Below are 144179 nucleotides of genomic sequence, written 5' to 3'. Positions count from 1 at the left end.
AACTCTCTGATGGGTTGTGGTACACCTGGAAATGTAAATACACTGTTAACTGTTCATTATAGTTTCATGCACCTTTGTCTATGATAGCATTAGAAAGATAGTTCCATTACAATGCACATTGCATCATTGTGCTAATGCCATAATAAACCATATATCTTATATGGATGTGTGTATTCCATTCATCTTTACAAGAGTCTTTTTTCAGGCACAGCGTAACCCCACGCAGAACAATGGTCTAGTGGAGGGTCATGCCTACACTGTCACAGGGGTCACCATGGTATGTCATATTATTATGAATCTAATTTAAAGAAGCAGCTTATAAGTTTTAAGCAACATTTTTGGGATTTAGCATTTTAATCACAAGAGAATTAATGAGTAACTCATGTTGGGTGAGGCAGCCTGTTGGCAGATCTGTGTTCCAGTTTAACCCAAAGCTTAGGGAAGAGATCTGTGCAGACAACTCAGTTTCTTCTACACTTACTGTACCTTAGTACACCATGTCTTTACAGGCTTCGTCTTGTCTCCAAGGCCAATGTTATGCTGTTTTAAGTATAAAATGTTCAAATAATTTATACTGATTACACTGCAATTTTGTGAAGCATAATTTACTTACCATGAGGCTTTCAAAATAGCTTTAAACCATTTTCAAACTGCACCTTTAAATCTTATGCACTATTATAAGGCTTATTTAAATAAATAAAATTACTTAATAAAATATACCAGTAAGATAAATTTTTCTTGGCTTAATTTTTCGTTTTTTTTTTTTATTAGAGATTTGTAATACTTGTTGCCTTTTGTACTCTTTGAAACCCTTTAAATGACTGAGGTTTTGAAAGGTTATCCCTGGGTGTGTTAACAGGTTACAAGCAGTGGCAAACAGGTTCAGCTGGTAAGGCTTTTTAACCCATGGGGACATACAGAATGGAACGGAAATTGGAGTGATGGGTAAGAACATATTATATTAAACACTGCAAAACCACCTGCTGTATACTGTAAATATCTAAATGTTTAAAAATGTGCACACAACCACATCAGCGCATTTTCACATAGTTGACAACATATTTGGACAAGAACAAATGGAAGTGACAGTCTATAACATTGTCTTGGAAATGTTTAATACTTTAAAATAACAAAATATTCATACTATTTTTGGGATTCTGATTTTAATTTCAGCTTTACTATGCACTCAGATAAGATAAACTAAATAATACAAACACCACTTTTTTGTTCTTAGTCACAGTGGCACAATCAGCTTGTCTGTTGTGTAATGTGTTAATGAGAATGTCATAAGCTGTTAAAATATGTAACACATATTATATCATTGTAGTAAAATAGGAAATCACTTGACTGATGTAATTAAGTGTATTAAATGTAGGCAAGTTTCTTTACCCATACTAAGAGCCTGTTTCAGTAATGTGTTTTGTATCTGAATAAACTCATGTTCTGTTGAGCACAGAATACCTGAAGCTGAGACTCTTTGTAGTTTTTGTTTTTCAGTTGCCAACAAACTATTTAATTTGACAAACTATGAGTTCCTAGTAACTACTACTACTCCAAATGAATAGACTTTCCAATATCTTGTGTGTCTTTTGCTGGGGTTGTTCTGTTGTTGCATAAGAAAATGTGACAAAACAGGTTTTCTCAAATTTTTTTTTTTACTTTTGCCTGAATCTCTTAAGTTTAACTAAAATGTTCTACATGTATTATTTTTAAAAATCCCAGGTCGAATACATGGTTGACAGTCACTGACGAAGAGCGCAAAACCTATGCAAGGTTTGGCAATGATGGAGAATTCTGGTAGGAGTCACTTCCAACACCCCCAGGCACGCACACAAAACAAACAACCAAAAATAAGATCTTTAAGTGCATTTTCAATTTCAATGGAAAATTTCATATGGCTTTATTTTGCACCGAGGATGTCTATGGAGGATTTCTGCAAAAGCTTCTGTCAGCTGGATATCTGCAATAACTCCGCTGCTTTTCTGGACGGATCATGTGAAAGCCACTGGAATACATCAGTGTATGATGGCCGATGGCTTGCAGGCAGCACAGCTGGTGGTCCAATGACTTTTCCAAGTAATTATTATATTACGTCTTACTGACTACTCAAAATGTTTAAAATTTAAATAATATGTATAAAATTTCAATATTATGTAAGGGGTAGACCTGTATTTTACAACTTGTTGAAGGCTATGGCACCCAATTCCACTAGATGTTTCCTGTATATGCAGCATCATGCAAACCACATAGTTACATTAAAATACTGTACATTAATAATGCTACTGATGCTAGATTGTGTAAAGTGGGAGGATCACCATTAATGTTATAAGTATTAAAGCTTGGTACTTGCTGTGAAATACTATGACTATAAAAATATAATATAATGTAATATAATGTATAAATATTTTGTATATTATAGATAAGAACAGCATGGTTGATTGATTGATTGCTGAAAATCAGTCATACTATTTCAGCAAGAAAACATGTGATGTTATGTTATCTAAAAAGCAACGTTGTCCCTTAAAAAACAAGCTAACACAAGGCTGCAATAAGGCTTCTAACATAAGGCTGAATCCAAAATCCCACTCTAATGCCTGATCAAGGGCAATACTGAGTGTGTTGAACAACTGATTGTACACCCTACTTAGTGCACTAGCTTTCCATTAAATGCTATTTGGGATTCAACCAATGAACCTGGAAGATAATGGAGCTGATATTCTAGACTAATTAGAACATGTGAAAATATAAAGTGAAATTTATGGGTTTTACAGAATATCCACCACCTAGATGGTTTATTCCTCTCACCTTTTGGCCATATAGTACTGATAAGAATTTGAAGCTACTTTCACCCCTGTGGCCCCTGCTGTGCCCTCGTGCCTACAGTTGCATCACAGATGTGCTGATATTTAGCACATCAGCATTCCCTCTCGTTTGATATTGCTTATTTATAACCTTATGAATTTCTTTAGATTTAAAATGGAAGTAACAGTTTTATAATGCTAATTTGTTTCTGGAAAACACTCAGTTTCCAACAACTTCTGGACCAACCCTCAGTTTCCAGTCAAGATCACTGAGATTAAAAGGGCATGTGAACCAATAACAAAGAAAGAGCCAAATATACTCGTGTGTCTCATGCAAAAACCTGACAAGAGAAACAGACGTCTCACCAGAAACCTTCACATTGGTTTCTGCATTTTCAAGGCTAGTGAGAATTGTCAAACATTTCTATTTTTGTAATATGGCTATCTGCTCTATGTCTTTTTTCTCATACATATTGTTTTCGTTATTACAGAGGAAAACACCAGGGGTAAGTTTGCTGTAGTCACTATAACACTGTTTTTGGCTAGAATTAATAATCTGCAGTGCAAATCTCTTTCTTCAAATTCATGTATTTGCCCTTCTCCATTATAGAGAAAAGATTCTACTGGGACATCCACATGTTCCGTTGATAATACTCCGGTGTATTACACCAAAGTGATGTTTGATTCACGTGAAATAACACAGTTCATGCGGCTGGAATCAGGAGAGTACATCATGGTGCCATATACTTCAGTGCCCAATAAAACTGCCTCCTTTATCCTGAGCATCTGTTCTAAGACAGAAACCCAGACAGGGTATGTGATCTACAGTTAACGTTAAACACTATTCAGGTTTTAGTGTGTTAAATGCAGGAAAAAGTTGTGATGACAGACTCTTAAAACATGCTTTTGGCTTTATTTTGGATAAAATCTTCTGTGACCATTTTTCTGGTTTATTAGAGAGCCCTGTATGATGGGTGGCTCAGATGAGACAATCCAGCGGCAATTATCTGATCATGTAAGCATACTCCTTTTTTTTGTTCCATGATAGAGACGGTTTCAAAGACCACAAAATTTGCACAAATTCTCAAATTATCAATTTGCATGTTGCTTATTTTAATGTCATCAGCTGTTTAAGTGTACTTTGTAAACCTTTTGATACAAAACAAAAAAAGCAACTATTGTCATTTTGTTTTTCTCTAATTTTAAGAATAAAAGGTGCATAATATTTAAAATTGTAAAATATATGTTACATTTTAACATTTTAAATTATAATATGAATGTTTTTATGTATTTTTTTCATATTGGATTAGTATCAGGAAATGAATGCAGAGCAGCTTCAGAGATTTCTAAATGAGAACTATGTTGGAGGTGAGCAGTTGGTCTCTACTGGAGGTACATCAAGCTTATAGGCAACCTTTTGCTTCACTAGTATCTGTACTTTCAGGTGGAACATCAAGTACAGGAGGTTTTAGCTTGGATGCTTGCCAGAGTATCGTTGCTATAATGGATGTATCCTTTACTTTCTCAGCCAGTGGAACAAGCATCCTACACTTCGTTTTGGATATTAAACATCTGCAAACATTTGTAAAGATATTTACAATGTAAATATAATCAGTAACACATTATTTGGCAGTTGGCCAGAATCCTTTAAAACTGTACAATGCATAACCGGCTACTGTAGATTTGGGATCAAGGTGCTCCTTAACAGTCTTTTGTAATAGATCTCAATCACTGGAACACTCAGTGCATCAGAATTTAACGAACTGTTAAAAAGAATAGATTTATACAAGGTAAACATGATTTTGGGGTTAAAATGAAGACTTTTATTGACTCCTAATTACAGCAGAATGTCCTGCAGGTCTCAGTAATATTTTGCATCTTTACATGTTTCCAAAGCGTATCTTCTTCGGTGTGGACAACAACAGAGATGGCATTCTGTCACTGACAGAGCTTCGGCATGCACTGGAAGCCACAGGTTTGTTTATTTATTTATTTATTTATTTATTTGACATATAGTTGATTCAGTTAAAACATAATTTTGCATTACTAATAGCTATTTATTCAAGTGTAAAGTGTGTGAAGTAGTAGAGCCACCCATCATTTCTTCATATTAAATCAAATTTAATTATGTTGATCAAATTTCAGAAATGGAAACAAATTTTTACTATTTTAAAAAATTAGTTGTTTATGTAAGAACCTTAGCAACCTTATTTCCACTCTCAACTCTTTCAACCACTTTTCACTGGCCTGATCATCGGTCAACATGTGTTTTTTATGCTTTAATGTTTCATATGTGACTGTGTGGCTCAACAAAAAGAAAACATTCCACTGAAACTGGTCAGGGACTGGACTGAAAACAAGAGTCAAAAAAGTCCTTCAGGAAGTCTAGAAACCATTCCTCAAGACCACATTAAAGTACAACAAAGTCTGACTCTTTGGAAGCAAAATATGAAGAAATAAGGGACATTTCCCTCTTATAGCAGTAGTTTCAAACATGCAAATTGTCACAGGGTGATTACAATCATGTTCCTCCTTAGGCTTTCGGGTTAATGATAAGTTGCTGGAACTTATAACTCTACGCTTTGCTGACTGCACTGGGCGAATCACTCTGCCAAGATTCATCTGTCTGGCTCTACGTGTAACTTGCATGTCTGGTAAGCCCAGACTTCTTTGATGCTAGAACACAATACTTATTAGAGATATTATTAAAGATCAGTATATACACACACAAAATGTATTTTAGTTCAGTGTAATTAATAAGCATGTTATTTTTGGTTTAAAAGAAATATTCAGAAAACTTGCTGACAGACATTCTATGAACCTCAAAGAGCATGAGGTATGTCTTTTTTTTCCCATTTTTTCTGTAATGTCCATATTAATATTCATTAATTATATTGAGGTGAAATTTCCACCTCTGTTATCACTGTTGTCAGTTGAAATGCCTTACCCACTTTTTTTTTAAACATGTTTTAGTGGCTGTACCTTACTATGTACTCCTGAAGAAGTGGTGGAAACCATGGGAAAGAAGCATTTCTATCTCATAAAGTATACTACAGCACATTTCATATTATTATATTGCTTAATCTTTGAAAATCTTCATGGTGGGTTTTTTCGTAGTTGAATAAAGAAAAACAAACGCACAAAATTCCTACTAAATTCTACCCCTGCTACTGTACATGTTGTGGCAAAGCGATTTATGCACACTGCTCTGTTTTGTTGATTCTCGTACTTTTACAAATTACATTCATGAACTTTATCTAGGAAATAATTTAGCAGCTGCCAACTTGTCTGGCTGGCAAAAGCAAAGGTCACAGAGTGGTTTTTTTTTCAAGCTTATTGTACAAGAGCACTGTATAAGCCCTTGTCTAGTTTTGTTTACATTTAAGTATGAAAGTACATTTAAAATGTCAGACCACACCTCTAAAACAGTGTGCCAGTTTCTCCTTACTGTATACTGTTTCAACACAGCATTAGCCTGCCATCTAGTGGTACCATGTAATGGAACTGAACACAACCTCTTTCAACACCCACCACTATCCTTATCTTCTTGGGCATCATGGCCTTGAATCAACTATGGATTTCAAATGTACACTGGTTTTAACTTGCTGAATTTCCTTTATCGATTTGCTTACTTAAAAGTTTAGGAGCATAGGTTTTATGTAGGGTTTTATTCAACCTGCTCATGTATTTGGTTGGTGAGAGAGGGAGTGAGTGAGTAGGGAGCTTTTTTTCTGTTAACTGCTGAACGCTTTTGGAAACATTATTGGCACAAATTGTATGTGTTAAATTAAATACTACAATCAAGCCAATTTCACTGCTTTAAACTCTGAATAATGGTTATAACTTCTTAAGATAAAACAAATAAAACAAGCTTAAACATGAGTGTTTATTCTTACCTAAATGGAAATTTACCATTTACAGTGAGTGAATAGGAGCAAACATTTATAATAAACACAATTTTAAACTATACATAATTAAAAGAAATTCATTAGATCACATGAAAAAGTTTTTCCTATCAGGAAACAATAAAAACACTTCTCCAGCATGGGCTAACACAAAAACTGTATATATAAAAAAGACTCTCCAGGTTTGAGGGACGATACTGATGGGTCTAAAAGCCAGGCAATAAAATAACAAGATATATACAAATAATGTGTACATTTTGAAAATATTTTCTATGCATGTGTAAAAAGGGAAATATTTCACACTTGGGTCCATTGTGGCCTCAGTGTCATCATAAACCTTTAATGTCTGTCTATAAACTGGTCTCTGTCTGAGGGGAAACCGCAGTTGTTAAATCTGAGGCCTCACATGATTTAGTCTGAGGAGGATCTCTTGTATGTATCTCCTGTAGCAATACCATGTTTGTTTCTTTCCACTGACGGAATTTACTGGCTGTGAGTATGGGGTCAGCCAGCACCTGATCCAGAGTTAGCAAGTCTGCCTCTTTAGCCTAGAGCCAAGACAAAGGTTAGAGTTATTATGTATCTTAAAAAGTAAATGCAAATGATAAAATCTGATTAAAAAACTAGAATCAAGTCCTAACCTTTAGGGTGCTTTTAAGTGCTCGAACACGGTGAAACTTTTCATTGACCCTCTGGTTTTTGCAGCGCTTTATAAAGGAAGCTCTGAATTCACATTTTGACGATGGTCTTCGCTCACCAGTGGGAGACAGGCTTGCCCTTTTCAGATCTATGTACAATTTCTCCATCTCATCACTAGTGCAGTCCTCACCTTTTGAAAATAAAACCAACACAGTTTCAGTGATTTTGCAACTAAGAAAGAATAAAAAATGTCTGTCTGTCATTCTATCTATTCACACGCATGTACACACGCACGTACACACACCTGCCCTTACATTAAAACCACTAAGGGATGAGGTTAATAACATTGATTACCTCATTATAATTGTCCCTTAATTTTGCTCCTAAAGTTGGGGGTTAGGAGTATAAAAAATGGGCAAGTGTAAGGATTTAAGCGACTTTGACAAGGGCCAAATTATCATGGCTAGACGACTGGGTCAGAGCACCTCCAAAACTGCAGCTCTTGTGGGATGTTTTCCCTCTGCAGTGGTCAGAACCTCAATTTGTTAAAAAGGTTGATTCTGGCTCTGAAAGATGTCAGAAAACATCCCACAAGGTTTTGGGATGTTTTGGTGTTGCTCTGAACCAGTCATCTTGCCATGACAATTAGGCCCTTGTCAAAGTCGATCAAATCCTACATTATTTCTGCTTCCGACCCTTCAAATTCAGGGACAACATTTCAAAAACAACTAGAATGAACCATATTTTATTTCAGCAGGACAACTGACATTCAGGACAACGATTAGTGTGTTAAAGGAGTCCACCCTCTGCACTATTTTTGGATTACTTCATATGTTTAAAGGTTGTTACAAAATTAAAGGACAAAACAAAGGGGCTTCAAACATGACATCATAGGGAACTATTAGAATCGTGGATGCTTACTGGAATTATGTGTAATCTGCTTTTCTCCTGAGTTAATTGGTGCTTGCTCTGTAGGCTCTAGACTGGTCTGACGTTCCTGTACCAGAGCAGCATCAGCCTCAGTGCAGTTTGGTGTCACTGTGTCTCCTTGAGTGTGAACCTGAGCAGCAGTAGGTCCAGTCTGGGCCACAAAGTCTAGCCAAGACTGACGCTTTTTGGCCAGAGAAGACATGGAGCTTTGTGATGTCATAGTGCTCACTGGGGAGGATGGTGAAGCCTCACTAGGCACTGGAGATGAGTATGGAGGAGGAAGGCTCCCCTAAAAAATTGGCAAAAAGAAGAATGTCAGTAATAAGCTTTTATTACTGCCCACAGCTTCATAACATGACACTTATATATATATATTAAAATGTGTTGTAAATGGATAAAATGGTTGCTTTCAGAGTTTGGAAAGTAAAGTTAGAATTTTAGGTGCCAGTCCATCACAGGGAACGACAAACAAACACATCAAGGGGCAATTTAGTGTACCCAAACTAACCACATGCATGTTTTAGGAGGTAAAAGGAAAACAGGGACAGGCAGTGACAGGAGTTCAGGATTAAACCAGGAACCTTGAAGTTGTGAAATAGCAATGCTACCGATTGTGATGGAAAAGATATGCTAAAGAAAGTTTTATATTAATTTTTGTATTGTATATGTGTTTTGCATTTGCTAATGGAAATTAAAAAGCAACAAAGTCCATCAAATAATTTATTATTATACTTTTTGAAAAAACCTTTGCTAGCAAAGCATCACTGTGCTGGGGAAAAAGGTAGAAGTCTATGGAAGTATAACAATGGCAAAACTCCCCAAAGCAAAAAAGCATGTTGAATTACATGAAATGGAAAAAAAAAAAACTGTTACAATAAAAAGTGTTTTTTCTGCATTGCAATTTGATTTAAATTGAAAAAATCCTTACAACATTTACAATGCTGAATTTTTTTTGGCATTGCAATTTATTGCGTTTGGATATTTCAAATGAAAATGTAATTTTTTAACCCATGTAATGTAGTTAATATTTTAAAAACCTCACAAATTCAAGTCGAGAAAATTCAGGGCTTTACATCCGGAATATCCCAGGAAGTGCAATGGATTGCCGACTGCTGCGGTCCGTGTCGCAGTGTACTTTAGAGTGTGCTTCCTGCTCCCTTTGCAGTCTACTTATCAGGAACTACTTATCGATTGGAATACAGCACTCTTAACTAATGAACTGGGTTGCCAGTTGCACGATAAACGGTTTACGCGCTTAAATGCCGTAATCGATACATCCAAAGCAAAGCGCCGTTTCATTAAAACACGAGAGCGATGGGTTTCCTTCCTCTTCCCTCGGCAATAAACAGTCACATTCAGTAATGGGATTAATTTTTTCAACAGCAACAACAAACATGCACACAGCATCCTGTGTGAATTTTGTCGCCCTGAATTTGTGAGGTTAAAAAATAATGAAGATTGAATTTCTAACATTTGAAATATTTTTGAACAGCACTTATAACTTATATTATTATAATATATTAATATTTTTGCATTAAACTTTAAATGCTCAAATTACATTTTCATTTGAAATATCCAACCACGATACATTGCAATGCCGAACATTTCAATCATTGTAAATGCTACAAGGGGTTTTCAATGTTTTTATTGCAATCAAGTTGCAATGCAGAAAACTTCAGACATATATACTGCAACAAGATTTTCTTTCAGTTCATGTAATCAACATGGGAATTTTGGCACTGTTATACTTCCATGGAAGACTTGCATAATATACTGTCAAAGTAACAAGAAATAAAGGAAAACTTTGAAATCTAGTATTCCTCTGGGATTCAAGTTACGCCAAGATATAGGACATTCCCTTGGTCAAATGATTCCCATCTACACTGCCTTGCTAAATAAAAGTCACCATTTCCTTTCCCAAGGGAGAAATTATTTGCCTACAGCAAAAAAAAGAAAAAGAAAATATTACAATGACTGGAACTGAGTTATTGAGAATTGTCATTATTTGAACATCAAATGATACTGTTTCAACTTCATGGAAGGAATGTGTTTGGAAAACAAATATAAATGATAATGATAGGAGATCACAGTAAGGGCCTTCGGGAAAAAAACACTTTGAATTTATTTATGTTATACATATTATACAGAAAATGCCAATGAAGCTACTTCTGAAGTTTATGCAACATGGAAGTGACCAATTTTGCTTCCCTAAAATTTCAAGTTGCTAACTTCAGCCATTTTGGAGAGATGATTTTATATGCCCCAAAATTGTCATTTTTCAGTGTTACCATCTCGCTTCAAACTGTAATAATTAAAATGCAAATAATTCATATTTCTTTATGAGTATTGATACTTAAATTGATACTTAAATTGGTGTAAGCTTAAAGAAGCATAAGACCTGTAAATTTGTTTAAATTGGTTTTTGGTAAAAGCTTAAAAAGCAAAAAGAATCTGTAGTGTCAAATTCATGTTGCAATGTCTTAACAATTTAGCATTTTAGAATAATACACTTTTTAAGGTTTGTCTTTTCATATTAAAAGGGTTTTAAAAAAATTTAAAAGGGTAAAATTTAAAGGGTATTTTAGAATGAGCACAAAAACAATGTATTTTTAGATAACATAGCTGTGCCTCACACCCAAATACAACTGTTAATGTATGGAAAAAGAAACTCCACCCAAACACTAACAGAAGCACTTAATAGTGGGTGGGAAGAGAAACTCCACCTATTATGACTGTTATACAGCCTGTGCTGCAAGACAAAAAAGGCCGATTTGACATAACGTATGTTATGTTAAGTTGTGACTTTTAAACATGCAAGAATGTGTAAAACCAGTGTTTGCTCAACTCAAACCCTTTGCAATCCACTTAATTGGATTTTTATAATATGGTTTTTATTTTAAACAGAGAGCCCTTGTGGAAAATGCTGGACTCACCGGCAGTCCAGTTCCTGACGAACTGTTCACATTCTGTGAGTCTAGGTTTAGCAGCTGCTCAGAGTAGGGTGGAGGGGGTGCCTCAGTGGACTCAGCCTCCTCATGATCACTCGATTCACTATAGCATTCTAATGTTTCCACACACAAACACACCCACACATGCACATGCATACGCACACACAGTAAGGTCAAACCTCATAGCGTACATTCCTGTACAACTCATCTTCAGCAACTTAAAGCACAGTCACATGAGGACTCACCAGTTGGATGACTCTCTGTAGGTTCATACTGTATGGATGCAAGACCAAGCTTATTCAGCCATCTGAAAGACACAGCAGTACAGGAAGTTCTTGCATAAGACAATGTCATTTATAGTTTGCTTTATTTAAATGCAGTGTCAGCAGTCTTACATGTTCATCTCCTCATGACTTTCAGCAGCAAAGTAGAAAATTCTGACCTTTGGGTGGCATGCTTTAATAGCACTGGTGTAAAAAAACAACAACAACAACATCACATCATAAAATGAATACATGTGGCAAGATTGTCTTTTTTGCATAAAACTAGTACTGTAGGGAAATCGAAGTGGAAAAATAATAATCTAATTTAGCAGCTGCCTTTTCCATTGAAAGTACCCTCACTACTGATTTGGCAGACTGACTTTAAAGGATAACTTTTAAGCACTTTTGTGCTGGGATTTGAGCTTACAACCTTCCTGTCAGCAGATCAAAGACTTAACCAAAGGGCCCACTAGTTTAACTTTAGTATTTACTGTACACATGTTCCTGTGAATATTATAATCATTCATCCCAAAAAACGAAAATGTCACTCACTATTTCTTTTTGCATTCCACTGCCCGGTCAATGAGAAAATCTGTCAGGTTAATGAAACCCTCTGCTTTTTCAGCCTATGAAAGGGATGAAGAGTCAACATACATGTATAACGTCTTCTGCTTTTGTATGCTAATGAAATACATGTCTTTTATAAAGTTATTTATGCACATGTATTGTAAATTAGTCATGCTAATGGGTGCACTCACCATCTGGTTGGTGTACCAATAAAGTGAGGTTTTCTTCAGAACAAACCAATACTTCTTCCACTTAATGCTTAGGAACCCTTTCCCATCATTCTTCCTGTAGAGCCAGCCCTGGTGGTCCACTGGATCCAGGTCCTTCACAGAAACCCTCCTCCTGCTCATTGTTGCATTGTCTGCTTAAAACAAGTCCCATTAGACATCTGTTTTATACATCAACAACACATTGCTTGGCAGGTTTTGTAAATTGTAAGACTGTGGCCTACCTCGAGTCTTCTTCTTAGACTTGTGCCTGAGGGACACCTAAAACAGATGTACATATTTTTACATCTCAATACTTAAAATAAAAAGCTTTTTTTTCCCTTGATACTGAGGCCCTAATACTAAACACGACACATGAGGAACGGTAGTGTACTTACAGGGTTGTACTCATCAACATTTGTCCGAGGGGCTAGCGAGATCGGGAAAGACGCCTGAAACATAACCACATCCAGCTAATTAACTGAAGGTAATAACAATCACAACAATTACTAGTTACAGAGAATACTGATATAATTATTCCACATGAAGTGAAGAGCTCAAATGTGAAACTCAGCTGAAACCTCAAACATGCCTCTCTCAGGGAAGTGGTGGGAAGTGACATCACATGCAGAGAACTGCTACACTGAAAAAAATGCACCAAATGAACCCTATACTAACAGAGGCAGGATTAACTAAGCTGTTTTATTGTTTTTTTGTGTGCTTGTATGTTGCATTTTTCTAAGCTTAGTGCAATATAGTGCTCAAATTAAATGTTTTGCCTCAAAATTATGACATTCAGGATTCAGCTTTAAAGCACACAGTGTAATGACAAAAATCAATGCATCACACAGTTTTACAGTGATCTCTGACTGTAAAGACTGGCTCTACTTCCTTTGTGTGTGTATATGCACTTTCAAGGACCAAGGACCCAACCCAACTCTCTTTTTCATTAACTGGCCCCAATGTAGGTAAATTAAAAACACTAAATTCATTGTTAAGGTGAGGTCTGAGATGGGAGCCATGAAAATGAAGACTACTTTGGGTTTCAGAAGAGTGGGTTGATAAATATTAAATAAAAGAGAATGTCTGAATCTGAATGTATCCAGTAAAACAGCCTGCATTCATTAAGGCCACTGGACAACGCAAGCAAAATCAAGAGAGATATTACTCAATTTCCTTAACTTGTTTCAGTTCCTCCTTTATGGTGTAACTGTATAATTCAGTTAATGGTCAAACAAACATTTTGGTGCAATCTGAACAATTAGATCTACAAATATCTATACTGTACAGTATGTCAGGGCTAATATGTTAATGTTGAAGCCATACTAAAGAGACTGAATGATGATAGCAGACATAATAGACTTTAAGTGTAGAATTTCCTAAATGATAGTGAGATGACAGTTTTGGAGACGAATAAATGTAAAAAATAAAATAAATCGACATATGCATATCCTACTTATAATAGTTAACGCAATTAATAGTCAATAATGCCTATAATTGACATTCTATTGCTTTACATGAATATCAATAATTAAAACAAGTTCTTTAAAAAAACCTACATTCATTAATGTCAGTTACACCTGTAAAAAAAACTTAACAGTACTGTTTTTTATTTCTTGCCAGTTATTAGGTGCTAAACTTGTCTATCAGAGTAACTAGAAAAAAAATATAGTTTGCATTTTTTTTAAATGTTAAAAAAGTTACAACTTTACTTATTGCATAATGAAACACATTTTAAAGTATATTTCTGCAGGTAAAATACGCAGCAATTATACATACGTTAAAAACAGCTGGTAAGACCCCCAAAGTCCCTTACAAGTGACATTCCAGTAACTGTGGACTTACTTGTACTGGATGAAGGTAAGAAACCTTCAGGTTTGTCTTGAGCAAACATTCTCTTCTAGAGACGAGAACTAACACGAATTCAAACTCCACACACTTCTGAAAAGTAGTCCTTTCGCGTTACGCAAAAACTAAAACGTCCAAATTGCTCTTCCGGGCTTTTTTTTGCGTGTGCACACACACACACACACACACAGAGTGCTTCTTGGAAACAAGCACACGCCACCCAGCCGCACTACACGCAGTTCGCTAAAACCTTATATAGACTACCACAATACGCGGTTAGTGACGGGGCGATACACATTTCCTTAGTCACTGGATATCTACAGGTGTGTGACCTGATATTTAAACCCAGTGTTGACAAAAGAAAGAGGAACTGTGAAAGTGAAGTTCAGGTTTCAGTGTGTGGACTGAAAATGCGCCATATTTCAATTGACGTTTTGCTCACACACGGGAGGAGGTTTGATTCGCTCGTTTTGTCTCTTTCTTCTTTTCCAGGATATTACCTTAACACAAAGCCTGCATGGATCCGGGTTTTCACTGATCGCAGCTTTGGGTTTAAAACATATTTTTTGGAAACAAGAATACTCTGTAGTCTGTTAATTAAGTTACAGAGCATGGCAACAACTGTCGAACACGCACGGGCTTCGTCATGTGTTGAAAATTCCCCAACACAACTACAAAAGCGATAACTTACGTAGCTGTAGTTCCGTGAATAACCACTACGTGTCGCTCAAATCTTTTTTTTAACAAAGGAAAAAGAAGCAGAAATATGGAGTGGGTCACAACTGGTAAAAGTAATCACTGTCGAAACTCTATATCATTCAAGAGGTCTATTACGACTAATTAGTACTGTTATTCAACAGATTTAATGACTTGTATCATTTTGGTTAAAATGTTGCACCTCCAGTTGGATTCCCACCTCCAGTCTGTGTGCAAGTTGTCTCCAGGCTTAGTTTGTTTTCTTCGGGTACTCCAGTTTTCTCCCACAGTCCAAAGACATGCAGATTAGACTAATTAGTCTTCCCAAATTGCCTGTAGTATGTGAATGAGCATAGGAATGTGTGTATGTGTGCCCTGCGATGCTTTGGCACACCATCAAGGGGTGCCTCGCCTCATGCCCCAAGTCTCCTGGGATAAACTCCAGGGCCCCCGTGACACCGTATACAGGATAAATCAGTATAGATGATAAGTAAGTAGTTGTAATATCATTGTGAATAAAAAATTCAATTAGCATTAAAACTATGGACACTATACTATAGGAGGTCACTACAGTAGTCACTGTATAACCTTTTACCCCACACAGGGTCTCTGATTCAGGCCTTAAGCTTGGATTTCTGTCCATGTTCTTCTCATATCTGCATGGGATTGCTCTGGGTTCTCCAGTTTTCTCCCACCTCACAAAAACAGGGCCAGTAGAATAAAATACACTTAATAAGTGTTTAAATATATGTGCATGGTGCCTCATGCTGGGCTGGTCCCCCGTCTAGGGTGTATTCCTGTCTCATACCTTATTGTTCCTGGCATAGACTGAACAAGATTAGATGATTACTGATAAGATAATAAAATATTTTAAAAGTCAGTACTGACCATGTCTAAATGTCTGGACTGGACTGGACTGGACTGAACTGAACTGAATAGTCACTTTATTTACATTCTTTAAAATAATCACCGTACTTATCAGCAGACTGTTGGAGCTGTAGCCAAAACAATATTCACTCACACACGCACACAAAACATCATTAAAATGATTCAGTCCTGATGATACTATACGGGCACGTCTTTCTTAACCCCCTTCTTAAGTATAATAATGACACGTACAGTAGGATCGAGTAATACAATTGTACAACTGAGTGCACACAACCTCTTTAAATGAAACATTCAGTGGACTGTTTTTTTTTTTTTTTTTTTTGCAATTTCATTCATATACTCACTATTTACTGTAATCCATGGGATAGTCTACAGTTCATACTGTAGCTGCCTATGAGACACTCTTTATGGTTATTATGAATTTTTCACTTTATAAATTCTAGTTAGTTCTTTTTAACTAGTCTATTTTTTTATACAGTCTAGTATTTCTCGAGTGCTTAGATACGGCGCATTCCTTTGAATGAAAATTTAAAAATGTATGGAAAGTCATAATGTAAACAAATACACATGGGTATAAAGATGGATTTGTTACAGTTATCTTATTGCATAAGAGAATATCGACACTTCTGTAGAAAACTAGGATCAGCTGAGTGTTGAAAGCCGGTTTAACACTCTTATGTGGGATACAAATTGAACCGTGAGAAAATGACTAAAATGGTCTTGTGTGTTCAACATTCATGTCGTGAGCGGAAAATTTGAGGACAACACCTGCCTTGCTCGGAAATGCGCCCACTCTAAATCAATCAAATATTTTCTTTCTACTACTGTGAGAAAACGTATATGCTTTAAGCTGTAAAGTATAAGCTGTTCAAATTAGCAAAGGTAAAAGTTTGAATGCATAATTCTCATTATGTAAAATGTATAGCTACTATAAAATTACTGCATATTTCAAGTGTCTGCCATTGTTTAAGTGTTGATGGTAGACAGTCCAGAATTAGTGAAATAATTAGAATTATTAATTACTTCTGACCACTCAGCAGTTTGCTGCACCATAAGACAAGTATGATATACAAAAACAGAGAAAGAGAGAAGTGAAATGCATCAGACAGGTCATTTTGGGGAAAGAGAGAGGTTCTTACCGCTTGAGAGAATGACCAGGCTCGCATTGCTGTGGTGCTGTACCTAATAAAGACAGGCCAGTAAAAAGTGATGCATATAAGCAGGAATAGAAATGTTTTAAAACTCTTAATCAACTGTTATAATTTAAAGTATGTATATCAGATGGTTATAATACATGCAATCTAGAGTAATATTTAAATTTTTATCTAAATTTTATAAGCATTACTCAGATTTTAGGGAAGTAATATAGTGCATGTTCTCCACATTGTTTTTTATTTTATTTGTTATTGTGTCTTCTGATGACATTTTATGTGTGCATTTAATCCTTTTGAACAATTGGGTTCAGCTTTTAATCAGATATTTCTGTTGACTTTACACATACAGTACCAGTCAAAGTTTTTGCCACACCTTCTAATTTAATGTTCTTTTTGTTTTGTTTAGTGATTTGTTTTCTACATTCTAAAACGATAAGGGAGATTTAAATACTGATATAACACATATGGAATTATGTAATAAAGTAACAGCAACAGCACAAGCAATTGTTATTTGAAGACACAAAAGGTCAGCTCTTCTGGAATAGTTTTTGCAAGACCAGTATTGTCAAATGCATTTGCAAGACCCATCAAGCACAATGATAAAACTGGCTCTCATGAAGACCTTCCCATGAAAGCAAGACTAAAACTTTCCTCTGCTGCAAGTTTATTAAGAAGTACCAGCCTCAAAAATCACTAATTTACAGCACATCAGATTAGAGCCTTTATGAAGGCTTTACAGAGCATACATAGTGGACACGTTTCAACGCCAACTGTTTAAAGGAAATGATTGCATATTTTGGATGCCTTCAGCATTGTTTTACAATGTACAAAGAAGTAGAAATCAGGAAAGACTATTGAATTGGAAGGTGCGTCCTTATAACTGGTACTGTAGAGGCAGACCATCACTCATGCTATCTAAAGTGTGCCATTTAAAAAAAATGCAGGATTCAAATGTATTTTCCTTGACTACTAAGGTGTGATATAAACAAATTTTGTAATTTTAGTATAATTGGATGGCCAGAATGTAAAGCCTGAATCATTATGGGTTTGTGATTGTACTAAAATGTATATGCATGATATTTGCTTTAAAAATCCACTGCAAATATTCAAATCAAACATAAATATGTAGAATCATTGCACTTTTCATTTGTTGTAGTTTTAAATTGCGTGGTTATAGAAGTAGAGTCTGGTAGAAAGTATGCAGAATTAATAATTAATCTGATTAGTGACACGAACTGTAGTGGTATTTTTGCATGATCCACTCTTATGAAGCTTAGTCCTGTGTGAATGATGCTCGTTTCAATGATAGCAAGATTCATAGATTCATGTTTATGTATTATGTCCATCTGTTTGTGCTTCACTGTGTGCCGTCAGTATAGGCAAATCAGCACCCATTCTACCCATCATGCATTCCACACAACTGACACCACAAATTATGTGAGGCCTGGCCTGAAGGCTCTCAGTGGAGTGTCTGTTTAAGGAGATGCAGTCTGAGGAGACTTATGGGGTGTGCTTCAGAGGTGCAGTACAATAGCTACTTACTCACCTGTTCATAAATGCATTGCTGGATGGCCAGTCCGAATCCTGCAGTGGGACACAGACAAAGTGTTAACACCCACACTGTCTGAATAAGCTACACTACAGTGGGAGAACAACGAATCACTGAATTTTAATTAAAAATATATACAAAACTTAATGAAACATGGACTATTTATATAATTTTCTTTGATGTCTTAATTTTAATGAAGGCATGAAATGGTCTATCAGAAACGTATGGGTAAATGTATGAAGAAAAAGAGCTAAATGGCTCACTTTATAAAGACATTCACATATTTAGCTGAGGATTTAAAGTAAAGCTGAGCAGAGATTACATTCTGTAAGAGCTGTTTGTAAAAGAATCTGTTCATGCAAATGAAAAGAAATCAACTGTTCTAAATAGTCATTAAAAGCTTTTCTTCAATTTTCAGGGATAATTTACAAAAAAATAAACAGTGCAGTTTGCTAGGAAAACAAACACTCTTTAAACACAGATCTTTTGCAGATTTTAAGAACTTAGGACATTGTTAGAGAAGATAAAGCAAGGCTAAGGCTCAAAGGAAACCTAAACAGTAGGAGTGGAGTTGCTGAGAATTCCCAGACAAGCCAGAGCAAAGCAGAGCATAGAGGCAGAAGGGGTGAGGGACAGACAGGGCAATGGCACTCCAGACAAGAAACAGAGATGAAGATGTCATATAATTAACTCTCTCTTAACTCTAAGGCCTTTCAAAGCGTTTTGTGTTAGTATCTTTTATAGTGTAAAGTTCTTATCACATTTGTCAAGTTTGCTAAATATTATTGGTAAATAATTCATATATACAGACTTCCACTTTCATTCATTAATATGTGCCGTTTTGTTTATACTGAAAGGAACATTATTCATAACCAGAAACCATAATTTACACATATTTCATGCTTCCACATTTGTGAAGTTCACTGCTCAGGTGTTAAAATGCTAAAATCTGAATGCTTTGAAGTCCCTGGGCAAGTTATTTGTTGTTTACTTACTAAAACCAAATTTATTTGCTTCAGTATAACCTGCCTTCAGTCTGATACCTAGATTTAAGTCTACAGTATACACGTATTATAAGGTTATTCCAGAGTATAAGTAATATATAATTAAATAAAGACAATACAAAACAGATGTGACATGGCACTTTTAATTATACACATCAAGTACAAAAGCCAAGTACAAATAATTCCCAAATGCAATATAAATAATCTTATAATTTTTTAATACTGTTTAACCCTCTGTGCTGTAGCGTTTTTGAGCTGATCTATAAATTGTAAAATGAAAACAAAAACACAAGACCAGCATTGAAAAGAATCTGTATACATTTAGACACCTAATGCATAAAGCATTTTAATTCAACCACTCTAATAGTCTGCTTTTCACCATTAAAGGGTATTTTCTGGACAGTAGCTAGCCTACTGACTTATTAGTGTTTAACTCCATAGACAGTATAAACAGTATACAGTCTTATGCTAGGCTTGTATGGTTTCTCATGGTATAACCTATGACTAAACTATGCAGAATCAAACATGACAGTAAAGGTTCGGTCAGTGACCTAGTCCAGATTACTGGTAAAAATAAGACACTAGTAGAAATATGTCTACCAGATGCACTTTCAAACTATTGCTTTTACCTTAGTTGCAAAAATGCAAAAGCAATATACATACAGTAGCCTATGTGCCTTAAAAGTTACTTGAACCTAATAAGTAAACTGCCTGGAGAAATTACAGAGATTTATTTCATTGTCACTTTTTTTGTCAACATTTTCCATTTTCTACAGAATATCTAGAAAAAAAAAGATGTGGGAAAAAAACTTAAATAACAGGTAATTTTGAAAAAGTATTTTCATCTAAATGGGCAAGGTTAGAGAAATTCTCCATGACTCCAGACATTGCTTACAGTTGGGAAAAGACCAAATGATAATTTTGCTCTGTAGACGACGCACAGCAACAAGATATTTATATTCTTATATATACTATATATAATTTTCCCAAATGTCAATGAAAATTTGGCCTTATAATTCAACCTTATTGTAAACTATACCTTTAAAAATATAAAGGCAACCATTATATAGGCAACGACTTTTAACTTAAAAAAAAAAAATCAATCAAACAAACACTTACTTCAAGAAAAAGTAAAATTGTTATAGTAACATTTGAAAAAATTACCTCCAATTGGAGAAAAGAATACCTAATAACATTAAAATGAAATAAAAACCCATTTTAAACCAATATTGAGTGATATACTTTCCAACATCTAACACTGTAGAAACCAGACTAACGAACTATAAAGAGAAATGTGAGAATTTTCTTTTGCCAGTCTGACTGACCAAATGTGTGTGGTGCAAAGTAATATCAAACCACATATCTTCACCCTTTCATTGAAATGTTATGATATTAGGGACACATGAATGTGTTTCATGACAAGAATAAGTTTTAGTTCACATAGCGACTGTTTGGAAACACATTTTAAGCATGCACAGTTACAATACCATAAATGAAGCAGACTATGAATAAACATTTTGCAATGTTATTACATACAGAATGTTATGGAGGTAGATAGGTATTGCAAAAGGCTTACTGTACAAAGTACAATAATAATAAAAATGCTGCATAAATAACATTTCAGCCCTTTGTTTTCTTGCAAAAGCGTTTCTTGCTGTGTTTCCAAACATTCAAAAAAAACTCTTTGTGTAAGTATGGCCATTTTTCTATCATTCTATAAGGCAGCTAAGTTAAAGAGTGAAAAAAGCAGTTTGAGGCAGAAACATTAGTTAGCAGACTTAGCGTAGGAATGAGTAAAAAGAAAAAAAGGACAGCAAGAGCAGATCAAGGTGACATTAATGAGTCAGTAGCTTTAGCCTGGTGATCCAACTGACCAGTAGCGAGGGTTCCGCAGGGGGCCTTTTCGGAGTGGATGTCATAGCGTTTTTAGCAAAGTCCTCCTGATAAGAGATGGTGGCGTTCTTGTGGAGGTCTACATTTACAAGATAACGGCTGTTCCGCACACGATCAACGCCTCGTACACATCGCTCTTCTGGAGATCTGTACGAGCGTCCCATTGCAGGCACTTCTTCGGCTATAGTCGGTATGCGCTCATTGCTGAGGTATCTGTACAAAAGATCCTCACCTATACAACATTAGAAATGATAAGGCAAGTAAGAACATCTTGTGGGAAACCAGAGGAAAACATCAGTTTAGTATTTAAATTGATCCGTTGTCCAAGAAAAATCCAGAAATCATAAATTATCATCAATGTCAAAGAATGCAGATGAAATCATGATCATGAAATGAATTTAATAATCATATGCTATGAAAAGCAACATAAAAGTGACTATTTCCAGTCAGTTACAATCACCGTATAATCTCTTTAAAACTATTTTTTATTTCAATTTATTTTAAATTTTAGTTTCATGATATTTATAACATTTCTGTTTACATTTTCTTGTTGCTGGACTGATTCTCACAGAAACAACTGACATGAAACAAGTGAATGCTGTTGTCTTTGTATGCCTCATACCTTTTCTTCCTTGTGCCCAGGGCCTGGCATAAGGGTCTGCCACACTTAAGCATGTTTCGGCTGGCATGCTGAGAGGCCGTGGTTTACCTGGGTTGCAGGAATACAATATATCAGAATAAAAATAAAGGAGTCTGAACTGTGTAGTCCAAGAATTACCATTATTGTGAGGTTAGGTCTTTAATATAGGTTTTTAATACAATATTTAGCATTAGATAATTAATTATTTATAATATAATATAATTATTAATATAGTGAACTAATTTCTTTTTTTTTTTATATACTAACCACATGAGGAGTTTCTCTCCCTAAGACGAGTTTGCACTACGTTGGCCTCCACAGGATAGGCTGCCAGCTTGTCCTGGTCTGTGGTGGTGAAGCGGCGGCGGCTCTCCTTATCCAGGAAGGAGTTGGGTGACTCTGAGCCTTTGGGTCTGCTGTTAATGTTGCTGAATGAGCTGGTCCTTGCATCCCTGAGGCAAAAGAATGTTGCTTTACTTATTCAATAGAAATGAATAATCCGGTTAACTAGTGTGATAAATCAGGAGCAGTCTGTTTCATGTTTCTTAAAAAAAAAAACTGGGCAGGAGAAAAGCTGGAATGTATTATACTGTTTAATCCAAAAATAGTACATAAGGCTTTAAAGTTATATAACATAAATATTGCCAGAAGTAATGGAAGTAAGATAAGAGGGATTTTTTCACTCATGCTAGCTAAGTGTTGGCTTAAGTAACCTATGAGAGAAAGGAAGCAAAGCGGAAGGGAATGTAGAGTGAGGTTTAATGCTTTAGTGACTAAGGGAGGGGATATAAAGGTATGTATACCAATTAACCCACAGGAATGTAGTTAAGTCTCTTAAGCTCTCTCTCTGCTACACTCTCAGTTTCTCACCGTGGCATGTAAGGCACTGATGGTGGAGGGGGGATGTACAAGTCCAAGATGGCTGGTTTCTGCTTCCTGCTGGTAGATCCATTGCTGCTGTCCGGTGACTGGGTTTTACTGGGTGATGAAGAGCTCTGGAGAACATGACACAGTAAATACACATGCCAACATATACACAGCTCTGTTCTAATTAAAGGAAGACTGATCATACATTCAAAGAGTATGATTTTACACTTAAAATAATTGAAGTTCCAGTGTTGCCTTTCCCAAAATTCCTTTTCATGCTCTTCATCTCCAGCATTCATTTCTTAACGTAAGCTGCCTATTAAGCGGCTCCTGACTTAAACATCTGTGTTTTCTCGTCTGAAGGCAGCAAAACTGAATGTTCTAATGACTGGGTCAGGTACACAATTCTCTTCCTAGAGTTACACACAGGACAATAAACAATAAAACAGGTGGTTTGCAATGGGGCATTGTCGGAATGTAAGGTTTAATAACGGGGGCAGATGCACTACAAAGGGGATTCAAATAAAAATGAAACAAGAGCTTAATGTGTCTGGTGAGCAGCACATTACCTCTGTGATAAATATGAAGCGCTGTCATTTTGACTGACATAACCACAGATGAAAACAAGAAATCATCTCCCTGAATCATCATCAGGTAATCTGTCTGCACACCAGGTACAATGCCACATTGCTGAAATATAATATTTGCCACTTGAAATTTTGATACCCCTTACCAACAATGATCCTAACATGTCCAGAGAGGCCTGTGAGTAATCAGAGGATGTGTTATTTAAGGATCATTCTTCAAGACTCTGATGGCTTGCTGTTATGGTGTCTGAACAAGGTGTGGAGATACCGGAGGAGGTATATCCTATTGCCAACCAAAGTGCTGGATTATAACAGCTCTTTGTCTCCAAAAAGTAATAAGAGTCAGGCCTGGACAGCTCCAAAAGCCTAAGAATGCAGGTCTTGAATGGGATTATCTTTACATAAATCTTTAAACACAGTTTGATGGAGAAATGTAATGACCAGGATCATGTTTGGACAAAAGACCAGTGCGTCTCTTCCTGTTTAAAGAAGGATGGGTCTTCACAATATACTGTAATATATATATATATACACTACTGTTCAAAAGTTTTAGAACACTTTCTAACTCCATGATGGTTCCTGATTTTTATTTATTTCTACATTGTAAAGGAATGCTGAAGGTGTCCAAAAAATAGATTAATCTCCTTTGAACAGTTGATATTGAGATGTTTCTGCTACTTATGCTCTTTAAAGACTTCTTAACGCCGCTAATCTAAGGTGCTGTTAATTGGTCATTTTTCAGGCTGATAACTCTAAATGAACTTCTTGAGGTAGGTTTAGGTAGAGGTAGGTTTTGGTCTCGCCCTCCTGGGATGGCCTTCATGAGAGCCAGTTTCATTATGGTGCTTGACGGATTTTACAATACTGTTCTTGCAAGAACTATTACAGAAAGGCTACCTCTGTGTCTTAAAATAACAACTAACTGTTGTTTTTCTTGTTGCTACGTAATTACCATTCCATGTGTTATTTTATAGTTTTGAAATCCCCAGTATTGTTGTAGAATGTAGAAAATAAATCCCTAAACAAAAATAAAGAAATTTGCAAGTTTGAACGGTAGTGTGTATATATATATATATATAGAGAGAGAGAGAGAGAGAGGGAAAGAGATAGATATAAGAAATGGACTTACACACAACAAACAATGGTGTGTCTCTTCCTGTTTAAAGAAGGATGGGTCTACACAATAAGAAATGGACTTATACACAACAATGCAGCAACTGCAGAATTAAAAAAGCAGGACAAAAGTCCAAGACAATATAAAACACGACAGCCTGTGGAGAATTCCACAAGAAGGACAGAATCATAGTTGTAAAGCTTATCGAATGTTAAGAATGATTAGATCTGACCTATAGGAAATGATACAGTATCTACAATGTATTCATAAAAAAAGAATTGGTGGTGCCTAAGAATCAAATGATTATGAGTCTAATATTTGTTAACTGAAAAAAAGTTTACTTTGTCCTTTGGATAACGCTTTGAGTTTGTATAAGTAAAAAAGTTATTTGATAATTGTGAACTGATATTTACTTGCAATCTACAAATTAAGAAACCAGCTGAGTGTATAAGCGTTCTGTTTATAATTGAAAACAAAAATTCTGGCCCATGCCCATATTATATTGCTGTCTAAACATTAGTAAAATACAATTTTACTGGACCACTCTTAGCTTTGATTTCGCCATTGTTTCGACAGCCTTATGCAACATCATACCATTTATAATAATTTCACTGGTGCACACTTCTTGTGTGAAAATGATTCATCATACTCCCAGAACCTCTCTTTTACAGTTTGAGGCTGATCAATTTTCTATTGCTATCCTGGAATACATCATCAGGGGAAAAAACAAAAAAACAAAACTAGTGAGGTTTTAACCTGGTAATTAAGTAGTTTCAGGTAGTCCGCTGATTTAAGTCTTTGTCTACAGAGCCAAAGACTGTAACAACCCCAGATCATAACATTCAGGGATTTGTGCAGTTTCTGTAGTAGGGACGATTCAAAATCCAATTCAAAATTAGCTTCACAATCAAGTGGTTTTCTTATGGTCATATAGCTGTTTAGTCCCAAACCTGTGTGTGGAATTGTGCACATGTAAATGCTCCTACTTTTACTATTAAACACAATACAAAACACAAAACACAAAAATGCAATTTTTACTCTTAATTTCTTATGATAAAGCGTTAAAGTGATCTCTGATCATTGTCGTTCATAATAACATGAATCAAACATACTGTCTGAGGAACAGAACATCTCCAATTATATTACTGTATAAACTGAAAGAAAACAATATCACATAGCGACACATAGCACACCCTGATTGTTTTCTACTTGATCACAGGACTGATCTTTCGTAAATTTACATTTATTAAATTTATCGCTATCAAAAACTACTGTTATGTAAATATCTGAAAGAGGACCAACAAGATCACAAAAAAAATTCCGCTTGTAAAACCAGTCATAGAAAAACTGGAACACACATTTGTCACGTAGCCTCTAAAGTTCCTCATATTGTCTAATGTTATGTTCTCTAAGGGCATAGCAGTTGTTCCACTTCACCTATGTATATTATCCTCCATGTTTTTTCCAGGATATTTATGCTATTTCCATTCAAATGCTCGTCAATGCAAATTTTTAATTTCTGTATTAATTTGCATATAAATAATTCGATGGAAACCAGACTAAGAGACAGAATGTTGATGACTGAGAAGAAACTAACCTGTGCCTGAGGTGGTTTCCATCGCATGTTTTTAAGCGGTGCGGGCGTGAAGCCAGATGTGCCTGCTGGCCTCTTCTTCAACAGCAGTGCCACTCCTTTAGGGTCCTCTCTTAGCTTAGCCACCAGGTTCTTTAGTTGCCAGCCCACCTAAACAAATACATTTTAACAACCATGCCTAAGAGCCCTGGACCATTAGAGTGCATGTTTGGAGCCTTACCACTGTCTGCTGGTTCACTTGGATCACCTCATCACCTGCGTGAATCTTGTGAGACAAGTCTGCTGGAGACTAGGAACATAAAATTTAGAGCACATGAATAAAACATCATAATTCGATACACACATGTACTCACATATTTTATCTAAAAAGTTCTATTAAAAGACATCCAAAAGCACTTTATTATTTTATTTTTTTTGCAACTTCAAGAAACCATAAATATATTACACCAAAATGACATAGATGTTTTTTTTATTGTCTTATCTTCCAGACAACTGTCCTATGCACTTGTTGTTTAAGGAGCCAGTCTAACAAATATAGCCTGCCTTAGTCTGCGAGACACACTACATGACAAAATTGCAGAATCTCTAACCCTTTTACACTATACAAATTAAATCACTGGCAATCATTTGTTTGATGTTACAGAGATGTGTGCACTACATAATCGCTCAAAAATAAATGCACACTCTACACACACTTTTTCACCTGGAGACATCCCTGCCAAAGCATGCCTGATTCCCAAATCCTGCTTTCTCATGAACATGAACTGGCTCTGTGACTGGTATTGATTTGTACTGAAAAAATGATCAATTGAAGACAATGTTAAAAATAAGAGGAAATATTGCTTGAAAATATTGAAAGAAATTGCCAGAAGGATTCATGACTTTTCTTCCTACTGTTCCTAACAATCACTTTGGGTTTGACATGCCAAATGATTTATTTACAGAAGCAATATAGGTTCGTTTACATTTTGTCCTCGTGCCTCCAGGAGAGATAATAAACTCAGTTCAGGGATCTGCAGCATATGACTACAGATGAATGTAATTATGTTCCTCTTGGTTGTTTTTCATTGCTGTTGTTGCAACTTGTCTTAGAGGAGTCAAAATTTGACCATGTAAAGAGATTCCCAGCATGGCACACACACCTGTACAGGTTTTGTGAAATTACCCACATATAGTGTACACCTAAAACAAAACAGGTCTACACAGACCTTACTATTACCATAAAGCTGGCAATTTTTTTTTACTTATTACAGTAAACAAGTGAGTGATTGAGCAACACTGGCCTGACAAATGTCAGTATGATTCATTAACTGTAATTACTCATAGGATGATTAAAAGTGGATGATTCATTGCAAAGACGTGAGAAGTTTTTGAGCGGAGCTGCAGATTGGGACAATGGCTGAAGTAATTAGAAATTCGTCAGCAGTTCGGGGAGGACAGAAATCTTTATGGATCATCTTGGCCTGTCTAAATGCATTTTTTGTCACAACCTTAAGGAACTGTGGTTAAACTAGTATGCTAACGCATTCCCCATAAACAAGAACTCTGCCACCCATAGAGAGGGGGAGGTTTTCTCACACCCCACCATTATCTTACCCCTCCCTCTCTTCTGTCTGGCACATGCCAACAAATGGTTGCATACAACATCGAAGTTGCTATACCGACAGGATTCGGAGAGAAATAATCTACAACTGAAAAAGACCCAAACCCACAAAAACCACAGAAACGTAAGGATGTATAATTAAGCATGTATGATCCTAATAAACATTTAACAAGCAAAGACATAGGGATGGAAAAAGCAGGACTATTTAAATTAATATGGTGTTATGGAAAATGCAAATAAAGACCAACTGAATTCTTTTTATTAGAGCCATTAATACAAAACCCTGTCTGTTCTGCTGTTGTAAAGGAATGAAAACTTGATATTAAGTGCTTGAATAATAGGACTGGAATATGCCATGTAACTTACATAACATCTGTAAGCCTTTAATTTCATTTATTGCAATTAAAAGTTCAGTTTCTGTCTGACCTCTTCATGTGTTTTGGGATTAATGCTAATTATATGTGTAATGCATTTCCAATAAAACTGCCTAAAAATGCCGAACAGCAGAAGCTCTGTCTCTTTCTTTCTGATGCAACGCACTTTGTCAGGACGGCTAAATATATACCAGCCCCATCATCTCAGAGCTGAATCACATACACTTACATGTTCAGTAGTGCCAGTGATGACATGGAGCCCATCGTAGGTGGATTTTATGTACATCCCCTGAGAAGAGAGAGAGAGAGAAACAGCAAGAGACAAAGAGTTGACATAAAGCAATGTGAAGTATATAAATCCTGAAAGTTAAACAGGTTACTTAAGACATTCTTGTTGTACTTTACATGCCAACCAGTAATACAACACTGATAGAAGTCAGAATCGTGTCTGCTAAGGTGATTTAAGTGCTTTAAGTATGGGATGTGAACAATTTTTATGTTTGTCTAACACAAAGACAGCAGGGTGATAAGTGCTCACCAGGCCTTCTCCTGGCTTGATGTTGGTCAGCTGAACTTCCTCCAGGCATGTCAGCTGGCTCATTAGAGGATCAGAGGTTGTTCTCACAGTCTGGTCACAGATACCATTTAGCACCTTGGACTACAAAATAACAGAAGGTCGGTGTTTAGCAACAATGTGAAGAGAGAAACCTAGCACATTTGAAAAAAGGTCAGTCACAAGGAGATTTTTTTTCCCACAGACATCTGTCTATAGTATTGATCATGGATGATTGCAATTGTAAAATATTATTGCATTTGGTCAAGGTTATGAACTCCCCAGTGTAGGCTGGGAAAAGGTGAAAGTTGCTAATGTGCCCTTTTATTGTACTGTATGGTAATACGCTACACATGTAAAAGAGACTTTAGTATGAAAATACATTATTCATTCATACACACTTTTTATATTCTATTTTATTTATAAGCAACCACCTCATGCAATTCTTACACTACTACTGCTATTTAAACAGAAACACACAGGGTGCATACAGACACATGTGGGAATGGGCTGGTGGTTCATGAAACTAAACTTGGCAAACTAGGAAACTGTGATGACACCAGCACTTGTCATAGGGGCCAGCAAAACAATCCCAGTGCTTTAACGCTACCCGGTGCTTGCATAACTGCGCAGGATATGTCATGCAAGAGGGTGCATACAGCTATTTGTGGAAGAATATAAATATAAGAAAATATTTGTCAGAATGCAATAAGAAGAGAGTTTGTCGGAGTAAAGCATAAAAAGGAGGAAGTCAAGCAACGGGGGAAGTGGGTATGGAGAATGTCATTAACAAGAAGCAGTGACACTGGCAGCGGCATTTAAACAGGAACTCACAGAGACTCAGCGAAGGATTAGTAAAGGGACAGTACTGGTTTAGTACAAACATACTCTTACATGATGTCATACATTATACATCATTACATAAAAACAATAGTATAGCATATGGTATGCAACCAACAATTTATAAAAATGAATGCAAGATTTTATCAAATACTTACCACTCCAAGAATTTTCTCCTCCATGTCATAAACAGTGCAATCCTGCAGAGAAAAAGAAGAAAGTCTGAGTGCCTCTGAGCTAAGTAATATCCAGTAAATCAGGGTCAGTGTAGTGTTTATATAATTAGTGATCCAGATATAGTAGTGGAAGATGAGCTCCAGCCACAAATAAACAGCTTTGACTTGTGAATTACATACTCATGTCAGCTGTAAGACAACATAATTACATAAGACATGAAGGACAACTATAGTGTGAAGAAAATAGAACGGACTGGCCTGTATTAAATCATTTTCGGAAAAGGGCAGGCATCTGCAGTAAGCTGCAGCCTTAAAAGTTTAGGATACTATCCTAGGTGCATTTTTAAATAGCTAAAACAAATCATACTCAAACAATCCCTGACAGAGGTATGCACATGTGCCTGTGTATTACATAAATATGCATATGCAATTTTTCTGTGTTTTTACAGCCGTTAGGACTTTTGACTCACAGCTGAGGCAACACAGCAGAGGCTAGGGGCAATTAATTTGACCCCATAGTCAAAAAGACCTCCCCTGTCTAACAAACGAATTGTGGCATAGGTCCTTCTGTCAGCTGGTAGCCTCAGCATGCGCACACACACACACACACACACACACACACACACACACACACACACACACACACACACACACACAAGATGATGGTCACATGGTGAAGTTGTAGGACAATAATGATTCATATCAAACAGGATCACTGAAACTTATACATAATTGTCTATTGTCTGTTTCTTACAAACCATATTTTTGTGCTTGAAGTACTAATTAGATCTAAATAATGCTCCTTCTACTGACACAAATTCTTTCAATAAATTCAATAGATAAAATAAAGATGATGTAAGGTTTAGGAAAGAATGTGATGTTATACATAGATCCCAAAATACTTATTTTTATGTCAAAAATGCTCCAAAACAGTTTAACATTATATTCCAAATATCAGTACACACATACTCAATTTCTGCCCCTGTTTATGTTCTATCTTTTGCCAAATTTCACAGATGAAAATATTCACTTCCCATTTGTGGGCACTAGTCCAAAGACCAGACATGGACACAGAAGAAACTGAGTCATGATGTCATCAGACAACAGCTGACAGAGATCAGATGGCTCTCTAGTCAGCTTCTGATATGAAACTGGAGAGCCTTTGTCCATAACTGCAATGAGGAATTAGAGAAATCTGTGCTGGCACATCTGAACATAATGCCATTTGTACAGCTGCTCCGTTTAAAGATACTTCTTTGACACCACCATTGTTTATTCAAGTACATTAATCGATAATTAAGTCAGTATTTTTGGTTTTGAAAAAATACTTTGCTTGTTCTCAGTCTTGGGAGATGAGGCAGGGTGGGCTTACCTTATCTGTTAAGTGGCCATGCATGCATCCTAGTTAATTCTTTTCATTCTATTAAATTCTTGACTGGGCTGTAGTGTCCTAGCAGGTCCTTGCTTTAACATGGGTGTCTCATGACCACCAAACCATATCAAATTCACACATCTACTGAAAAGTACATTTACTCCATAACAGCACTAATTTTTTACTTGCATATTTGGAAAACAGGGAAATTTTTGAAAAGAATATTATATTATGGATTTTATGGGTTACATTAACGACTGGACTTCACATAATAGATACTTCAGAGATGACATTAAAAAAATCTAACAATTCCAAGATACAGCTGAATACAGAAAATATACTTTTAATTATATTGTTGTTGTTTTGATGTACATACATTACTAAGAAACATCAAGCAATATGAATGACATGTTTGCATTATGGGTATGTGATGTGATACAGACTATATATCTACATGCTTATTTGGAATTGCTTATGTAAAAATTAAAAAACAAGTTTAGCAGAAATTGAAACGTAATCCCTACTTTTCCTCACTACTTTCACTACACTTCTTTCTTTTTTTTTTCCACAGGAAAAGATTACAAGGAATTGGATAAGTGCTGATCTGATACTAAGGATCTGCATCAGAAATAAAACGGCCTAAAGTACTGTTAAGGTATTAGATCAAATCTTGATGTCTTTTGAAGTGCTGCTGCATTTAAACCTGTTATCTTGCCTGCGGATGACGATTAAATTGAACATATCAACACAAGACACAACTTGCTTTTAAACACTCCTCCACTGCACAACAGAAACTTGCGATGTGATGTATGGCAAACAGTTTTATTACTCACTGACATCTTCTAAAAAGATTATACTTTAATGTAATCCCCATACAATTTTCATTCAAAATAGAACAGCAATCCTATCCAAGGTCTGTCATTCAAAGCCACATCATCAAGACCAACCCTTGGAGCATTGCAGCAATATGCGTCACTTAAGATTAATCTAAGAAAAGTACAGTATAGCTTGACCATCCATACTGCACATCTACCATCACTTTTGAACAATACCATGTCAACTACAAACACAACAGTTAAACTATAATCTAGGACTATTTTTATACTAAAAAGAATACTTTTTAGTATAAAAAGTATTCCTAAGTATAAAAGTATTTCACTTCATGACAACCTTAAACAAAGTATTTAAATGCAAATATACAGTTTCCTTTGCCAATACAAGGAAAACAAGAAGATTCTATCAAATGCCCCCAGTATCTCCAGTTACCACTTTAATGATGGCACCCAGACTGAAACTGCCCAGTGGAAGCCACAGGCACAATCACATCATATGTTAAACTCTTACACAGGCAACTAGTGTGCATAAATATAATAATCAGTGTTTTGCAGAAATCTAAAAGGCATGTCGTTGGTAGGAGAGAACAAATGCCAACCTGTTGGACTGTGGTGGTCAACTCCAAACACAGCTGAATGATCTTGTTCTTGGTACTGGTGAAGTCACTGATCCCAGTCAGAGGGGTTCTGTGATTGTGAAAAAGCAACAGATATTTTACCAAACAATTTACAAAACAGAATGCATGCGCAATTTACCAAACAGAATGCATGCGCGCACACACACACACACACACACACACCATATATGACTGTACCGAAAAGGAGATTAATTAAAAAAAAAGAACTGCAGGACAGCAAAAGTGCAAATCCTTCACATTCTTCTTCATGTTGTTCCCTGTTATCACTCTACCAACTGAACCTCATCTACCCTGTCTTGTAATATTAGAGACCGCCATACTAAACCTAATCTTTTAGTTACAGCTACAGTAAAACCTTGGATAACGAGTAACACGGTTTGCAAATGTTCCGCAAGACGAGCAAAGATTTTTAATAAATTTTGACTTGGAAAACTAGCATTGTCTTGGTATACGAGCATGAAGTATCATGTTTCACGCATGTGCTTCTTGATTTGACGCCGAGCGTCACGTTATCACAACTAAGCCAACGGTGCTTCACTCACACACAACCGGCACAGTGTCAAATTACGCACACGCGCACACAACACATAACAAACACACACTCCGCCGTGCAAGAGAGAGAGAAACAAACACACACACAGCGCCTGTGTCATAAATGGAAACACTTATCTGTCTGGATTTATTTTTACTTTATATTTGGTGCTAATTATTTTTATGTTTTTATTTCTTTGGGCTGTGAGACGAATACTTTTAATTTTCATTATTTCTTATGGAAAAAATTGCTTTGGTTTACAAGTGTTTTGGAACACGAGCCTGCTTCCGGAACGAGGTGTGCTCGTAATCCAAGGTTCCACTGTATTGCTACATTAGTAAGCCAGATTAAATCAGCTGTGTTTTATGACTTTTTGGATTTGGCTCCGTGTGGGGAAAAAAAAAATGGCAATATAGGATAATATAACAACTTATGTTGATGATCTCTGTTTAACATGAGACAAAGGCTGACCTGCGGAAACAACCCAAAGTGTATCTAGTTTTATCAGTCCTAAATGGTCATGTGAAGAAAAAAAAATCTTAGAAATTCTAAACCTGATTCTGCTTGGTCTGCTGAAGAACACTGGAATAGATGCTAACCTTTTCTTACATATTAATTATATTCTAGGGGTGGGCGATATACTGGCCAAAGTCAAAAAAAATGCGGCAAACCTCATTACATTATGTAAAACAGTTTCTTTGTGTTTGAATTTTTACTTATGCATTTTCAGATACAAACTGCTATATTGTGATATATATCGTTATCGAGGTAGAAAATTGCTTCTACTGTGATAGAAGATTTTGGTTATATCACCCACCCCCATGATATTTAATTAAAATTCAAATCAAATTCAAATTTTATTTGTCACATACACAGTACGATATGCAGTTAAATGCTTAGACAACTGCCCGAGACCTTAAAATAAAATAAAATAAAAGACTATGAATGTCTAATAAAATGTCTATAAATGACTATGAATGTCTAATAAATGTCTAATATGAATATAAAATAAAAGACTTATGAATTCTGATAACTCCTTTCAAAGAGCAACATGCGCACTGCATAAAAAAAATAAAGATTCTGTAAAATTAATCTTTATTTTATTTCCAGAAAGCGTGTAGCAGATAATCTTTCTCATATCTCTTTGTACCTATCAAGCCATGTGAGAAGGCTTTTCGCTGCACCAATCAGCTCCACAACAGAGGTGAGGAACTCGTTGGGGGGTTTGTGAGATGTGTTGCCATCGTAGCTGGGAATCTTCCTGCGCTCTGATGTACTGATGTGCAGATTGTTCGATGCAGCTCTCATTCTCACCACTAGGTTTTTCAAGTTATCTGTTTCCACACCATAATTCTGGAAAGGAGATACAGAAACAATACATAGAATATGAATGTATAATAACAGACTTTTAAAAATCCTCACATCTAATTTCTGTTTACTGATAAACAATTAAAAAAAGTTATAAGAATGGCAAATACAGGGTTGGATATCATCAAGGAAACCATTCTGCTGATTTAAACAAGTTTCTGATACAGCGCTTGCTCATTTATTTTACATGCACCGGACACACACATACACACACACACACACACATATATATATATATATATATATATATATATATATATATATATATATATATACACATATATATACATACACACACTCAGCAAAAAAAAGAAACATGCCTTTTTCAGGACTGTGTATTTTAACAATAATGTTGTAAAAATCTAAATAACTTTACAGATCTTCATTGTAAAGGGTTTAGACAATGTTTTCCATGCATGTTCAATTAACCATAATCAATTAATTACCATGCACCTGTGGAATGGTCGTTTAGACCTTAACAGCTTACAGAAAGTAGGCATTTAAGGTCACAGTTCTCAAAACGCAGGACACCAAAGAGACTTGTCTACCGACTGTGAAAAACACCCAAAGAAAGATGCCCAGGGCCCCTGCTCATCTGCGTGAACGTGCATTAGGCATGCTGCAGGGAGGCATGAGGACTGCTGATGTGGCTAGGGCAATAAATTGCCATGTCCGCACTGTGAGACGCCTAAGACAGCGCTACAGGGAGACAGGAAGGACAGCTGATCATCCTCGCAGTGGATACCACGTGTAACAACACCTGCACAGGATCGGTACATCCGAATATCACACCTGCGTGACAGGTACAGGATGGCCACAACAACTGCCCGAGTCACACCAGAAACACACAATCCCTCCATCAGTGCTCAGACTGTCCGCAATAGGCAGTCCATGAGGAGGAGATTGATGGCCATACCATATGAGGCACTCCAACTTCCTGAAGTCTAGCTGTGACAAGTCTGCCATGATGTGGTGGAGCATTATCATCCATGAACAGAAAGTTGGGGGTGTGCTGGCGGAAATGGGGGATGATGGGTTCTATGATGTCTCTGAGGTAAGAACGTGCAGTGACTGAGCCATGTACAATAACCAAATCTGTTTTGCCCTTACTGGTGATGCCTGCCCAGACTGTTGCACCTCCTCCACCAAAGCAAACCCTGGGGACAATGTTGACCTCAGCGTATCGCTCACCTCACCTCCTCCAGCAACGCTGAAGACAATCATTTCTGTGCACAGGATGGTAGACCATTGCTGCATTCTCGAGGTCACATGGTCTCGTGCCCACTTCAAACGTTTATGGCGGTGTCTTGGTGTCAGTGGAGTCACCTGAAGGCGCGCCATGGCCAGGTGGAGCTGCTCGTCCGTTAAGTGACGTTGTGTGTTCAAGGCTGTTTAAATAATGAACTTAATGACTTACTGACAATATCAGCTTTTTATAACCACAGAATGTTGAAATAGATGCCACATTGGAAAAGGTTGGAAAAAGGTCTTTTTGGGATTGGCCCCAATATAAGGCACACCTGTACACAATGAGACCATTACATGGAAAACACAAAATGAGGTGCGTCTATCACCCCAATACCACTGCCTCCCTATCCCAAAAATGTCTGAAGTAAAACAAACACTGTATGTACTGTATGACATCCACTAAGTCTCTCACAATATCCCTAACTTATTGTAAGTACTGTGTGTGTGATTATATATATATATATATATATATATATATATATATATATATATATATATATATAAAAGAGCAAGCTGAATTTACTTTAAGTAAAGCCTGTTCATTTTGCCACTCACTTGACTCACAAATGATCAGGGGACAAACTGATCATGAAAGTCATTTGCTGCGTTTAGAAGAGCACTACCCTATTTAGAGCCCAAAGATTTCTGGCAAACAGTGTGTTGCTGAATTTAGATCCTAAACCTGGCAGTCACCGCTGCTCTTTTAACAGGCCTTGGAAAGAATGAGTGCTGAACATCTGAACCGGTGCACTGGGAGAGTCGAGGGGGTGCCTCCTGTCTGCACAAACCTCAGCTCACAAAAAATGCTGCACCACAGCCAGACACTTTGGTATAGTGCTATAACAAACAGGGAACAGCCTGTTTTTAGCCCACCAAATGCAGTCTTAACCTGCAAGATATCAAAGCAGAAGCTTCTTACAGCTGGTTTCACCATCAATACTGTAAAAAAGATAACACATAGTCTAACTCTTTCTATAACCTAGCCCTGTACTGCTTTATGGACACATATGGATGCTGTAGATCAATAGAATGCACAGCTTTACCTATTTAAAATGTCAACTGGAGTCATCTAGATCAAAGAACCATGTGCAAATCTATTTTGAACTTAACTTTCTTTTTAATTGCTGTGGATGGGGGGCCTCAGTGTCCTCTTTTGGCAAAATAAACTTAGTTTTCTGATCACTACAGTACTTTAAGCAGGTTTAAGAGTACAAGAGTCTTTTTTGTTTTGAAGACTCAGTATCACTATGCTATATGGAGATGAAGCAGGGAGTGGAAAGAATTTCTGCATGTACACTTCTGCTTTTAGAAAACCAAACCTTCAGTAGAACATGGCTATAAAATGTTTTGATAACTACAAGATTGTTGAAATAATTAGCATTATTTGGCAAATGAAAATGCCCATAATGAACTTATGTAGTAGGATATGTGTAAAATCTAGATGAAGTTAGGTTATTAATCTAAATCAGAAAAAAACTGAACTTGGACAATTTAAAATGGCATTTCCGCTTCACAGTGCAACACAATACGGATCAGCTCAGCTCGTTACTAGTCATCATCACTCAATAACCTCTATAAAAAGTCCTGCCACTTTCATGGCAGTGTTATTTACCAAGAAATGCGATGATATGTATAATCCTGGGTTTAGAATTGGCTCTGAGCCGTGCTGTTCATTGGAAAAACACTATAAGGTGCAGCATCTGTTTCCTGTGTTGTTTGAGAATCTAGTATGATTTGCCAGAGAAGAACTCTGGAGTGCCAGTAATGCTAGCCATATATCTTTCTACTGCATAAAGCTTGATTGAACATCTTTAATATCTATTCCGGAGCACTGAGATAATAGAACACTTTCCACCAATGAGGCTGCCATAGCTTGAGGGAAAAATAAAGTGGTGTAATGTTTCAGCTCTGCAAAAGCTATATTATGGTCCCTGGCCAATTCATTGTCATGTAGCCATGCTGGGTTTAATGGGTTTTACATATATATAGTGAAACTTGAAGCAGAGCAACTATAATATAGTATACGCCATGTGTATACTGTTAAAGCGAACAAGATAATATATGCATGTAATGGTCTTCAAACATTAAAACACAAATAGAAATGTTCTTAACAATTTTCAATGATAATACCAGTTTTGTGAGTTTCTTATTTTGGAATGGTGCTAACATTCACCTCTGTGAAATTACTACAAGACTATTTAAGCTTGGTCCTTCCCAAGGGCTTATGAGATACAGTTCACAGAAGCCATGTTTAAATGGTCTACATTATGAAAGGGGACAAGTTCAGCTCCTCAATGAACATTTCCCATGGCACCAGCGGCCTGCTGAGCCATTCCTCATGTGTACGTGGGGAGTTCAAAGCGAGTTTCCGCACATGGAACTTACAGAACCTCCAGATGTACCCTTTACATTGTAAGAAAGTAGGAGATTTATCCAAGATAACGTTTACAACTATAAACAAATCAACCCAGTCCAAATTTATGAAGTAGATCAAAAGAACATTTGGTATATTGTGGAAATATGTGGTCTATGGATGCACAACGTCTGGGCTCAATTACACAACTCATAAGGTGACAGGTGCTGGACACTAGGATGTACCATAAAGTTCATAAAATATGACATGAGCATCAATCAAGTCATTTATTAGCCCTAACCAATGTCTTATGTATGCATGTTTAAACCTGACAATCCTGCTTTCATTATTTAACCAACAGAAGACCAGCCAGATCAGAGTTGAATCAGACATGAAGGCCTAGATTTTTTTCTCCTTCAGATTGACCAACAGCAGTGTAGTAAATACTAACGCTGATCATTCATAACATTCAAAATTCACCGGCCTAATACTGTGCAAACCCCCCTTGTGATATCAAAACAGATCTGACCCATCAATGTATGGACTGCACTAAATCTCTGAAGATGTGCAATGATATCTAGTACCAATACAGTAGTAGCAGATTCTACAAGTCCTGCAGGTTCCAAGGTGGGGCCTCCACGGATCAGACTTGTTTCTTCAGCACATCCCACAGATGCTCGCCTGGATTCAGATATAGGGACCCTGGAGGCCAAGTCAGCACCTTGAGTTCTTGGTCATGTTCCTCAAATCGATAAAGTTTGGCACAGTGCATTATCCTAGAAAAAGACCACTGACATTAGGGAATATTGTTGCCCTAACGGGGAACACTGAGCCAGTTTGCTTAGTTGGTATGGCAACATCCATATAATTGCCAAGACCCAATGTGTCCCAGCGGAATATTGTCCACAGCAGCACCATGATTCTAAAGGTTTACTTTCTTCCCATAATGCATCCTGGTGACATCTATTCCCCAGATATACAGTACATGTACCTGGATATCCCAGTGATATAAAAACGAGTGTGCTTTCTGTGCGTTTATAAACATTGTGTAGGCAAATGTAAGTACTTTTGAGCCTCTGGCACTGCTCAAATTGATCGAACATTTCTCCAGGTACAAGAAGCACATGCATCCTTTGTTCTGGCACCCAGGTGATAAAGTGAACTTTCCCAGGCTGTCCGGACATCTGAATCACTGGCTATTCGCTTAACAGAAAACTACAGATCTAACTCCTCAACAAGCACTTCAATTAGCATCGTTTTAGTCTTTTAGTTATGTTTTTCATGAAGTAATAACCTCCCCAATAAGGCTTTTAGACTGATGGCATTCTTATTCCATGAGCTGAGTCCTAGCATTCTAATAGAGACTACAAAACACTTCTAGTCACTCTGGATAAGTGTGTCTGCCAAATAAATGTAAATGAAACTTGTATTATGAATCCTTCTTGATTAACACATGAATGGTAGCCGTGTTTATAGAGAACAAAAACTGATTCAGTGTTTTAGGCTTAGTGCAAACTGAAGAGGGCTTCAGAGTCTCCAGCAGTATAAGAATCTCACTAAAGCCTTTAAGTGATCAAAGACCAGAGCATAAAAATGCTTTTTATGATGCAGGAAGTGGTAACAGTTAAAGCAATTCCATCTGCCCAAACAGAGGTTGACAATGTTGGAGAGCACAGCTTGAAACTATTTTAATTCATCTCCCCACCCACATTTAGCCTAACTTTACCTAACTTTCCCTTGTACACACTTATTTAAGACAGTTCTGTTTGCTGTAAACCTTTTTTATGTAATTAACATTAAGATATACTGCTGAGTGTGCAAAAAACATATCCAGTTAAAAGCTTCTTACCCATGTATACCCATTTGGCTATACATGAGATGAAGATTGGAGAAGTAACTTAACTCCAACCCCATGCGCTATTACTCATGTTTGTCCACCTGTGCACACAGGAGAAAGCACAAAGGCATGATGTCAATATAACCTTATTGTCTAAATAAATAAATAAATTTAAAAAAAAATCATAAAAGATCTGCAAAGACCCATTCTATAAAATAATGCAGAGCATGGACCCAAGACGGGCTTTTCATTGTTCGCTTTCACCTGGCCTTTTACAGACACAATATGTTTTAGTACATACAACTCTTTGTGATATGACCTCAAATTAATATGGAGATTATTTGAACATTTTACCTTGATTATGATTAATGAATGATTTTTAAAGCCTCATAGTTCAGCAACAAGGTTTGTACAGTGGAACTTTGGATTATGAGCATAATTCGTTCCGGAAGCGAAATTTTTCCATAATAGATGATGGAAACTCAAATTATTCGTTCCACAGCCCAAAAAATAAATACAAAAAAATAATTAACACAAAATATAAAGTAAAAATAAAACAAATTACCTGCATCTTACCTTTAAAGAAAAGGTAAAAATAAATCCAGGAAGATAAGTGTTTCCGTTTGTGCGCGCAGGCACTGTATGTGTGTGTATGAGTGCGTGTGTGAAGCTAAAGCAAGGAGCCCCTCCCCTCTCTCCCTTCTCGTCTTATACAGCGAAAATGCAGTTTTATCCGAAAAATAAACAAGAAATCTCTAAGGACACTCAATTGAGCGACACAATAACAGAATCACTGCTGTAAAGTAAAAATAAAACAAATTAACCTGCACTTTACCTTTAAAAAGAATCGCGACAGAGCAGTGTTTCTGTATAGAGCAGAAAGAGAGAGTGTGTGTGTGTGTGCACACAGACACAAAGAGCAGGCTGATACAGAAAAATAAAATAGATTTTTAACCTCTCTAATGAGACCTGCTTTACATGTGCGCTGTACAGTCGTGGCCAAAAGTTTTGAGAATTACATAAATATAGGAAATTGGAAAAGTTGCTGCTTAAGTTTTTATAATAGCAATTTGCATATACTCCAGAATGTTATGAAGAGTGATCAGATGAATTGCATAGTCCTTACTTAATCCCAAAAAAACCTTTGCACTGCATTTCATTGCTGTCATTAAAGGACCCGCTGAGATCATTTTAGTAATCGTCTTGTTAACTCAGGTGAGAATGTTGACGAGCACAAGGTTGGAGATCATTATGTCAGGCTGATTGGGTTAGAATGGCAGACTTGACATGTTAAAAGGAGGGTGATGCTTGAAATCATTGTTCTTCCATTGTTAACCATGGTGACCTGCAAAGAAACGCGTGCAGCCATTATTGCGTTGTATAAAAACAGGCAAGGATATTGTGGCTACTAAGATTGCACCTAAATCAACAATTTATGGGATAATCAAGAGCTTCAAGAAAAGAGGTTTAATTCTTGTTAAGAAGGCTTCAGGACGTCCAAGAAAGTACAGCAAACGCCAGGATCGTCTCCCAAAGAGGATTCAGCTGCGGGATCGGAGTGCCACCAGTGCAGAGTTTGCTCAGGATTGGCAGCAGGCAGGTGTGAGCGCATCTGCACGCACAGTGAGGCGAAGACTTTTGGAAGATGGCCTGGTGTCAAGAAGGGCAGCAAAGAAGCCACTTCTCTCCAAAAAAACCTCAGGGACAGTTTGATCTTCTGCAGAAAGTATGGTGAATGGACTGCTGAGGACTGGGGCAAAGTCATATTCTCAGATGAAGCCTCTTACCGATTGTTTGGGGCATCTGGAAAAAGGCTTGTCTGCAGAAGAAAAGGTGAGAGCTACCATCAGTCCTGTGTCATGCCAACAGTAAAGCATCCTGAGACCATTCATGTGTGGGGTTGCTTCTCATCCAAGAGAGTGGGCTCACTCACAATTTTGCCCCAAAACACAGCCATGAAAAGAATGGTACCTAAACACCCTCCAACAGCAACTCCTTCCAAAAATCCACACAAAACAAAACAGTTTGGTGAAGAACAATGCATTTTCCAGCACGATGGAGCACCGTACAATAAAACAAAAGTGATAACTTAGTGGCTCGGGGACCAAAACGTTGAAATTTCGGGTCCATGGTCTGGAAACTCCCCAGATCTTAATCCCATTGAGAACTTGTGGTCAATCCTCAAGAGGCGGGTGGACAAACAAAAACCCACTAATTCTGACAAACTCCAAGAAGTGATTATGAAAGAATGGGTTGCTATCAGTTAGGATTTGGCCCAGAAGTTGATTGAGAGCATGTCCAGTTGAATTGCAGAGGTCCTAAAAAACAAGGACCAAAACTGCAAATACTGACTCTTTGCATAAATGTCATGTAATTGTTGATAAAAGCCTATGAAGTGCTTGTAATTATATTTCACTACATCACAGAAACAACTAAAACAAAGATCTAAAAGCAGTTTAGCAGCAAACTATGTGAAAACTAATATTTGTGTCATTCTCAAAACTTTTAGCCACGACTGTACACACACGCATACAGACACAAAATAAAATATATTTTATGCACACACACACACACACACACACACACACACACACACACACGTGGTTACAGTGTTATAGTAAACAGTACATAGGTGTTGATTATACCATTAAGAGACTCACACTAAGATGCAGCAGGGGAGACGATCACCCACAATTCCGCAGTGCAAGAGAGAGAAAAACCGTTGGCTCAGTTGTGATCGCGTGTCACTTGGCATCAAAACAAGAAGCACATGTGTGATATATGATACTCTGTACTCGTAAAACCAAGACTTGTTCGATTTCTTGGTCTTGGTTTCAAAGTCTAAATTTATTAAAAGTCTTTGCTCGTCTTGCAGAACACTCGCAAACCACGTTACTCGCAAGCCGAGGTTTCACTGTACTGTAAATATGCTCAACTATCAAGAGCTATTACTATGTGGCTTTCATATTGCAGACTTGATGGGTCTCGTATCTACAGTACACATGTGATAGTATGTTTTCAAGGGGCCAGTACGTGAACACACAGTGGGGACAGTATTAACATAATTAATAATAAGAAGAAGAAGAAGAAGAAAAAAATGGGCAACATTTCATCAATTACAGATTTTATATATAGGTTAAGATTAATATTTAATTAGGCTAAGATTATATAGGTTAAGATTAATTTTTAATTAATCTGCTCTGAATTCTTTCCCCAGAACATGCTGGACAATATAACTAATTCAGATTTTAAGAGTATATGAGACTTAAAAAGATCATGTTCATGTTCAATATATCTGTTGTAAGCATACCTACTTGCCCTCTGTACTATATTTTCTAAAAAGAGAACAGACAGAAAAAAAAAACTGCCGCGTGACACATCATAACCACTTTGTCGAAGTTTTGCTATCTGGTTCTACACTTTGATTTATAGTTCCTCCCAAACAGGCTTTTGAAAAGTGCTTTGGTGGCAGAGCATTAATCAGGCTTGACTTGTCAAAAAAAAAAAAAAAAATACAAAAAATGCTAACATTAAAATACAGCGGTGATGGCAAGCAAAAGTTATCAAGGCACTACACCTTATATCAAATTAACTTTACTTTTCCTGAAAGTCAGCAAACTTTCACTGAAGGAAATTCTTGAATTTCTTTGACTGAGATCTACCACAAATTCTAGTGGTGCAAGTATTATAGAATTTATCACAGTTTCCTACTTATTGACATTCATGTAATATTGTGGTGATTGTTGTAGTGAACATTTATATCTATGACATGTAATGCAAAATCATAAGACCTGCTACATACTTTGACTAATTTACATTATAGAAGATAAATAAAATAACATAAAATGCTGGATGATTTGTTTATCCAAAGGGTTTATGGGCATACAGCATTTCTTCTCGCATTTTGCTACAAACTAGGGCTTAGCCTTTTTTCCCCAAAAACTATTTTTCAAAGCATAATAATAGCAATAATAATAATAATAATAATAATGTTTAAAAACCTCTATTAAAAATTTTAATCAAATTTAAATTTTACCCCATCTCCTTTCAAAGCTTAACCATCGACACATACATACATACTCACGTACAAGAAACATGTCAGTTCTCAATCTTATTTTGAGGGTCCCCACCCCCCAACTTAAGTTATCCATCACGCAACATCTTATCTCTAGAGGGGTGTCTTGTGGTCAAACAGTTATTGTACTTATTATTATATAATAATCAAAACTGTTTGATTTACCTTTAAATGATAATGCATACGAGTTATTTAGCAGTTATAAATGTACCTGAATGTGAAATTTAAGACCTACTGTGCAAGTTGTTGTGTGCAATGCTTTCTTTATTTAATAGTGTATACTCAGGAATTGAGTATGTCTATTAAATCTGTATTTTAAGTACTGACCAAAGCACACAGCAAGTCCACCGCTTCCAGAACCAGCTCCTGGTGACCGATGCGAGCCACTCCAAGCTCTTCCAGATCCTGATGAGAGATCTTCAGCAGCTGCTCTCCACTGATCTTCTCCCTCTCAAAGTTGGCAACATATTGCTGGAGACTGTCATCAAGACCTTGACAATGTAGAAAAAAGAAAAAAGCATGAATGTAACATGGCAAAACATACAAGGGATTCATATTCTCATCTAGCCACAACCAACAAAGTGCTTTTCTTTGGAAGTTCCTGTGTTTACTTTGCAGTCACTCAGAAAGAACAGGTGTGAGATGGAGCTCTTGATAAAGCGATTATAAACCCCACGTAGATTTTAACTGCCAGTATGTTTGCATGCGTGTGGGTTCATTAAAAGAATGCAACTCTTTATTCGAAAAAAAAAAAAAAAGAATGAACCCAACACTGCTGCATTACGGTCGTCTGTAAAAATGAACCTTAATGAGTTCTAACTGTACAGGTTCCCAAGGCTTGCATTTCATTATGTAATGCCTCAACAGGTTAACTCAAATACCTGCAGCACAAGTCTGGATGTTTTCATGGAATACAAATGAACATGGTCAATGAAACCCAACTGTTTAACTTGCACAGGAACTTGCATTCAATTCCAAAACTGAGTGCCTGTGGAACAACACACTCCTACGCCAAGCGACATACACAACGCAGCCCACTTACAGAGCTGTTCCACCAGAGTGTCAGTGAAGGATGGCTCTATGGGGTAATGGGGGAGGAGCGTGCCCCAGTCAAAGGAAGTACAGAGAGGGCCAGCTGCAGAGCACTGGCCTAATGCCCTGCTAGGGCTCAATGGCCTGTCAGCCCAGACACAACAACACAGCGCATCATTCAACACCACATCCATCTCAGTCCAGCTTTGGAAATTGAATACAAAGCACCTTCCTAAATGCCATATATAGGAAGGCGTAACTTATTAATTTAAATTGCCCCTCGCAATTAAGTATTGTTTGATTTCAATGTGTTTTAAACATTTCAATACAAAAAAAAATTCATTTCTACAACAATAAGCATACTGTGTTTATTAAAGAAATGTAAAATTGGACCAAAAACTGGACTCTCTGATGTAAGTCTCAATCCTTTCTTGGTTGAACTTTGGAGTTAAACCTCATTATGATAAGACCCATTTTATTATAAAGTTCAGTCACAAGTGTAAGAGCGCAATTCGAGGTGAATGAACATAGCCCAGCACAAACAGTTCTTCTTACTGACTTTGACAAGTTGTGCAAACTTAAAAGCACAGAACAGAAAAGGAGAACTGTCTCTCCTCAGTATCAGCTTTTGCTTAAAAAAAAGTGATATTATTCTTCTATGGAGCTTTTCAGAGTCTAGTAATCAGAGGAAGAGTAAAGAAGAGCTGAAATTTGGTAAAGTGATTACAGGGCTTGATCCAGTTTTTTTCTGAGTGGTTTTCCATCATTACAGTAAGATGGCACATTGCAACACTAGAATTAACAGCTTTCACAGGGCTCACTAATGAAAGCTCTTTACTGCTGCTCAGTTGACTCTGCATTATTTGACACTAGCCTGAAAAAATAAAGCACACATTCAATCAAAATAAAATAAAAAATCATGACTTTTTGGCAGCTTTAAAAGCATTCCAACATTCCTTCTCCCATAAAGAATCTGGAAAAAAGGCTCAGTTTTTTTTTTTTTTTCCAAGATCCAGAGATCAAATAGCAAACCATATATAGATCCTTCCCACCTGCTTGGCTCACCAGGGAGAGAAAAAAAAACTATGACTGTGTGAATTTAGTGAGAATAATAGGAAGGCTATCTCCTCTGGTCAAAACACCTATGAAACTGTGAAGCTCCCACCATAAACACATACAGTGTGTGTGTCTCTCTCTCTCTCTCTCTCTCTCTGTGTGTGTGTGTGTGTGTGTGTGTGTGTGTGTGTGTTAGAGAGAGAGCGCTTCCAATTGAAGTCTACACAATAAAGTAAGCTTAAATGTCAGTTTAGTGTGAACAAAAGAGACAAGTGAAGCGTCTTCTAAAAGAGAAGCAGCCAGAAGCACTTCACCAGCAATGTTTACATGGGCACTGTTTATTTAATGTAATTAATAAATGAACTTAACTATATACAAGGATGCTGATTCAATAAAATGAGTTTTTACATGCACAAAGCATTTAATAAAAAAAAAATATTTTTTGAAATCACAAAGTGGCTTTCCTCGCTGTGAAGAATATAACAGATGAAAAAGAAGAAGAAAAGGGATTAATAAAAAGTAAAAAGGTCTCTGAGGTTAGGTTAGGCTTCCTTTCGTCCCATCTTCTAATCTTCTATGATTGGTTACACAGATTCAGTTACACCTGTGATAGGTTAGATATTTGCATATGAAATCCAATCAATGCCCCTTCCTTAGGCAGAGACCAGAGAGAGAGAAAAAGAAAGAGAATGTTGTTCTTACTTTTTCTTAAGTGTGTACCTGGCTAATAATGACTTGACCGGATTGTAAAAGCTTTACACAAACACTGTTATTCCTATTGAAAAATCAGGTTGGATAGAACTAGACTGTTCTAACTAAAGTGCTTATATGATGCATTTTTATTTTTAATAGGCCATTACTCTGATTATTGGGGCATAGACATTACTATGGAATATTGGGGTCCATGCAAGTATTATGCGATGTTAAAGATAAATAATCAACAACAGATGGATGGAATAAAATTATAACCCTATATATATATATATATATATATATATATATATATATATATATATTCCTTTTATACAGTACATCAGCAATTTTCTATTGCTATTTTGTTTTATTCAATAAAGAACAGTACAATGTATTTTTTTCTCCATTTATAATTACTTATAGAGTAGAGGAGCATTTAAAAGCGTTGTGTTCTAAAGTATACTGTATGTACAGTTAAGTTGAGGAACTTATAAAGTAAAAAGTAAAAAAGTAAAATATACTTGTAATTATTATATTCATTATAGTAAGCTTGTAATTATAATGTTACATCATTTATAAGCACCCACAAGAATGGCAGGTGGTGTATGAAAACGGCTGTAATTCCTGAATGGTTAACACTACACATCTTAAGTGGTTCATATTAAATTCATTGTGGAGGTGTCTAGAAGCCAAACAGCAAAAAAAAAAAACTATATTTGCTCGAAAATTCATGGGCCTGTCTGTAAAATGTAATTCTTGCAAAGTCTGCAAAAGACTAGAAAACACACTAGTTAATTAAAACACAACAAAATACCAAAGTATTGGCACATTTGGCTGTATTTGGCAGCCATTAAGTAAAAATTCTTCTCTTTTCATAAAATATTAACGAGTTGTCCCTGCATAAAACAAACAGCCATTTAAACAAACTGCGTCTCACACATACTCCAATCATTTAGCACAGAATGCAGAGGCACAAATTGACAATTCTGCATGGTGATTGCATCTCTGTGTTCATTGTAAAAGGAATCTGTGGGTATTGTCATGCCTTTAAGCCAGAAGCAGAAATAGTGATGGCAAAGACAAGATCCGTGTCAAAGAGAGAATCCCTTTCAACGGAAGCATCTGAGGTTTTTTGAGATGGGTGATGTGTGTGTGACCTGACATCAGGCAGATTTTAAATGGGTAGCAGCTGAACCACTGATATCTTATATAGGAGTGGGTCAGACGTATGTGCTGCAGTTAAGTAGTGGTAAAGCTGTAGTGCATCAAGAACAATGAACTGAAGGAGCTGAGATTAAGACTGATTAGCAGTCTCACATTAATATTTAAGTGTTATAAAGTGCACTGGGCTCGCTGTAGCATTAAAAGATGCAGTAAGATGTAAAAATTTACTTTCCCAACTAATTCTGCATTCTGCGTTTTAAACAGAACAATGGCTACAATGGTTTTGTCTAGGAGTGTCTATGTTATTAAAACAGTGACATGTAAGCCAATCCCAGAGGCTGAATGTGAGACCTTAACACTGGATGCTTTTAGCACAGTTAAACGAAATGGCAGCGAATTGGGGAGATGGACCCATAAGCAGATGCATTGCGTTTGGTGCATGATGTAAATGATCAACGGCTAGCACATGCACCAACACACAGTTTACCTGCTCTTGTTATTGTGAAAAAAATGGAATGTATTTCTGATGCATAAGTTACACGTCACACTAGGCGGCAACACTGTTGTGTTACACGGTCACGCCTCCGATTTATGTAAATTGCAAAACGCACGTGATGGCTGCATGTTGTGGAAATCTTTTCAGCGACATTAAATTAACACAGCATTGTACATACATTTTAACATCAAATTTACATTCCTGGTTTAATTTCCGAATCACTTACTAAATTTCAAGCAGAATTTTACTGATCATACTAATGGAGTCACCACCTGACAACCCCCAAAAAAATCAATCCTACTTTCACATGTACATTTATGTAATGAGAAACTGAGAAACAGTATTGGGATTAGTACTAGGCTCTTGTTTGTTGTCAGAGCTGAACTGTTTGTGCATTTTTAGATAAGCTAGTTTTAGATCCTGGTTTTTGTTTTTGTTAAGAATTTCATATTCTAAATTGTTAGCTTACACTGAAGGGTGTCAAGATATCATGTGACCTTAACATCTGTTCCAACAGGAAGTAGCACAAACCTCTTACTACCCCCACCCCCACCCGACCCTTGTACTATTTGGAATTAACACCCTCTAAGCCCTCTCCTTTCTGTTGGAGTTCCTTCTTGTAGCCAGGCTCTCAACTGTAGACAGGCCCTGTGAAAAAGGAAGAGCAGCCTTTGGTTCTCAGAGATTTGATTACATGAGAAAGAAAGCCTTCTACCTCTCAGAGAGTGAACAGCCTCCCAGTGGGAGACTGAACCTATCTGACCTCCCTTAACTTACTTACAGACACGCACACACACACATGCACGCACGCACACACCTCCCTACTGTGCTGGCCATGCCCTCCATGGGAGAGGAGTGGAAAACACATTGTGTACAATAGTGGCTGCCACTGTTTCTTTTTTTATTTAGACTTTCGGGCAAACCTGTGAGGATTGGAGGAATGGCCATTGTTCTCCATAGAGCTCCTGTTGTGGGAATTCCAAATTTCTACAATGGCATTCCCTCAGTACACAACAAGCCCTGTAAAGACTCGCATAAAAAAAAGAATAAAAAACCTGGGTGTTAAGCCATAAATCTTAACACATGATTACACAACATAACAACAAAGCTCTGTGCAAGAAGAACAAAACACTGTCAGCTGATCAACAATTTTTATCCCTTCTATGAGAATTTATGATGGACTTTGTATGACATTAGGCAATTTATTCCTTTAAATATGACTCGGGTTTTACAAGTTGAATAACTATCTAATCATCTCACAAACTCTAATACCAAAACCCAACTCAGCGGTACCTCGAATTATCTTAAGCAAAGGATCAGTAGATAAATAATACTACACTGGTGGGGCTCTAAGCTGAAAGAGACAATACTAAAAGCCAAAAGGTGCTCAGGCTGACCCACATGTTGCCTTGACATGTGACAGATGCTAAAGGGGGAGGAGGTTTTACAGAGCAAATAGAGCCACAGGGGGAAAAAACTGATCTGACTGGTTTGCTACCGCTCACATGCAATTTTTGCATCTGGCATGAAAGGATCAAGTGGGGGGAGAAAGGATTAATTATTAGTTAATAATAAGCTGAGACATGAACACCAGATCGGTTTTACATTGGTCTATTATACTGATTGTAATCATACATTTACAATCTTCAATTTTTCTTGAACAGTCCAGATATGTTTTTATACCAAAAATATATATAATATGATATTTGGCAAGTCAGACAAAGAATGTTTTAAGTCATGAGATCTGAACATTGAACATACATAAACACTCTTCTCTTGAAAAAACAAGCAAACAAAAACCCTAGCCATTGATTGGATTCACTGAAGCCTAAGGGTCTGACATTTTTACAACCGCTAAAAGCTATACTAAGACTTTGTCACTACTGATAAGTTTGAACAATGCAGTAAATACAGGTTCATTACAGATGTGTAATCAGAGGTGGTTTGAAAATCAGGCACTCCCCAACCTATCCATCTAACTCTTGTCTGTGCCACATGCCCAAAAGGCAAAACCACAATTACAGGGAAGTCTCAGACTCAGAGGTGGGGACACCTAACATGTACGACGCTAGTTATAGCCTACTGTTTACATACAACTTGGAATTTTTTTTCTTACATATAAGGAATTCAGGTTTTCCCCAAACCAACAAAGTCCTTAATATGGCAACTAAACAACCTCTAACCTCAAACCCAAATACAAAGTCTGATACGGAATGTGTGATGGAACATACTGAAATATACAGATCTATTCTGAGAAAACCGCTTGTTTTCATTTCATTTTTAAAATCATAATAAATAATAACCCATCAGCCAAACTACTGCAAGTTTGTGATGGATTCAAATAAGTGAAAAATATATTATATTTAATGTTTTGTCAAAAAACCCTTAAGGCAGAATAAATGTTTTGTGCATTTTGGCACATGTTGGCAGTGGAATCCTGTTTTTCTACAAAGTTCTTCATGTGAAGAAAACAAAAAGATATGCGTCTGTTTGGAGTCACCCTTAACTTAAAAAAAAAACTCTTACATCGAATATGGCAAGTGTTTTAGATGGAATGGTCTTAGTTATCATAGATCAAGATCAAAGATCAATATTTCCATTGGCTTAGGAAGTCTTGGGTTGACTTATCCTATTCCACACGGATGCACATAAATTCATCGCACTGAACTTGTAAAAATTGTAACAACAGTCTAAATGTACAGAACATTGTCCATAACATTAAAGTGTGACTTGATAGAATGAACATGCATTAATGATTAATATATGAGGAAAGGGGTCATATGGCATAAGAGATGCACATAAAAACAAATAGCAACAAGTGTTACCTGCACCCTGAATTTAAACATTAATACGGTCACTTATTCAATAACTTTGGGCTTTGTCAGTATTTATGCTGATGCCAAAACTACATACAAAGAGCTTTTAAGCCTCCTTAGCCTACAGTAGGCTGGGCATTCAGTGGCAGCATTTCCCCAGTCATCTCATGTGGTTAAGACTCTTTTGAATGTGCACAAGCACTACCAGCCCTCTTTTATTTACCTACATGCAGGTGCTGGTTGAGGGAATTATTTAACTTACAAAAAAAAAAGAAAGTACAGCAACAATACAGAACCAGATCCTTGCCATTGTTTCTTGTGATGAACAGCCAGATCACAAACGTACATCCAGAACAATACTGTAACTGAAATTTAGGTGAAGGGAAATGTGGGCTTGTTTATATATAATCTACAGGTTTCCAGGACTTCATTTGTTTGTTTGGACAACTTTAGGACATAGTTGACGTGTTTTGTGGACAGATTTGTGCTGTAAGATGTTATTCCAAATTACAAGAGTGAACTGATGTCCAAAAAACCCATAATGACCTGCTTCTACTGAAATAGCAGCCACTGGAAAGGGAAAACCCAAAGTGATGGTCAGTAAAGTACCTAGAATTTAACTGAAGAATTGGACACTACATGCAACTTACCACTCACCATCATCAACTTCAATAAAAAAAACAAAAAAAACAGCAGGGGGACCACTGATGAATCATCAGAGGCTATTGTTTACCTGCTGTTAATCATTACACTGCTAAGAATTTCATGCTAAGATAACGGATCCCTGCTATGCCACAGGGAAATCCCATCTATACCAGGTGCTTTCCATGTCTTAGGACACCTAACTTACTTATCCTTGTGTATAAGAATCTAAAGTATATAAAAACATATTCTTCTTTTTATTATTATTATTATTATTATTAGTAGTAGTAGTAGAGGAACATCTGCAGGTGTCACACATACATCTTAAAAAAACTACTACAAGAGATTACGTCCCTAAATTAAAAGTTAATTAGGCTAACCAGAGAGTAACTAGTAGAAAGTGCAGGCAAGTCTCAACATGTTCCAGACATGAACTTACCACTTGCACCAGTTATGAAGACAAAGGGACAGCAACCTTCTGTAAGACAAAATTAGGAGGTATTTCCTTAACAAAACTACAGCCAAGCTAATCCCTTTGGAAAAAAATAACAAATGCTTGAGGGTTGTTATATATAGTAGACACACCAGTGGTTATTTGGCCTTTAATTTTAAATACGTGTCCAAAAGCCACAAGTGGCATGGAACAAAGGACAAGGACATAAAAGGCTATTTGTAGCACTTTTCTCTCTTGATTCATTGAGGGTTTGGCCTACTCGTGGTATACATTCCTGCCTCAGTGGTTAGTTAAACATAGTGAAATATGTCCTACAGTCTACATAGAAAAGTCTTCTCTTTCATATCATAGTTCGTTATACAAAGCTGTCAACACTTGCCAAAAGCATTCTGCATATTACAACAACAACACCACCACCACCACATATTTCAAATTTCAAACTGAATTACAACAGTAGGGAAACAAGACTTCCCACATGCTATCATCAGATATGATCAGATAATTCAGGCATGCAGAAAATGTGCTTGGGAATTCCGACACACTGTTTCTATAATGCAAAAGGTATCACATAATACTTTTACTACTCGTAATGTCCATAACGGATCCATTTTATTTGTGTGTACAGCTGTGATCACATAACCTTGTGATAACCTCTTACCTAATGTACCATGTAGATAAAGAGAAAAAGGATGAGACATCATCATGCTGTGTTTAATGAATTTATAAATATTCTCTGGCTGCTGAGGCTCCTTGCTTACAATTCATTTATGTTTTAAATGAGCATTCCATGTTTCTAATTGATTACCCTTCAGTAAGAGTGCTTTAGAGGTAAGGTTGGATTTTTCTCACCATGTTAATGCCAAGCATTTGTAAGAGGCCAGTGCTTTTAGGTTAAGAGGGGCATAACACTGGCTTTGCTAAGCTCAAATAATCTTGCAGATTTATACTGGGATATTCAGGCTTGAAGACAAAGCCAAGGTTCACTTCACCCCACCACAAACAAGGTGACCCTTTATTATGTCTTGTCCCTGTGAGAAACAGAGCACAGATTCATGCAAATGTCAACGGACTCTGTTTCAGTGGAAAGGTGCTGTGTGTACAGCACAGCTTTAAGCTAAGCTTTGTGTGCTGCTTAGCTTAAAGTGAAGCATGTAGGACTGGAAGACTTTAAATTGACGGACAGAAATAATTATGTTTCTTGAAAAAGTTATATTTCTTGTCATACATACAGTAAATTCCATAAAGCCATCAAATGACTAAAACACTGACAGAGACTCCTTTGTGTACAGTCATAATGACAATGATATATTTCTAAGAAATATTGCATGTAGCCAAAACAAACTCTCGGGCCATAAAATAATGAAGATATCAACTAATGCACTGACACAGAAGCACGGTTGAGTTTCTTGACATTTCTCCAAGTTAGTAAGAAATCTGCTTTAAATTTATAAGAAAGAAGAAGAGAAGAGGAGAGGATGAAAGAGAAGCCATATGGAAATTTCATAACTGAGAAGTCTTACAGTTAGTGTCAAGATGGCTGTTTAAAAGCAACAATGGAACAGAAAAGAAATTTCAATCTAAATGTTGAATTCTAAATAAGTTTTCTATGCAGAGGCTTCAAATAATAATAATAATAATAATAATAATAAAAAACTCAGTCATATTGCAACTGGTGTTTTTCGTTTACTTTTTTTTCAACTACAAAATTTGTGTTCTACAAACAACTAGCACATGTTAACTTTTTTTTGGCTGCATCTCAAACCATTTACTGTTGTACTATATCAGAACTGACGTACAACTTTTGTGAATTTTATAATAAAATCTTATTGATGCTAGAAATACTACTTAATGTTCAGTATAATGTTTGTGATACAGATTTTAATTGTCACTATATGCACACTGATTTGGCAACATTAACCAGGAGAGTTAATCTTCACACCCAAACACATCACAAGCCACTAAATACTTTTATGCAATTAGCATAGAAGGCATTTAGTAAAATCTTAAAACTTTTAAAACTTACTAGGTTTAAAATGGTTGGTCACATTAAGTTAATACTTTCTTTTAACAGAAGGGAAGGGCAGAATGTTGTCCTGAAATATTCTGTTGTCATTTGCTTCCTGTCATGACCAGTTTTTTTCTTCTTCTTTAAACACAGACATTGTTCGTCTGGGTGCGTAATGACAAAAATACCAATGCTGGACAAAACCTATGCAACATTCCTGACTGTAGAATTAGCCTGATATAACTCCAATCAAAATATTTTTCTATTTAAACAATGTTTAGACTGCATCTTGGTTTGAAATAATTTTCCATTCGAATAGACTTAAATTGATTTATTTTGCTCTGAATTTATTTACAGTAAGGATATCTATTCTGGTTTAATGGTCATATTATTATCATAGAATGCATATAAACTTTGCTATAGGTCACCAATACTGATCTGCTCCTATCAAAAGAGACATAAGCTGAGAAATTATTTTAAATTGAAGGCAACTAGATCTGTATGAACAACAGAAAGTGTTCTGTTACTTCAAGTCATTCCATGCGGAGTTGATCTTCCTTAAAATACCTTGCAATGTTAAACATTGACTCCTCCGAGTTTCTGTTAAATGAGTCATGCTTTAGACTCTACCTTCTCAAACAGTCAATCATGAGGAACACATGATGAAGTAACAGGCTTTATGCATGAAAGGATACAGATATGCTCATTCCATGTCTTGGAAGCTTACCAGAGAAGCATGTCTCTCATTAAGAGTCTCTGAAGATATCAAACTCTGACTTTTTGAAAGGGTGTCTATGGATGGCATCATCTAAAAGGATCAGTCTCTCTAAAAGCAGATTTGTTCTAAATCTGCTTAAGCTAACTATACTTGTTTAACAGGCAACGCTTTTAAGGCTCTCACTTTCATTCACACTTTTTTTTATCATCTCATTAAGGCTTAAACAATGCTAACCGAAACCATCAGGTAACTAAACCAGTCCCATGAGTCATAGAGCATGTAGTATAACCTACATTGTTCTTAAGCATTGACCCCCAGGTGAAGTTCACTGAAAGTGCAGCCATCTAATCAAGTGTCTGGTCCTTAAAAATAAACCAGCTGAGTTTCCCATGATCTAACACTATTTCTAGGGCATGGGTGGGTAATAGGTCAAACATTTGGCTGGAAACAATACTGGACAAAAATACTCAGACAAAAATACTCAGATCTAAAAAATGGCTAAATATTTTGTAGGCTATATGCCAGGTTTATACAAGAAGAGGTGACTTTATCATAAGTGAGAAATGCATATTTGTTGCTTTCCTGGGTAATAGCTGTCTTATGTCATCCAAATATCCTAACTATTACACATGATATGGCCCACATACTATATCCTGGCATAACTTACTCAGCAGCACTTTTACAGTAGTTGGAGAGCGCTGTTTGAAATGGTTGAAATGCCACAAATGTAAAAAAGAAAAATGAAAGACTGTCTCAAAGTTTATTTGGGAGTTGAACAAGTAGTCTGGGAAAAAAAGCAGAAGTCGTATGTGTGAAAATAATCTGTCCGGTTTTCAGTGGAACATTCCATGAATAGCATAAACTGTAGAAGAATCTACCTGACATAACCCCCAGTTGGAATGTGTGTGCAGAAGCATAAAGGCCAGTGTCAGTGACAGTAATATATCCAATTTAACGGTTATGTAACCTACCTCTATGAGAATTCTGTGTAACAAATAAATAATCCATAAACAAATATAATAATTTATCAGTATACAAAACTATGCTCAAACGTTTAAGCAGTCATTTTAAACAGTGTACAGATGAAATTAAGCATGTTAGATTTGTAAACCTCAGCAGGCGACAAGCAATGACATGGTTGGACCAGGGGATGCTGTTTGTTTTTAAGGTAAGGTAACTGCCTGCTAACAAAAACTGCTTGGTGAAGGCATTTGGGGAGTCTTGATGGAATTCAGTTTTTCGTATTCAGCAAATGCTTTTATCCATTTAGGTTCTAACACAGTCCAAAATTACAGCAAAGCTGTGATGCTTAAGGACCAAATTAGGGTGGGACGTTCAAAAACTGTTTAAATAGTAAACAATAAGATATGTTTCTGCAATCTGAGATAAAAATTTATTACACACTTTCACACACCCCTACACGTTGAGTTATACAACTGTTGATGTTGTGCCAAGCTTAGATACAGTAACCCCAGATTTACGTACTAGGCATGGAAATCCTGAGGGACCAGTCGATACGATATTATCACAATATTTAGGTTAAAAAATTTAATTCTGAAATCTTCAGAAATCAGAGTGTAGTATTATAGAGGAAATTCATTGTCTATAGTGCTTAATCCTGTATACAGGGTTGCAGAGGTCCGGGAGCCTAGCCCAGAAGACTCTGGGCAATCTAGGAAACGCCAGTTAGCCTAATCTGCATGTTTTTGAACTGTGGGAGGAAATTGGTGCACCCAGAAGAAATCCATGCACACAGACCCGAAATGGGAATCGAACCCGGACCCTGGAGGTGCAAGGCAGTGCTAACCACTATGCCACTATGCTGCCTCAATACAGCAGGTATTTGTGGTGTAGAGAAAAGGCAAAGCCATTCAAATAGGTAACTTGCTACCTCTGTCTTCTTATTTAAATGAAGCAGTGCTTCCTGAACTCTGCACCTGCAAAACTGAAATCGGGCAAAAACTGCAATAATTTTACAGCTTTTCAGTCAACCTTAAGAGCCTCTTTGTGATAAGAAATAACATAACTAAAGCTGAGCAAATAACCAACTAATCAGGTTAATATCAACTGAAATATACTTTGGGAAATACTAAATGACTTTTTTTTTTTATAAAACAGAATAAAGACATACTATTGGGTTGGTAACTCTCAGAAAATACAGGAAGTGTAAACTATGAAAGTGGGGAAACGAAAAAGTTCACTTAAACTGTGTTTAAACTGATTAAGATGTTTTAAAAGTGATAATAAATCAGCAGCCGGTCGGTCCTGAGTGACGCGCGCGAGCTGCCGAGTTTCTACGAAACTGCAGGTAAACAAAAGCGGCGCGCGAGCTCAGCGATGATAAAATATATGAACATTTAATAAGCAATAAACTCGTACATCATAAATATGCCGCGGATATACTCACCTCTCATCCACTCCACTACTTGCTTAGGTGTCCACTTAGTTATCGGGTCCATCGTTTTCCCACTTAAAATACCATGCAATAGAAGTTGAAACAAAACGCCGACTGCCGCGACTGTTTAAGATTCTCACTGCGCGCAATAATCATTGTGCCATCGCTCTACCAAGCCGGAAAGTATTCCACTTTAAACTCAACACTGGTGCTTTAACTCACTGAACCCTGAGAGCAGCTGAACTGGAGAGGTCAGAAAAGTCGCTCCGGGAAAGCAGTGAGACAGATTAAATGACAGAAAACCGTCCAATCCGCAACAAGTGAATCGAGCGGATACAGGCTGGGGGAGGGGCTTTAGCGCTCGCGCGCGCACGCACGCACGCACGAGTTTTACTATCCTTGTGTGGAATTATTATTGAATGCAACTAAATTAAAAATAATAAAATAATATTTTTGTAAAATATCAACAAATATCCTCATGATCCGCTAGTTGTCCTTTTTTGTGCGTGGGCTGTAAAAAAAAAAAATCCAGTTAGTACAAAATCAATATCTGAAAATCAAAAGTTGTTGTGTTAACTTCAGGAGAAAGAAAAATGTTTTGCTGAAGTTAGATAATCAATGGATCTCAACATTATGTCATTTTAATTTTTCATAACTGAATACCTTATTGGGCAACACGGTAGTTTAGTGGTTAGCACTGTCGCCTTGCACCAACAGGGTTTGATTCCTGTCTGTGTGCATGGAGTTTGCATGTTCTCCTCATGGGTTTTCTCCGGGTACTCTGGTTTCCTCCCACAGGCCAAAGACATGCAAATTAGGCTAACTGGCGTTTCCAAATTGCTTGTAGTATGTGTGTGTGTGTGTGTGTGTGTGCCTTGTGATGGATAGGCACCCTGTCCAGAGCGTACCCCCGCCTTATGCCCTAAATCTGCTGGAATAGGCTCCAGGCTTTCCGCGACCCTGAATACAGGATAAAGCGGTATAGACAATGAATAAGTGAGTGAGAATACCTAATCAGGCAGTACAGTAGTTTAGTGGTTAGCACAGTTGCCTTGCCCTTTCAGGGTCCTGGTCTGTGTGCATGTTCTTCCTATGCTTGCTGGATTTCCTCCGGGTACTCCAGTTTCGCTCACACACATTCTTACCCATAATGTGTGTATGTGTGTGTGCCTTGTAATGAACTAGCACCTTGTCCACGGTGTACCTCGCCTTTACCCTAAACTTCCTGGGATAGGCTGCACACGACCCTGTATACAGGATAAAGTGATATAGATAATGAGTAAGTGTAAATGCCTTATCGTGTTGCATCCTTTACATAATCCATATTTGTTTCTGAATATTTAAAGTAGTCTTTAGATCCCTTTTGACTTTAGTAATAAAACAAGATATTTCTTTTGTACAGTGAGGTATAGATTACACCTGCCGACTAGTGTTTTAACTCACTGCTGCCCCCTAACGTTTAAATATGGGTAAAGTATTAACTACTTAACTAGATTTCTGTTTTTGTTTTTTGATAAAGCTCCCACAGTAACTGTAAATGGGCGTATTGCTTAGATTACTGGTCTGTCTCCTTGTCAGGGCAGGTTTAGAAATGCACATGCATTTTACATGATCTGAGTCATAAGAAACAGGTGCAATGTGCTGTAAGATGTCAGCCCCCCCCTCACAAAACAGACCATGTCTTATCAGAAATATATCCAGCCATAAATCCCACACTCCTGCCTAACAGCTGGAAAGCAATGTATACTGCACCTGTAGGTCCACTCTCACACATATGAGCAATAAAATATTTGAATTGAAACACTATAATTAACTGTTTCCTCTGGCAGTTTGTTTATTAGAGGAAGGCAAAGCCATTATTGCAAGATTGCTTTTTCATCCCTTACATGTTAAATTTTCCTCTGACTTTTCAGTGACATTCTTAAACCTTATTATTAACCACTGCCTCTTATTATTCAGAAAATACAGCAAAGCTAACCACAAGACCGAAGAATGTAACAAAACTTTAAAGTTCATGTAAAAGAAAAAAAGGTGAAAAATGTCTTTTTCGTCTGTTTAAAGAACACTTCAAGAATTCAAATATCAGATAATTGCATAATAACATAATCACCGTTAAATTTTCATGCATTGCACAGAAATGCATTAAGCATCAGGAAATATCAGTAGTCCAGGCAGCAACTTGTAAAGTCAAAAGGTTAAAATAATAGCACAGAAAATCTGACTTCCTATCACATCAAACGTGAACAACGAGGATTTAAGGCTTGCTAGAGGCCTATATTATTAAAGCAGTTGACTACTTTTAAGTATACTTTAGCGAGAGTACTGTTACAGTGATTTCTGAGAAGACTGAGTCCTATGCCTATGTACCAGTGAGAGTAACAGTCTAGTAACATCTATTATATATAAAATCCAGTGTTATTTTTTATAAATATAATAAATGAACTAATGCTTTAACACACTTCAAACAAATTATTGACAAGTAACAGGAAAGGTGCCGGGAAATCATATGTCAGCTCTGGCATTTTGGACACATAAGACCAGTGTAAACTCATTAAAGCCTCCCACTGGTATAAGGATTATACAGTGCTATAATAAAATCACAGTCATAATAGCGTGTTAAATATTATGGATAGGTTATGTCAAGTTCTGGGTGCAATTAATCTTTAGCTATTAATATTGGAAATAGATTTAGGAAACTTTAAGTTTGTTGTAGTTCACAAAGAAGGCGTGAAACTAGACACTTCTGATAGCAGATTTCATGGCAGGTCAGCTTAATGAACCATGGGAGTGTCAGATGAGGGAAGTCTTCAGCATGTATGCTGGGAATGTGTGACTGACGCATGATCATAGTTCCTGTTTGCTTATGCTTCCTGGACAACAATGGTCAAACACAAACAAGGTTGAAAAAGTTACCAATTAATATAAGATTTTTATAATAATATAATTTCCGAAGTCTTTCAACCATACTATATTAGATCAATTTAAACCTGAATAGCATTATATTATTGCATTTTATTTACACATCTGTGTTCTGAAAGAAACATTTCCAAGAATTATTTTCAAGTCTTATATGGATACAAATGCATGAATGTGAAAAATTATGCGAATGTGGAATATATGTGTATGTGACACCCAAAAAAAATCTGTTAACATTATTATTATTAAAAAAATGAATACAATGTTTCGGGATTTGGAAGTAGCACCATTTCCAGGTCACTACGTAAGCAAATTTGTGATATTGACCATACCAACTGCTTTGCACAAAAGGTCAGACTTTTCTCATGCTTAATTGCTTAATCTCTTTTGTTAACGCATGTGTTCAGACGACTCTCCAATGCAATTTGTCAAAACTAGATTATAAGATTTTACACAAACTTAGAGAGTCCATTCCAAAAGGGCACATGCCAAATGCTTAACAAAATTTTTTTTTGAAATACATGTAAATATTTAAAATATTCTAAGTTTCACTCAAGCTGTTTGTTATGACAATTATTGTATTGAATTAGATAAAAAAAAAAAACAACAAGCATTTTCAATAGCGTTCTTCATGTCACATATATAAACCTGGTGCAAAGGATTTTTTTAAAAAAAGAACACTTAATCTTCAGCAGCACCGAGTAACTTACATTACAATACACTTTTACAATTTTTTCAACTTTGACTGTATTATAATTCATTTTATTTTAGAAATTTTATATTTATATTTAAATATAATGTAAATAATAAAACAGGTAAAAGATCCATTTAATATATATTCTTTCCAATGTCCTAGAACAGTAATATTTATTACAGATTGAAGAAGTCTCACATTACACCAGGCAGAATGTCAATGCTTACTAATATACTGATTATACTGATCTCAGTAATCATAGTTGGTCCTGTTGTACAATATAGAGTTATTAATGAACACACAAAAATAGACAATTGATCCTAAATAACACCATAGTGTCAAGAATACGAAATTATGTGGTACTTTGTGGTAACAAGATTTCATAGTGCGGTTGTTACTGATTAGGCATAAGACAAAGGAACATTAGGGTGCCTGAGTGAGCAGATCTTGGCTTTTCATGTTGAGGTATTCGAGCACAAAGACCTGCAAAATCTTGTTGAGGTTCTGGATCGTGGCTCGGTCCAAATTCTCCTCATTGTCATCAAATGTATGCCACACAGAGGGAAATGGATTAGGGATAAGATGAAGCACATGGACCCCTGCAGCAACAGGGAGGTTTTTATTGTCTGCATAAAATCAGCTTGACATGCTAATGATGATCTACAGTCATTTATAATTTAATTTCAACAGTGGATATGATATTACCTCGGCTAAGAAAAGGCATGTGGTCATCTTGTACAGGACCCACAGGCATGTTGGGCCAGAAGTACTGCACTTCGTTAGGATGATCCAGTAGATGGTCCAGTGCATGCAGGCGCCGCTCTGAAAACAAGAACATAGGAACAAAACAGTTCTTTAAACTGTCTACTGACCACACAGTTATTCAAAACTACAAAACAAAAGCAACAGACTTGGCGACAAAACACATAAACACATGACCAAGTAACTTAAGGAATTAAGCTACAGTTGATGTCATTGGTTATAAGAGGTTCTAATGGAAGGAGAACACATTGATTACAATTATTACTATTATTATTATTATTATTATTATTATTATATATTAATACTATTATTCCCTCGGCCAATCAGCTCTCTCTAGACCTCCGGCTGCGAGAGGTTGTTTAAGCACAACCACCACAAAAGCACTGTTACGCACATACTGTATTATTTTCACCAGTACAATGACACTGATACATAAGTAAGTGTTGTGGCGGGATGAGTGAATGCACATGCTGTAGCATTGCTGGTTTTTTTTAATGGATTTATAATATTGCTAGTTTAATAGGAGTCAAGCAACCAACAAATCCAGCCAGAGAAAGATCTTGACAATGATTAATGCAAACTGTCAGTGAGCTAAACACTGCTATAGTCTCTAACCAACAAAGTAGGCAGCCTATGTTTCTGTTTATATATTCACAAACATTCTTAATCTTCTAATTTTTCTACTGTGGTAAGAATGTTCTACCAATTAAATAACATCTGGTTAGATGAAAATATTATATTAAATATAACAGGTGTTAAAGTTTTAAAGTGAAAAGAGGCCACAATTATGAGAGTAAAAACTACTTTACTGTATTTCTCTATATAAATCCCTGCTACACTAATACACTTATCCCTGTGTTTGACTTGGATACAATATATTCATGATCAAATTATCTCCTTCATGTTTGAAACACTGGCCTCCCAGGAACTCCCAGGAGCCCAAACCTGTGGTAATCGCTCAGAGTGATGTGAGGACTATATGAGGGATGTGGTACTAACTACGAAGCTGAGTTTGTGTAATGTCCAGTGGTGCAGTGGGCTGTAAGAGGTTGTGCAAAAACATAATGCCTTTGGGGAAAAAAAACTGGCCATTTTTTTCCTGAGAGCTTTCCACTCGCTAAATGTTCATTGGAATGACTGCAGTGGGCCCCAAGCCACCTCGGCTGGGATCATCATTCATGAACATATGGCCTTTTTAAAAACGTTTGGACCATTAAATTGTTTTTATTCTGCAGCTGGGCCTCATCTCGGTACTGTGCCCAAAGTCTTCTGTAAATGTCAATCGGTTCATTCAATTTCTTCACAAGTCCCAGTTTCGCTTGAACGCCTGTCATATATCTAAGGAAAGCAATTCCGGAATTTTTTTATGAAATGAAAGAAACTCACCAATATTTTGGAGCTTGAAGAGCCACCTGGCAGTGTTGGAGAACTGATTACCAAAGCGAGGAGTCGGACCTCCGATTAAGTCCAAAAGAACAAAAAGATCCTATTTTAAAAAGGAAAGAGTAGGTGGACAGAAAGAAAAAACAAAAAAAGCAAAAGACAGACTTCATGAGTCATGGCAAAGTACTGTCTTGTATTCCTTTTAAGATAAGCTTTGAAAGGCTCGACTTTCCCCTGTTGTTTAGGAACAGACATGATGTCATGTTCTCCCCATCGCTGACAGCACTGCCTGATGGAAAACCCATACAGCATCTGTATTCTCAATAAGTCTGATTAGCCTTATACTCTGTTGGCAAATTATGACTTATAGATCACTGTGATTAACAATAAAATTTATTGTAATCAATAACATATGTAATCCAGTATATTTATTCATATATTTGTATGTTTTTATTTTTGTTTTAAGTTTTGAATGTTTCTGTGAAAAACCGTACAATGCCATCTAACTGGTTTGTGTCTTTAGCTCCCAAAGGGTGTGCCGTGTTCTCCATTTTGGTTGCTAGGTGTCGGGAACCATAAAGAGAGTCAGTAGAAGTCCACTGATACAGCGCCTCCTCTCCATCAAAGAAGATCAGCTGTAGTGTCAAGTCCGACTCTGTTTCCTGAGAGACATAAAGTGGCCACAATATATAAATGCTGCCATCCAGTGGTGAATAATGTGTAACTCCATTAACCCAATTGTATATAATGTACTGCTATTCTATTAGCAAAATATATGCATAAAGTTATATTATCTACATCTAAAATAAATACTTTTATTCTCTTCATTTCTCTCTTCTTTTTTCCCCTTATAACTCACTCCAATTGTCAAGTTCACGTGTAGATTTCCTTACCTTAAGTGTCTTAAGCTCCCTATCAAGTGCCCTGGCCATCTCTAACAGCATGGAGCAGGGAACAGCTGAATCAGTGGCTCCCAGAAACTCCTGTCCGTGCCACTGAGGAGGGAAATACTTTGAGTCGTAGTGACAAGACAGCACTAGGCGCCGCTTAGCACTAGGGTTAAGAGTGGCGATTATGTTGGTGAAAGGCATCTGGCCATAAGGTGTCCAGTTCTGGAAACGATCCTCAGTCACTTCCCAGCCTGCTTTCAATGAGCTCAGAGTAGATTTTATTTGCTGGAAGGAGAAAGTAAGAAACATATATAAAGAAGATGAATAAGTTCAAGTAATTTGATTCATTAACTTTATATAATGCTGTGCATGGACAAGTATTATAATAGATGAAATACATAATGCATGGATACAGACCTTCTGCACTGCTTGGCTTCCTGGAGAGCCAGGATAGCGCACCATCAGCATGGGCTTCAGGTCATTCTTCCACATGCGGTCAGTGTCTGTTAGAGCCAGAACACTTAACAGATCATCAGAACTCAGAGAGCTCGCCTTGTGGTATAGCTGGAGAGAGAGAAAGACAGAGAGAGCATCTTAGGTGTCATACAATCCCAGAATTCCCAACTGTTACACATACCTACTCATTTCTGAGTTACACACGTAACTCTTCTACCTCACATAATCAGTCTCTGTATTATATGTATTCCACTACTGGATCCACTACTATGCTATTTTTACTTAATCTGTTTATATTGAGTAAAAGATGATCATGAGTAAAAAATAAATATTAAAGATCATCTAAACCCCTTTGGTGTTACTGCTCTAGAAATATAGAATGTTGCTTGTTTGTATGTACAGTATGTATGTATATATGTACTTATTTATTTACATTCTTCTATTTCTTCTACTACTTCTTCTTATTATTATTATTATTCATAGCATTTATTTTACTAAGTACACTGTGTTAAAGAATATAAGAATATGGTGAAGATTAACTTGCAGAGGATATGTTATTCAAACATGATTTACTGCTCTATTGAAAAAATGTTCTATTTTTTTTAAATATCTTTATTTAAAAAGATGAAAAATGGCCAACCCTATGAAAATATATGTCTAAAATCACCTGAAATTGTAATTAGACTGTAACATTGTGTGGATTGGAGAGCCGCACCGCGAGATGTAATATTATTTATGAGAGCCCTACCGCAGGGCTTCTGAGGAGGTCAATGAAATAGAAGGTTGTGAAAGTGCTTGTGACACACATGGGAGGACCCACCCATTTGGATAGAGCATGGGATTATTAATTGGGAAATAAAAAAGGAAACAAAAAACACAAAAATTAACAGACCGAACAGGGCCCTGAAACAGGTATCAGGACCCTGAAATAGACACGCCGCCAGGCGTGGCGCGTTCACGTAGATTGCCTTGCGGCGGCGTTGCCAGGCAGGGCGTTGCCTGCCCCTTGTGAGACCCGCGATGTTAAATATACATTTTTTTTTTGTTAGTTTTTCCCAAACAGTTAGCTTCTTTAAAACATAATCTAAACATTTTCCGTCACAAATCAACACTCTGAGGAGTTCATAAATGTATCATGTGTTGTGGTATGTTGTGTACACGTAAAGAGATTGAACAGGGTGGAAATTCTAGTCGAGCTCATTCTATGTAAATACAAGGGAAGTGAATCATCACATTTGGTCTTTTGCAATGTGAGAAGTCGCTTAAGATAGGGAATTGACTCTGGGCAGAGCAAATAAGACTTCCTTTTCAACGCTGCATAACTTGAAACTCTCCACTATTTAACAATATTGACCATTTCTATTGCACTGTTGTTTTCTTTGCTTGGACAATACATAAAGTCCACATTTTCTTCCAGTCATTATAAGTTCTCTAAAAAAATAAAGCGCAACAACAACAGTGTAGTTAAGGCTTATAATCCTGACTGGTGAATGATAGATGAAGCCTTGAGTTTAATCACACATCCCACAGTTATGTGACTCACCAGAATCAAACAGCTATTTTGAATCAACATCGACAACATGTCATTAAATGAACAGACGCTGCTCGAAAATAAGCAGACGCTGGTCTGTGGTTTATATTACATTTACATTATAAATAAACCAGTTTTAGTTATAAACATATTCCTCCAGAATGTATTCATCCACAGTTCATTCAATACAAACATTAAAACTTGTAAAATTGTGAAAAAAAAACATCAGAACAAAATTAGAAAAAAAAGCAAATGGTGTGTTGAGATTTAGCAACGGTTTTTAACACGTTGAGCTCTACATAAAATATATTTACTTATGATATAATATTTATATTGCAAATACGCCCCTGTTAACACATCAAAGTGAGTGAATTATAAACAGACATGGCATATGGTGTTGACACTTTACTACAGCGTTATTACAGAGTCTGTTCATGATTATGTGTATAGAAAATTATACACTGCTGATACTGTGTGAGTAATTATGTGGGCTACATTAACCATGCATAGCAACAGAGAACCTTTAAGAATATCCTGAAAAGGGAAGCATTTGTAGGTTACACGTATAAAAGTGGAATCATCATGCTATGAATCAATGTTTTCAACTTGTAAAATGTTCCTTTATAAAACATAATACTCCTACACTGAACTGTGTGAATGTGCATGGCACTGATATAGCATCACTTTTGTTTGTTCTCAAAGTCCATTTGGTCTTGTTATGTTTGTCGTCAGTCTGTGAGCACAACAAACATGTAAGCAGAAAATTTTTTTTTAACATTCCTCCATTTCAGTGGAGGCCAGTGTTTCAATCTCTGATAGTCAGAGATCTGATATTTGTCCTGAAAATGAAAAAGCGGAATTGTGCCAACAGTACATGCATGATACATATGCGTAGGTCATAGGACTAGTTTATATTTACAGAATAAATGTTTTGCAGGTTATCCAAAGATGTTGGAAACCATCTGATTCCACGCTTTAGTTCAGTTTTTAAGCACCTGAAAATATTGCTATTAGTTGGTTAAATGGACACCTACAGTCACAGTAAACACACTAGTTTAGGGTAACTGTTTAGTTGCAGGAGACTACAACAATGTGCATCATGCAGGAGACTACAACAATGTGCATCATGCCACACTCTCCTCCTTTTACAAATAAAGGAAAAACATCCTGATGCAATGTATATTCTCACCCAGAGCTCAGTGAGACATGTATTACTTTGCAACAATATTACACAAAGATAACCTGATTAAATACAAAATGCAGTTTTTTAATTAATGATTTTATTTATTAAAGGAAAAAAGCTGAAAATAAATAAGTGAAAGTGAAAAATAACATAACATGATGAACATAATAACTGTTTGTGCCATAAACACAATACTTGTGCCACCGTTAGTGGCAACAACTGCAATTAAGCGCTTGCGATAACTGGCAATGTAATAAACAATACAAATAAATTAGCCTTTCACATCTGTTTGGACAAATATTTTGGCCACTATTCTTTTAAGAATTTTATTAATTCAGCCACAGGGTTTTCAAGCATGAACAGCTGGTTTAAGGTCATCTCAATCAGATTTAAGTCTGGATTTCGATGAGGCCACACCAAAACTTTATCATTATTATTATTATTTGAAACCCATTCAGAGGTGAACTGCTGGTGTGTTTTGGATCATTGTCTTGTTGCATACCTCAAACAGACTTGAGCATGAGGTCACAAACTGATAGCTGAATATTCTCCTTCTATCTCAAATATTACAATGATACCTAATCATGTGAATAATTAAGCCTTTTGCAATGATTTGGAAATGTTTGGAAATTTTTTGAATAATTAATATATATTAAGGCATTTATTTGGAAAGGATTTGGCATAATATACTACAAACTCATCTAACTAGTATTATACGTAATTAGTATACGTGTATTGATATTCTTTGATGTTTAAAGGTCCCGCTACAATGTAAACATATTCTCGCGGGAAATGATGGAGGAGTTTAGAGAAGTCAGCTCTATAAATATCGCGATGGCAGATGCTGGATCAATAAAGGGGACGTGCTGCCATAGCAACAAGCAAAAGGAAGATAGAAGCAAGAATTGGGCACAAAAAGCACCTAAAACACACGATTCAATTCATAATAGAATAGGTTTCATATTCAAGGTGATCAAACTTAGAACATAATATATACCACGACCTGGTCAAGAAAGCATGCTCAGGTCATCTAAGCTGTAGGAACCAGTGTGACCTGTTATCAAAAAGTCAAAAGCAATGAAACCTTAAAGCAGCCATGAACAATCTGTGACTAGCAGAGTTTAAAACATATAGGCCTATATAAGACAACTCGGTCACAATCTATAGGCAAGGATTCTTGCGCTTATTGGATTTTACATGTAAATAATAAAAAAACCCTGATGCAGACCACTTTAGTTCTCCAGTTCGAGAACTAAGATTAACACGTAACCATGTGATTCGTTTAGCCTACAGGCAGATGTGATCCGCACAAACACTCCAGTTCTGCGTAAAACGCACAATAATATATGTTATAAAGGCGAAAACATTTACCTTTTCTTGTGTCCACTGTATTTGGCCATAGATATGGTCTGTACATGTTAAAAAGATGCCGATCAGCGCGAAGAACCGCATGGCTGTACCGGATCTCACAGCGCTCCTCATCACCCCGGTTATTTCTGAGAGAGAGAGAGAGAGAGAGAGAGAGAGAGATCATGTGAGGGAGGGTGAGGGGGAGGGAGGGAGGACCTGAAGCCTGGCCACAGGGGGATACGCCTCATCCATTTACACACACACACACACACACACACACACAGCCTGCACTTGAAAACACGTCAAGCACGTTATTTGATTTACGCACACTCATGTAGTGCCAACAAATCCAGGTGGAAAGAAAAAAATCAACATAATCTGACAAACCAAACTCTAGGAGATGGTGCTGGGAGGGTCTGGATTACCACTATTAATGATAGATTAGAAAGGAAAGAAATGAGAAAATATAAATTATCTGGAAAATAAGATGGCAAAGGTGTACAAATCTGACCAGATCTGTACATAAATATTTTGAATTCATAATTTAAAAAAGCATTTAAATGTTTTGTTTTAAATTTGTAGACTACGGAACCTTAAATATAAAAACATTTAGAGCAAAGTCTACTGGATGGTATCATTTAGGCTGGTGTTTGTGATGTCTTGTTCTTTAATGTAAAACACCAGAAACAAATTCCTCATACAAGTATAATGTATATAGTTGGTCTACATTATAAAGGGAAAATAAAGTCCTTCCTAGGTTATGTACAGTTATATCTTAAAGACTAAGATAGAAACATAAATGTTGTGACATTATAAATCTCATTTAATAGAATGTTTTATATATTTTGCAATCGACAATATACTTGTTCCTAGCATAGTATTTGTGTAACATAGAAACATGTAAAATCATCTAAAGGCTCCATGCTCACATTGTATTATCCTAATACTAATACCAGCCTAACTTTGCTCCACATGTTGTAAATATATGACGTATATAAAATGCATCATCACATAAAAAATAAACAAGCAAATATATAACCGAGCAACTCTGACATTATGAACACCCACTTAATGTCGAATAGGTCCCCTTTTGCCACAGAATGAGTGATTATGTGTTCTGACACCTTTCTGTGGCAAATCAGCAATCTGAGCTGTAGTACTCATCTATTGGATCGGATAAGAGCTATCAAATTGACTAAAAGGTTAAGACTGGTTACAACAGAAAGGTGTCAAAACACAGCGCATCACTGTTTTGGTGGCGAAACTGGAAATCTACTCAATATTAAGCAGGTGGTCATATTGTTATGGCTAGTCGATGTTTGTGTGTGTGTGTGTGTGTGTGTGTAATTCCTCTAGGTATATTGACGTTTTAACCCTGCTTATAACCTGTACTTTAATTGGTCAGTGAAAAACACGTGATCATCGAGCTTGCACACGTGTTTGGTGACGTAGATACACAGGAAGCGACTGCACGTTGTGCATGTAGAGTTCTCCAGCGTTTCAGTTTTGTTTTTAAAATCACTTTTTTGTTTAAATGAATGAAATGGATGGCGATGTTTTAAGTCTGAAGAAACAGCTCTTGGAAAAAGATGCGGAAATTGCTGCTCTGAAAAACAAGCTTGAGCAAACCCAGAAGGTCTGCATGTGTCTAATACTGCACCTAATTCAAATACGCGGTTTCTGTTCAAATATTGCAAAAAAACTTTTTTCCTCTTGTTATTTTAACAGGATAACTCATTACTGAAGGACATACAGGAGCAGGTATCGCCTTTGGATAAACTGCAGTACAATTCTTTAACCAACGATGACGTCATGCGATACAGCAGGCAGCTGCTCCTGCCGGAGTTCGGTGTCAAAGGTAAAAAATCTGATTTAAATCTGTTGCTGCTTTTCGTTTGACACATTCAGTCACAACCGACTCGTCTCTTGTCTGTGCAGGTCAGATGAGTCTTTTAAGCACGTCTGTTTTGGTGGTGGGATGTGGAGGTTTAGGCTGTCCTCTAGCTCTTTACCTCGCTGCGGCTGGAATCGGTAAGCTTGTGTTGCTCACAACAAATAAACGAAACCAATTCGTCTTTGTTGGATCTTCTTACCATTTGCCAACTTCTATATACCAGGAGGTCTGGCTCTATATGTAAAGCAAATGCTTAAACTTTATGGGACTTGTGCATCTAGTGATGTTGATTACAAGATTGTTGATTGTTACACGTGGAGATGATTTTATCCCTTACTGCAAGGCTTTGGCTGATCTGAACTCAGTAGTATATCTGAATTGGGTGAAATCATCTCACCCTGTACCAGCATTAGTTTCTGATATATACATTTCTATATTCTACACCATTAGGGCGTTTAGGACTGTTGGATTATGACGAGGTGGAGCTGAGTAATCTGCACAGACAGGTTCTGCACACAGAGAAGACTCTTGGTCTACCCAAAGCCCAGTCTGCAGCACAGACTCTAAGCAGGTACATCTCTTTTCTTCAATAAAGAAACCGGGCTGGGTTTAATGTGTTAACTTTAGTGTTCTAACAGGTTAAATTCTACAACACAGTGTGTGCCATATCATCTCCAGCTCTCCTCTGAGAATGCTTTACAACTCATCCAACAGTATCCTTTTATGCCGTGCTGGTCAGACCAATGTGATTTTTAAGTGCTGTTATGATTCTCAAAGTTTGTATCCTTGACTCCTTGTGTTTGTATGTATGACATCGTGGCTGATTGTTCAGATAACGTTCCAACACGTTACCTTGTTAATGACGCCTGTGTTCTCAGTGGCAAGCCCTTAGTATCTGCAAGTGCTTTGCGAATGGAAGGCCAGGTAGGACACTTTAGAATGGGAGTGAATGTGATTAATTTATTTTTTTATAAAACATAACTTTATCTTATGTCAGCTTTATATCCGTATAAACATGTACGGCTGTCTTCTTCTTTCTCATCGCTAGCTCACAGTGTATAATTATAATGGAGGGCCTTGCTACAGGTGTTTATATCCCGTTCCTCCACCACCTGAAACTGTCACAAACTGCTCGGATGGAGGAGTCTTAGGAGTGGGTGAGTGCAACTCAAAGCTTGCGGCTATTACATGTAACTGTACTGGTCTATACAGATCTAATGCGTACATAAGAGTAAAAAGCATGTGTAACATAAAGGAAATCAACAGAACATGGAACTGGCATTGATGGAGTAATGAGAAAACAAATATATTATCTGATATTACCCAAATGAGTATGGGTTCCCTGTTGAGTTTGGTTCCTCTTAAGGTTTCTTACTGTTGTCATCTCAGGGAGTTTTCCCGGCCACCGCCACGCTTGCCTGCTTATCACACACAAACTGACTTTTATAGGTTATACTTTTTTTTGTAAAAATTCTTTTTTAGATATTTTAATTCTGTAAAGGTGCTTTGGGACAATGACCATTATTAACCATAAATTATTAATTTCAATATCAGACCCTCCAGGGTGTTCATCTTCTGGTCTGTGTGCGTGGAGTTTTGCATGTTCTCTCCATGCTTGGTGGGTTTCATCCGGGTACTCAAGTTTCCTTACACAGTCCAAAGACATGCAGGGTAGACTAACTGACACTTATAAATTGCCTGTACTAAGTATGTGTGTGTGTGTGTGCGCTTGTGCCCTGTGATTGATTGGCACCTCATCCAGGGTGTACCCCACCTAGTGCCCCGAGTCCCCTGGGATGAACTCCAGGCCTCCAGTGACCCTGTACACTATAGTATAGGGAATAAACAAATTAATAAATTGTTGTCTAGCACCTATTTAATCAAAATGCACTGACAGGCTCATTACACAATTTTCCAGGTAAGTGGATAGATAGTTTTGGACTGTTATCAAAATGTAGCAAAGGTTATACTTTATTGGCTTTTTCACATTATGTTTAGGATACTTACTTTGTTATTGCTTATTTAAATAATCAGGGGAATGCTGTGGGTAAGGTGGAAATCACCTTAAATAGAATGCCAATCCATCACAGAGCATCATCCACAAACTATACAAAACTAAACACAATTCTATTGTGTAAAAGTGTAAAGCCATTATTCACATGTACTGTAAGAGCAATTTAGCATAGCTAGTCCACCTGCAGGTATGTTTTCAGGAAGTGGGAGAAATGGAGGATAACCCATGTGGTCAAACCAGACATCCTGGAACTATCATTTATTATTTGTAATAAAAATTTTGGAACAGGAAATAAATGTTAGATAAGTAAATTATGAAAAATACTAATTTGTTGCAAGCCTACACACAGGATGAACTTTCCTGAATTAAGTACGGATTGTGCATGGGAGCTTTAGTGTTTCTGAGTATTTTAGTGTGTGTTCATGCTTTTTTTTTATTTTTATTTTTTTTAGAAAAACGCAAATATAAGCAAAGATTTATAAATGAGGCTCCATCTGCACAATGAGCTCCTGTTCCTCAGCTGCCTGGGTGCTGAGCCTTACATCCTGTACACTTTAAAAAGTGGTCTTACATAATACCCACTTTATTTTAGCACTGAGCCTGATCTTGTTAAGGGCGACTTATTTATAGAAATAAGGATATGAATAAATAAATGGTGCTCATGTAAATATTTGTACTTTTCTATTCATGATTCAGTTTGCCCTGGCTAATTATGGGAGTGTAGGAACCTGAGCAGCGTAAAATCACATTCCCATCTTTGTTGCAGTGGTTGGAGTCATGGGCTGTCTTCAAGCTTTAGAGGTTCTGAAGATCGCCTCTGCACAAAAATGTATCCTTTCACTGAAACTCACATGGAAAGCTAGAGGTACACTAGTTTTTAAACGTGCGTACACAGTATTTGATGACGGCTCTCTTTGACTGGCCCATGCAGCTTCCTTTGGCCAACAACTGCTGATGTTTGATGCTCAGGATTGCCGATTTCGCAGCATAAAGCTGAGAGCCAAGCAGGCAGGCTGTGCTGTTTGTGGAGAGACGCCCACAGTCACAGAACTGCAGGACTATGAGAGGTTCTGCGGCTCTTCTGCAACAGACAAGGTCAGATTCATGTAACAACAAGTTTTGGTGGAGTTTTTGTGCTGCTGTGTTCATTGTTTCTTACCTTCTGCTCCTGCTAGTGTAAGTCTAGTAATAAAAAAAACAACTGTCCACTAGGGGTCACTATAGTTCTGCCAAAAATCAGGCTTTTACTTTTTACTGTGTGTCTGTGTGTGTGACTGGCACATAAATAGGAATTTAAAAATACACAATTACAATGAGTATTGTGTAATTATGTGAGAAATCTGACCTTAAAAGTTGTTCCAAAAACCTATAAATTCCCACTGTAAAAAAAGGTAAACTAATTTAAAATGGTCAGTTTATTCATCATTCTGTTGTTCATCTTTTTCCAGTGTCGAAGACTGAATCTGCTGCCTGCAGAACAGCGAGTGTCTGTACAGGTATATTACATGAAGTCATTATTTTTTATGAGATAAACCAAAAAACATTAAAGAGCCGATCTGTTACCAGTGGTTAATATTAGTTCATTTTAATTTTAGGAGTATAAATCCATCATGGACTGCGGTACTCCTCATCTCCTTCTTGATGTTCGGCCCAAAGTGGAAGTGGACATTTGCCATCTGCCAGTTTCCATCAGTATGGTTTCCCATGGCTTTCATCATTTTTTAAAATATTGATTCTATCTGGTTCAGTTTACACCATGGAAAGTGTTACAGAATGGCATAAGCTGTTGGTATATGATACCATTAAGATGCTTTTTGTTACTGATAGATATTCCACTGTCCAGTTTAGAGGATAAAAGGACAGACCACATTCATTTCCTAAAGGAGAAGATTGGTAACCTAAAGATGCAGATTACCTCGGAAATTCCAGGTACCTGGCAAAAACTTCATATATATCTTAGAATATATTTTTATTTTCTGTCTTTGACACACAGTAGTGTATTTCGATTTCAGATGTTTTAGCTGTGTTCTAAAGATTTAAACATCAGTTCCAAGTTATACACAAACCCTAATATATGCTATATAGTGGTGAGGTTATATCACATGCAAATTTCCCTTTAGCTTTAAGAGTAGCAAAAAACTATACACCCTCCATGTAGAGTCACTTTTCTAACAGTTAAAACATTTGTTAGAGGAGAGATATTGACATGATTCTTTTTCCTTCCCACATTTTCTGCCAGTGTATGTAGTGTGTAAACAGGGGAATGACTCTCAGTTGGCTGTGCAGCTGCTGCAGAAGATGTCTGGAATTGAACTGGAGCACATCGTTGTAAAAGATATAACCGGAGGCCTGATGGCCTGGGCTAATAAGATTGATCCATCTCTTCCAAAATATTAACTTTCATTTACTGATTGTATTCCTTTATGCCAAGTTATACATGTTGAAAAGAAAAAAAAAGTTTCATTTCTGTTTTTATCAGTGTAAAACAATTGGTTTATAAGTATTGTTTGTAAGTGCTCAGGATCAGAAACAACACTCTTGACAGAGCCAGACACCCACCTTAAATAATCTTGACTTAATGCCAAGCAAGCATACACAGCTCTCACTGCAGTTTGAAGTGACTGGATTGACCCAAATTCCACATACTCCTGAGGTACCTCCACAGCAGATGTTGAGATGCAATCAATTATGGGTCTTCTCCAAATCCATCCACATGTAGACTGGATTAGTAAACTCCCAAGACCCATTACAAGGCTGTTAAAGAGAGAGATCTGTGCACAACCCACGCTGTTTTTCCTGAGTCCTTGGCTCAACTATCTGCCATAGCCTCCAATCCAGAATCCTGACATAATGTTTTCCTGGGAAGCTGAGGAGTGTGAAAGGGACCACAACCTCTGGTCCTCTTATTTAAAGAACCACTGTCCCAATTTTCTGGTCGAAAGGAATAGAAAAATGTGTTAATCACATAAGCACAACTTTGTGCAATTTTTTCAATGCCCCTAGATAAATCTTTTCCATCCATACGGCCTTGCCACAAGGGCTGTCCTCACTAATTATTATAATAATAAATTATTTAACAATTTTCTTAATTTCTTAATTAACATCAAATGTTTAAAAAGTACCTACCAAGTACCTTATTAGAAACACCTGTACACATTAGGCAAGGGCATGGCAGCGTTTCAAAGCATAAACTCATGTTAATATGGGCCAGTAGGTTTAGAAAATAGTTGTGTCAACCCCTTAGAATGGGGAAAAATGTGCTGAAATGTGAAAAAAATTTGATCGTGCTATGATTTTTGGTGCCAGATGAGCTGCTTCAAGTATTTCTATAATTGATAACCTCTTTGGATTTTCATGCAAAACAATCTAGACTTTACACAGAGTCGTGTAATAAAGAAAAAAAGAACATGCAGTGATCATCAGTACAGTAACTCAGATAACCAAGAGCAGAAAAGCATCTCACAAGCATGCAAAACAAGTGACGGCTTTAGGTGGATGGACTACACAACACTGGTTAAGCAAACTAAGGTAGCTCCTATTTGATACACAGGAAGTGTAGTAAACATATTAAATGTAAATTAATGTAGTTAATTGATTTAGTCATGTACAGTATGAAGATGACCCTTCTGAGTGAAATCTTGCTTGCTGTGACATTCCTATAGAGTTATCAGATCATAAAGCAGAATGTCACTGTGACTTAAAAGCAGTTTAAATCTGGGTAAATCAACATAATTATGAAGTTGAACAGATTGTCACTTAATCAAAAACAATATTTCTATTTTGTTTAATTTTCTCCCTATTACCTTCCATTCTCTACATTCTACACGCCTGCATACAAAACATTTTATAAACACATGTGACCTTTAAACATGCTTTAATGCTGTTAATGTTTATTCCTCTTCCCTAATTTACTGCTTATTCATTTTTTGCTTGGGACAAAGCTCTTGTAGCTTTCATCATGAAGCAGATCAGTTCTTCCTTGTGATTTGTTAAGTCAACTTTACTGTACATTATCGCCACCTTCTGGAGCTCTATACTAAACTCATTCACACAGATACAATCCAAAGAATCAAGACATTTCTGAAACTGCCTCCTGAAATGAGGAATAAATAAGCCTGCTCAAAATTTACCTTTCATTGCTAACAAAATATTCAAAGTAGAGGTAAAAACTCATCTGCACATGCTCAGAAAAAAAAAAATTGTGCACAGTTTAGTCATTGTAAAGGTCCATGTAAGACTGTCTGCCACACCCCCTCAGCCTTCATCTTAACGTTGATGACCCCACAAGGTTCACAAGATATTTTAGGCTGAGTTTCATTGTGTTATGTGGGTGGCCTACTTACTCACTTGCCTGTAGACACTACCCCTCTCCTGGCTCTGGATGGGTCACAGTTGCCCTAATCCACGTAGGGTACATTTGGTCTTTTTTGTACCTTTCAAGGGGTGTCTTTCGGTTCACTCTTTGTCTAATCGCTCTTTAGATCTGTTCACCATGGGTGGCCCTACTGTGGAAGCATTAAGCTATTGGTTAGATAGTTCTAAGTTCTGAATACAAGACCTGTCAATAAGATCATAATCCATGGATCAACAAGGTATGAAAAACAAATGCAATATATGTATATGTGCAATGTATGTATATGTAAAAAAATATATGTATCCTGCAAGAAGATGGCAAACACAATACAAAACATGAATATTGATACTGCTGTCAAGGAATTTTCCCATGCCATTTGGAAAGAAAAACTCCTGGTTAACCTGGTCATTTACAACATTCAGGTAGTCAGCTGAATTTATTTTATTGCAACATAGTTGAGCCTAGCCCTGCCCAAGAAAAGCAACCCCAGATCATAACACTGCCTCCAGAGGCTTGTACAATGGACACTATGTATGATGGGTGCTTCATGCACTTTCCTTCTTACGCCGATGTGCCTTTCACTTTGGCACAAGAAAAAAATCTGTACTCATCAAACCACATGACCTTTTTCCATTACGCCAAAATCCAATCTTTATGCCCCCTAGCAAATTGAAGCCTTTTATCTGATTAAGCTCACTAAAACCCCATTCAAAACAAGTCTGAACTGCATGAGGAACATTTATGGATATGCATGCACACAGTTATGGTTTCTGACATGGTACAAAAATGTCAGAATGGTACAAAAATTGGGCCTACATTCATGACAGTCTAGGAAATGACACTGGAAAAGCTGCAAATCATGGTGCCATAATGAGTGGCTTTCTCCATTAGACTACTTTTTATCATCATGGGATGGACCTGGTTTTCTTATGGCCACACAACTGTTTAGTCTTAATCATGTGGGTTCTCATTACATTGCATGTGTGTGGAAATGCTCTTAATTTCACTATTTAAAAAACAGCAGTGATTTCTCTTGGTTTCCAATCATGCAACTTTGCCAAGTGTTTGTGATTTCCTACCATGATCATTATTATTTTTTTATGACCTCCCTTCTATAAGGTTGATGGTACATCTCTGTCCTTCCATTGCATTTTAATAATGTCTTGGACAGTCTATAACCCAATTCCAATTATATCAAATTCACATTTTTGTCACATACCTAACCATACGCAGTATGATACGCAGTGAAATGCTTACACAACTGTTTGTGACCTTAAAAAAAAGGAAGTAAGTAGGCATAAATAGGCCTATAGGAAAGAATAAAAAAAAAGATAAAATCGACTTTTTTTGTTACTATTATTCATTGTTTTCATTTAGGCTATTACATTCTCCTTCATTGTTTTCTATGATGGAGTTCAACATATTGACTCTTCTGAAACAGTTTTTTTTTTTGTAGGGGGAGGGATGTGTTATATTCTAACACATCCCTCCACAACCAGTTTTAGCCAGGATTAAGTGTAAAAACTAGGTAAACTCACTTACTCATCAAATATACCTTTTTATCCCATATACAGGAAAATTAGGGCATGAGGCGAGGTACACCCTGGACAGGGTCTCATTCTATCGCAGGGTACACATATACACACACTCTCTCACACACTATGGGAATTTTGGGAATGCCAGTTAACCTAATTTGCAGGTCTTTGAGCTATGGGAAGAAACCCACCAAGCATGGGGAGAACATGCACACAGATGCCACCAATAAAAGTAAGCTATATAATAATGAAAATCATTTTTTTTCTTTTGTAGGAGTCTACATAGATCAATTATTGTACACTTTAAGCTTTGTTAGGAGTGGGAGGCTAAGACTAGCACTAGAGAGTTCGACTAATTTTTTTACTTTTGATTAAGAAATATCTGTGAAACTGAATATAACATTAATTGTACTTTGTACTTAAAATGTTATTTACAACATCTTAGTAAATCTGTGGTTTAATTTTCTATGTTCAAAGAAGACATCATTAAAACTCTATTTACCCTAATTTGTCTGATTAGGCAGATGATGAATACTATTTCAACACTTGCAGTATAACCTCAGGGCATTTTCACAACAATACCATTTTACAGTGTTCTAAACTTACTTGAATACCACATCTGGCAATTCTGTTTTATTTTAACATTATCTAGGCTATTCCAATATTATTCCAGCAATCGCATGCTTGGTATTCATGTGATCTTCAACTGTTTGGGTTATGTCATTATCACAAGATTGCTAATGTCATTTGCCTTTTCCTTTCTGATTGTAGGCTAATCTAAACAGTTGCTAATAACATGCACACCCACTTTTATAACTGCTTCTGGCCTCTTTTATATCCCCTGGTCACATTTTCTGCATTAGAAAAAGTATACAGATTATAAATGAAATATTTCCTTCTTGGAAAAAAACAAACAAACATGACAAATACCACAGTATTGATTACATTTGCATAGTGATTCCAATAAATGTGTTAATTAAAGCTTATTTAAAACCAAATTCCAAAACATTGTTCTTGATTAAAGTGTCAATTTTGTTCTAAATTCACACAGAAGAATGCACAGAATTATTTTCATATTAGCATATTTTAAGGTTAAGGTTTTGGCCCCCACACCTGTTAGGTGAGGCAAAAGGACATCACTGGTATTATAGATTAGAGCAAAATGTTTCAACTTAATTTTGAATCTCCCAATTCTACCTTTAATCTCTGTGTTTCTGTGTGCATCAAAGTCATAGCATTGTTACTAATGTGCGTTGGAATCAAAGGATAGTCTGTTTTTCTGATTACACAGAAGTGAGGCAAATCACCAAACAATCATGAAGAATACTATAGAAAGAATGCACAGTCGATCCATGGAGGCCGTATGACATCATGAAAAACCTTTAAACTTTACTCAGCCAAGCTAAATTTGAGTGGGCAGCCTTCAAGGGGTTACTGAGGAGCACGAAGAATTATATAGTTATTATTTGTAATAATGTAACTGCAGGAGTCAGCACAAATTATTGAGAATGGCTACATTATTTTCAGGTGTAGATAACGTCAGACTTAGTGGTCCCAGTCATCTGGGTTTAACTCCTGCCTTGGGTCTGTGAATGAAGTATTAACAATTAGTTCGGTTTAATTAGTAATAATATTCTGACAGGAAAACTTTGTCAAACACTCATCCCACTCACTCACATTTTCTACACCGCTTATCCTGTTGAGGGGTTGCAGGAAGCCTGGAGCCTAACCCAGGGCACCGTGGGCACAGGGCGGGATACACACTGGACAAGGGGCTTATCCACTTCATCAACCGATTAGATTAATTTATTTTAAGCTCTCGTTCTAAAAAAGTAAAAGAGTCTTTCAAAACCTAAAAGAGTCGTTCATCGATTCACCACGGCGGTGCGTCTGGCACCACAGAGTCTCGTAAATCTTCGTCGTACCGATAGAGGTCGCTAAAGCGCTCTCAGCCTCCGGCCACATAACGGAAACGGTTATCAAGTCAGGCATGCGCGTGATGCAAAAGCAGGAAAAAAGCCCGAGAAACACACAGGGTTTACGGGGTTGTAGTGGAGTCGCTTTGGACTCCGAAACGGCTTTATCCGTCCACAAACTTCACCTCAGCTTGGGAGCATTTCCTCTCTTTCAGCGGAGGTGGAGGCTCGAACCACAGCCGAAAACACGACGCACTCATGAAGGAGCCTTTCGCCACCAGACCTGAGGGAACAAAAAGTTTCGGAAAAATACACAAGTCTGTAATCCGAATCAGGACAGGATTCTGGAATTTTCAGGGATTTAAAGCTGTTGAGTAAATACGAAACTCTGCGAAACACGTTAACAAGCTTCGATATTGAAAGGCTTTTTTTTGTTTGTTTGTTTGTTTCTCATCCACAAATGGGAAAGCGCCTTTTCTAAACATATCCAGGTAATGTGTGTTTTTACTATGCGTTGTTTTATAATATTAAATTATTCCTATTTACAAATTACTACGCACCACACGGTGAACACTAGCAACACAATTGTAAAGTTGTTTTGCTGGCAGTCGTGGTCCTCTGCCAGCTACACGATCAAAAGGGGGAGGATCCTCTCCAGATGTGTGGAATGGCAAGGCTTCCAGATGTTGGTTACAGGGTGCAAATGCAGTAATAGAAAAAATATAAATATATTTGGTTTTTAATCATAAAAAGTGTGAAACAATTTCTCCGTTGTTGACTACATGTCACTTTATAAAGTCTGTTTTTCTTTTCTATTTGATGTTTATTTGTTTATGAAATAATCATATACATCTACGGTACAGGTATGACTTAATGCATGTTTTTTTTCTAACAGAGCTTGAAAAACAGGAATGAGCACAAAGAAAACATCTAGGATAACAGCTGCTTCATCGAGCTTCAAGTTGAGATCCTGAGCTCAGCCAAGACATCATTAAATACACTTATCAATGCAGTGTGTACGCCATAAGGCACCAGGGTACTGTGTAACGAGAGCATAATTATAATTATTACCCAGTAATTATGCTATTGGAATTAGCATATTATTGTGTAAATTCAGAGAAGAAAAATACACACTTCATAACAGCTATAAAGGACTGTGTAAGACTGTAAAAGTTGTTATACTATATAAAGACAGATGTCCAAATAAAACTTTAAACTCAGAAAATCAGTGGAGCTGAGACACAGGTTTCAGGCTCACCAACTTTGGGATTTACTCAGCAGTCATCTCAGTGGTAGGAGGCAAGCCAATGTCTGCCTGCAGTAGCACACCTCCTCCACCCTTGCCCAAAGCCTACCTCCACTCCCAGCCTACGCCCCCCACCCCATCCCCAAGTCCCCCTGTGGCCCTCTTTGGCCGCCTGTCCAACGGCAGTCACAGTGCTCCAAGCCCTACGCTCTCCAGAGGTTCTCTCCATGGACTCTCCTTTCTCCTTCAGATTGGCCTCACCAGGGAGACAGTCAGCCTGGAGCCACATGACCTGTCACTCAATGCTGTGAAAGACCTGGTCTGTTCCATTGTCGACCAAAAGGTAGATATTCTCATTCAGAAAATGTTTATGCTTACCATGATGTCTTAGAAATGTGGTTTTAGTGCAGCTCAGAGTAACAAAGGATACAATGGCTAAATATATCTTAAAAAAAACAAAACAAAAAAAACAGCTATGCTATATTTTTAAGCCGCATTTGCTCTAGTGAATGGTACAGATCGAGCCACTAGTTAAGACTGATCAAAATTTTAGACATTGTAGGGCCTTTAAGCAAGACCATTAACCCTTATGTCTTGCTTTGTCGAAATATTTCTCACCACTTTATGAAGTGTAACTAATACGTGTATAGATGTTCCTGTTATCGACAAAACACTGCAGTATGTAAATACACATGTGCACCAACCACCAACTTCAATTTTGCATACTTTAGATACACAAATGTATTCTGACCTGGGGTAACAGTGGATGAAACGCTGCTGTTACATTGTGACTGTACTGTTTTTTTTATATATATATACTGTGTATACAGATATACATAATATAGGCTTTAAAATATACAGACAGGTACAATCCAATTACTGACTGGTTTGTATTATTTAAGGCAGGCGAATTATCCTGTTTCCACTCATATAGTGTTTACGAAGTATGTAAAATATCTAGATATTTTCAATACAGTTACACAAAAAATGGGACTTTTTAATAACAACAAATAAACAAGTAAGCCTGGTCAAGGTACAGTATCAAATCTTTGCATGATATCTCACCTAAGCTGTAACATAAATTTCAGCATTGTCTTTGTGTTGGAAAAGAAAAGAAACTTTCTAGTAAGATTAGGTTTAGCAGACATTTATTTTAGAAACTTGATAGCATTGGTCTTTTTCAAGAGTCCAACCATAATGTTATGGGACTTAATAAGGACACTTTTATCCTGCTTTAATCAAGATTAATGTGATAATTTAAATCTCAGAATACAGGTCTAGATTTATAGTGGTGTGTTTGGTCAGCAGGTTACTCCTAAGCAGCTTGCAGCTGACGTGTCTGAGAACAATCCCCAAACTGTACAGGCTTCTCTCTCTACCAGCACAGCAGAGTATTAGGTTGTTTATTCATGAGTCTAAAAAGAAAATAACCCAAAACCTCAAAAGCTGTTTTTGTTGAAGAAGCAAGAAATATATTGTGACTGAGCAACTGTAGTTTTCTATCATATTAATTTGTTTAAAATGCCTAGTCTGTGCTCTAATCATCAGGAAGCTACGTAAGTGGATAAGTAATGATGGGCAATAGTCACTGATTAAGAATACATTTTCATACCACCAGTTTATTTTTTTATAAATTAGATCACAGGAAGATGTGATGACACAATGGATGGAGTAAAAAGTGTGTAGGTAATGAAAATCCGAAGTCATAAGCAGTGGTGGCTTTTGCCCAGGGGAAGGTGGAGCCTCACCATCTCTCTCTCTCTCCCTATATATATATATATATATATATATATATATATAATAACAACTTCCTTTAATTATTTAATTATTATTGATTAAAAAGTGGGAACTACAAGTGCTAACCATGCGATAAATCATTATCATCACTATACTCATCACTTTCTTAAGTGCTACACTGAACAGCCATAAAATTAAAACCAATATATTAAATTAATTGGCTTTGGTTTTAGGTTTCCCTTGTGCCACCAAACAACTCTAACCCTAAAGGCATGACTCCACAAGACATCTGAGGATACTTTGTAGTATCTGGAACCAGGATATTATTAGTAGCATTATTTATGTGCTGTAAGTTGAGGACTCCTTCGATCAGACTGTCCAGCACTTCCTATTTGAAGGTCAGATTAACAACCTTGATCACTTTGTGTGCTTCTAGGCACAGCAAGCTGTGATGCGCTGAGTGTTTACATACATTTCTAGTAAAGGATTAGACCAGATAAGCTAGCCTTTGGTCCCACAGGCATAAATGAGCCTTGGGTAGATTGAAGCAAAAAATTCTGATAATTTTATTTGGAATATTGAATGGTTATCTCTAAACAAAATGATTTATTTTGCTAGTTGACATTTGTTAAAGATATTATTTTACAAAATGTGTGCAATGGTAAGAACTGTATTAGATCAAAAAACACAGACAATGAAGAGGTTGTCAGAGTCTTTTGTGTAAGCCATGAGAAAAAAATATGGTTATAGTCTAAAAACTTGAAACAAGCTTCTAGGCTGTATGCTAAATGACTGAATATTGTTGACTTTCAGCTACCTATTATTGAGTTAATTGCATTAGTGAGAATTAATGTCGTTCTATCCCCACCAAAGGTCTATGTCACAAGCTGCTGCTGATAATAACAGATTAATGCAATTATTTATTTATTTTTTCTTTTTGAGTGTTATCATTGTGATTATGTTAAGAAAAGCCAACTACTTTGAGATTATCTTTTTGGACTATTGTTATATGCAATAGATTAACTAATCCAGTTACAATATTTTTACACCATTTTTACACCATTTCCACACTGAGCAGCTTCATCCAGAGTGTACCACTGTTTTAACAGAAAATAGTCTGGCAATAATATACTGACATGACCCTTTAACAGAATGTGGTGATCTCCTGCTTGATGCTAAGAGACAAGCTGCAACCTTGCATGGTTCCTTGTAAATCTGCTACACAAGCAGATAGGCAGTATTACTAACATGTAATGCCTGGCTTTGTGTATTTTTTGTCCAGTGCATTTCAGGTCAAGTTCACATTCCTTCAGGCGGATGTAATGCAGTGGTGAATACTCACTAGCTTGCGATCTGGAACCTTGCTTCAGGGTAGAATCCAATATTGATATTTTCTTGATGTTTTTTGGCTTGAAGGCAGGAATTTCAGAGAGAGCCAGAGTTTTGGAGTTATTTAAGTATCATTTATCACTAGGTTGCTGTGTAAGAATAGTATGACTTTTGTTTATGTATATGTATGTATTGCATATATATATATATATATATATATATATATATATAATGCTGTTTTCCTGCTCTCTTTATATCACAGATGTTTTATTAAACATTGGATTGGAGCAGGGAGCAGGTGGGTTCTTCTATAAGGCATCTAGATGCAGTTTTAGTGGACATGTATTTTTGATGAAAAAACCATGAAGCAGTGTCAGTCTAAAAACATTCTGTGCTTCTCTGGATCACCCAAAACCCATGGGATGAGCTGAAAACCCCATGCGCTGAGATCCAGCCTAGCACGATCATATGGCTTTGATATCAGTGGAAAAAATGACTCTGATTTCTCCCATTCTCCTGACCATCTTTACTCATACAAGTGCACAGGCTTACAGACCAAAGTACAATTACACATATTTTCTGCTCTTTGCTAGTCCAATCAACATGACACAGAAAGTATTACATAATGATATTTCATTAAAAAGAGCTGTGGGTAAATGTTGTCTGTTCAGGCGTTACTGTTAGAGGATTGGTGGAAAGCCAGGGCAAGTCAATGTACAATGAATCAGGACATTACAAGTCACACATTTGTCATTGTTCGTTATACATTTTGCCTGTTTTTAAAGCTTATATTTTCTTCTCCCCACATACTTGGGCCAGGGGTAGCTCAGTGGTTAAGGCATTGGACTACGGTTGAGAAGAACCCAGGTTCAAACCCCACAACCACCAAGTTGCCGCTGTTCGGCCCTTGAGCAAGGCCCTTAACCCTCAACTGCTTAGGTGTGTAATAAGATAAAAAAGTTAAGAGTGTCTGGTAAATGTATGATGAGCTCAGTCCATTGATTAGGTGATAGATTGTTCTTTTATTAGGATTTGTTTAACTCCTTTGTGAGCCAGTTAGCTATAACATAGTAGTTTATTGTAGTATAAATAGTATATGAGAGTACTTTACCTTTTATCAGACACACACACACACCAATTAGCCATTACATTCACACAATATAACATAATAAATAAACCATACCTACTAACAATTGTTAATAAAGGGGTCATGTATGGTATTTTAGGCAGCACGGTGGCAAAGTGGCCAGCACGGTGGCCTTGCACTTCCAGCCTATGGCGTCTGTTCCTTACCTCAGTGGACTCTGTGGTGTTTGCATGTTCTTTCCATGCTTTTGGGTTTCCTCCGCGTACACTGGTTTATTCTCACAGTCCAAGGATCCACACTTGCAGGTTAGGCTAATTGGGATTCCAGGATTGCTCACAGTGTGTAAATGAGCATGTAAGTGTGTGTGTGTATCAATTCAAGTAATGCGTAAAATATTGTTTTGTGCAATAATGTTGATTAAGTTGATAAGGCCAATAATTCTCAAGTTGCTTGCATGTGATATTTATGCCATATACAAAATAGTATAATTAATAGGTTTTGAGTATAAATGTGCCAAAGCAATGAATAGTATGAAGGGATATGTAAAGAATCTGTAAATTTTATTGGTGCTAAATGAAAACATTTAGAGAGCTTCCAAATGACAGGACCTCAAGTGCAGCTGAGTTTGACCACAGTGTTTCATTTGTATGATATCTCATCTTCTGGATGATTTTTTGGTTCTGTGTTTGGTTTAGAGTTTCACATGAATTGCAGTCACTGTAATGGAAAGACACTATGCAAACCACATAGAGCTGCTTTGACTTCCTGTTGAATGCAAAACCACACTACTGGGCTATTCATCACTGTCCTGTGGCCAGCTTGTATACAAAGCTTGTATAAAATGAAATGTAGTGTGGTATGTGTTTCTACATTACTTATGAACAATACCTGATTTAGGACCAGTTATGTTGTTAACTGGAAAATGGATCCACAATGTACAGTACCTCTTGAGGTTAACCAGCTTAAATAATTGCTTCTCTTTTAAAGTTAAAGGGGACCTATTATGCAAAATTCACTTCGTTGTCATTTCTAGACATTCAGATGCGTCTCCTGGTGTGTGTACAAACAAAAACCTTTTGGAACACTACAAAGAAAAAATTCAGATTTTTGTCCTTTCTCCATTTTTGTTTTACATTTGGGCATTTGGCAAATGCTCTTATCCAGAGTGACTTACATTTTATCTCATTACACATCTTAGCAGTTGAGGGCCTTGCTCAAGGGCCCAACAGTGGCAACGTGGTGGTTGTGGGGTTTGAACTTGGAATCTTCCAAACTGTAGTCCAATGCCTTAACCACTGAGCTACCCTGGCCCCTTGTTTTGTCCACAGTTTAAACAAACTAATTAAAATTTTCACTTATTATGACCTCATATGAGTTGATACCCTCCCCTGAAACACCAACTCTTTTCATTTTGCAATTGGTGTTTAACAGACTGATGAGGGAAATAACAATCGGATAATGAAGCACTTCCTGTTTTGGTGTTGCACTGGCTCGCCTCTGCTGTCACCGGAGCACAATTGCAGGACAAAAGTTCACCACGTGGACAAGAAGCATTCAACACATTTTCAAGCGTTGATGTGCCTTATGTTTCCACATACTGACGTATGACACGGTCCTAAAACATCACGCACCTGGAGGCCTGGAAAATTAGGTTAGTAGTTTTCCATCAGTCAGCTTTGCCATTGCAAATGATATAGAGTGGAATCTGGGAATTTCTCATCAGATCCTAAATAAGTGGTAATGTGAGGGAACCACTGTATATAGTCTGCTACATTTCAGTGTGAATTTGGGAGGAGGGGGAATTTACTTTGGCTCGGATCAAATGGGCCCCCTCCTCTCCCCCTCTGTCAGAAAGGGATGATAAAACTAGCTTGGAGGACAAAAGTTTGTAGCTTTTTTGGCAAATACTTTGGAAAAAGGCATAAACTTCTCAAAATCTTTCTGAAGGCACTTTTATGAAGACTAAACCTTGTGCCCGACCTTGAATCACTCAAGCAGCTGGAAACACTATGCGGTCGGATGTTAATGTGTTGCATACAGGCAAGTAAGAAATCTCTCCCACTGTGTGATAGGTTAGTAACTTTCATTCTTTGTTTATGGTCTGTACATCCAGTTGTAGTTTTTCATTTAATGAACAACTGCATCTTTTGATATAAAAGAAATGTGCCCTGGTCGGATGGTCACTTAATTCAGGGTCGGTCTGAATCTACAGTTTTGTAATTAATTATTTTTAACCCTGTTCATTTTACTACTGCTTAGAGGCCTATTTTACAGATTCGTCTTATGGTTATAGTCTATGGTCCAGTTCTGGATGTTCATAGCATTCTACTTTATACAGTGGGGAAAATAATTATTCACCTGCAGAAAATAATGATCACCTGCAGATTTTGTAAGTTTGCCCACTTACAAAAAATGAGGGATCTCTAATTTTTAACATAGGTTTATTGTAAAGGATATAGACAGAATATCAAGAAAATATAAGAAATCCAGAAAAAAACATATATAAATGTTATAAATTGATTTGGATTTCAATGAGGATAATTAGATCCCCCCCAAAAAACATAAGTTAGTACAGTGGAACCTCGAGCATAAGTCGTTCCGGAAGTGGGCTTGTATTCCAAAACACTCGTAAACCAAATTTTATTTTCCCATAAGAAATAATGGAAAAAAAATAAATACATAAAAATAATTAATACAAAATACTAAGTAAAAATAAAACAAATTAACCTGCACTTTACCTTTCAAAAAAGTAAAAAAATAAATCCCAGCAAATAAGTGTTTACCTTTGTGCACGCAGGTGCTGTGTATGTGTGTGTGTGTGTGTGTGTGTGTGTGTGTGTGAGGCTAGAGTAAGTGGAGACTCTTGCTTTCAGCCCCTCCTCTCTCCCCCTCCTCATCTTACACATTAAAACTTTCTCCTCTCGTTTAAACACACTCACACACATTAACGGAAAGACTGTTGTTCTCCTCTAAATTATAAAAGCTTCTCCGCTTTTCTTTTATGTTGCTCGCGACAACGTAACAGCCCGTTAATTCATGCTCGTGTAATGATGAGATGGACAAACTCGTAAATGCCTGTTCTTTTATTTTCTGCATTGTCAGGTTATAGTACAAACTTTCGGGTGGATCCTGCACTTAAATCCAACTAAAAAAACTACTGAAGAACAAAACTCAGGCTTTATATCCTAACTTAAATCTCGCATTCGCGTTCACACACACCGGACTGCATTACCCACAATGCATCTCTCTTACTAGACTACACTTGGGTAAACAGGGGTCATAAATCAACGTCTCTCTCCCGCTACACTGTTTTATCTTAAAAAAAGCAATAAATATCGCTAATGACATGCGTGTGAGTGCAGACTAACAGAATCACTGCTGTAAAGTAAAACAAACAAACAAATGACCCAGCACCTTACCTCTTGCGACAGAGTTTCTTCAGAGAGCAGAGTGTGTGTCTCTTGCCTTCATTTCTGTGCGCATGTGTGTGTTTTTGTGAATGGGGGTTTCACACACACACACACACACACACTCACACTCACACACACACAGCCGGCACAGTGTTTAATTACGCTTTCGCGTGCGCGCACACACACAGCTACACACCGCGATGAGGAAGAAAATAGATTTTTAACCTCTGTATTGAGAATTTCTTTTGCCTTACTCGCGCGCACACATGTGTTATAAGAAACAGTATACGCGCTGTACACACACGCTTCTAAACACAAAATAAAGTATGTTTCACACACTCACGTAGTCACAGTGTTATAGTAAACAGTACACGCGTGCACAGATGTTAATTATACCAGTAAAGACGAGCACTAAGACCCAGCAGGGGAGACAATTCCGCAGCGCAAGAAAGAGAAAAAACGTTGGCTCAGTTGTGATCATGTGACGCTCGGCATCAAAACAAAAAGCGCATGCGTGAAACATGATACTCGGTGCTCATAAACCAAGACAATGCTCGTTTTTCAAGTGAATTTTTTATTTAAAATCTTTGCTCGTCTTGCGGAACACTCGTAAACCGCGTTACTCATAATCCGAGGTTCCACTGTACTTGGTTGAGATATCCTAGTACCTGGTTACCAGGGATTTTGGTCCACTGTTCTTTACAGATCTGAAAATCCTTAAGGTTTCTTGCATGTCTTTTGGCAAAGTTTTAGCTCCCTCCATAAATTTTCTATAGGATTAAGGTCTGGAGATTGGCTAGGAGACTGGCCCTAAAGCATGTTTCCACCTCTATGTTTGACCATAGGGATGGTGTTCTTACGGTCATAGTCAGCATTTTTCTCTCTCCAAACACGGCAGGTTTAGTTGATGTCAAAGAGATCAATTTTGGTTTCATCTGACCACAGCACTTTTCCCTTCTCTGCTGATTGGCAAACATCAGCCGGGCCTGTAAATGTTCCTTCTTGGTGGGGGGGGGGGGGGTCGGACCATGCAGTGCTGAAGGATTTCAATCCATGGCGGCGTATTGTGTTACCAAAGATTTGTTTGTTGATTGTGGTCCCAACTGCCTTGAAATCATTCATAAGCTCCTTCCATGTAGTCCTGGACTGATCCCCTCACTTTTCTTTTGATTATCCTTACCCCATGAGGCGGAACTGTACATAGAGCTCCAGAGCTTTTGTATTTGTTCCATTTGTGAATAATCGCCTCAACAGTCATCTTTTTCACCAAGCTTTATGCTGATGGTCTTGTGGCCCATTTTATTCTTGTGCAGGTCCCTGACATCCTTTGACAGCCCTGTGGTCTTGCCCATGGTGGTCAGGTTTGATTGGAAGATAGAGTTTCTGCGAACAGGTGGCTTTTATACACAACAGTGTTCCACATGAGCACATAATCATTCTGTGGGAGCCAAAATAATTGTTGGTTGGTAGGGGATCAATAATTATTTTACTCACTGAAATGTACCTAAATATAAACCATTTATATAAGGTGTTTTTTTCTGGATTGTAATTGATACTCTGCTTCTATCATTTAAAATAAACCTATGGTAAAAATAAAGGACCATAATTTCTTGTGAGCAAACTTACAAAATCTACAAGGGATCAAATAATTATTTTTCCCACTGTATAACACACCTGATTTCACACAAACCCAAGCCGAAAGTTTAATCAGTTTACAGTCATTTTGGATGTTCAGTCAATATGTATTAGCTTTTAATACATCTGGATTTTTACATTTCCATTAAAAATATTATCAAATGATCTGCCTGAGGAAAGGTTCTCTGCCTAATTGGCTTCTGTTCTTTGAGTGGAACTTCATCATTCCTCTCCTGCAAGTTCATTGGGAGGATAGCAGTCAACATTTAATTGTTACCAGAGTAACACAGAGCTGAAAAGTAAGCTTGAGAGCTCAGCTCAAAAAGTTGAGAGTTGAGTAAAAGAGGGGGAGCACATGGAAACTGGAGTGTGCCATCATCATTCTGGCCAAAACTAACCGTAAAATGAGCAGGAAATAAATTCCCCCAAGCCTGACCCCAAAGACCCATATAGCAAGCATCTGCCTGCTCCTATGGAAGGATACTGCTACAAAAAAAAAACATTCACCTTGACATAGAGTAGAAATTAAAGCTCAGACAAAAAATTTTTTTTTGGTGAATAACAGAGCATGTTTATGTTTTTATGCATGCAAATTGTGCTTATTGGCAAAAGCAGAAGTGTGCACAGAGTGACTTATTGAGTTTTATAGCATGGAACCTTGGATTATGAGCATAATTCGTTCCGGAAGCGGGCTCGTTTTCCAAAACCCTCGTAAACCAAATAGAATTTACCCATAAGAAATAATGGAAACTCAAAAAATAAATACATAAAAATAATTTAAATCAAATTAATCTGCACTTAAAAAAAAAAAACTAACGCATACTAACGGAATCACTGTAGTAAAGTAAAACAAACAAACAAATAAACTTGCATTTTACCTTTGAAAGAATTGCAACAGAGCAGTGTTTCTATGTAGAGCAGAGAGAGTGTGTGTGTGTGTGTATGTGTGTGTGTGTGTGTGTGCGTGAAGCCGAGAGGTGGTGTGAAGGGGCACAGTGTGATATGTGTCAAAACAAGAAGCGAGTATTTATTAAAAATCATTGCTCGTCTTGCGGAACACTCGTAAACTGCATTAATCGCAGTCCGAGGTTCCACTGTATATATAATTATAAGAACGATTAATAATTATAGTTGTTTGACTGGTAATTTACACCCTCACTCCCTCACTCATTGTCTTTACCGCTTTACCTGTATACAGGGTCACAGCCTATCTCAGGAGCCGGGATACACAGGGTGCCAATCTATCGCAGTGCGCGCGCACACACACACACACACACACACACACACACACACACACACACTATGGGTAATTTGGAGAATGACACTTAACCTAATCTGCATGTGGGAGGAAACCGGAGTACCCAGAGGAAACCCACCAAGCACAGGAGAACATGCAAACTCCATCGACACAGAGGCAGGAATAGAACCTGGCTTGGAATCAATAATTAATAAAATGAAATGTAATCTTGTAAGCATGGTCTTATATGATTTATAAAAGTGAGTGATAGACACAGCTAGACGTCTTTTATGCAGTAGTTCATATTTCTAAGCGAGAGCTATGTAGTGAGGGGAAGTACTCTCTTTTGCAGAGAGTAGCCTAATCTGTACCATCTGCAGTTTTGCCTTTTTTTCTTGCTGTTTCTTCTCAAGTGCGTAGTAGAGCAGTTGGAGAAACTGCACTCCCACTAGTCAGACATACTGAAAATCATAGCAGCGTTACTCATCAGAAGGCAGGGTGTGTATGATTGACTGAGTGTACAGATGATTGGTATTACCCTCTGTGTCAGGCCAGAGCCCTGTGTATGTGTGTGTGTGTCTGTGTGTCTGTGTGTGTGTGTGTTTGTGTGTGTGTGTGTGGTCAGAGTCATAGCCTGCACCACCGCCACATGGATTTCTTTTCCTTGGCAGTACTTGTTTGACTAGGGCACATGGATGATGGGGATTTGCCAGTCTTTAAATTAAAAATGAGGTTTTTCTGAAGTTTGTCTATTGCTGTGTTGTCTTGCATAAACATTCACAGACTGGTTTTAAGTAAAAATGTCAGTTTAAAATAAAAAGGAAAGTGCTTCAGTTAGTTTGTGTTGTTGGAAGGTGGTAAGTATTATTATAATGCAACAGCTAGTTCTGACTGAATCACTAATCACTTCATAGTCTTTTTTTTCATTATTTTTAAAAAAAAGTTTTTCCTGATTTTCTCCCTAATTTTATTAATTAGATTAATTCTCCCTCTGAGAGAGCTCGGTCAATCAGCTCTCTAGGCCTCCGGCTGTGAGAGGTGACAGCATCTCCCAGGGATCGAACTAGCGATCTTCAGTTGATAGGGCAAGCACTTTACCACTGCACCACTCGAAAGCCCGTCCCAGGTGTTTTACACTTGTTAATTACACTAACTGACGAGCATGGCATGGGCGAAAGTAGGTCTGTACAGAGCAACTACCTGCCAAAAACCACATTCAAAACCAGTCCCAGAAGCAATGCAAGAAAACACTTCTGATAATGTGTCACTTTGTCTCCTTAATAATTGTTTCTGTTTTGTTCCAAAACACCTTAATGAGCCATCCGTGTTCTTTTATTTATGGCTACAAAGCTAACTAACTCCTAACACAAGGCTGAATTCCAAATCGCTCTCCAAGCCACTAATCCAGGGCACTGCTTGCTATGTATGTGTGACAATGGATTGTACACCCTAGTGCACTATATTTTCATTGAACGCTATTTGGGATTCATCTTTGGAACCCGAAAGTTAACGTAGCTGATATTCTAAAGTTGAGTAAGTGGAAGGCACTTAGCACTGTCACTCTGCACCTCCAGGCCCTGGGTTCGATTCCTGCGTGGGGTCTGTGTTCATGGATTTTTCATGTTCTTCCTGTGCTTGGTGGAATTTCTTTGGGTTCCTCCCACAGTCCAATGACATGCAGATTTGGCTAATTGTCTATTTCCAAATTGCCTGTAGTGTGTAAATGTTGACTGGTTTATTTTTCTCACTTTTGGCTACAGAGTACTGGTAAGAATTAAAAACTACTTTCACCCCGGTTAATTACACTAATAGGACATTTCCTATTGCCATCTCAGGGAGTTTTTCCTTGCCACTGTCGCCGTCACCTTCGGCTTGCTCATCAGAGACATTTCATTCATCATTCATTCATTTCATTATTATCTAGACACATTTTTCTCACACATACACACTTCCAAATATTTTCTTTTCTTTTCTTTTCTAGAAAAAAAAAATTATAATTTCTTTAAATTTTTTTTTGTGAAGCTGCTTTGAGACAATGACCATTGTTAAAAGCGCTATATAAATAAAATTGAATTGAATTGAATTGAATTACACTAACTGTCAGTCGCTAACTGTTGGTCGCCACCATGCACGGTTATTTAGTTCTGCTAGGCAGGGAAGTTGGCAAAGCTAAAGTTATCTCGTTAAATAAAGAAACAAAAATGGTGTTTGTGGAACTGTTGTACAAAAGCAATATTACATTCGAGGTCATACTATATTGCTGAATATAAAACATCTGTGATGCCTCTGACTGCATTGTATAGCAATATCGAGCAATACAGCACTTCCTCTTGTGTGATATTGCTTAATTACTTAAATATATTTTTCATGTCAGGATGTAGTATTATTTAATAACATAGTGATCATCAGAATTGATAAAATGAAACATTAAAAAGCCACACAAAATTTCCGTTTTCCCCATTGACAAAGACTAAATCCTCAAATCAGGAAAATCAAGGTTAAAAGTTAGGTGTAATAATAAAGCCTAAAATTATGGTCATATTAAAAAATAATAATAATAAATACCAGTTGGCTGTGGATTAACTTAGTTACTGTTGCTAGCTGATGTACAGTAGCAACCTGTTCACACCACACATACAGTATGTACTGTCTCTGTAAAGGCAAAAGAAATTAATTTAAGTAAAACATCCAATGTCATTAACTATTTTACTATTACAATTTCAGAATTCTATTATTATAATGAATGTCCTTTACATAATACTGATATATAGATATTTAGCAAAATTCTTTTTTAAAAAACATATCTCACTTCCTAGAAATAGCTCTTTGTAACAAGATTCCCTCTTTGGCTTCCTTCTGCATCAGCTACTAAGGCAGCTTGTAGGAAAAAAAATCAAACAATATTCTCCTGGTGCACCGGTTTCTTAATTGGCTTTTTCTGAGGTTAGCATGAGCTGTATGAATGAGGGTGGGATGAGATTAGATTAAATCTATGTAGAGAGCTCTCAGATTTTTTTTGCCTGAAATTAAAAAGAGGTGTACAATTTCAGAATAATTCTAGTGCTTGGAAAGAGCTCTTTTGAACCTAAAAGGAATACTAATTTGTTTCTTTTGAGACAAAAATGAGCGACAAGAGAAATATGCCTCATATGTCTTATTTTGGTTCCACACAGACATCTTATGCGTTTAGGAGACATGAATGATACATTTTAAGAGCTCTTTTGAAAATTTTCATTACTCTGGGTATGGTGAGAGTATAGAAGGTATTGTGACAAGTTTAACAAAATCTTGGTATAAACTCTGGCCTGTGTACAAAAAAAAATGCAAATGTGATATCAACATATGTCATTTTACCAAGCTCTGTTGGACACATACACACTAAATGGCTGAGGAGGATAATATTCATTAAACAGTCCAGTCTTGCCCCGCATAAGCCTATAACAGAGATTTTTTTGTGCATTTACTGTACATAGTGACACACACCATCAGACGATTAGTTTAAAGCAGGTAATGCTGGTTTATTTGGTTACATCTCCATACAGTCGTATGAATAATAGATCAAGTGGCTGTAGGTCATTGGGGTTGTTTTGATAAGAGGTATTTTGGGATATTGGGAAATTTGATTAAAATTACGTTTCTATAAGTATCACAATTTTATAAATATCCTGATACGATATAACATTTGTGCCGATTTTATTGCAGTTTTCCCCCCTAAAAAAGTTTCTTGGGTAATTAGATGTAGCCGGTTCCTTATAACATTAGTTTTCTCATCTAAAAATGAAGCGCAGCATTTGAACTAACTTCAAATACAAGAGTTTAACATTGTTACTGAGCAGCACATATCTCTGTCATCCACCAAAATTATTATTTCTAAACAAATTTAGCAAATAATTCACTCTTACCCCTCGGTTGAAAATGTGCAAATAGTTTTCTCTTGTAGGATTATAAAGAAACGGCAATCTTTTAGCCCCTCAAATGCCTCCAAAATCTCAAAACTCAAAGTGAGCATGCGGATGGAGTCAGTGTGGTGATATATAAATCGTCACACAAAAGAATCGCAATTCATAACTGAATAGATTGTTTCCCCATATCCAATGTGCATACCCGACTAAAAGATATAAATGTGAATGTGTACAACATTTTTCACTTTGATCATAAATAGTAACCAAGTAGGAATTGTCAAACATGTAATCTTTTAACATTTCATAGTTATGACCTTCTAGCAGTAAAACTTCTGGATGCCCATCAGTAATAAATACAGGATTTTCATTGATGATGAATTAGAGGGCTCAGACTTTACAAATCAACTACTGCAAGGGTATTTATATATATAAACTCACTGCTTGACATTGTTTGCAATGCTTGACTATTAGTGATAAGTTCCTGGCTACAAAAAGTGCATGTATTAGTTAATAGTTGTTCTTGATGTAACCATTCAGACATGCGCTCAGGAGTAGCTCAGTGGGTCAGGGGTAGCTCAGGGGTTAAGGCTAGTGGACTAGTGAATGGAAGTTACTACATTCAAGCCCCAGCACCAATAAGTTGCCACTAATGAGCCCTTGAGGAAGGCCCTTAACCCTCAATTGGTCGATGTATAATTAATAAAAAAAATAATAATTATATGATAAGGGCGTTTGCTAAATGCTGTCAATGTAAACATCCCATAGGCTATGTGGAAAGATTAAATACAATCTTTCTTGTCCAGACACATATTAACGTTGTTGTTTTAATGATCTGACCAGAGATAATAAAATAGTAAATCTGTAAAAGTGGGTGAAAACTGTTTCTTACATAAATAATGTATGTAGTTGCAGGCAATGCGTTACAACACAAGTTACACCAGTGGATCTGGTTTAGAAGATGCAGTAGGTCATGTTTTGAAAACTAGTGTTGAGTGTGTGTGTGTGTGTGTGTGTGTGTGTGTGTGTCTGTGTGTGTGTGTGAGTGTGTGTGTGTGTGTGTGTGTTTTGTAGATCAGTTCCACTACAGTATTTTTCTGGTGCTCAGTTTTCCTAAACCCTGAACTACTAAGTCACTCTTGTTACAGTTTGCTTGATATATTTATAATTAATTTAAATACTTAATTTGTCTAGTAGATTGTTACAAAATGAGCAGTTATAGCTCAATGAGAGATTAATAGCTTGAACGCTGCTGATTGAGATCATAAGCTTGAAAGACTCTATGCTTTTCAAGCTTATTACAAGGAAGTCAACAGGTTAAGTCACCGTTCATGGCTGGATGATAAAAACAATTAAAGATAAAGTGTTTGTTCATCAGTCCAAAGCTTAAACTGCACCTCACAAGCTCTTCAGGGCTGAAATGAAAAGGATAACTCACTGTGTCTCATTCTAGGTAATGCATAATGACAGGATTAAAGGCAGGGTTAAGATATACTGTTGCATACAGACCATCCAAAACAAAGATCAAACAAACAAAAAAACACATGGTTAAGGTGTTATGATGAGCTCACGACTTAAAGTATGAGACCTATTTAACACTAGTCAAAATTGTAACTTTCACAGCACAGCAGTAGCTGCACTGACCTCCCTGGTGTCTCTGCAAGATGCATGTATGTAAGTCTTTCCAGTAGAAGTCCCTTTGGAAGTTGCAAACCATAAGTAAAGGATTTTCCTCATGACGCATTGAAAGTTCATGCAGATGCTCGGCACCGTTTCAGGATTCTGACCCCTTGCTGTTGAAATGAGCAAGCAGAAGCCAAGAGTTCATGCATGGGTTCATTTGTCAGGTCCTTTTTACAGCTTCTATGACACCAGTTTTGCCACCCCCAAAAAAAGCACAGATGTCATAGAGACTAACAATAGAGCCACTGTTAGCACGCAAAAATAGAGAGATTTCCTACAATTATGTTAATAGCAGCAGGTTATTACAATGAAATCCATATGGTGGCCTGGCCTTTCTCAGCCTCCTGAGCTTGTGCTGCTAATTCCTATCGATCGGCAAGGATTGGACAGATTGAAAAAGCCGTCTTGTGGAGGTGTTTTTGTTAGCCTTGCTTTTCCTGCTTAACCGTTAACTTAAGTGATCTGCTGAACTGATAGCTTTAAAGCAAGTTTGAAAGGGTCTTGAAAGAAAAAACACAGAGCAATTTTGTTTGCTGACTGCTGGTTAATTTTCATGAAAAATTTCTTTCCATCAGCAGGTAAAAAAAAGGAGTGAATTGACTTGCACATAAACCGATGTAGTTTAAACAGTAATTGAGTGAGTAAGATAAATTTAAACCTATAGATATCCTTTTTTCCCCAACCATCTTATCAAAATCACATGTGGAAACATCTGTGCTTCATTTTTGGTATAGTCCATTATTTATTTATTAGACAAAAGATAATTCAAATAACCAGACACATTTATGATTTGCTACATCTCTGTTTATGGAAACCTGCTCAGAGACATTTGCTCAGCGAAACATATTGAAGCAGGTACAGTTTAAATCTTTAATTCTCCTGTGTTACCCAGAGCTGTTTGCTACATTTTAGGAAAATGTGTCTTGTGTCTGTGACTTTGCAGGACCTCAGGGTGTCCTGTAGTGGACCCTTAGGGTGCTCTGGGTTGTGGGGTGGGACCTCCATGAATTGGACTTGTTTGTTTGGCACAGCCCATGGGTGCTCAATAGTATTAGGATCTAGGGAATTTGGGGCCCGGCTTGGTTGACTTGGGTTCTTTGCCTGCTGTGCCCCATGTGAGGTGGGCTGTGGTGCATTGGGTCTATGGGTGCCTTTTAACACATAATTTACACTATGTATATGGATATGCATATTTTAGCAATTTAAAAATGACAAAATAAAAAACAACTAAAAAAACTAAACTAAACACTGCAGGATTTGTGTAACCTAGAAACACTTATGATAGTATTTCGGATGAGATTGAAATACTATATAAAAATAAACAGTATTTTTTTCCCAGTGAAGTGAACTCAGATAAAGTACAGGAAGTTTTAAGCAAATGGATTTTAAGATCAAGAGAAACCTGAGCAGGAGTTGTAGATTGATGGATGCCCTGCTTGGTTTTTCTGCAAGTGGAAATTATCGTAGTGGCTAAGGACCGAAGTGGGGACAGACAGGGAGTGTGTGAAGGTGGGGGATAAAACTCAGCTGAAATGTGAGCCATACAAAAGCTAATAATGGTACAGATGGTTTGCAAAGTCGGCTGCTTCTGTTCCTCCTGCTCTTGCCGTGCTGGGTTTTTCTTGGCACAGTGTGACCATTGGTGAGCAGATAGTTTTATGTAATGTGCAGACCACTGACTGTTAGTCTGCTCAGGCTAGGCTGCTAAGAGCCACTGAGATTTAAGACCTGCTTTACTGTTGACTTGTGCAAGGTTTAGTTCTAGTCTTTCTGTGGTCAAGCTGCAAAATACACATGCAGAAAGAAACAGAATGGATACACAGTGGCATTGTTCCAGTATTAGCAGTTTATTCTTATTTCAAAAGTTCCAGGATAGATGTTTTTACTGCTTGAAAAATGTTGTGCTTATATATTTCACCTGCAAATAAGCTATTTCCTTCTTTTATTTCTGCATGGCTTGTTTTGGCAGTGTACAGGTGATTACAGAAAATTGCCTTTTTTCCTAACCTGCTTACTTAATGAGTGTTCCTCATAGACACATTTGTCATGTGTTGAACTTTTTTGCTTCCTTTCAGAGTTGTTGTCTCATAAGAGAAATGTGTGTGATTGCCTCAACTGCCTTTTTTCAAGGTTGAAAGGATTTTTGGCTCTGCAAGCGCCATCTGTGGAACAGATCCTTCCACTGATGTTCTAATAGTGTTTCTTGCCAATTGTTCTGAAGTACTAATTTACTAATAAACAACTTAGTATTAATGTAACAGGACTATTTAAATCAAAACAATAACTGATCTCTATCTAAACTTTACTTAAACTTTGCTTAAAGTCTAGTTGATTAATCCTCCAAGGTAGTATCAATTTGTCTTTGATTTGTAATTTGTAATTAATTGTCTGTCTGTATTGGTCCATGGATCATACTGGAATATTCTCTGGTTTCCTAGATTTTAAATGTTCGCATTATTAAATTGCTCCAGTGAATAAATATTCTTTTGATCGCCTCACTCTCAAGTGTCATGTACTCCATTTCCATGATGACCATCTGGTATTTTGTAATCATTGCATACTCATATTATCGGTTCCATGCACTCACATCAGTTACATTATCATAAATCTAGTAAAAAAAAGGGCAGCTGACTGCATAGTCATTGCCTACAAAAAAAATAAGTTAAGGTTGTAGGGCAGAACAAGATGCTATAAAGCAAGCAATGTATATTTTCTTTTTTATTTATTTCTATAGGATGCTGGACTGTCACAGTTAAGCAGAGCTAAGGATATTATATGTAACATGGCTACGTCATCGAGACACAGTCTCTGAACAAAATGTTTGTTGTGAGGTTGAGTCTCTGATAGTATTGCTGATGCAAACCCACAGTCTCAGCCCCTTGTTGTACCACAGTCATCACTCCTTTGCTACTGGCCCTTATGATCATATCATATTATGTCAAGCACTGTAGTGTATCTACTATAACATTCTCTCCAGTTCAATTGACTCTACATATGCAAATGCAATGTTTGTTCATATTCTCTCTCCTGTGTCTCTTTGAACCTTGCTAAGTCAGTGTGGACAAATCTTGATGCTTCCGTTTAACTTCCTGGAATTGCCATGGCAGTTCTCAGGCCACCAGCTGCTGCTGCGCTGGCATGGGAAACATGTGGAGTGAAGAGAGGGAGAGAGAAAGACAGCCCATGCCAACAGGAGGTACCCACTGCCACTGGGGAAGCTCAGGGTTCGGGGCCAGGCACAGCTAGAGGAAAGCCTTGTAATGACATTTCACACAGGAAGGATGCATTTGAAATGTCTGCATGTTAGTACCAGTTGTAAATCCCTAAGGCCATGTGTCAGCGGTTAGCAGGCAAAGGAGTCGGTCTGCACTTTTAAAAGCGGCTATACTCAGCTGCTCATAGGTTTGGGGAGTTTGTTCTGGTTTTGCTCTGCTTCCTGTGCAAAACCTTCATCAGTCAGTATAACACTGCAAAATCAGCTTCCTACTGCTTTACCACTATCTCCTAACCTCATCAAAATACAAAGTTTTGTAGTTTGTATCTCCTGTACTAGTGCACTGGTCCTGGTTTTATACAAGTTCAGAGACACAAGACTCTAAATCTTACCTCAAGAACGCTAAGTGCAGAAGCACTTCAGCAGTGAAGGGAGACTTCTCTTCAGAAGCATCCCAGTAAACAGCCTCGGGCACTTCTTGTCTGGAATTCAATCTCTTTGTTCTCCTAAACTCCATGTGCACATGAAAGCCAGGAAGAGGGTGCGAACACTAGAGCCATTGTTGGTGCATACTCTCTCCTCCATGGTCTCCAGCACTGCCACAGGCTCAGCCACCAGGGCTAGAGTATGAGATTTGCAATTATCTGCTTTAGATGATGAGGTTCAAGCTATGCTGATTAGTTCTACAGTCTTCTTCACACAGAGTTATAAAAGTGAGCAGAGTGAATAAATGTACTTATGTTTTGCACAGTAAGTGAATAAAGGGTGTTTGTGTACTCAGGGGTGTATTCACTTTTACATGAATTGGCCATTTGTGTAACTTTTGAAAGTATTTTTGCAGTTTATATTATGGTTAACAAAGCGGAATTATTTGTGATGACACAGTTATAAAGAAGCACTAATTTAGATACTTCAGAACTGGCATGTTTGGCTAACGTAGCCAGTGTGAAAAATTAGGGAAGCAGTTGTGCATAAACAGCGCTTGCTGGAAAGTGGAGAATTTCTGACAGAAGCAAATGTATTCTGTGAGTTAATCAGTATATTGACACTCAGTAAGGCCGCACAGATTCACCCTTTAGTGTAAATGTTTAACACTTTTAAGTAGAAATGCACTGATTGCAATTTTCTATACCAGTTTCAGATTTTTCCAAACGTCTGACCTGGTGATTTAGATTTTTTGATTTGGTGGCATTTTTTTTTCTTTATAAATATAAATAAAAGCATGCACAAATATTTTTTTTACTTTTCTTTAATAAAAAACTTAAATAATAATAAAATATTGACCATAAAATAACTTTGGCATTTTTTCCAAAACTGCATAAGGTGACTTGTTATGTTATAAAAATTGAATAAATTTCAAATTTATTCGTCACATACGATCATACACAGTACGATATGCATTGAAATGCTTAAACGACCGCCCATGACCCTAAAAAGGATTATTAATAGGGAATAAATAGTGAATAAAATAAAAAAATACATATAAAAGAATAAGAAAGAAACTTTAGCTAAGGAAAATATAGCAACAAAAGATAAAACAAAATTTTAAATATAAGGAAAACCAAGCTGTACAAAATATGGAATATTTTAAATATGAAAAAAAATTCTGTACAAATATAGAAATATAGAAATATACGTTATGTTGTTATGTTACTGGACAGAAATAAAACTAATTTGATTTACAAATAAAAGTCAATGGACAATAAGTTGACAACTAACAAACAGGAGTGTGAAGGCTATCACTTGCATCTTCTGAGACACATGACACCAGCATCTTTTCAAACTCCCCATTCATCTTTAGAAGGCAGGAGGTAAATGCTGTTCATGGGAGTGGATTGGCTAGTGTCGCTTTCTAACTTGAGTACCACTAACATGCTCACTAGACTCTCAGCCACAGAGGCTGATCCACGGGACTGGTCATGGCTAATCATGTTGAAACCCATCCGATCTAGGTCGCTGCCTGTTCAATCAGTGCATTTCTACTATTAAGCATTAGTTTTGTGCTAAGCTTGTACTCACGTTTGTTTAGGTCAATGCAAATACCACTCATAACTTGAAGAAGAAAAAAGCCTAAATAATTCAAACATCCATCAAAAGTTAATGAAAATCATCAACTCATTTATCTTGTTTAAGGTAATCAAGGACAATGGAATTGTCCCTCAATGAATTTGGCCTTGCTGTTAATGTTATGAGGTAGGGACAGTAAATAAACCATGAGATGCTCTATGCTGCTCTTTTTGTCGATATGCTTGATGGTATGGATGGTATGATGGATCAGGGGTGGGGGTAATATTGTGAGCTGCCAACACTACACCCTGGCCCTGGCATAGTGGGTAGTATTGTATGCCATGCATTGTGTGCAAGGTCCCAGCAGGGAAACAGCTGTGGCTGATGGACTTTCCAGACCTGTGTGTTGGCGGCGTAACATTTTCTGTCCATAGCCTTCATCATGGGCCAACAGTTATCGTACACTGACCCTTACATTCCTTTCTCTGCATCTTTTCCTTCGTGTAAGCTTTTAGTCCCTCATTTTTATTATCTGTCATAGCACATAAAATGTAGCTGCCAGTCAAATAAATTAGTAATTGTGAAGAAAATTTGGGTATTGGTGTATATTTTTATGGTTTGATTTAATATAGTGCACAGAGATGCTAGACCTATGATATACAGTATAAGTAATGTCATCCAGCATTGAAAACTACATACCAACTGAGGGTGGTACTGTAGTTTTGTGCTACATTTGGAATGTTCTGAAATGAGTTCATGTTGTAAACATGTTATTTATGTTCAACTGGATATACTTTCTGCTTTTGTACACATAATTGTAAATCTTTTACTTATAAAAGGGGTAGCTCAGCGGTTAAGGCATTGGACTATGGTTCGGAAGATCCCAGGTTCAAACCTCACAACCACCAAGTTGCCACTGTTGGGCCCCTGAGCAAGGCCCTTAACCCTCAACTGCTCAGATGTGTAATTAAAAAAAAAGAAGAAAAAAAAGGATAAGAGCGTCTGCCAAATGCGTAAATGTAAAATCCCATAACCTCAAATTCTCCACCTAATATTGTCAGTGTCATGTTTCTGTAATTGCTCTTGCTGTCTTTGCATTCGGACTATGTGTTATATATGTAATTAGGGACATTTATTAGGGGCCTTTATGTCCCGTGTGCATCGGCATCTGTAGTTCAAAATAAAAATCAGCCCATTTATCAAACTGACCAATCAAAGTTGATTTGATTTTAGCATGTGATGTGGTGGCCAATTTGTCTGTAAAAATAATTCCTAATGCTCCCTGAACCACTTGTTCGATGTGATAACCTGGTCATTTAGTACATTCAGGTTGTCATGTGACTTTGTTTTGTGGTCATATAAGGTTAATGAGGCTTGTACAGTGGCCACTATGCATGATGGGTGCATTTTTTCATATTCTTACCTTGGCACATACCCATTGCTCTAAAATAGGGTAAATCTACACTAAGTCTATCAGACCTATCAGGGATGATTTTTTATGACAACCTATACAGTATGCTCACTAACAAATTTAAGCTGTTAAAGTTTATGGGCTAAATAGCTGTTTAGTCCCAATTCTGTGAGTTCTTGTTACACTGTGGCAGTAAAAATGCTCTATCTTTTACTTTTAAATGTAGATGTTATTTCTGCTGTTGATATTTTTTGCAATATGTTTGGATATTTGACTCTTCTGATACTGTTTGGACTGAACTGTGTGTTAGGAGAGTGCGTACACAACCACTCTACGATGATAAAGAGCCGCCCAGTGATTTTCTTTTCATTTATCAAAATAACATGCCTCTTTTGAAATCAGGCCAATCGCAAATGCCTGTCACTGTGACGCCACACCACAAGAGGCCACTCCTACACTAGTTGATTGACGCTGGTGTTTTAGCAAAGACCCGCCCCGAGTGAGAAGAAGTAGTCGGCAATTGTTTTTCGCCGCTGGAGCGAAATGTCGCCTAAGCGAGTGTGGTGTACAGTTGTTGGGGGTAATAGCGAACACAGCAGTCTTCATTCACTACCAACATTCTGAGCCGCTGAGGACGCAGTGGCTGAATTTAGTTTTTAAAGCTAACGTCCCCGCCGATTTACCTAAATGCGTTCATGTTTGCGCTAATCATTTTTCACCAGACTGCTTCATAAACGCGGGTCAATATAAAGCTGGTTTTACTAGAAAGCTGCTTCTAAAAAATGGATCTGTACTAACGCTTTGTGTTCCTGCTTCATCTTCACCAGGCTCAGTGAGTAATTTCTTTTTCTATGAATCTTTGCAGATCGCCTTTTTAATAATCACGATGAATGCGGAGTGTAAGTTAACTTACACTCTCATAGAACATGGTTATGGCTTCTTCTCTGTGTACATCCGTCTCTATATAATCCCGTTTATAATAAACAATGCATTAAGGTGATTGTCTAGTTGCAAACCTTTGTTACGTTAAATGGTTTATAACGATGTCTGTCGAAGATTGAGAAGTCATGTAAACACATCAGTAAACACATCGCGTCCATATCTCTCTCAGTAAGTTTTTCCGCTTTTGTTGTTGTTGCTCGCGGCAGCGTAACAGCCCGTTAATTCATGCCCATGCAGTGATGAGAAAGACAAATCGAGTCGATGCATGTCCATTCTTTTAATTTCTGCGTTATCAGGCGATATTACAAACTTCCGCGTAGGTTCCGTACTTAAATTAAACCAAAAACGACTGAAGAAAACAGGCTCAGGCTCTATATTCCAGCGTTTTCCAGTTTGGACTGCATTACCCACGAAGCACTGCGTTGTGGGCAATGCTTTGTGGGTAATGCAGTCCAAAGCATTGCCCACACTGGGCTACACTCCCGTGGCTATACCCCACGTGTGTTGTGAAGACATGCCCCACAGAACTGGGGGGGCGGGCTCAGCAGAGATCATAAGCATTTAAGGGAACATGTACTAGAATAGGTTGCTGAGAACAGAGCTAGTTTTTACCAGGTAAAAGTAGTGCCTTTTTTACACAACCATTGAGAATTTTTTATTAAATATATTACAAACCTTTCATTAGGACCCTTAAGATCATATTAACATTTAATGAAAAATGTTTCTGGATGACCCCTTTAATATGAATGACACCATTGTATGGTAATATGCTATTTTAGATGTGACCTGGGTATCAGGTACATGCAGTTGCTTAGAATTACAGAAGTGTCATGAGAAAAAAATAATTTTCTTATTGTGACTGTCATAATTACTGACTATCAGATTAAAGAGCAAAGACTTTCCAGAGCATATCTTTAATCTAGTGTCAGTTAGCTCTTCTTGTGACTGCCTTAAACAGTAATTAACAGCACATAACCTACAGAATAAAATAGTTGCTAAACATTAGCTAATTAGCTATTTTTTATAAGCTTGCATAAGTCTTTGAAGAGATAAGACTTCTCTGGCTGTAATATCGCAGCACACTTTTGCAGAACATGGCAGTCATGTCAGCTTGTATTTCCTTATCGCCACGTCTGTTGTTAGCAGGTAACAGGAAGGGTAAGTTGTTGTGCTGATGTTCATCTCTCTGTTCTGCTAACCTAACTAAGCAGTGCATCTTGTGGTCTGTCTGTGTCAAACTCGTTTGCCAGCCATTTCTAGGACTGTTTTCTGTGACATTACACCTGACAAAAGATAACTATAACTACAAACAGGCAACAGTGCTCATAAAATTCAGTTTAGAAACAATAAGAGCATTGAACATGTGTTCTTATGCATGCACACAAAACTAAAAATTCAACTTGGGCTTTCCAGCAGCAATCTCTGTGGCAATAAGTCCAGACAATATACTGGATGGGTGTGATAGCAACTCTTATTGGGGCACCCAATTTTAAACAACACAACAACAAATTTATAAAAATAAAATATGGCTCTTACATTTCCAGCCCCTAATTGACAGGCAGGAAGCCTGACAATTACACACATTTTTTTTTTGTTTTCTTTTTTTTTTTTTTTTTTTTAACAATAGAGCCACAAAATTAAACCTTCTTAACCTTTTAAACTCTTTTGTTTACTATTTAACTTAAGGCATTTGTATCTTAATGTACCAAAAAAAAATCATAACTAGTTATGACGTAATTAACAGTCCATTTTACATATGAGGCACAACTTGTTTCCCTGCCTGTCAATTAGGGGCTGGAAATGTAAGAGCCATATTTCATTTTTATAAATTTGTTGTTGTGTTGTTTAAAATTAAGTGCCCCAATAAGAGTTGTAATCACACCCATACAGTATATTGTCTGGACTTGTTGCCACAGAGGTTGCTGCTGGAAAGCCCAAGTTGAATTTTTAATTTTGTATGCATGCATAAGAAAACATGTTCAATGCACTTATTGTTTCCAAACTGAATTTTATAAGCACTGTTGCCTGTTTGTAGTTATACATACAGTGGTTATCTAGTCTCTCTGTCATGGTTTAGTTACAACTCTGGACAAGTACTGTACAAGTCAGAAAGCAATGGATAGAAATTGACTGTTGATTAAATATCGCATTTAAAATGTTACCTACATGGCAAAATTCCTAGTGTTAAATTAAGACCCAGAATGTTAAATTGACACTGATTAAATCAGCTCTGAAACTGTTAAAACATAGCTGGAGATTTTACTTTGTAGGTATATGGGGCAATATGGATGTACATCGCACAATAAATAATATCTTTAACGTATTTAGTATAGTGCTTTGAAAAAGTACAAATAGAAATCACGGACCTTATGCAGCTGATTTTATATATATATACTATACGGCTTTATCCTATATAAGGGGTTGCAGGGGGCCTGGAGCCTATTCCAGGAGACTTAGGGCATGAGGCGGGGTACTCAGGGGGGGGGCTCAGCAGAGGTCATGAGCATTTAAATTAGCATGTACTGAAACAGGTTGCTGAGAACAGTGCTAGTTTTTACCAGGTAAAATTAGTGTTTTTTTTACACAATAATTTTGAATTTTTAATTAACATATAATACAAACTTTTCATTAGGACCCTAAAGATCATATTAACATTTAATGAAAAATATGATGTGTAGGACCTTTAACGAGTCCTCTATAATTTCAGCATTGATATATATTATCAGCCGCGGTGTCACAGTACAAACAAAATATGTATTAGAATCCTGCTATTCACTGTTTCTTTCACCCAGTCACTGTGTAATTAGATGTCTTTTGTGACTGAATTTGGGATTTGATGGTGTTTGACATATATAAGCTCGTATATTATGTACACATGTTCATAACAAATGTAACAAATTCCTTACCGGTATCAGTCTGACATCAATACTGTTACAATTACTATTAACACAACATGTGGTCGTTGGTTCAAAAGAATACAAAGCCCAGAGTATTCTTTACTTGTAGACTCATAATTAGCCACCAATATTAGGGTTATTAAGAATGTCCAAAATGTTTTATGACAATGTCTTCTGTAGATATCAAATGAGAGTTATTTCAGATTAGGTTTGTGTTGCGTAAACTGGTGTAACGCCTCTGACAGGTGGGATCTCTGGTGACTCTTGAGAAGAGGAAGTGACTCTGTATCGTTGGATGCAGTCATTTCCTGGCAGGGACCATTTAAAACAAGCAATTCTCTCACTACTCTGACTTCACACATATATTGTCTTTAAATCATATGGACCTCTAGACAGCTGGGCCCCAACATCAGTATCATTACAATAACATTACCACAATTTCCAGAAATAGATATCTGACAGACTTTCAGGACTTTTCTGGACACTGTTGATTAAAGTTGTGTCCGTATAATAAGGGCTTTGTAACAGAAACGTGTGTTGTGTGTGCTTGACATTTAATTGTGTTAGACTTACATAATTATTAGTTTTATTACATACCCAGTTGAAAGTAGCAAAAGCATGAACTATTGCCGCCTGCTGTAAAGGTACTTCACCTCAGTTCTACTCACTCTGGTATGAGGAGAGAGAAGTGTGTAGCCCGAGGAAGTGAGGATGACTCATAGCTATAGGATCTGTTCCAACAGATGTTTTTAACCACGTCTTCTTGCTAGGCTAAATGCTATTCTGGGCATTTACACAAGGCCCTCTACACCACATGTCTCTCAGCTTGTGTAATCTGCTTGTGAGGAGAGCCATTCCTCAAAAACATAGAAGCTCACTCATCTCTATCGTTATGGCCTTTCAGATTTTAATGGATTTTATTAGATCTCGTTTTACATCCTGACATTTGGGAAATTAAAGTTTGTGGCTGAAAATTATACATTAGTAACTACCAGTTTATTTGGTTATTAGGAAGTCCAAAAATGCTCATTCTAATAAGTTATATGTCATGTGATTAAGGTTTGATGTACAGTATAAATCAGTTGGCATTCAAATAAATAATGAAAAGTGTAAAACGAGTGATGTAATTGTTCCACTAACCCTTTCAAATGTATACTCTTTTACTGCTTATCCTGTGTTGGGTTGCATTGGGATATCCAAAGGAGCTCAGGGCACAAAGTGGGGGACACCCTGCTTATAGCACATTTGGCACCATGTATTAGAATTTTTCTTGAACAGGCTACACTAGCATAAGACCACAGACTCAGACTGTAATATTTCTTCTCTTTAAATCTGTTACCAAGCGTGGCAGCCAAAAAGTGTAAATTATTTTTAAAGATTATATATATATTTATTTCATCCTTATCCAAATAGAAATTTGTGATAATTTGTGCTAATGTTACAGTGTGGAGTGGTAAAAGAAAAATATATTAAAGGTAATGAAGTATAGCATTTTGCCATTACAGTTGGATAGCAGGCCATAAACACAGTCAAATGGCTTTGTTGATTGTCAAAAGTGTGCAGAGTATGCATTTCATTAGACATTAATCTGAAGAAGGGTATATTGGACTATGTTCCTGGCTCCTTATATTACAGGAAATTGGTCCCAAATGAAATTAACATGAAACGTGGGAATTAAACCTGTATTTTTGAAGAGGTACTTAGTTGGATGAATCTTGAACCTCTTTGTATGATTCTAATTGAACTGATTTCATGCAAGCAACATGAGTACTTTGAGTCCCTTTCGTGTCATAATTAAAGCTGGTTGTAGCAGTGTGATTGTGATGGGGAATATTTTCCTGACACACCCTGATATCCCCTGAGTCTATCTGAACAATGTTACTATTACCTTCATCACTGCAGTTTACCCTCATTTGAAAGGAAGGAGACTTCCAGCATGCACCATATTCCAAAGTATCATGACTAAATGATTCCATAATTCTGCCAAGCTTTCTGAGTTTTACTGGCCTGTACCTAGACTGAATCTCAAACCTATCAAGTATGTAGGATCCAGGATTACTCATAACAACGCTGACATAAAATTTGCAGCAAGTCTTTTGTAGAATACATGCCTAGGCAAAGCAAACTCATGCTGTTCTGAAGATAAAAAATGTACCTAATACTGACATCTAATTTGGCCATTTTATTCGTCACATGGGATTTTAGGAGGTTGGATTATAGGAATGGAAATCACCAGGCACAACTCAATACGATTTTATCCCAATGGCTAGCCAATTAGATTTGTGTTGCGATTCTATAAGTATCATGATTTTATATATATTCCAGTTCAATGTTAATTTTTTTCTCTCAGATTTTGTTAAAATGCTAAACAAACTTTAGAGGTAAATTACTCCTATTTCACAGGATGTCGCGCTGCCCGTCAATGTGTGAATAGTTTAGAGCACCGCCTGTAGGATTATAGAGAAATGGCACAAATAATAATAATAAAAAAAAAGGCTTTGGATTTCAAAAAATCGCGGTACATCACTGAATCGATTTGTTATCCATTATCACTAATGCTGTAAGTGTGAGTATGAATACTGGAATTATTATTATAATTATCAAACACTGTTTGTTGTCTTTAGTTCCCTGAGTGCGGATTCTTCGGTATGTATGACAAGATCCTACTCTTCCGCCATGACCTGAACACTGACAACATTCTGCAGCGACTAACGTCAGCAGAGGATATCCACGAGGGAGACCTTATTGAGGTGGTCCTTTCAGGTAGGTTATGAGTTTTTACCTTGATCTACAGGAAAGAAGTTCTTTGAAAGCTTTGCCAAGGGCATTTTTTAGGAAACCGCAGAAATCCTGTTTCATGTTTTCAAACAGATGGTCAAGGCTAGTGAGCTTGATATGGAACAGGCTAGTGTTAACTGGATGAGACTGGAGAATAATTCTAGACTGTGCTGGTACTGGCAGGCCACATTTCTCGTCAACAGAATATCAATAAAAGCTTAATTATCTTCGATCAGCTATGAGCAAAACAGTTAAGACCATTCAAAACACATTTTAATGCAAGCCCCGAGTTAATGCATGTGCGTGTTAAGAAAATTCAAGCCAGACACGTAGACGCAAGGATTTATCTTTTTTCATGGCGACAGGGATGGTGACATACAGGCCCGTAATATTTAAACAATCTTGTCTACTGTTATACTCTGTTAAAATCAGTAAGTTGAAAGTCATTAAAAGCAAGTTGGAAAAAAACAGCTTTTGGATTTACAGTAGGCTTCTGTGTCTGGGAAATGTTTATGGGCTGTTCCTGTCCTGAATGGCTTTTGCATCCTGCACTGTGAGTGCTGCTCTGTGAGCACTGATTTTCCTGTCATTTATGTCATCTCCACAGGGGAGTAATACCGCACACCTGCCTCGCACATCCTTCTTGCCGCGCACACGCCAAGCGAAAATTAGTATCATATTCTGGCACTCATGCTTGATTTAGTATTGTCCTGTAATCACACCAAAACTCTAAGTAGCATCCTTTCTTTGGAAATAGAGAAGAGTTCTTCGTTAATAAATCACACAGCATGTTAAACGTACTGTAAGGCACTTTTAACCTATCGTACCATAGCTAGGTATTTCGAATAGCTATGACACGTCTCTCACAACACGTCTCTCACAACCCTTCGTTGTTTATGTCTGGACAGTCTCCTGTTATGCAACATTTGTGGTCATCAAATGTCTTTGATGGAAAATTGGCTACACGGTGCAGAGGGACAGGAGGACAGCTTTGACTTGGCGTTTAGCTCAAAGGCAGGAGTTTGTTTTTGTTACAGTAAACGATGGTAGTTGTTTCTGCTGTGAAGTGCCGCGGGGACATAAGAAAACTGCAGGACCTGAGTTTTCCGGATCCGCAGGAGGTCATTCAGTGCTTAGTCTAATTTGAGATAGCACTTCTACAGTCCTCGCTACAGCTGATTCCATCTTGATCCTGTCCTTTTAAGTGTGTTCAACTATCCAGGAATGTGTTTGTGGATGACTTAGATTTCAGCCAGTTTGCTTTTCACATCTATTGAAGAAAAGAAAATTAAACAGTGTTATGTGTTCCATTATTGGTAATGTTTACTTTGAAGTGTCAAGGGTCTATGTGTGTGTGTGGGGCCTTTAGCATTTAAAACAACGAATAATAATTCTTAAGCATATAGGGAATTACTACAGACAGCCATCATTCACTCACTTTTATTAAGTGAAATTGTCCTGGTTAGTGGAGCTAAGCTTATTCCAGGAACACTGTGCATGAGGAACAGTGCAGGAACATACCCTGGGTGGGCTGCCAATCCATAGCAAGGCAGCATACACAAATTGACACCTTGGGGCAGTTAATCTTAGCCTGTTCACCTTATGGTATGTTTTTGGAGGTGCAAAAAATAACAGAGAAGCTGAAAGTCACAGAATGCACAGAAATCCTGTGCGATACAGACACAGAAATGCACAGAAACTCTGCACACATTAACCTCAGAATCTCACCAGGGACACTGAAGCTGTGAGGCTGTGAGGCTGCGATGCTAGTCGCTGCTCCGCCCACCACAGACAACCTTCTTATTATATTACCACAACCAAACATTTTATTATAGTTGCATGTACTGAGAAAAAAATGGAAAACCTTTTTCTTACTTAAAACACACTTGTAATGAAAGTTTAATGGAAGTTCATATTAGGTCAGAATATTTCTTTACTATATCTGTGATATTGCCAGGTTGTCTGATTTATTTTCCATGCTATGTGCCATTGTGTTTTGGCACATTTAGGTACCTTTGTAAGCATTTGATTACTTCTTGGACATTTGAATTATGGTTTTACATAATGTGGGTGATGTGGTGTTTTCATGAATGCCTCATTATGTGTTTGTGCCAAGGCTTTGTACTGCTGCCTGGCATGTGACTTGCTGGCAGCTTCAGTCTTCAGCTTTATGCCTTTGATCCATGGAGAGGAGCTCACTCATGCAGGGCTCATGATATCTAGCTAAAGAATCAGTGTCTCTTTCTCTTACTATCTGTATGCCAAGCCAAAAGAAATCACTCATTCTGTGGTTTCATTAATCAGTCCAAAGTATAAGTTTGTCCAAAAATGTTCTAGTATAGTATGGTAAAAGCTGGAGCAAGAAAAAAATGGAAAAGAAAATGATGTATAGCGTTTTCATAAACTCCTCAGTGTTTCGATTTTATTAGATAGTCTGAAGAAGGGTGCATAGCACCAGAGTGTTCCTGGCTTTTTATCCACAAGGAAACCACTCCCAACTGCTATCAAGTTTTTTTTTTTCCAATCAGCCACTGATTTATCACTGATGAGTGATACAGATGAGAAGACTTTAATCTGAAGATTAGGCATTTAATCTCACTTTCCGTTACCCACTGTAAGCTCATTTCAGTTATATGGAAGATGCAGGTGTACACCATCAGTGTTTTCTTCTCCATGCTCCAGTCACAAAAAGAGACTTTTACTATAAAACTTTACAGGTCAATTGGATTTTTCTGTCTGCTTCTCTATAGCTGTTCTGGGATCCTCATCAGTGTAGCACAGATGGTTGAATAAAAGTCCTTAAAAGCAAGCTATGTCTACTTCACCTGTTTTTTTTTCTTTTCTATAGTTCTGATGTACAGTATAAAGCTTAGATTGATCTCACACAGTTACTGCCAGTTACTGCAGCCTTATACTCAGCATTTACTTATACTCAGCATAAACATCTTTACAGTTATTTCATCCTCGTCTCTTTTACTTTGACCTAGTGTCAAATGGTCTGCAATTTCCTTTTTTTTTTGTTCCCTGTTTACTCAGTACAAATGCTATATAATGGTGCTACAACAGCTACAGTATATGTTAAGAGCAGTTTAGTGTATCATGAGGCATAACCTGCATGAGGACATCATCCTCTAATTTGGAATCATTTCTACAAGTTTTGACCTGATGCATGAATCAACCAGATGACTTCACTATTGTTTAAAAGTAACCACTAGGGAGTGTTTTCGGGGCTGTAAAATGCATCAACACTGTGCTGTGACTCACAGCTGAATCATATCTGTGAATCACTTTTCCTGACTAAAGTAGTGTTTTACTGTACTGTTTGTGGTTTAGCCTTTAGCAGATTTGCACAAATTAGGCATCTGAAAAAAATAATCATAATATTGGTAAACTATTTACAGTTGTATATCTAGGACAGATATATATATATATATATAAATTCATATTATTATTATTCATATATATATAAATAATACATATATATAAATTCAGAATGCATTACTGGATTTCACTAGTGCCCAGGTCTTTTATTTTCTTTAATTCATAAAGTCATCATCGTAGTCTATACCACTTTATCATGTACACAGGGTCGTGGGGGGGCCTGGAGCCTATTCCAGGAGACTTAAGGCAGGGCACACTCTGGACAGGGTGCCAATCCATTGCAGGCCTAATTCATAAAGTGATTAATATTAAATACATTTATAATAATAAAATGTTTTTTCTGTTTTTTTTTTATTGTTTTTTGTTTTTTATTTTATTTTTGTGTTGTGCCGTTTACTCTCATTAAGTCCATTTTTTGGTTCAGTTCATTTTTAAGTTACTTTTAAATTACAGCTCAGGCTACTGTGGAAGACTTTCAGATTCGGCCTCACGCCCTCTACGTGCACTCATACAAGGCCCCTACTTTCTGTGACTACTGTGGGGAGATGCTGTGGGGTCTCGTTCGACAAGGTCTTAAATGTGAAGGTAATGCTTTAGATTTCATTAACATTTTAAGATTACCGCACTTAAGAAATTCATGAATGTTAACTAGATCAAAATACAAATCTGTAATAAAAGCTGTCTGTATATAACATGATTACACACAAACTTTGCTATGTATCTTTCGATTACATAGAAACACAAACTTATATGAGTGGTCATTCAGTACATAAGAACAATACATTACACATGTGCACCATATGGGTCTCAGAGCTGTGGATGTCTGCACACCAAAGGCCAAAGCATCAAGTGCTTTCCAGACACAGCGCCGAGCACACTGATTCAGTGCCTCTGGCTTAGGCTAACTATGTCGTGCAGTGAGATGTCTCAATGCTGTGTTGGCTTCCCCTTGACTTTATCCAGCTAGTCTTTGAAGCCCAATAAAGCAGCTTTTTGATTGGAGCAGAGCGTATCTTTGCCAAGCGTTGGATGTGGCTTTTAACGTTTGCTTCTATAATATCCTTCGCTAATGGATACTGGCTGCTATACTAAACTTCATAAGTCGTGCCAAGAGCTGATTATTGTCTATAAATTTAATATAGAAGCTTAAGTTTTACTAAATCCTTATCTAAATGGTTTCGAATGTGATATGAGCTTTCTGTTTTTTTTTTAAGCTGTTTCTCTTTTCCATTTGAAGTGAGAGTGTTTATGGAGCTCTCTAGTGGACGTTTAAGAGAACTGACAAAAAGAACAAACAATGCAATCATATCTGCTCTCATGTAATGTGTCTAAATTTGTTAGCGGTAGTCCTGGCATTCATATGTCATGTTTATTTATTAGGTTGTGGGCTGAATTACCACAAGCGGTGCGCCTTTAAGATCCCAAACAACTGTAGCGGAGTCAGAAAGAGGCGCCTTTCCAATGTTTCTCTTCCCGGTTCATCACTGTCCATCCCTCGGCCTCTACCCGCAGAAAATGCTGTGGTGACCTTGGAGGAGGTAAGGGAGTCTCAGTATGCGTCCTTATGATTTATCTTCTCCTCTTCTCTGGAGTGTAGTCATTTGTATTACATTTATTACTTTCTCGACTTTTGTGTGTCTAGTTTTGTATATAAAGCAATAAATATAGATGTTTTTGTTCTGTGGAATTGAAAGGAATGCTTGATTTAGATTTTCTGATGTTTGACATTGAAGAGAGGAAAGGATTCAAAACTTAATTTACTGTCCATTAAGTAATGTAAATCATACTGACACTCTGTATTGGAACCATCCTTGGAATTACATTTCCCTGTTTTTAGGAAATGCAGGTTTGCACCAGTGTCCGTTTTGGCACAGAATGACAAAATGTCATCAATCTAGCATGTTCAAAACTACTAGTTTATACTTCTACTAGTTTACACAATGCAGTATCCATAAGGCTGCTAAGCTGTTCTTTTTGTGGAAATCATGCATATTTAGCTCTCTCAAGAAAAAAACTAAACACAGCCCCTCAGTGTATAGTCTGCATAGGTTGTGGACATGGATGAATCGAGATCAGAAGTTGATCATTTATGCAACATGTCTAAGCTTAGCACAACAAGCACTCTTCATTGTTCCTTGAAGACTACTGGATATACTGATATACAGATATAATGTAAAATAAGTGAGTAAAATGTAAGATGATTTTGAAGTACAAAAGAATTGTGTAGCCAGTCAGTATGAGAGTAAAATGATTTAAAGGTTGGATTTGTGCTATTCCAACAATAAGATAAAACACATTCCTAATTGTTTGGTTGCAGACACAAGAATTCATATAAAATGAACACCAAGCTTGTTGGAACTGGCTGCTACTCAAACGTTGTGTAACTATTCATCTGGCGTTCATCCAGTTCCAAGTATTTTTTAATGAAAATGGAATGAAATAAATCAAGTCTCTGTGGATTCTTCTGTGTTGTTGTGCCCAGACACACTGTATGTGAAACGCACTAGGTTTAGTTAGGTTTTATTAAAGCTCTGTTCGGTCTGTTTTGAAGCAGGAAAACATCAGAAGTTGAAAGAATTTGTCTTTGGGGTTTTTATCATTTACTGTTTCCTGTGAATGTGACAAAGTTTGGCCATGTCATTTAAAACATCTGTTGAGGAAACACCGTGTGACAGTTACAGTTCATCATGTCTTACTTTGTAAAAATTCTTTCTTATTTTCCTCTTTCCCCAATGGTATATCCAGCAACAGCGCCCCCATCAGGAAGCCGGGAAGCGAATCCCATCCTGGAGTGGTCGGCCGATCTGGATGGAGAAGATGGTGCTGGGGAGGGTGAAAGTGCCACATACTTTTGTCATCCACACATACACACGCCCCACCATCTGCCAGTACTGCAAACGCCTGCTCAAGGGCCTGTTCCGCCAGGGCATGCAGTGCAAAGGTGAGTCTCTCATTCTGCTCTCTAGGAATATGCATGTAAGCACTCTGAAAAAATAAACATATCCATTGTTTCTCTTAGATTGCAAGTTTAACTGCCACAAGCGATGTGCATCCAAGGTACCAAAAGACTGTCTTGGGGAAGTAGTCTTCAATGGAGGTACAAAGCAGTTGTTTATAGTTGTGTATCATTTTGATGCTTCATGGCCAGGAAGTGTTTTTCATGTCATACGTTCTGTGTGTTTTATGTCAGAACCAGCCAGTCCAGCTCCAGATTCTGACACCACCATGGAAGTGGATATCAGTGATGTCAACAGTGACAGCAGCAGAGGCCAGGACGACTCTGAAGAACCCTCTACTCCTGAGGACAAGGTCTTTCGGGACTATCCATTCTCAGACCAGGAGAAAGACGAGGAGCCAGTAAAAGCTCCTCAGATCAGGTATGTACTGATTTGCATGCCAAAGGTCAGAAGGTGGATTGATCTGCATGTACAACCCTTGTGTTTTGGTTATTCACTAAATAATTTGACCGTTTAAATAATCAGAGTGTTGTGATATGAGAGTGATCGAAATGACATTTCTTATTCTCCCCATTATCTGGAGATCGCAAGATCAATTGACGCTACAACCATCTGAAGCCGGGAGTCATACACGCAGTCTCACTTGAGTCATAGTAACACTAGCCAATGTGTTGGACATCTGTGAGCTTACACAAGTGGAAGGAGCAGATAGTGCTTTCATTTGAGTGTGTTACACCGTCTCCAGTGTTGCGTGAGCAGCAATTCGCAGAGCCGCAGTCAGCTGGCATCACAAGTCTAGGGGGACTCATGTGATAGTCTTCACCCTCCCTGGTTGGTAGTTCTCGCATTGATGGGAGAAAGCCTATCAGAGAGATGGTGGAACGTGGCTATGAATAAATTAGTGGGAAAATCAAGGGGGAAAAAAAACAAACAAAAATAACTGAATAAATGAATTAATTAATGATATTTCTAATAATACCTCCGTTGTCCTGTTCCCCGCAGTGAGTAACTGATTGTTTTTTTTGTTTGTTTGTTTTACAGTTTTGGTGTGTATAAACATATTATTAGATTCAGACTGTTTTTTGTTTTTGTCTTTCTTTAGCCCATCCACTAGCACTAATATCCCATTGATGCGTGTAGTGCAGTCCATTAAACACACCAAGAGAAGAAGCTCCACTATGGTCAGGGAGGGATGGATGGTGCACTACACCAGTAGAGACAACCTTGTAAGATCCTTCAGCAACTTTTACTTTCATTTATAGCTTAATAAATACAAGGGGTGTTCAAATTATAAGAACAACTACCTTTATTTCTCTACTTCAGTCTTCCTGCTATACTAATGCATCTACCCAGCATTTCACTAAGGCTTGGATACTATCAGGGTAGTTTTCTTAGTACACCAGAGCCATGATCAGACTGCTTCATGTCCTAGGAACTCATTTAAATGAATAAACATCTTGTTTGATTACCAAAGCCGTTCTGTTTTTGCAGGATAATGCACAACTCCATACTGCCTACTGCACCACTTGCACATTACAGAAACTCGGCTGTGAGTTATTAAAACTTTAGCTCCATGCAGTTTTGACTTCACTCCAATCCATTTCCACATGTTTGGGCCATTAAAGGAGTTCCTGTAACGCCAAAATTTCGGCAGTGATAATGCCGTGAAGCAGGCAGTTTGATCATGGCTCTGGAGCACTGAGAAAATTTTCTAACTTGATGGTATCCAACCACTAGTGAAACGTGGGGATAAGAGAATCAGTTTAGCAAGGGATTGTACAGAGGAATAAAGGTAGTTTTTAATCTTATAACTGTATTCTGCACAATCAAAAGTCCTGGTTTGACTTGAACAGCCCTGGTGTAAATCAGTATTTTTTATCAGTTGTATAATAGATAAATAGCCAAGAAATGTATACACACTTTAAAAAAAGAAAAATAGTGTAATGTATATTAATATAATATAAATATTATTAACATATTTTAATATATTTTTCAACATATAATGTATAAAAATTATACATATATAATTAATAGTTATAATATTTCTTCAGAGAAAGAGACACTATTGGAGGCTGTATTCTGCACAATCAAAAGTCCTGGTTTGACTTGAACAGCCCTGGTGTAAATCAGTATTTTTTATCAGTTGTATAATAGATGAATAGCCAAGAAATGTATACACAATTTAAAAAAAGAAAAATAGTGTGATGTATATTAATATAATATAAATATTATTATCATATTTTAATATATTTTTCAACATATAATGTATAAAAATTATACATATATAATTAATAGTTATAATATTTCTTCAGAGAAAGAGACACTATTGGAGGCTGGACAGCAAAAGCCTGACTTTGTTTCAGAATGACACAGGAGCCAAGTTCTACAAGGTAAGAGACTCATTTGTCAGGAAAGATTTTAGTAGAAATTACTCTAGTCATTACACAGAAGCCACAGTTCTAATGAATTGCTCAAATTCTGCTTAGATCAGTATAATTGTTACCGTTGGCGTTTCTGGATAGAAATAAGGTTACAGGCCCTTCAAATGTCCCCTCCCCCGCCTATCTGTTTTCACTTTCAGAGAAGTAAAATTTCTCTGTGGTCAAAGTGGAAGAGCTGTCATATAAAACATTTCAGACATAGTCATAGTGCATCTGAGGTCATTCTGACACCTCAAATGGTTCTTGATGAAAATGGTAATGAACTATAAACTTTGATAACATAAAATGTCAGTGCTGCATGTAAATTGTTCCAAAAGGATGTGTAATGTCAACAATAATGTCAATGTAATTTCAACAGATTTATGGTAAAGTGCTTTAGTGACCCTTGTGTTTAACAAATAATAAACAAGAATGATTGTAAATAAAAATAGTTAATTTCTACAAAAAAATGTAAGATTTCACAAGAAATTTAAATTTAAATTTAATTTTACTTTGTTCTTAAAATTCTTAAAAAAACAACTTTAGAAAACTAAGCCAAAGGTAAAAAATAAATAAGTAAAAAATTGCCAAACAGTGGGAATAGTTAATGCCTTCAAATTTTTTTAATCGTAAATGTGTAACCTATAATTTTGCATTATATGGTTTAGACATAAAATGTACATGTATTTTATTTGAATATATAAAATTAATTTTTAGATATGTTTTGGGTTATGTCTTTTATCATATAATGTCCAAATATACAGGTATATTTAATACATATTATACATATTAAAGTATGTAACTGTAGTCCTGAAACTTTTATTATACATTTGGATAAACCATATTTAAAAACAATAAATCTTAGGAATCTAATCAATTGCATTTAATTATGCACTTAATAAGTAAACAGAATAAGTTTACATTTATACTTATTGTTAAAAGTAAATGGCAATGATATACATGAACATGTAGATTTACAGCTCTCTCTAACAGTCACTGTATTAATGTATTCTACTGCTGATGTATTTGATACCATATTTTCACTTGTGTACCATTTTGCTGAATATTAAAGCATCTGTTCAAATAATTGTAAAACCATTGTGACAGTTAACTGTAATAAACCTCTGAAACTAAACGTGCCCAAGAAAGACGTGTAACATCACGACACCAGCAGATCAGAGTAGGCGTTACACACTTGATGTCTTCTTTCATTCTTTAGTTTTGTGGGCAGCCCCCGGTCTACTTCTTGTGAGGGGACTACAGTGAGTTATTGAAAAACCAAGTGTATTCTTGCAAGTAAAAACCCAAACCAGTAATGCCCACACTTGAGCTCAGCTCGCTATAAGAAGACCTTTTAGTGGCAAATAAGAAAACTTTACACCGCAACGTTTGACTTCCCCATAAAGAAATATACTTATATTTAAATAGTCGTTTCTGATTTTTTGACTTTGTAAGATTGCAAATCCCTCCCCTTCACACATAGCTCTAGACAATTATAATATCCTATAGCACTGTATACAACAATATAATCTACTCCTCCTTTTTCTTCTTTTTCTTCTTCTTCTTCTTCTTCTTTTTTCTTTTACAGAATATCACATCATAAAAAAGGAATACTATATATATACACACCCATGTATTTTTCCTTTGTATATTTCAGACTGAACTGGGATTCAAATTATTTGTATAAATACACCTTTAACATGATTTGAGTTGACTCTGAAGAAGATTATGATACTAGTACACTATCTACATATGTAGATGTATATAAATGGTCGTATATAAAAACATATGTAGTATATAAATGGTCCTCATTTACCTTTAAATATCTGCTCAGATTGACATGGAAGAGATGAATACCAGCCTTGCTTTTGCTTTGAGCATGTGATCACTCAACCACAAGCAAAACAATTTGCCACTATGTTACTCTTCAAAAATTTGTTCTGTTTTTCACTGGGTAGTTTCATGACAGGGCAGGAAATGTTTATCAGCCGAAGCTGAGTCAAAGGCGACTGATATCTCTCCTACAAACACAAATGAAAATGCTTGAAAAAATGTGCATAAAATAATGAACCCTGCAAATTCCTAGCAAATGTAATTAGATCTGATTATTTAGTACACTTAGGAATAAGTGTCTAAACTGTATTTACATCTAGAAAGAAATTTACATATTAAACTTTTTGGGGCCTAGTATAATTCTTTTCCCTTGACATTCTGGTATATCCACCATAAGCTCTAAGTATATTGGTGTTATTTGTTATTTAGTAAACCTCTTTTGTACAATAGTATACTTGTAGTCAATTTGGATATTTGGATATGCATCTTTTTTTTCTATTTTAGAAGAGTAGTCTTGTAGAGTCCTATAAAAAGCAAATTATTAATGTATGAAGCAGCTCGCCCAATAGTTGTCTGTTTGAGCCAATGCCCTTTGTGTTTTAAGTATTTCCCACCCTTACCAGGAACTCTGGTTTTCACACAGTGCTTTCTTTCTTCAGAATCCTCTGGATAGATGTAATGAAACAGACTGTCTGTGTTCAGTTGATTGAGAGCTGCTGATTGTTTGCTTTTGGTTTTAGCACTTTTTGCTTTTTATTAAGTAACCACTGTTTTTTTTTTTTTTTTTGGTTTTTGTTCACCCCATATGTTTGGATGGTCATGTGTCAAGAGCTGAAAGACTGCGTCTGTTTTATACATTTGGAAATTATACCATGCTCCTTTGAAGACAGAAGCCCTGTACTTTTGGTTTCCCCACATCTTTTATGGCCTACAGGGACTTCAATCCTGCTTCCACATAACTGTTCCCCAACCAGACCACCCCCTTTTACCATGTAGTGGCTATCCGCAGTGCAGTGGTAGCATGGTCTCTCTCTCTCTCTCTCTCTCTCTCTCTCTCTCTCACACACACACACACACACACAGACACACCCACACATGCACATACACGCGCCATGCACACATACACACTCAAGCATGAAGTCATGAAGACATTCGGTTTGCTGCCTTGTAATTATGGAGCTCCTCAGTGGGCCGGGCCATGTGGTCCACCCTCTAACCACAAACACTTGATGTGAAGCTCAGAGGAAGCTGCTATTGGTCACAACTACTGTTTCACTAGTGGGAGGACAAAAAGCAAATGCCATCAGAAGGCAGCCTGCTTAATATCATGTCAAACTCTTAGAGAAGATATGAAGAACATAAGCTCATTTTGAGTGCACTTTGAATAAAATGAAGACCATGGATTGTGTGATCCCAAAGCCTGTACTCTATTCGAAAGAGTTAAAGGTATGGTATGAGCTTAGCCATAATATACAGGAGAAATGCTGTTTGTACTATTTTTTTTACCGGTCTAGAGCATCCTGACAGTGGTTGTGATCAGTATTGGACAGTGACTTTCTTTTTATTGTAGATGATTGTTGTGTTTCTAAGTTTAATTAACTGTATCTTAAATTATGACAGCTACCTATAGTACTAATTTACTTGAGTTTGTGAAACAGTGGTTCATATTTAAATTTTCTCAAGTTTGAACAAATCATTCATTAATTCATTAATTCATTTATTGTTAGCCACGTTGTACTCAGATCTCACTTTTTATCACTGTCTTGTTTTATCTACAGGAGATTCCTCTCTCTGAGATTCTGCAAGTGGAGGCAGCACGGGATTTCAGTAGTCTTACTATGGGAGGCAATCCACACTGCTTTGAGATTATTACTGCTACTATGGTCTATTATGTTGGGGAGAACACTGGTGGCCCCCATCATATGCATAACCCCATGCTAGCTGCCTCTGGCGTGGGGCTGGAGGTGGCGCAGGGTTGGGAGATGGCCATCCGCCAGGCCCTCATGCCTGTTCCAGTTACACCTCAGCCAAGTGTGGGTGCTGCTGCTGGTCAGGGCAAGGACCACAGTGAGTATATAAATCTATAAGGCGTGATTAGTATTGTGTCAATGTAATAACAACAACAACAATAACAACAACAACAACAATAATAATAATAATAATAATAATAATAATAATGAGTATATAAATCTATAAGGCGTGATTAGTATTGTGTCAATGTAATAACAACAACAACAATAATAATAATAATAATAATAATGAATACTTTTTTTATGGCACTTTTCATCATTTCACAGTTGCTACAGTAGTAAGTTCCATATAAGAACAATGGGTTAGGACTGAGTGATAGGACAACTTAATCAGATACGGTTGAGGACAAACATGAATTTGATAATGATCATTGTGAGGCAGCATCTTAATTAAACTACTATAAATTATCTAGTCATTGATGTAGGTTACAAATAATGAAGAGAAGGCATCAGAAAGCTTCAATAAGCTCATGATCATGATTCAATCTTAGAAGAAGGTGGAAATTAATTGGTTTAAAAAATGCTAATAATAATAACTTTTCAAAAAACTGCATTCTGCAAAGTTTTGTTATGTTTGACTGACATTCCTTGCACTATCGCCAGCATGCCTGAGGGTCGTTCAAGTCAATCAGGGACTGTGACATTTCTTGTGAATAAAGGAGAAAAGAAATTGACATTTGAAATTGACATTTTTTCAATTTCATTTTTTCAAATGATGAGACTTTAAGCTGCAATAAAACATTTGAATGGTGCAAGCATTTTAAAGAAGGAAGTTGCTTGGAGCCTACTGCAGTGATTCCCATGGACATTTACATTTAGGCATTTTGCAGATGCCCTTATCCAGAGCGACTTATATTTTTATCTCGTTATACGTCTGTGCAGTTGAGGGTTAAGGGCCTTGCTTAAGGGCCCAACAGTGGAAACTCATAACTGTGTTCTGTAGTTCTGCACAATCTAAAGCCCTGGTTTGACTTGAACACCCCTTGTCCTACAAATGAGTTTAGGAGAAAATTACTTCAGAAAGTAGAACACTTGATCGAACACCACTTGCACATAATTTAGCTGGCAGTTATTGCCACATTCCCTGTACAGGGATCACGTGTCACTCTGTACAAGCATGACATTGCTTTATGTGATTTTCACATGTTTGGGCCATTAAAGGAGTCCCTAGGAGTAAAGTGTTTCAGATGTGAAGTAGGCACACTGATCATGGCTCTGGTGTACTGAGGAAATATTTTACCTTGATGGTATTCAAGCGCTAGTGGAACTATGGCATAAGTGCATTAGTGTAGCAGGGGATTATATGGAGAAATATATGTTTTATATAAACATTTATATATTTATATAATGTATGTTTTTTTTTTGTCTAATAATTCTAATAATTGTAATTCTGCACAATCAAAAGTCCCGGTTTGACTTGAATATACATTTTTGTCCTTCAAAAGAATTTAGGAATTTAGTAATTTTAAAATTACTCCAATCATTACACTGTTCCAACATTTCCTCTAAGACTGAACAGCTCCTTGTTGCCTTCCAGCACTGATTGTGAGACTCAAATTCCCTTTAATAGCCCCTCCTTGTTTTAAAGCATAAACTCATTTTTTTAAAACAGTGCTTAATATTATTTCTGTACTAGGATTATGGCATTTGCTCATGTTTCAACAAAAAAAATGTAATCAGCAAATTACATAATCTTAAAAAATGTTTTACTACTTTAAATAATTTTACATCTATACAGCAGTAGTTTTTCGTGAACATTAAATAAACCTACCACATGTTTATGTACACTTCAAATTTATGTTTTTTTTTAAATGAATTGCTGTATTATTTTGATAATTGCACATTATATAAGGATGATCTAGAATTAGAAGTAGTACATTCGTAGAATAATCTTTACTGTTCTGTGTCTCTACAGAGGAACTGTCAATGAGCATTTCTGTATCTAACAGTCAAATCCAGGAAAATGTGGTAAGTCAGTGTTAGTATCACACACTTTACTATAGTGGGTTTTCAGTCATTAATATCACAACAACCAATGTGAAACTAGCACATTTTCTGTAAAACAGCCATCTTTTGTTATACACCCACCATCATGTTCTGAGCTATACACACAGTGAGAAAAAAATAGCTAAATTATCTGCATGCTTAGCTATGGACAGTAAGCTATTGTTCGGGTAGTAACCTAAAAGTACTGATTTATATTTTACTTGTTTTTAGGATATCAGCTCTGTTTACCAGATCTTTGCTGATGAAGTTTTGGGATCAGGCCAGTTTGGCATTGTATATGGAGGTACAGTTGTAATTTTTTATTTTTTTCTCTTAGACACCACTGTAAGTGCCTCCTCAACAAAGACAACTTAAATAAATAACCCTTTTTCTGTTAAAGGAAAACACAGAAAGACAGGCAGAGATGTAGCAATAAAGGTCATTGATAAAATGAGGTTTCCTACCAAGCAAGAAAGCCAGCTGAGGAATGAAGTAGCCATTTTACAGGTGAGACCATTACAGCCTGATGAAATGGTGAAGGAGCATATAGTGTGAAATGGTTGATTATAAAATCTTTTCCTTTTTTCATTTGAAGAACCTGCAGCATCCTGGAATTGTCAACTTGGAGTGCATGTTCGAGACCCCAGAGCGGGTGTTTGTTGTCATGGAGAAGCTGCACGGGGACATGTTGGAGATGATCCTGTCCAGCGAGAAAAGCAGACTGCCCGAGCGCATCACAAAATTCCTCGTCACACAGGTAAATTTTTTTTTTACCCGACTCATTATCTTCAGTCTTTTTTTTTTAACTGTTTTTTTTTCTGAAGGATGTGGTGTTTTGAATGGGCGCTGTGTTTAGACATGTCTGGATCTCATCAGGATTCTGAAGTGCTCCAATGCTTTAGTCTGTGTGATGATTAGAACCAAGAGGCCCCTTGGGGGTTTGGATAACAGGGGCTCATCTATTAGCCATGAATCTGCATCCTCCAATTAGCAGCCACACACAGCTCTGATGTGGCCAGAGGCCCCTGACTGTGCATGATGGTGTATATTTCACTGAAAACAAATAGTGTGTTTTATCAAACTTGATTTAACTAACACATGTTTTCAGCATCCATCATAAAATATGTGATTTTTAATTTCTAAATGTGCCTAAAAATATTAGCTTACAGTATGTCATTGCTTTTTTTTCCGGTTATAGATTCTGGTGGCTTTGAGGCATCTGCATTTCAAAAACATTGTTCACTGTGATCTCAAGCCAGAAAATGTGCTCCTAGCCTCAGCAGAGCCTTTTCCTCAGGTAAGAATCTTGTCGCTGGTTTAACTGTTTTAAACACCAAAAAAAATTTATCAGTATCATGACCGTACGTTTTCACAGGTGAAACTGTGTGACTTTGGTTTTGCTCGCATAATTGGTGAGAAGTCATTCCGTCGCTCTGTTGTGGGAACTCCAGCATATCTGGCCCCTGAAGTTCTTCGTAGTAAAGGTTATAACCGCTCACTGGACATGTGGTCAGTGGGGGTCATCATCTACGTCAGCCTGAGTGGTACCTTCCCCTTTAACGAGGATGAAGATATTAATGATCAGATCCAGAACGCAGCATTTATGTATCCACCGATGCCTTGGAAGGAGATATCCACAGAAGGTAAAAAAACAAAACCTGTCAAAAATATTAAGTGTAAAAAATATTCTAGCAACTATTTCCATACAGAGTTGCATTAAGTTATGGCAGAGGTCTTATTTATAATGAGACCATAACCATAAAGTCTTCCCCAACAAATCCCAAACGCTTTCAAAAGGTTTAAGACTCTGTGGTGGCCAATTCATGTGTGAAAATGATTTCTCATGCGCTCAGAACACTTACAAACCGTGTCTGATGAATCGTGGCATTGTCCTCTTAAAATATCCCTGTGCCATAAGGAAAGAAAAACTCCAAAGATGGGATAACCTAGTCATGCAGTACATTCAGATCATTGGCTGACTTTATTTTGTTGCTCCATAATGTAGAGCTGATTAACTGAAGCAGCCCAAGATCATAACACTGCTTCAGAGGGTTGTACAGTGGCCACTCTGCATGATGGGTACATAACTCCATGCACTTCCTTTAAGGGTTGGGTACTGAAACCTATAAAACCTGTATGTAGTAGAACTGAATCAGAAAGCTGGTGCCACTTAAATGCCTGTGCTATCAATTGAAATATTTGTCCTCTGGTTGTTTGAAACATATGTAAGAAGCACCAGTCTAGCAAAGGCAAAGAATACCAACTACTTTGCTGTACTTTGTTGCATTGGTGTTAAACTATTGTAGTTGGGTTAGGTAGCATGTAAATTTTGATTAACTTATATTTATGTATACTTAAAACCTTTAATATATTGATACTTTTACATGTTTTTATTTACATTTTAATATGTTGAATAAAAATATTAATATTCATTATACTTGGTTTATATTATTTATTAAAGTTTTTCACAATTAAAGCCGTTCTTTAATTTTGTACTTTAGTTTTATAGTAGTGTTTCAGGCAGCATTTGGGGACCTTACCATTTTAAAAGTATAAATTTGGCACCAGTATCGTAAAAAACCCAAACGATACACAACCCTACTTTCTTTCTGACCTTGATTAGGGTTTTCCTCAACAATTAAACAATGCTGTGATTTCTACTGTCGATTTTTTATAATGCAACTTTACCAGTTACCTTATTTCCATAGAACTTATAACCTGACAAAATTCTCACCATGCTCATCAGTTATTAAACATGCTACTGTGCCAACTTTGATGATTTGCCTGTATTAACAAGCCTGGTGGGAATGCCTGTGGTCAAATTAACAAGTTTTTAAGTAATGTAGCTAAATAAATCAAATACATAAGTAGAGCCATGTACAGATCTACAGTATACCAAATTCTGATGCCCTTTTCTGGCAGATTTTCCCCCTTTTTTTCAAAATTTTCAAATTGTGGAGTAATAAGTGATGAGCATGGTGAGAATTTTGTCAGGCTATAAGTTCTATGGAAATAAGGGGAAAATAGTCCAATGGTTACAACTTTAAGATAACTGCTAAACAGTAAGAATAGTGGTTCCTTTCAGGGAATACACTGGACTACATTTTAAATACTTTCTTTGCTACATAGAGGAAAGCTGCAAATTATTATGTATTTTGATTCGCTTAATTAAAACTGGACAGTTACAACTATTGATTGTGTACAGTTTTTAAGATATTTGGGGTTTTATTTTAGGGCTATATATAGTACCAGTCAAAATTTAGGACACAAGTTTAGTTTTATTTTCTACATTCTAGAACAGTAATGGATTTCTTTTTGAACTGTAAAATAATACATAATACATATAAGGCAATTAAGTAACAACAACAAAAACAACAGTCAGTTTTTTTAAGACATGAAGGTTCTTCGGTCTTGTCAAGTGCAATTGCAAAACCATCAAGCACCACAATGAAACTCTCATTAAGGCCATCCCAGGAAAACAGGACCAAAACTTACCTCTGCTGCTGAGGAGAAGTTCATTAAGAGTTTCCAGCCTCACCAATTAACAAACAGCATCTCAGATTAGAGCCATTAAGAAGAGCATAAGTTGCAGACATTTGTTAATATCAACTGTTTTATATTAATTTAAGGTGATTATTTCATATTTCGGATGCCTTCAGTCTTGTTTTACTATGTAGATAGAAATAAAAATCAGGAAAATTATTGGAATTAGATGGTGTGTCCAAAAATATGGAATCATTAATCATTTATTATGAACACATAATACAGTTTATATTGGATCTTGGACTGGAAAAGGCATTTGCTCTGAAGGTTATACTTACAAAATGGCCCAAAAATGAATCCAATTATCCATCTCTAAAGCTTGGTAAAAAGAAAAAAATCTCTAAACTGGTGTATCATATAAGTGTATCACCTTATCATATAAGTCACTTAACATTTTGTGCCACATTAAATAAGGACAAGGGAACTTTTAGAATTTAGTCATTGATTTATCCACACTAGCACCAATGTTTTACATAAACATATTTCACAGTAACACATAGCTGTCTAGACATGAGTTTTTTTTTTTTTTACTTCTTTAAAAAAATAGTCTCTTGCATTGTAATATAGTTGCTGAATGAGTCAGATTAAATGAAAGTGGTTTTGTCCAACATTAGCATTAACTGAAAACTTTTATGATGTGTAAATGTTTGAGTGTAGGTTTACAATATTAAAATTAAGGTCAGTGGTCTGTAGTTAAAACACAAAACCATACAGTAGGTGCTATGTGTTTATTAGACATGGTGAAGCTTCTCACCCCCGTGTCTGTCTATAGTACCACAATCTCAGACCTCACAGCTTCAGTGAGTCACCTCTGAATTTTCCTTTTTGTGGCAGAAAACGTTTCTGTATTTTCAATTTTTTCGCATTTTGCGCTTAATGACATTATGTTAAATATCATCATACTTTTTAAAGGAAATAGAATTCATTATAGCTTTGTTTTCATAATTTTTTAGGTCTCTATACACTTCATAATGATATGCTTGGCATTACTCATTTGACATTTTGGTATCGTCTTGGCATTTATAACATTTAGTCACATGTGCGTGTAGCACTGAGCTTGGTTTGAACAGGATGCAATAAAAAACAAAGAAGATGGTCATTTGAATGTAAAACTGCTATCATATTTCCATCTCTTTCAGACTGGTGGCATTAAATTACATTTATTATTGATAAATCATTTTCATGTAGGATCTTAATTACATTTATATCATAATGAAAAGTTTTCTTTGTCTTAATTTTTGATTTTGTGATAGATAAAAACATGAGCAAGCAGTCTGAGGAAGTGGTTATATAGAAACACTCACTTGTGATTGATACTGGCAATTTTAAATGATGCTGTATGTCACGATAAAAAACTTCAGAAATGACAAACACGACATAACCTTTAAAGTTTTGACCTGAATTAGCCTGTAATAGATGTCTTATTAATTTTTTTCTTTAGGCTCTAAATTTTATCTAAAACCTATTTTACAATTTGAGCTTTGTGTTAACCCACAGCCACAGATCTTATCAACAACCTTCTTCAAGTGAAGATGAGGAAGCGGTACAGCGTGGACAAGTCCCTGAGTCATCCATGGTTCCAGGTTAGACAGCACAGCAAATAGTGTGGCATTACAGTGATGCCTGCGCACTCTCAATAAAAGTCTTGAGGCCTTGTTTGTTTATGTAAGCATATCCCTGCTTGTTTTAGGACTACCAGACATGGCTAGACCTGCGGGAATTTGAGACTCGGCGGGGTGAGCGATACATTACCCACGAGAGCGATGATGCACGCTGGGAGGAGTTTGCTGATGAGCACAGTCTGGTCTACCCCAAACATTTCATTATGGCTCCAAACCTAGACGACATGGATGAAGACCCCTAGTTACATTCTGGACCAAATCTGTTAAGGAGGTGTCATATTTTTGCTAGAATGCGCTAGACCCTTAAGGACCTGAAGCTAAAGTGAATACAGGACTCTGCTGAGGCAGCAGATGCAGGGTATTAGGGGATGTGTGAAGGAGCCAAATGTTACAAAAGCTGACAGCAGTTTAAGTCTTTGGGTTTCCAGAACTTACAGTCAAGAACTTTTGTGATGAAGACTCATTTTCTTCTAATCCTAGTGGACTCTAAATGTCAGTATTATGAATTTGACTTATTTAAGGGCTAAGTTCATAAAGCCTATAACACAAATAACCTTGTATTCTATAACTGGAAGATATTAGGCTGTTTTGGTTAAAAAAAAAAAAAAGCCATACAGAGGAGTTAGGAAACATAGGTGTCCTTACAATATACGTGGAGAAAGACCATAAAGATCCCTATGAAAAATTGTTTCTATATAGGAAATAGAAAATACTTAAAACTTTAATGATGGCCTCTAAAATTTATTTTCATCAGTTCCTTAGACTAATCTGAGAAATTATACATGGACAATCTTTATAATTTAAATCATGCACGAATCATATGTTCATCGTCAACATCAGTATGTTTCTATTTTCTTTTTTTTACTTTTTCTGATTAAGCTGATACTGTTTTTCCTTCCTGTTTTTTAAAGGTTCCATCAGTATAGACTATGACTGTTGTTCACACAGTCAAGCTGACTTGAAATAGCACTACAATGTGTTACTGTGCAGTTGTTAAACACATCAAAATAATTAATAATTGCTACAGATCATGTTTTAATAGCAGAATTGCGTTTTTTTTTCAGGTGGGTCATACCCCAAAAGATTCAGCATGTAACATAACTTAGTGGTATTCACAGTATCATCCGAAACTGGAGTAAAATGATTAATTTTAGCCATAAATACTGAATTGACTTCAGTACAAGGTGTTTTCACTCAGATCAGTACGATGTAAGTACGTTTGTATAAACTCCCCTTCTATGTGCACTATATAGGATGGAACATTCACTATGGTGAGCAGCTAAGATTTGCCTATAAATGTTCAAATTCAATTATTTATTGATTACAATTAGGCATACAGTGCACAATCTGTTCTCAAGGTTTGCCATAGCACAGAATAAGGAGCCATTTTGAGCAGATCAATTTGACTGCTTTTAATGTTTGCATGAGATGGAAGATTTTCCATCACTTTGTCTGGGAGAGGAGGGGATGTTTGCTCCTCTGAATCCATATAATCATTACTTCATGTTGCCACTGGATTGGCAGGTGTGAGTGTTTTGTATATTTTAGTACATAAAGAATTAAATGCACTACTTTGTGTGAGGGGCCTTTGTTTCATGATTTTGGGATTGAAAAATACCATGTTGCCAGAAGTATTTGTACGCTTGCCACTATACCGAACTGTAACCACAGAGTAGAAACACAATTGTGTATAGGATGTCCTCCCTTCACTGGAACTAAAAGCCCAAACATGTCTCAGCATGAGGGTAGCTCTTTGCACAAAGCAAGGTCCATGAAGACATGATTTGCCAAAGTTGCAGTGGAAAGAACTTAAGTGGCTTGCACAGACCGCAAATGTCAACCTACCTGATTACTTTTGGGATGAACTTGGATGCCAACCTAGCCACCCTAGGCTTTGTCACATGACATCAGTGTTTATTAATGTTCCTGTGCATGAATGGGCAAAAATCTAGTGGAAAACCTTCCCAAAATAGTGGTAGTTATTATTACCGAAAAAAAGGAACTAAGTTTGAATTGGAGACTTCAGAAAAACACACATGCCTGTTGGTCAGGTGTTCACAAACTTTTGGGTATTTATTATACATACTGTACACCAATCATCCATAATTTCAACACATTAACACTAAATATCAATTGTATGACGTGGAGATCTACAACCTTATAATTGTTTGATGGCATAATACAGTTACATTTTAATGGTAAATTAAATTAAAATATTTTTTGTTAATCAAATCATAAAAAACTAATAGTGACAAGTAAGCTAACTAAACTCTCCCATGAAAAGATTATGGGAACCCAAGGCGCGTGGGGACCAAAGGCCAGGACGTCCAGTCCAATTGCACAGAAAATTCAAATTCAGCACAACACGCTAAAAAAAAGGCCCCAGCACACAGCACCCAGCAGGTAGAGCCCAAGGCTGCTGATGCAGCCTCCAAACTTTCCAGATCCCAAACCGATTGAGCCCTGCAACCGACAGCACCCAAAGGATCCTCTGCCAATATCATGGTGTCAGATGGTATGTGGTGAAACCTTATGGCTGATTGGTATAGACAGCAGAACTGCAATATTCACTGGCAGTGAGTGAGGCAGCTCCAGTGAGTCAGTTCTAAAACATGGTCACTGCAAAATCAAATGAACAGCCACTTGTCTTAACATGTTAAAAACCACGAGGCAGTTAATACTTTTCCAAAGAGGAAAGACATTTAGCTCTGAAATTCAAGTAATGAAATCACAAAGCACAATATTTAGCATCTCAAGGAACAAGACGAATAAATCATTAAAAGCATCTATTTGGCAAAAACTACTACTTTAAAACCACCAGTTTGAAAAGCATTAATATTTACAAAACCTGGACTTTAGAATGTTAAAAAAAATTATATGAGCTGATAGGTTATCCTTATGAGTTAATTTCCATGTGCACCTAAAAATTACGTTATCGACAATTCACTAGCATTTTTGTATAGTAGCTTATGTGCTTTATGAGAGTCACATACAGTATCTCACAAAAGTGAGTACACCCCTCACATTTATATAATTATTTTATTATATCTTTTTAAGGGATTATGCTAAAGATATGAAACTCTGATAGAATGTAAAGTAATCAGTGTACAGCTTGTATAATGGTGTAAAGTTGATGTCCCCTCAAAATAACTCAACACACAGCCATTAATGTCTGAACTGCTGACAACAAAAGTGAGTACACCCCTAAATGAAAATGTTCAAACTGTGCCCAGTGTCAATATTTTGTGTGGCCACCATTATTTTCCAGCACTGCCCTAACTCTCTTGGGCATGGAGTTCACCAGAGCTTGCCATGGGAATCCTCTTCCACTCCTCCTTGATTATGTCACAAAGCTGTTGGATGTTAGACACCTTGCGCTTCTCCACCTTCCGTTTGAGGATGCCCCACAGATGCTCAATAGGGTTTAGGTCTGGAGACATGCTTGGCCAGTCCAGCACCTTTACCCTCAGTTTCTTCAGCAAGGCAGTGGTTGTTTTGGAAGTGTGTTTGGGGTCATTATCATGTTGGAATACTGCTCTACGGCCCAGTTTCAGAAGGCAGGGGATCATGCTCTTCTTCAGTATGGCACAGTACATGTTGGCATTCATGGTTCCCTCAATGAACTGTAGTTCCCCAGTGCTGGCAGCACTCATGCAGCCCCAAACCATGACACTCCCACCACCATGCTTGACTGTAGCCAAGACAAATCTGTCTTTGTACTCCTCACCTGGTCGCCGCCACACACGCTTGACACCATCTGAACCAAATAAGTTTATCTTGGTCTCATCAGACCACAGGATGTGTATCCAGTATTCCATGTCCTTAGTCTGCTTGTCTTCAGCAAACTGTTTGCGGGCTTTCTTGTGCACCATCTTTAGACGAGGCTTTCTTCCGGGACAACAGCCATGCAGACCAATTTGATGCAGTGTCCAAGTTGAGCACTGACCGGCTTGCTCCCCATCCCTTCAACCTCTGCAGCAATGCTGGCATCACTCACACGTCTATTTTCAAAAGCCAACCTCTGGACATGACGCTGAACACGTGAACTTCTTTGGTCTACCATGGCGGGGCCTGTTCTAAGTGGAACCTGTCCTTTTAAACCGCTGTATGGTCTTAGCCACCGTGTTGCAGCTCAGTTTCAGGGTGTTAGCAATCTTCTTATAGCCTAGACCATCTTTGTGTAGAGCAGTGGTTCTCAAACATTTTCTGTCATTCCCCACTTAAGGCAGTGGGCGAATTTTCAAGCCCCACTTGTCAACAAAATGATAATGAAAATGGCCAAGTGTACTATTTATTGAAATATCAATTTCTAAACCAATAAGATCAAATAACACCAAGTTCAAAACAGATAAAATACACGTGCTATTGTTATAACAGACTTACTTAGTCACTTATCTAGACCTTTCCTTCAAAGAAGTCGAGTGGCTTATTAACGTGACCGGGGTTTTTTGTCTCTAAGTGTCTTCCTACTTTGTTGGGTCTTATGCTGTCTGCTGCCAGCAGTTTAAGACACAAAACACTCACAGGTCTCTCCTCTGCCCCCACCATCACCACCATGAATCCAAGCGCAACATACAGCAGGCTTCATCATGTTTTCCTTTCGGCTGGCTTTTTGGTTGATTAGGCTGATAGTGCTGAATTACCTGCTTTTTTGTGGTTCATGTAACAAATGTATCCATTGACGTTATTATGCTCACTACATACAGTACAGTACTCTACTGACCAGGTGTTATGCTCTAAAATGCTCCCCGGCCACGGAATGGCCCCCTACATAATCTCTTTCAAATAATTTATTAGAACATAAATTCATAGGTTTATGGTTTACAAATTACAAATTATAACAAATGAATTTAATTATAAAATAAGCAATATAAAATTGTTGTATAGGGGAAAAATACATAAATTATATGTATTTTTTCATATGCAACATGTATATTTTTATATTGCTTATATTATAATAAAAATCATTTCCTGTAATTTTTCACCACAAACAATATTTATTTAGTGTAATTTGTGATAAATGATTTGTTATTTGTACACAAAATCCTGCTAAATAAATGTGCCATAAAATAATCTTTTTTGGGGATTTGTATTAATCGTCTCGACAGCTGTCATGTGCCTAAGGTTAATTATAATAGTAATAATAGATTTGATAATAAGAAAACCTTTGAATGTATGTCCTAATATAATATTTGATAGAGATTATGTAGGGGGGGCGGTAATCTGTGGCAGGGGGGCATTTTAGCGCATAAAACCTGTTTGTGACAGCGGGAAAAGTTAGTAAATAAACCCGCGAATAAGATACCCACATATATTTACTCTCTACATTGTCTTTAAGCTATGTGCGCTTTAAATTATACACGTTTATAAGCATAAACACCATTATTCTCTACGGCGCAACAAATGATTTAGGGATCATCGCAAAATGCTGCACACTAACAAAAAGCTAGAACGATATTGATCTTCCCTTCTGTTCAGTGCCTGAAGGATCAAAAAGCAACTTTGTTGCCGCACTGGAAACTAGAAATGCCAGACTAGTACTGCCTGATAAAATATTAATGTTTAACAAAAATACAGAAACATCAGCATACACATTGGAATAAATGAAATTACATAGGCTATATAATACAGAATGTTACTTATATGTTGTTCCTATTGTTGCACTATGGTTCCACTTTTTCTCTGATGTTATTTTAATTTACTTGTATTAATGATTTATCTCTTTGCTTGTGATTGTTTAGTTTCGAGTGTCCGATCTTTATTGTCAATAAAGAAAAGCATGAATTAGAATAGGTACTTCCCTATTATTTTCCACTAATTCCCCTCAGTTCATTGCGCCCCACCTGTCATGTCCCACTAGTGGGGCGCGCCCCACACTTTGAGAACCATTGGTGTAGAGCAATAATTCTTTCTTTCAGATATTCAGAGTTCTTTGCCATGAGGTGCCATGTTAAACGTCTAGTGACCAGTATGAAAGTGTGAGAGCGATAACACTGAGACCTTGTAACACTAACGAGTGACATGACAACGGGAAGGGAAAAGGACTAATTGGGTACAATTTGGGCATTTTCATTTAGAGGTGTACTTACTTTTGTTGCCAGCAGTTCAGACATTAATGGTTGTGTGTTGAGTTATTTTTAGGGGACATCAACTTTACACTATTGTACAAGCTGTACACTGATTACTTTACATTCTATCAGAGTTTCATATCTTTAGCGTTGTCCCTTGAAAAGATATAATAAAATATTTACAAAAATGTGGTGGGTGTACTCACTTTTGTGAGATACTGTAGGTGATAAATTAGATGTTAATTAGAAATGAAATACTAATCTAGAGCTTGTGGCAGTCAGGTTCATACATTTTGAAACTAAGATGAGTATTTTGGCCTTTGAGCTCCGTACACCACCACAATGAATTTTAAATGAAACACTCAAGATGAGACAAGTCAAGATTTTCTGCTTTAATTCAGGGGAACTGACAAAAGCATAGCATTAGCCAGTCAAGACTTACAGTAATTTTTATACACACACACACACACACACACACACACACACACACACACACACACACACACACAACCATTTGGAGGGCTCATGAATAATGGAACAAATAGGTGCCAAACAGTTGCATGGTCAGGTTTGTCTTTTTCCCCCATTACTCCCCATTACTACCCCATTAAAGCCCCAATTTGTTACATTTGGTAGCTGTTCACTTGAACTCTCAACATGAGGTCCATGGAGTTATCTACGCAAGTGAAGGAAGCCATGATTATATATTACTAAAATTACTATTTAGAGGGATTGGGAAAAAATTGGAAGTGGCCAGTACAATTGTTTGGATTATTCTTTAAAAGTTGGAATTACAGTCACTGGCAAGCTCAGCAACAACAGAAAGGCCTGGAAGATCACGAAGGATAAAGTAGATTGGTTTAGGAATTCTCCATAACTGTCATAAGTACTTGGTAAGATAGTGATGAACTATCAGCTTTGCAGAAGAAATGTGGGGATAAAAAAAATTAACATTTGAAAACACAGCTGTGTTTAATAGTAAAGTAAGAAGATTCCTATATACACAGTGTAATGAGAACACGATTGAGACTAAACAATGCTGTGGCCATGAGAAAAATGCTTGTTAGTGATAATAATCTGAATAATCTGAATTTAAGTCTTCAATTTGCTAGAAAGCAAAAAGACTGGACTTTGTGGTTTGATGAGTCCAGAGTGACATTATTCCAGGGTGATGTGTGTTAGTGTAAAAAGAGCATTATGCGATGCACTCATTATGCAGAGTGGTCACTGTACAATCCTCTGGTGAGAGTGTTATGATCTGGGGTTGCTTCGGTTTGTCAGGTCTAGACTCAGCAACATTGTGTGGCAATAAAATGAAGAAAGCTGACTACCTGAATGTACTGAATGACCAGGTTATCCAATCAATGCAGATTCTTCTTTCCTGATGGCAAGGGCATATTCCAGGAGAACAATGCAAAGATTCAATACATGAATTGTAAAAGAGTGTTTCTGGGAGCATGCAGAATCATTTTCACATACAAATTGGGCCACCACAGAGTCTTTACCTTAACCCCATTCAAAGTCTTTCGGATGTGCTGAAGAGGTTTGACTCTAATGTCATCTGTATGAGATCCTAGCCAAAACGTAATGCAACTTCAGATGAATAAGGCTAAAGGTGGTCCAACCAAATATTATATTATTATATATTTTTTGCCAATTCGAATATGCAATTTTACTACTGCAAATACATGAAATATATGAATTTGGTCACAATAGGTACTTGTATTGGCCATTAAATAAAAAAATATATAATTGTATTGCATATAATGGCGAATACAAGATAGCACTGTGCCCAAACTCATGCTCAGGTTCAAGAGGCTTTTCTGGTAAACAAACCAAATCTGAAGGTGAGTCACGGACAGTCTAAATCCACTCTTGTGGGGAACTGACTCTAGAACCTAAAGAAGTCGGATGTGAAATGATTAGCACACACATAGGAACCTTAAGGATAGCAGTTGGAACAATTTTACCAAATAAATTACTGTCCTTACTTATTTTTAGGATTTATAGTAACATGAGAGTCTGGTGTTTTTTTGTACTGCCAACAACAGAGCATGGACTGTTGACATACTGCATTTCAATCTGCTATGGAAAGGAAATAAAAAGCGTGGAATCCTGGGATGTGCTAAGCACCTAGCTAGAGAAGGGTTTATACAAATAACTTTTTAAAGGTTTTTTTTTGTGTGTGTATGAAATAAAAAAATATAAATTCTGTGTTCAAGCACAGTTTTTACTAAGATAAGTTTTTACTTTTACTACGCTACACTTTGGAGGCCCAATGTAAATGTCAAAAATGAGCAAAATATTATTTTTGCAAAATAGTTGCCCTTTGAGAGCTTTTTTTTTTTTTAAGGAAAGATATATGATGCTAGCAAATATGTGGGTGTTCACATGCATGCTGGGTTAAGTTCACCAATTCGTAACAGAGGCACCACTAGCCACATGCACTTAGCAGCAGCTGGATGCAATTGTGTAACCGCTGGCCATCAGACAGCTTGGCCCACCCCAAACACTGAGGAGTAATTAGAGAGAGGAAAGAATATATAGCATGAACATACATTACATAGAACATACATGAGTTCTTCTCCTTGAGCAATTTCATTCAGAGATAACTTCCAAAACAGCTTTTTATAAATCATAGATGTAAAAATAAAGTAAATGATTATTTAACAATCTATGTAAAGATATGACCTTTAATTTATTTACTTTTATTAGGATTAATGACTAAATGATAGAACCATACAATAATACAGTATCACCATGTGTATTTAGAATTTGTTTTTATGATTTTAAAAACAAAATACTTTTAATTTAATTTACCATTAAAATTTAGCAATGTTATGCCATCAAACAATTGTAAGGTTGTAGATTCACACATCCATGAGATTAAATAAAAGTAGTTGTGAAATGAAAAGCGCTTCAGAGGGTCTCAGAAAAATCCCCCTGAGCCTGAACTCAGAATGAGCTGCTTTATCTTTTTTCTCTTCAAATGGCTTAAAGATGTGGACTGTGCCATGTGGTCTGCTGATAAGTGCTCATCTTCAGAAGAGAGGAAAACCTGGCAGACAAATTGGCTCTCGGCCCATTCTATTACCAGAGCTTGTGAAGTGAGGAGAAGTCTGAGTTTTATCACAGACCATTTAGATAAGGAGCCGGACATGACTGCGCTGGTCCAAGATCAGGGGTAAGAAAAGGGGAAAAAAACCTTCTCAAATAAGATTTAAGACAGGTCTGCTATGATTCATTACACCTGAATCAGATCAGTCAGAAATCTTTGCAACATCCCATGAGGAAAGACAATAGAATCTCATAAATGGTGAATAAAATAATTTTTATGAGGACACACAGAGCAAAAACATCAGCTGCCTCTTCTACAGGTAAAGCATTGTGTGCAGCATTTTGTTTTTCCAGTGATGTTTTCTTGTCCTGCAGTGAAAAGTGGTGATAGTGAAATATTTAAATACTAGGGAACAGCTAAACTGATCACAAAAGAAAAGAAAAATAGGCATATATGTATAAGCTCAGCCATGTGAACTTGAGCCTAGATTTTCTACTGCAGATTGAGCCTCAAGTGTGATATAAAACTTGGCAGTTAAAATTTGGAGAGATTATGGAGAAATGCTGAGATCAAATTTGGTTCAGAAATGCACATATTGTGTAAATATGACTAATGAAGTCCAGATGTTGGCATATTATGGGCTTCGGGCCTGTTTTATTGAGATGTATGTGACCTGACATACAGGCATGGCTTAACCCTGGTACTGTAAGTGTAAAGGCAAAACAGATATTAAATAAAAATCCTCTTTACTACTACTCCTATAATAATAATAATAATAATAATAATAATCCAATACTGTTTAAGAAAAACTATTTAAAAAAATATTATTACAATTTCCCCCTCCAAAGTATCTCTACTATGTGTCTGGAAAGGTGGACAGATGAGTGATGCAGTTATCTTTTGCACCACAAGGTGGCATTCCGGACCTGATATCAGCTCCCTATTACCTGCTCCATAATGGCTTTTAAAAAAGTGGATACTTTAAAAATCATACCACTAACTTGTGTCCTGTGCAATATAATATAGATTGGAATTACATATGGTACATTTTGTAATTCCTCACAATTTTTACTCTCTTTAAGCCGTGTGAGAACCTGGAGATGTGCCCAGTCAGGTGCTTTCTGCGTTCAGTCTGGCCTTGAACAGCAGATCAGGTTGCAATCCCCTGTCAGCTCTGGGGTGGTCTGTGTGATGTATCCTCCTCGAGTCAGTCTCTACCGACAGGAATTACGGCAAACAAACAAGCCAACAAACAAGCAAACACACAAAAAGCAAACGAGCTCAGGCAGCAGATTGATTTGGGATGGGCGAGAGCTATTTGCAGTGGAGCTGGATCTATTTCATGGCGAACCCCCACTAGAGCTGCCTACTGCCTTCTTTGATTGACTCTTGAGGCAGTTCCACTCCAGCTGGGCACCTCTGACACTTCATCTGAGAGAAATGCTATACTGCATTTTTGGGAACTCAGAAATGAGCCTGTTGTGCATCAGAATTCTGGAGCGAAGGTTTAATTTAATCAACATTAATTAAAGGAATATAATTACCTGGCCATATATGTGGGGATATATCAGGTTTTCTTTACCACCATCGCCCTTGCCTTGATCATCAGGGACAATCTGATCATTTTGATTCACATATTTTCTCACATTTTATACACATTTCCATAATTGTCCTTTGATTCTGTAAAGCTGAGTTGAGACAATGAGCACTGTTAAAAGCGTTGTACAAATAAAATTGAATTGAAATTGAGTTATACAATATCTTTTTCTTTTATTATATGTTCATGTCCTTATTCTTTATACAAAGAACGTTCAAGTCAAACATAGATTTAATTGTGCAGAATAACAGTTATGAGAGTAAAAACTACCTATATTGCTCTATATAATCCCCTGCTACACCAATGCATTTATTCCAGAGTTTTTAGTGATTGGATAACATTAGGTAGAAACATTAAGGTAGAAAGTTTTCCTTAGTACACCAGAGGCATTACCAGATCGCTTGGTTCACAGCCTCCCAGGAACTCCTTTATTGATCCAAGCATGTGAAAATGGCTTGGAATTTGGTCAGGACTGTACGAGGTTGTGGCAAAAACTCCCTGCCTAGTTCCTGTAATGTGCAAGTGAGGCCGTGAATGATTGTGTGTACAGTTGGGACAGACAGACATGTCTCTTTTGCAACATTTACATTTAGGCATTTGGCAGACGCCCTTATCCAGAACGACTTACGTTTTTATCTTATTATACATCTGAGTAGTTGGGTGTAATAGCAAGGGCTTAGCTCAAGAGCCCAACAGGGACAACTTGGTGGTTGTGGGATTTGAACCAGGGACCTTCTGAGCTAAGGATCAAGTGTTCCACTTGCTGAATGTTCATAGGAACAACTGCAACTGCTTTTTTTGCTTGGATCATCATTCATAAATGCATGGCCTTCTTTAAAACATTTGCACCATTCAAATGTTTTACTACGGCTAAGAGTCTCGTCACCGTACTGTGTCTTCAGTTAATGTCTCATGTAAATGTTACACCTTCATTCACAAGTGCCCGTTTGACTTCAAGATATATTTTTGTTAAATAATGTCATAAAACATAATAAAACATTTCGTTTTGTGTGAGAAAAGTCATAGTGAATTAATTGCACAGATTCAAAAATTTCATTTCAAAAACACACTTTACAGAGCGGATGAAGACAACGCAGGTGCACAAATATTTAATCTAGATCATAATTTTAGAACACTCTTTATATGTGGTAAATCTCATAAAAGCTTTTACTTTTTATACACTTTGCCACTGCCGAAAATAAACAGAGATGGGCCTTTAGGATCCGGTATTTATCTAATGTGAATCCATATGGAACACATGGCCAGTTTGTCTTCCAATTGTTTTCTTCACATTAAGGCCCAGGTGAGAGTTTAATGTCATGATGGGCAGTTAACATCCCTTGTAAATGTATATTGCAGACAATAAAGTGCTTCAAAAATGGCAAGTGCCTGTCAAGATCAATTCTTCTTTACTAGCTGTCACATCTAAAAGAAATGAAAACAAAGCTCATTGAAACTGGGGGGATGCAACAATGTGTAAAAGCACAGACATATGCTCAAGAGAGACCATGTATGGAAGGGACACCCTTGTCTGCAGAACAAAGTGGCTGCTGTTTAGGACATGGTGCATGGTTGGACAGATCGCACAGCTCCAGCTGTGCTGAGAGGAGCTCCCATGTCCTCACACCTACTTCCTTTGAGTTACTACAATACACAACTTCTAAAAGAAGCAGGCACTGAACTCTCAAAGAAGTGGCAATATTTGCTCACCTGAAATACACATGACTCTGCAATTGAGGCCTGGGACCAGAGCAGGGTCGGGTGCCTTTACCAGCTGTGAGCCTAAGAGAAGGGGAAGGGCCAGGAAGTTTAGTAAGGGGGGGCTGGACCCCTACCGAGGCGCTGTTTATCGCTGACTGTCCTATTGTATTTTATGGGTGGGAAGGCCATATTTGTCCTTAGCCACAGGAGGCTGATGAGGTGCTAATCTGTTGAGTGGCCAGTGTTACTGAAGCCTCCTTGTTAGCAGGCTAGCTTGTTAGCTTTCAGAGCTTGTAAAAATGAGCCTGAATTCATGGGCTCCCCTGCCAAGGGTTTTCACGGGTAAGTAAACACAGATTGGTCACTGATGGGATGTGCAGACTGGCCCAGAGGCCTTTGGTAATTAAAGACTGGGATGACAAGAAGAATGAGGATGTCTTGTGCTTCCCTGCTGCTTTTCAGTAAACTTAACAAACTAGACATCTACATATGGATGAGACATGAGAATAGGCAATGGGATTCTCGTCAGTGATGTCTGGAATTCCAGTTGGATCCCTAGACATTTTTTTTCCCATTAAAAAAAAAAAGAGACATGGATAATTCCCAAACATAAACAATGATATAATATACATAATGGCTAAATAAAATTATATCTGGTGTAACAAGAAACGGTCATGTTTTAGTAGATGCCAGATGAATTGTCATGGTAGTGCCTGAGTGATGCAGGTGCAGGTTAGCAGCTGTAATCCTCAACATGCCATCACTCCATCAGGCTACAGATAAGCCAACTGAAGAACAAATATAAGGAACACTGGAAAATGGGAACAGCAAAATGTCTTTTGACTGATGTAAAACTGAGACGTGAGCAGTTTCTAAAAAAAATCCAGGAATCAGATATAAGTATATTTGAAGATTCTAACAATATTCCTAACAAAGTTCCTAATAAATAAGTAAATCTGAATGCAAAAATAATAATATATTTTTTAAAAGCCAAAAAAAAAATGCTGGAGAGAGGGATGTTTTCACATGATGAAAATATAGCCTTAGCCCTAGCCCTCTTTCATTTCAGTTTCATTGTTCAGTGTGCAATTATTGGATAGAGAAAATTTTCTTGCATAAACATAAAACCTGTCCAGATATATGTCAAATTGAAAAAGATGCATCAGGTAATATTAACATCTGGAAAGGACTACCATAGGGACAGAATGATTCTATTAGAGCTATGGA

The 144179-nt window shown here is 37.0% G+C and overlaps 5 protein-coding genes across 6 annotated transcripts in view; 3 read left to right on the top strand and 2 right to left on the bottom strand.

Moving 5' to 3' along the window:
• The window catches only part of si:ch211-202f3.3 (calpain-1 catalytic subunit), a 10023-nt gene extending 3364 nt beyond the window's left edge, over positions 1–6659 (top strand). The window contains exons 6-21 of the mRNA XM_053509464.1: positions 1–33; positions 206–277; positions 860–945; positions 1723–1797; positions 1916–2076; positions 3026–3201; positions 3293–3307; positions 3412–3614; positions 3759–3816; positions 4112–4169; positions 4246–4310; positions 4523–4591; positions 4698–4776; positions 5339–5455; positions 5585–5637; positions 5775–6659. The exon at positions 1–33 is cut by the window's left edge and continues 145 nt beyond it. Of these exons, the coding sequence (XP_053365439.1) occupies positions 1–33; positions 206–277; positions 860–945; positions 1723–1797; positions 1916–2076; positions 3026–3201; positions 3293–3307; positions 3412–3614; positions 3759–3816; positions 4112–4169; positions 4246–4310; positions 4523–4591; positions 4698–4776; positions 5339–5455; positions 5585–5637; positions 5775–5801 (1347 nt within the window). The 3' untranslated portion in view covers positions 5802–6659. The remainder of the gene's footprint in view (positions 34–205; positions 278–859; positions 946–1722; positions 1798–1915; positions 2077–3025; positions 3202–3292; positions 3308–3411; positions 3615–3758; positions 3817–4111; positions 4170–4245; positions 4311–4522; positions 4592–4697; positions 4777–5338; positions 5456–5584; positions 5638–5774) is intronic.
• Positions 6660–6673: 14 nt separating this feature from the next.
• On the bottom strand, positions 6674–57635 carry LOC128535508 (connector enhancer of kinase suppressor of ras 3-like). The gene is made up of 25 exons (XM_053509463.1): positions 57379–57635; positions 44223–44386; positions 34165–34367; positions 32444–32531; positions 29622–29663; positions 28609–28728; positions 28300–28359; positions 26314–26382; positions 26097–26243; positions 22802–22926; positions 22199–22383; positions 21914–22000; positions 21273–21523; positions 18392–18429; positions 16831–16873; positions 12658–12711; positions 12505–12541; positions 12245–12414; positions 12039–12112; positions 11619–11690; positions 11469–11530; positions 11209–11336; positions 8267–8564; positions 7348–7535; positions 6674–7254 (listed from the first exon to the last, which is right to left on the bottom strand). Exons 1-25 carry the CDS (start codon positions 57428–57430, stop codon positions 7057–7059), a joined length of 2955 nt encoding a protein of 984 aa, XP_053365438.1. The 5' UTR covers positions 57431–57635; the 3' UTR covers positions 6674–7056.
• Positions 57636–61132: 3497 nt separating this feature from the next.
• On the bottom strand, positions 61133–68672 carry qpct (glutaminyl-peptide cyclotransferase). Its single transcript, XM_053510618.1, has 7 exons — positions 68553–68672; positions 64429–64575; positions 64015–64296; positions 63616–63783; positions 63125–63224; positions 61682–61798; positions 61133–61575 (listed from the first exon to the last, which is right to left on the bottom strand). The coding sequence occupies exons 1-7, from the start codon at positions 68661–68663 to the stop codon at positions 61400–61402; spliced, it is 1101 nt and encodes a 366-aa protein (XP_053366593.1). The 5' UTR covers positions 68664–68672; the 3' UTR covers positions 61133–61399.
• Positions 68673–69994: 1322 nt separating this feature from the next.
• mocs3 (molybdenum cofactor synthesis 3) lies at positions 69995–78081 on the top strand. Of its 2 annotated transcripts, none has more exons than XR_008361849.1 (13): positions 69995–70167; positions 70260–70389; positions 70470–70562; positions 70876–70996; positions 71064–71142; positions 71236–71349; positions 71474–71582; positions 73206–73268; positions 73371–73534; positions 73888–73935; positions 74035–74131; positions 74283–74368; positions 74679–74713. XR_008361849.1 is itself a non-coding variant. In XM_053509245.1 (13 exons), the coding sequence occupies exons 1-13, from the start codon at positions 70066–70068 to the stop codon at positions 74834–74836; spliced, it is 1380 nt and encodes a 459-aa protein (XP_053365220.1). In that variant the 5' UTR covers positions 69995–70065; the 3' UTR covers positions 74837–78081. The 2 variants fall into 2 exon arrangements, 1 of the variants encoding a protein (XP_053365220.1); XM_053509245.1 differs by having other exon boundaries at positions 74267–74368; positions 74679–78081.
• A 2204-nt stretch (positions 78082–80285) lies between these two features.
• On the top strand, positions 80286–132096 carry prkd3 (protein kinase D3). Its single transcript, XM_053509673.1, has 19 exons — positions 80286–80735; positions 81140–81833; positions 110603–110741; positions 114591–114722; positions 115518–115675; positions 116883–117078; positions 117157–117234; positions 117328–117514; positions 118197–118320; positions 119407–119484; positions 123126–123414; positions 125293–125345; positions 125595–125667; positions 125764–125870; positions 125959–126120; positions 126562–126660; positions 126739–127006; positions 130404–130489; positions 130597–132096. The coding sequence occupies exons 2-19, from the start codon at positions 81552–81554 to the stop codon at positions 130768–130770; spliced, it is 2685 nt and encodes an 894-aa protein (XP_053365648.1). The 5' UTR covers positions 80286–80735; positions 81140–81551; the 3' UTR covers positions 130771–132096.
• Positions 132097–144179: the final 12083 nt, after the last annotated feature.

The sequence above is a fragment of the Clarias gariepinus genome, chromosome 13 (genome assembly GCF_024256425.1).
Source record: "Clarias gariepinus isolate MV-2021 ecotype Netherlands chromosome 13, CGAR_prim_01v2, whole genome shotgun sequence".
Classification (NCBI taxonomy): Eukaryota; Metazoa; Chordata; class Actinopteri; order Siluriformes; family Clariidae; genus Clarias; species Clarias gariepinus.
Note: the sequence above shows the minus strand (reverse complement) of the source record. Positions and strands in the feature narration are given on the sequence as shown.

Excerpts from the sequence above, each read along its gene's own strand:
- LOC128535508 (XM_053509463.1), bottom strand. The coding sequence starts at position 57,430 with ATGGACCCGATAACTAAGTGGACACCTAAGCAAGTAGTGGAGTGGATG. Across the intron at positions 44,387-57,378 it reads AGTAGTGGAGTGGATGAGAG|GTCTTGATGACAGTCTCCAG; the intron begins GTGAGTATATCC and ends TACATTGTCAAG. Across the intron at positions 18,430-21,272 it reads CTGCGGAACCCTCGCTACTG|GATTCGGACTGGCCATCCAG; the intron begins GTCAGTTGGATC and ends GTCCCACTGCAG.
- qpct (XM_053510618.1), bottom strand. The coding sequence starts at position 68,663 with ATGAGGAGCGCTGTGAGATCCGGTACAGCCATGCGGTTCTTCGCGCTG. Across the intron at positions 64,297-64,428 it reads GAAGCCAAGCAGTGCAGAAG|CAAATAAAATCTACTCTGAG; the intron begins GTCTGTATCCAT and ends TTCTCCTTCCAG. Across the intron at positions 63,225-63,615 it reads CAAACCAGTTAGATGGCATT|GATCTTTTTGTTCTTTTGGA; the intron begins GTACGGTTTTTC and ends TTTTTAAAATAG.
- mocs3 (XM_053509245.1), top strand. The coding sequence starts at position 70,066 with ATGAATGAAATGGATGGCGATGTTTTAAGTCTGAAGAAACAGCTCTTG. Across the intron at positions 70,168-70,259 it reads AGCTTGAGCAAACCCAGAAG|GATAACTCATTACTGAAGGA; the intron begins GTCTGCATGTGT and ends TTATTTTAACAG. Across the intron at positions 73,269-73,370 it reads GATCGCCTCTGCACAAAAAT|CTTCCTTTGGCCAACAACTG; the intron begins GTATCCTTTCAC and ends TGGCCCATGCAG.
- prkd3 (XM_053509673.1), top strand. The coding sequence starts at position 81,552 with ATGTCTGCCTGCAGTAGCACACCTCCTCCACCCTTGCCCAAAGCCTAC. Across the intron at positions 117,515-118,196 it reads GTAAAAGCTCCTCAGATCAG|CCCATCCACTAGCACTAATA; the intron begins GTATGTACTGAT and ends GTCTTTCTTTAG. Across the intron at positions 130,490-130,596 it reads TGAGTCATCCATGGTTCCAG|GACTACCAGACATGGCTAGA; the intron begins GTTAGACAGCAC and ends TGCTTGTTTTAG.